This window comes from Rutidosis leptorrhynchoides, chromosome 4 (assembly GCF_046630445.1).
Source record: "Rutidosis leptorrhynchoides isolate AG116_Rl617_1_P2 chromosome 4, CSIRO_AGI_Rlap_v1, whole genome shotgun sequence".
NCBI lineage: Eukaryota > Viridiplantae > Streptophyta > Magnoliopsida > Asterales > Asteraceae > Rutidosis > Rutidosis leptorrhynchoides.
Window position 1 is genome coordinate 33,531,759 of NC_092336.1, and position 144,179 is coordinate 33,675,937.

Consider the following 144,179-nt stretch of genomic DNA (forward strand, 5'->3'; position numbering starts at 1 on the left):
CCAACATCATGATTACTTCGGATTAAATAAGCATAATAATAACTTAGCTATGAGACATTAAATTAAAAAGGTTGAACATAACTTACAATGATTAAAAATAGCGTAGCGTTACACGGACAGAATTTCGACTTACACCCTTACAACATTCGCTAACATACCCTTATTATTAGGATTAAAATTAAAATTAAAATTAAAATATAAATTATATATATATATTTTACGTATATAGATAGAGAGAATGATATATGATTGATTTTTTTGTTCAGAATTCGTTTGCTTTTATAGGGATTTTCAACTTTTGGGGCTCCGCGACTCGCGGCATTTTTGGCCTTCAAACTCCGCGAGTCGCGGAGATTGAAATTACAGCTCAGTCCCTTTTGGAGTCTTTCTTGCCGATGGTTTTAAATATTAATATAATATATAAATAATTATAAGAATTATTTAAATATTATATTATATTTATGTGCATAGTTGACTTGTAATTTTTAGTCCGTTGCGTCGAGCGTTGAGAGTTGACTCTGGTCCCGGTTCCGGATTTTCGAACGTCCTTGCGTTCAATTTTATATTTTGTACTTTGCATTTTGAATCTTGTACTCTTGTAATTTCGAGACGTTTCTTATCAATAATTGGAACCTCTTTGATTGTATTTTGTACTTTTGAGCTTTTTGGTCGTTTGCGTCTTCAATTCGTCGAATCTGTCTTTTGTCTTCACCTTTTATTATTTAAACGAATATCACTTTTAAATAGAACAATTGCAACTAAAAGCTTGTCTTTCTTGAGGAATAATGCTATGAAATATATGTTCGTTTTTAGCATTATCACATAGTCTCGCTTACACCATCTGATGTAATTAATGATAATTGAATTGAGGGTTTTCGTTCAAACTCGTCCGTATCCTTGTATTCGTATTCGTGTTCGATGTATAAAAGTATGAAAGGTATATATACATATGAAATGTATATAAGTATGTAACGTATATGTTTCTCAGCCCACGATTTAAAAATATAAAAGTTGTTGAACAAGTGGGACTATGATCTCACCTCGAGTGCACGAGTATAAAAGTACTTCACAAAGTAAACGTGTGCATGAAAGTTGCTTAGCCTTGACCTAAACAAGTAAGTTGTATCAATTTACCGGTTACGACACAAGGTCGGGTGAAATGTGTTCAATTAGTCCTATGGCTCGTTACGACTCGATTATATAGCATGTGAATCAAATTGTCAAGTTTCATGCAAGAATCAAATATAAAATAAGATTAGAGCGATTGCATAAGTGTTTTGTTAAGTTTGACTAAAAGTCAAACTTGGTCAAAGTCAACGAAAAAGTCAATGGGGTCGGGTCGGGTCCCGAACTATTTTCATGAGCTTAGAAATCATATATGAGCATGTTGTCCAAGTTTCATGTTGATCGGGGGTGTGTAGCATAGCAAACATTATTCAAAAATCGACAAAATTGGACAGACCACTTTGGCGCGCCGCGCGGGTATATGGCGCGCCGCGCCATTACCTGTGCAGAGAATTCTGGCAGTTTTCACACTCAAGCACGAATCCAACTTCAAATACCCATAAATCCTAAACCGTAAACATCCAAAACAAGTATCTTATATCGTTGGAAAGGTATTTTGACAAGGAATACAACTAACTACTTTTCACCAAGCAAAAACATCAATTACAATAACCGAAAACTCGTCAATTGATCAATAAAGGTTTATTTTCAAAGTGCAAGTTCATCAAATGCATTTTAAGTTTCGGGAATCCAATTCACACATATGATATGCCGTTTTGAAGGTAATGAAACGTGCATTACAACTAAACACTTACTAATAACATTTCATGCCATCCAAAGTATCAAAAGTTCATTTCAAGTTCATCAAACCCTAATCAAGAATCACAAAATCAATAATCATGTTAACGCAAGGTTTTCATATCATCCAACATACCAAAACGAAACTAACGATGCTAGTAACACTTTTAACACAATGGGTTTAACATCTAACAACATTTAATCAATCAAAATCAAAGATTAAACTAACCCATTTCAAGTGTTCATGCTAGTTACACCAAATAACAAGATCGAGCATACAAATTACATACACGACATCACAATGAGCCATAGACACTAACTAACATCATTTCAAGTCAAAAACACGAATTTAGAGAAATCTAGAGTTTTAGAAATGTTACCCAAACGAGATGAAATTGGTACCAAAATGTAGAGGATGAAGAGAGGATCACGAATATGTAATTTGTTTTGATGTTGGCCTCCTAGATCGAATTTAGATGATGATTGAATGAATTGGGTGTTATGGTTGTTCTTGCAACTAGAGAGAAAAGGAGGAGAAAGGAGGTGGAAGGTGGATGGAAATGAATGAATGAGAATGGTGGGTTGACTAGTTGACCTAGTCAACTAGTTTGCCCACTTGACAGCTTCGGTCCATCAAGTTTCAAAGCGGGTGCGTGAATTAACCGAACGAATATTTTAAAAACGCTAAAGTAACCGAGAGATGTTAAAATTAAATAACAGAAATATTAAGAACGTTAGTTAACGAAAACTACGAATTTAAATAATGAAAGATATTATTAAAAAAAAAGATAGTGTTAAAAATAAATTTCAACGGAAAAACGCGGGATGTTACACTGTTGGTGTTGTTGTCGGTGGTACTGTTGATGTCGGTGATTCTGCTGGTGCTTGTAACCTTTGCACCATATTCTCCAAAGCCACTACCCGAGCGCGAAGCATGTTGACTTCTTCTACTACACCGGGATGATTGGCGGTTCGGACGAGCGGATGAATAAGATCCAGAATTTGAGAGAGTATATGATCATGACGAGATATTCTGGAGATGAGAGAGAAAATGGTATTACGAACAGGTTCGCCGGTAAGTGCTTCAGGTTCTTCGCCAAGAGGGCAATGTGGTGGATGGAAGGGATCGCCTTCTTCTTGTCTCCAATAATTAAGTAGGCTACGAACCCATCCCCAATTCATCCAGAATAGATGATGGCTAATTGGTTGATCCATTCCGGTTACACTGTCTTCGGAATTCAGGTGAATATCCATATCGGAATAGCTGTCAGAGTTTAAGGAATTTGAACTAGATACGGGATCCATCTTTTATAATTAGGGAGATGATTTTTGATATGAATTAGATTATAGAATTTAGTTTGGTATTCTTCAATACATAATTTACATATGTATATATAATACCAAATTCCATAAATCACGGAAAAATTTTCGGAAGATGTCAGGAAAAGTTTACAGTAACAGATACGCTAAGATATGAATTTTGTCTATACACTATTCATGCAATCAATGCAGTAAAACGTGTCTAGACTAGGAATGATAAGCAGGTAATTTTTGACAATAAATGATAAGCAAAACTTTTGACATGCAGACACGGTCGAAGTCCAGACTTACTAATGCATCCTAACAACTATCAGTTAGACACACTCATGCAAGACCTGGTTCGCTAGGACCAACGCTCTGATACCAACTGTGACGATCGCTCCAAATTCATATGGACGAACACGTCATTCATCGATTTCATTGCGAGGTATTTGACCTCTATATGATACGTTTTGTAAACATTGCATTCTTTTAAAAAGGCACACCATAAATGAATATTTAAATCAAAGGTTTTCGACATCTGATGATTTCCACATATAGACAATCACCGTAAATAATAGTTTAAAATAATACTTCCGTTGACAATGCAGTCTAAATAAGATACATGGTGATGATTTGGTGAATGCAACGTATCCTTGAAAAATATGTCATGTAAGACTCCATGCACATAGCTTGTCTAACACATAAGCAAACAGTGGAAGACTTCTAGAAAACCTGAGAATAAGCATGCTAACAAGTGTCAACACAAAGGTTGGTGAGTTCATAGTTTTATAGTTTCATATAATCTGTATATAAAGGTGGATCACAAGATTTCAGTTGTTTCGTCCAAAAACGTTTATCAAAATATTCTACAAGATTGAGCACCCTGGTAACTAAACTTAACGTATATATAATTTATACCCTTTGTATAATCATCTTAATAATACACGCAAACCAACGTGTATGCTTCTCAAATAGCATACGTCCGTTAAAAGGCTAGTGCTCTAGCTCGGACGGGGATATCAAGCCCTATGGATCCATATACTACTACTCGCGCCCACCAGTTCTTATAACCAGCAGTTACTAGTTACCAAAGCTAAGGGATTTTTGGTTCAAACTCGATATAGAATTTAGTATGTACTTGTGTCCATTGTTTAAAATAAAGTGCATGTATTCTCAGCCCAAAAATATAGATTGCAAAAGCAATTAAAAAGGGAGCAAATGAAACTCACGCATATAAATATTGTATATCGGTTAATAAAGCATTTGCATGTATTCTCAGCCTAAAAATGTAGAGAGTAAAAGGGATCTTATGAAACTCACCTTAGCAGCATATAAAGTTGTTCACCAAAATGTGACTGAAACTCGGATTACTAAATAACCGTAGATCTCAACCTAGAGAACATATGTTGGTCAATAAATGTCTATTAAGCTAGGTCAGGTCATAGTGTATCACAATCCTAATGCTCGAGATCGATATACAAAAGTTATCCAAAGTTGTTTCAAAAAGTCAATTTTGACAATAGTTTAACAAAACGAGACGTGCCTTATATAAGATTTCATTTACTCGGCTGGTAATATTTAAAAATCCATTTTATCAATCTCGTAAACAAGTTGTTTAAATCTTAATTGCAGATTCAAAAGCAATTTCAATTAACGTCAATCATAATTCAGTTGATCATATCTTTTAATCCATTCATCGAAACTATTCGATATCTAAATGAAAAGTTATTGATTTTTCGCCAGCTTTCCAAAAACATGCATATCATATACCTTTTATCAGTAATATATGTATTTACTTCGTGATTCATCATAACTGTTTAACGACGAAATTTAGCATACAAGCATGTATAAATATATATACTCGAGCACTAGACATGGATACACAATTAATATATAAAAGATAAAATATGAGTGCTTACGTATCAATATTGAGATTCAATTTTGTAGGAAAGTATGTAGACGTAACGGAGATGATAAACACTAGGTTTGACTTGCCAATAATACCCACGTACATTACCCATAATCTCCATAGCTATAACCCATAATTTCCTTAGCTCTATCCCGCTTGAAAACCCATTTTGAAAGTGCCACGCTCATGACTTCGTCGTAGTATTTTATGTATAAATAATACTAATACTACTAATAATAATAAGATTAATAACTATATTAATCTTAATAATAATAATAATAATAATAATAATAATAATAATAATAATAATAATAATAATAATTAAATTAAATAAATAATATAAGTAATACGGAGTAATATAAAAGAGTGTGAGGAAAGTGAACTGAAATCGTGCAATTTATAGAACCTTTTCTGAAAAAGCACCCCATGCGATCGCATGGGATTTGTGCATCAAGGCCATGCGATCGCATGGCCCTCTGATCCAGCTCACAAACTTTTGTTTTCTTGTTTGTCGACATATTTATTTATTAATATATAATATATATAATTTATATTAATTAATTATATATTATATTATATTCTCGTGCATAGTTGACTTGTAATTTTCGTTCCGATGACTCGTACATTGTCACTCGACTTATGTCTCGGTTCCGGTTTCTCGAACGCATTTTCGTACGCTTAGAAAACTCGCAATTTACGTTTTGTGACTCGTACATTTGTCAAAATATAGTCTTAAATTATCAATAAACTATATCATTCAAAGTGTATCTTAAACTTTCGAGTGTTTTGGTCATTTACTTCTATAAATCATTGTCTCGCTATTTGTTAATATATATATAATAACAAATCATTTTATGACCAAGTTAATATATATTTTTAACATTCATAAACACGTTTTAAATATACGTCGCAAGTTATTCATATAATTAATATTCCAACTTATCATATATATTCAAATAAATATTTAAACCAATAAGTTTAATGTACGATATCAAAAAATTAATACATTATTACGTTTTCAAGTTATAGTATATATATGTATCTATATACATATAATTGTTCGCGAATCGTCAAGAACAACCGAAAGGTATTTGAATATATGAAAGTAGTTCAAAAATTTTGAGATTTAGTTTTACAGACTTTGCTTATCGTGTCGGAAATGTTAATCATACAAAGATTAAGTTTAAATTTGGTCAGAAATTTCTGGGTCATCACATATCGTGACCCGTGTACATGTCTCAGACTCGATCACAACTCAAAGTATTTATTATTGTAGAATCAACCTCAACCCTGTATAGCTAACTCCAGCATTACTGCATATGCAGTGTCTATGGTTATTCCAAATAATATATATATATATATATATATATATATATATATATATATATATATATATATATATATATATATATATATATATATATATATGCATCGATATGATATGTCAAAACCTTGTATACGTATCCCGATATTTAAAGTGCGTAAAATAAATAACAGAAATTAAATAACGATAATAAAATTGTGAGAATTAAAATTGCGGTAAATAAATGTAATAAGGAATTAACAGTTAGCTAGGAACAGTTAGCTAGGATTTTGTTAGCGTGAATTCTTAATAGAATTTCTCATAGTTAATTCGTTTGTTTCTAACAAATTTTATTTTTACCCAATGTTTTCTTTATTATGCCACTTGTTGGATTCTGATAGGTCAAAATCCAAATATGAGATTGAATGAAAATGGTTATTCTGTGATGAACGGATTCGTACTTCTGTGGTTGTAAGTAGAATAATAAATGACTATTGAATCAGATTTGAAGAATGTCCAGTGTAACTTATTAGTGTGAAATCTAATTATTTCTAGGGTATTACCTACCCGTTAAAATATTTTCACCATTAACAGTTTGTACGAAAGAATTTTTAATTACAATCTTTATGAAAAAATATATATACCTATATATTTTCTTCAGATGTAATCATGGATTTAATGAGTCAATATGATATTAAACTCGTTTGATTTACCGTTAGAACAAGAATATATAATCTATAAAACATTAGTGATTACATAATCGCTTTGTCAAATGAAGATAAATAATGTAGAACGTCATGTAGAACGATGATTATACCCGAGGTACAGAATGAGATGTCGAAGCTGGTGATGAGGATGTTGTTGGTGGTGGTACTAGTGCTGTATATGGTGATGTTACTGGTGTTGGTGATACTGCTGGTGCTTGCAAATTATGTACCGTGTTCACTAAAGTTAACACTCGAGCTCGGAGTTCTTTAACTTCTTTTACTAACCCTGGTTGGTTATCAGTGTGAGGTAGAGGTCGGATATCTTCTCTAGTTCCGTTAATGGTAGCCTCAAGACGAAAAATTCTTGCAAAAAGGGTATAAACGGTGTTGCGAACAGGTTCGCCGGTGAGCGGGTCGAGTACTCCAAGGTTAGGTGGAAGATTCGGTTCATGATATGGAGTACCTTCTTCCCTTCTCCATAGGGTGAGTATGTCACGAACCCACCCCCATTTTCTCCAGTAATCACGGTAGTTGATTGGTTGTTGTGCTCCCGTCACGCTGTCTTCGGAGTCAGAGGAACTTGGTCTATTCGTAGAGGCCATCTTACGCGATCACAGAAAAGATTTTTGGTATGAAGAGTTTAGTGACAACAATTGATAGTTGGATGTATTCTCAATGCATAATATGCATAGATATATATGTTACCAGGATCCCTTAAATTACGGAGAAATTTACGAGAGATAACAGGCAAGGTCTACAGTAACAGATACGCTAAGATATGAATTGCCAGATACGCTAAGATATGAATTTTGTCTATACACTATTCATGCAGTCAATGCAGTAAAACGTGTCTAGACTAAGAATAATGAGCAGGTAATTTCCTAAGGATAATAAGCAGATGATTTCCGACAAAAATGATAAGCAAAACTTTTGACATGCAGACACGGTCGAAGTCCAGACTCAATAATGCATCCTAACGATTATCAGTTAGACACACTAATGCAAGACCTGATTCGCTAAGACCATCGCTCTGATACCAACTTTCATGACCCGTCCTATTCCATCCGGACTAAGTCCATATTGATTATAAACGATTCACAATAGTTGATTACATCACGAGGTATTTAACCTCTATATAATACATTTTACAAACATTGCATTCGTTTCTAAAAGATAAACTTTCTTTTCATCGAAAGTTGACATTATGCATATCATTTCATAATACATCCAACTATATTTGACTTAATAATAATCTTAATGAACTCAACAACTCGAATGCAACATCTTTCGAAATATGCCATGAATGACTCCAAATAATATCCTTAAAATGAGCTAATGTACAGCGGAAGATTTCTTTCATACCTGAGAATAAACATGCTTTAAAGTGTCAACTAAAAGGTTGGTGAGTTCATTAGTTTAACATAAATAATCATTTCCATCATTTTAATAGACCACAAGAATTTCATTTCCAGTTCTCATAAATAAACGTCCCATGCATAGAGACAAAAAATCATTCATATGGATTGAACACCTGGTAACCGACGTTAACTTAATGCATAGAATATCCCCAAAACAGAACCTCTTGTCTGTATAATAATCTCGAAGTACTAAGCATTTGTACCCCGAATGGGACTTGTCAAGGTCCATAGATCTATCTTTAGGATTCGCGTCAATCAGGGGCCATTTCCCTAAATTCTTAGGTTACCAGACTTGAAGGGCGATATTCAGTTTAATAATCCAACCATAGAATGTAATTTTAAGTACTTATGTCTATTTCGTAAAACATTTATAAAAGCAGCGCATGTATTCTCAGTCCCAATATATATATATATATATATATATATATATATATATATATATATATATATATATATATATATATATATATATATATATATATATATATTATTAGTGATTTTAATTGTTATCTTATATGATGAGTTTTATTAATAACTTAATTAGATATATATTTATTTTTATATAGATAATTAACATTTATTACTAAAGTATTAATATAGTTAGATTTTATGTCCTAAATATATTTTATATGAAGATCCTTTGTTTGTGAAAATGTTAATTATGATGATATTAATTTTAGTAATAATAATGATATTTTATAATAGTAATGATAAAAGTGATAATAATAATGTTAATAAGAATAATGATATTACTAATGCTAATAATACTAAATTCATATTAATATTGGTAAAAATGATAATAGTTTTAATATTTAATATTACTAGTAAAGGTATTTATGTCAATAAGTATGTTAATGATAATAATAATAATAATGATATGTATAATAATAATAGTAATAATCATAATAATCATAACAATGATAATATTACTCATACTAGTGGTAAAATGATATAATTTATACTTTGAAAGATAATATTAATATTAGTAATAGCATTAATAATATTAAAAATCTTATTTGTAATTATAATCATAAAAATACGTATGTTAGTAATAATAATGGTATTGATAATTATAATACTTGTAATTATATCAATAATTAATAATCACAATCATAATAATAATAATAATACTTGTACCAATATTAATAATAATAATAACAATACTAATAGTACTTCGTGATATTAATTAGTAATAACAAAAATGATAATAATATTACTCCTATTATCTATATTAACCTAATCAATAACTGTAACATCCCGCCTTTTTCCGTTTACTTTTCCGTTTAACTATTTAAATCCCGTTATATGTTTATAACATCTCCGGTTAATACGTGTTTTAAAAATATCTCGTCTAGGTATTTCACGCACCCGCAAACAAACTTGAGGGACTAGTTTCGCCAAAATGCCAAAGAGGTGACTAGCCTTTGACTAGTCAACCCCCACCCCCATCTTTTCTTTTTCATTTCCCTTTTCTTCTTCTACTTCCATATTTTCTCTCAATTCTCCAATTTCAAGAATCATCATCTAAATCAAATCGAGCAAGCATCCATCTAAACAAATTGCATATTCGGAATCCTCTCATCTTCCTCTTCGATTCCATACCGATTTCATCAAGTTTGGGTAACTTTCTAAAATCACTAGATTTTGTGTTCTTGATGTTTTTAACTTATAAAGTTGTTAATTAGTGTCTATGGCTCAAGTCTAACATGATTATATGATTTATATGCTCGATTTCGTTATTTGAAGTAACTAGCTTGAAATGAACTTTTGATGCTTTGAATGACATGAAACGTTATTTGTAAGTGTTAGGTTGTATTGTATGCTTGATCACCTTCGAAACGGCATATCATTCATGTAAATTGGTTGCCGAATCATCGAATTTCATTTATGAACTTAAATGCATTTAATGAGGAGCTTTGAATGTGATTTTGGTTATTGTAAAAGTAAATGTGATGGATGAAATGTGTTTAGTTGTTTTCCTTGTCAAAATACCTTTCCGATGATATAAGATACATGCTTTGGTTGTTTGCGGGTCATAAATGGTGATTGGTTGAAGTTAGGTTCGTGAATAAAACTTATAAACTGCCAGAATTCTCTGCACAGGTAATGGCGCGGCGCGCCATATACCCGCGCGGCGCGCCAAAGTGGTCCGTCCAACTTTGTCGATTTCGAATAATGTTTGCTATGCTACGCACCTCTGATTCACATGTAACTTGTTCTAACATGCTCATATATGATTAAAAATCTCAGAAAAATAGTTCGGGACCCGACCCGAATGTGTTGACTTTTACGTTGACTTTGACCGACCAAAGTTTGACTTTTTGTCAAACTTAACCAAATGATTATGCAACCTTCCTAACTTGTTTCTATACTTGTATCTTGCATGAAACTTGACAATTTGATTTCACATGCTACATAATCGAGTCGTAACGAGCCATAGGACTAATTGAACATCTTTGACCTATCGTGTTTACCGTTATTGATACGACCTATTTGTTTAGGTCAAGACTAGCACTATCCTTCGCACACGTTACTTTGTGAAGTACTTTTCATACGTGCGCTCAAGGTGAGATCATAGTCCCATCTTTCAAACAACTTTTATGCTTTAAACTATGGGATGAGAAACATATACGTATCATACTTTTATACATTGAACACAAGTACGAAAACGAACATTCCACGTACGGGTTTGAAAGAAAATACTCAATTCAATTATCATTAGTTACACTTGCAGGGTGTAAACGTGAACTTATATTATGTGATCACATGGGCTTGACGAGCCTCATTCGGACGGTTCGCTACCGTTAGCGGATGAAATATATTTTCGGGTCTAGTGTATGTTCTAACACTACGCAAAGGGTGCAAAACAGTTAAGTTTGATAATTGGGTGCCCGCGAAACAAATAACAACTTTGGAATGCAAATGATTTTGATAATCATATTATATTAAATCTTGTGGTTCAAATGCAACGTTTACTAAAACACCTATGATTTCACCAACGTTTTCGTTGACAGTTTTCTATATGTTTTCTCAGGTCCTTGAAAGCTACTTGATACATGCTTTCGCACTCTTTTTGATACTTGCTTGGATGTCGAGTATGCATGCATAGTTGGAGCGTCTTTTGACTTCTTTAAATTGTGTCGCATAGGTTTCATTCGTACGTTAAACTTTGTTTTGTAACTAATCTTTTGAACTACATTTGTAATCTTGAAACATCCTTTTTCTTATGAAATGAATGCGACATATTTTGGTCAAACGTCATAATAAAGACTTATGACCACGCAACGGGACCGAAGTAGTCGGCGCCGTCAAACATGATTTGGTCGGGTCGCTACAGATGGTATCAGAGCGTTGGTTGTAGGGATTTAGAGTTCATTGGTGTCAACCCCGAGTCATAGGGTACATTGGTGAGTCTAAACTACAACCGGCATATAGACATGAAATAGGAATTACTTGACTACTTGTGCATTATACTCGAACTCGTCTATCACATCAATTTCTTATTCAACCTTAATCTCACGTTACTTAATTTAATTGACGCGCCACCTTGACTATATGAATTAGTGTCGAATGCACATATGAATTAGGGTAATATAATTTCCGGGATTATATTACAGTGACTCATATGAACATTCCGACATTATGACATAAAGAATTTAAGGCGAGTCAAGGAAAATTTTTCTCTATCCTTATTCCATATCATGGTTAGTATTATTAAGAATACTAATCAACGGTATTCTTGTATTTTGAAGGAACAATGCCTCCTCGTCGTGTGCCACGCCATGAGACTCCCGAACAAGCTCTACAACGAATGATAGCCACCGCCGTGGAAGCGACCATGGCCGATCACTCCTCCAACAATAACAACAACCACAACAACAACAACAATGGAGCCGGTAACTCAAACGAAGGGTGCTCCTACAAATCCTTCATGGGGTGTAAACCTCACACTTTTGATGGAACCGGGGGATCGGTTACTCTTACTCGATGGTTCGAACAAACAGAGGCCGTCTTTAGCATAAGCAGTTGTCGGGACCAAGACAAGGTCAAATACTCCACTCACACCTTCGCCGGTGTCGCTCTTACATGGTGGAATACTTATGTACAATCGGTGGGTACCAATGAAGCTCACGCCCTCTCTTGGGCCGATTTAAGGGAAAAGATGGTCATCGAATATTTCCCTCGCGAAGAAACCCGAAAGCTCGAACAAGAGCTAAGAACCTTAGAGGCGGTCGGAAACGATCTCAAGGCCTATAATCAACGATTCGCCGAACTATCCTTGATGTGTCCCAACCTCGTGAACCCCGAATCTCAAAGGGTCGAACTTTATATGTATGGTCTTCCAAAGAGCATCAAACAAGGGGTGATGTCATCCAAACCCGCTAACCTACAACAAGCATTGAACATGGCCCGCCAATTGATCTAAACGGTTGACGAAATCGTAGTTCTGGCACCTAAGGCCGAGGATAAATCGGGCGGCAACAAAAGAAAGTGGGAACCCTCCCAATCAAGCAACAACAACTTTGCTAAGAAGCCTTACACCTCTGACGCCAAGAAAAGTTATGGCGGAAATAAACCCTTTTGCAACAAATGCCACAAGCACCACTATGGTGAATGTAGCAATCTATTTTGCCACCGGTGCCAAAGGGGTGGTCATGTGGCCAACGATTGTAGAAGTGCCGCCCCCGTCGCTCAAAAGGTGCCCAATGCACCAAAACCGGGTACTTGTTATGAATGTGGCCAAACGGGACATTTTAGAAATGCATGTCCGAAGAAGAAAGCCAACCCCAACACACGCGGCCGAGATTTCAACATCAACACCGAGGAAGCCCGAGATGACAATGAATTAGTCACGGGTATGTTTCTCCTCAACAACACTTATGTTACTTGTTTATTCGATTCGGGTGCCGATAAGAGTTTTGTATCCATGACTTTGACTCATTCTTTTAATACTCCACCACTCCCACTAGATACCACTTATACCATTGAAGTGGCCAACGGAAAACTATTGAGTGCCGACACATATTACCGGGGGTGTACGTTAAACATTTTGGGTAATGAGTTTGAAATTGACTTGATACCCATGGAACTAGGAAGCTTCGATGTATTAATCGATATGAATTGGCTAGCCAAAACGAAATCTCACATCCTTTGTGATCTTAACGCAATCCGAATCCCTATCGAGAATGGTGAACCTTTGATCATCTATGGCGATAAGAGTTGCACCGGACTCATCCTCGTTTCGTGTATTAAAGTTACAAAACTACTCCGTAAGGGTTGTTTTGCGATCCTTGCTCACCTTAAGAAAGTCAAGTCCGATGAGAAGCACATCGATGATGTGCCAATTGTTAGTGACTATTCCGATGTATTTCCCGACGAATTTCCGGGTCTTCCACCTCATCGACCGGTTGAATTCCAAATCGATCTTATTTCGGGGGCCGCACCCGTAGCACGTGCACCTTATAGACTCGCTCCATCCGAAATGCAAGAATTGCAAAGTCAAATCCAAGAACTACTTAATCGTGGTTTTATCCAACCTAGCCATTCACCTTGGGGCGCTCCGATTTTGTTTGTTAAAAAGAAAGACGGATCCCTACGAATGTGCATTGATTATCGTGAACTAAACAAATTGACGGTTAAAAACCGATATCCTCTTCCTCGCATCGATGACCTCTTTGATCAACTACAAGGGTCTTGTGTATATTCGAAAATCGATCTCCGCTCGGGTTATCATCAATTAAGGGTTAAGGGGGAAGATGTCTCCAAAACCGCTTTCCGAACTCGTTATGGTAGTTATGAATTTCTTCTAATGCCATTTGGTCTCACTAACGCACCGGCGGTGTTCATGGATCTTATGAACCGCGTGTGCAAACCGTATCTTGACAAATTCATTATCGTGTTCATCGATGATATTTTGGTTTATTCTAAAAGCGAAGAAGAACACGAGGAACACCTCCGGCTCGTGCTTGAACTTTTAAGACAAGAACGACTCTATGCCAAATTCTCCAAGTGTGAATTTTGGTTGAAGGAAGTTCAATTTCTTGGTCATGTTGTAAGTGACCAAGGTATTAAAGTCGATCCAACGAAAATTGAAGCCATTAGTAAATGGGAGACTCCCACTACTCCTACTCACATTCGTCAATTCTTGGGTCTCGCCGGATACTACCGTAGATTCATCAAGGATTTCTCTTTGGTTGCCCGTCCTCTAACCGCTTTAACTCACAAGGGAAAGAAATTCAATTGGGCGACCGAACAAGAATCCGCATTTCAAATCTTGAAAACAAAGCTAACCACCGCTCCTATCTTGTCACTTCCCGAAGGCAATGACGATTTTGTTGTGTATTGCGACGCCTTGAAACATGGTTTTGGGTGTGTGTTGATGCAACGAACGAAAGTCATTTCTTATGCTTCTCGACAACTCAAAATTCATGAACGAAACTACACGACACATGATCTCGAACTCGGAGCCGTTGTCTTTGCACTCAAAATGTGGAGACACTATCTTTATGGAACCAAGAGTACTATCTTTACCGATCACAAAAGTCTCCAACACATCTTCGACCAAAAGCAACTAAACATGAGACAACGAAGGTGGATTGAAACCTTAAACGATTACGATTGCGAGCTTCGTTACCATCCCGGGAAGGCAAATGTAGTAGCCGATGCCTTAAGTCGAAAAGAAAGAGCGGTGCCTCTTCGTGTCCGAGCCTTAAACATCACCATCCACACCAACCTTAATAGCCAAATTCAGGTAGCCCAAGATGAGGCTCTCAAGGATGAAAACGTTTCACACGAGCTCTTGAACATTCTCGTCTCTCGATTCGAAATTAGAGAGACCGGACTCCGATATTTCGCCGGAAGGATTTGGGTGTCTAGTTATGGGGACCTACGAAGCCTTATTTTAGATGAAGCCCATAAGTCGCGATACTCGATTCACCCCGATACCAATAAGATGTACCACGACCTTAAACAACTATATTGGTGGCCGAACATCAAAAGGAACGTAGCTACTTATGTTTCCAAGTGTTTGACATGTTCCAAAGTCAAAGCCGAACACCAAAGACCATCCGGATTACTTCAACAACCCGAAATCCCACAATGGAAGTGGGAAAGAATAACAATGGATTTTATCACCAAACTACCAAAAACGACGGGCGGTTATGATACTATTTGGGTTATTGTTGACCGTCTCACCAAATCCGCACACTTTCTCGCCATGAAGGAGACAGACAAAATGGAGAAACTTGCACGACTTTATATCAAGGAGATCGTAGCCCGACACGGTGTACCTTTATCGATTATCTCCGACCGAGATGGCCGTTTTGTTTCTAGATTTTGGCGTACCTTGCAAGAAGCGTCGGGAACGCGTTTAGACATGAGCACCGCATATCATCCTCAAACCGATGGACAAAGCGAACGTACAATTCAAACCTTAGAGGACATGTTACGAGCTTGCGTGGTTGATTTTGGAAAAGCTTGGGACAAACACTTACCTCTCGCCGAGTTCTCTTACAACAATAATTATCACGCGAGTATAAAAGCCGCCCCATTCGAAGCATTATATGGCCGAAAATGCCGTTCTCCTCTTTGTTGGGCCGAAGTAGGCGACGTACAAATCACCGGACCCGAACTCATTCACGAAACCACCGAGAAGATCGTTCAAATCCAAGATAGGCTTCGAACGGCCCGGAGTCGTCAAAAGTGCTATACCGATAAAAGACGCAAAGACCTTGAATTTCAAGTCGGTGACCGCGTCATGTTAAAAGTCGCACCTTGGAAGGGTGTAATCCGTTTTAGGAAACGCGGGAAGCTAAATCCGCGGTATATTGGTCCTTTCGAAATCTTGGAGCGTATTGGAACCGTTGCTTATCGTTTAGATCTTCTACCTCAATTGAACTCCGTTCATCCTACCTTCCATGTATCTAACTTGAAAAAGTGTCTTGCCGAACCCGATATCGTCATCCCTCTCGAGGAACTTACTATTGATGACAAACTTCATTTTGTGGAGGAACCGGTTGAAATTGTGGACACCTCCGTCAAGACATTGAAACATAGCCGAATTCCGATTGTTAATGTAGCGACCCGACAAAATCGTCATTGACGGCGCCGTCTACTTAGGTCCCGTTACGTGGTCATAAGTCTTTAAAACAACGTTTGACCAAAAGATGTGTCGCATTCATTTCAAATGTAAAGATTGTTCAAAGTTTACGAGAATAGTTCCACCACAAGTTACGTTACAAAGTTATAAGTACAAATGAAACTTATGCGACACAATTTAAAAGTAGCCAAAAGACGCTCCATGTATGCATATATACTCGACATCCAATGTAAGTATCAAAATAATGAGCGGAAGCATGTATCATGTATCGTTCAAGGACCTGAGAAAAACATAGAAATCTGTCAATGAAAACGTTGGTGAAATCATAGGTTTAAGTAAGTAAGTACAAGTGAACCACAAGATTTGCAACAATGAGATAATAGTAATACATTCCAAAAGTTTGTTTCACGAGCACCCAATTATCAATGCTTAACATTCCTTCCATTGAACCCCATCACTTAGTGCTAGAACATACACTATTTCTCGAAAATATATTTCATTCGTAAACGGTAGCGAACCGTTTGAATGAGGGTTTGTCAAACCCATATGGATCCATACAACATAAGTTCTCGCTTACACCCGGCAAGTGTAACTAATGATAATCAAATTGAGGATTTTGTTCTAAACTCGTATGTAGAATGTTTGTTTTCCTGTACTTGTGTTCACTTAGTAAAAGAAATGTTTATGTTTTCTCATCCCAAATGTAAGTTCAAAAAGAGTAAAAGTGGGACTATGATCTCACCTTGAGTGCACGAGTAGTAAAGTACTTCAACAAGTAAATGTGTGCAAAGAACAATGCTAATCTTGACCTAAACAATAGGTTGTATCAATAACGGTAAACACGATAGGTCAAAGATGTTCAATTAGTCCTATGGCTCGTTACGACTCGATTATGTAGCATGTGAATCAAATTGTCAAGTTTCATGCAAGATACAAGTACAGAAACAAGTTAGGAAGGTTGCATAATCATTTGGTTAAGTTTGACAAAAAGTCAAACTTTGGTCGGTCAAACTCAACGAAATTCAACACGTTCGGGTCGGGTCCCGAACTATTTTTCTGAGGTTTTTATTCATATATAAGCATGTTAGAACAAGTCTCATGTGAATCGGAGGTCTAGAACGGGCCAAACATTTTTCACATTTGGGACAAGGAGGTCAGAACCTGGCCCCTTTATATGTCGCGCCGCGACAGGAAAGGGCCGCGCCGCGGCAAAGGCCCGGTGCTGGTGCCTGGCCAGTCCCAAATGTTCAAGTCTCAATCCAAAACCTTTTTGTGCATAAAACACAAACCGCTAACACTTAGGACTCGCACCTTATATCGTTGGAAAGCTATTTTGACGTAGAATGCAACTAAACACAATTCATCAATCAAAAACCTCATTTGTAACAACCGAGTTTTCAAACCAAGTGATCATTCAATGCACACATTAATGCTTCAAACTCACCAATGCACATTTAATGATTTAGGCATTCAATGCATACATATGACATGCCATTTTGTAGGTAATTGAGCATACAATACAACTAACAACTTACTAACAACAAATCATGGCAATCAATGCATCAAATAATCATTTCAAGTTCATTAAACCCTAGCTCAATTCCACCAAAAATCACTAAACAAGTTCTTAGAGTTTTCTCATGCAACCTATACATCAAAATGAAGCTAGTAACACTAGGAACACATTTAATACATGCATTTATAACATTTAACAGCATTTAATCATCTAAAACTCAAGATTAAACACACCCATTTTGCTAGTTCATGCAAGTTACTTCCAAACAACAAATCAAACAATTCAAACACATAATCTTGTTAGACTAGAGCCATAGACACTAATTAACAACCTTGTAACTCAAAAATCTCAAGAACACAAAAATTAGTGATTTTAGAAAGTTACCCAAATGCAATGAGATTGGTATGGAATCGAAGAGGAGATCACGAGGAGTTCAAATATGTAATTTGTTTGGCTCGAAGCTTGATCGATTTAGTATGGATGATGATTTGCTTTTTGATGAATTTAAAGAAAATATGAAAGTAGAGAATGAAAAGAGAAAAGAAAATGAAAAATGGAGGTGGAAGATGGTTGACTAGTCAAGTGCTAGTCACCATTTTGGGGTTTTGGCAAAACAAGTCCCTCAAGTTGTAGTCGGGTGCGTTAAATTACCTGAACGAGATAATTTGAAACGCGTATTAACGGGAGATGTTATAAACATATAACGGAGTTTAAAATAGTTAAACGGAAAAGTAGACGGAAAAAGGCGGGATGTTACAGTTAAAGTCCGTTGGAACGCCAAAAGGGGACCCGAGTTTACTTGGGAAAGGCAAGATCAAATGCAAAAGAAATACCCTCATTACCTACTCCTTAAAAGAAATTTTGTCCCGAAATTAAGTAGGCGTAGTAGTCGTTGGTTCTTCCTCGAGATCTTGCGTTTTCGAATTCGCGAATAGATGAGGATACTTCCTTTGCATTTGATCTTGTCTTTCCCAAGTAAACTCGGGTCCCCTTTTGGCGTTCCAACGGACTTTAACAATCGGGATTCGGCTTTGTTTCAATGTCTTGACGGAGGTGTCCACAATTTCAACCGGTTCCTCCACAAAATGAAGTTTGTCATCAATAGTAAGTTCCTCGAGAGGAATGACGATATCGGGTTCGGCAAGACACTTTTTCAAGTTAGACACATGGAAGGTAGGATGAACGGAGTTCAATTGAGGCGGAAGATCTAAACGATACGCAACGGTTCCAATACGCTCCAAGATTTCGAAAGGACCAATATACCTTGGATTCAGCTTCCCGCATTTCCCAAAACGGATTACACCTTTCCAAGGCGCGACTTTTAACATTACTCGGTCACCGACTTGAAATTCAAGATCGTTGCGTCGTTTGTTGGTATAGCTCTTTTGACGACTTCGGGCCGTCCTAAGCCTATCTCGGATTTGAACGATTTTCTCGGTGGTTTCGTGAATGAGTTCGGGTCCGGTGATTTGCACGTCGCCTACCTCGGCCCAACAAAGAGGTGAACGACATTTTCGGCCGTATAGCGCTTCAAAAGGTGCGGCTTTAATACTCGCGTGATAATTGTTGTTGTAAGAGAACTCGGTGAGAGGTAAGTGCTTGTCCCAAGCTTTTCCAAAATCAACCACGCAAGCTCGTAACATGTCCTCCAAGGTTTGAATTGTACGTTCGCTTTGTCCATCGGTTTGAGGATGATATGCGGTGCTCATGTCTAAACGCGTTCCCAACGCTTCTTGTAAAGTACGCCAAAATCTAGAAACGAAACGGCCATCTCGGTCGGAGATAATCGATAAAGGTACACCGTGTCGGGCTACGATCTCCTTAATGTAAAGTTGTGCAAGTTTCTCCATTTTGTCCGTTTCTTTCATGGCAAGGAAGTGTGCGGATTTGGTGAGACGGTCAACAATAACCCAAATGGTATCATAACCGCCCGTCGTTTTTGGTAGCTTGGTGATAAAATCCATCGTTATCCTTTCCCACTTCCATTGCGGGATCTCGGGTTGTTGAAGTAGTCCGGACGGTCTTTGGTGTTCGGCTTTGACTTTGGAACATGTCAAACACTTGGAAACATAAGTAGCTACGTCCCTTTTGATGTTCGGCCACCAATATAGTTGTTTAAGGTCGTGGTACATCTTATTGGCACCGGGGTGAATCGAATACCTTGACTTATGGGCTTCGTCTAAAATAAGGCTTCGCAAGTCCCCATAACTAGGTACCCAAATTCTTCCGGCGAAATATCGGAGTCCGGTTTCTTTAACTTCGAATCGAGAGGTGAGGACGTTCAAATGTTCGAGAGAGATGTTTTCATCCTTGAGAGCTTCGTCTTGGGCTACCCGAATTTGACTATTAAGGTTTGTGTGGATGGTGATGTTTAAGGCTCGGACACGAAGAGGCACCGCTCTTTCTTTTTGACTTAAGGCATCGGCTACTACGTTTGCCTTCCCGGGATGGTAATGAAGTTCGCAATCGTAATCGTTTAAGGTTTCAATCCACCTTTGTTGTCTCAAGTTTAGTTGCTTTTGATCGAAGATGTGTTGGAGACTTTTGTGATCGGTAAAGATAGTACTCTTGGTTCCATAAAGATAGTGTCTCCACATTTTAAGTGCAAAGACAACGGCTCCGAGTTCGAGATCATGTATCGTGTAGTTTCGTTCATGAATTTTGAGTTGTCGAGAAGCATAAGAAATGACTTTCGTTCGTTGCATCAACACACACCCAAAACCATGTTTCGAGGCGTCGCAATACACAACAAAATCATCGTTGCCTTCGGGAAGTGTCAAGATAGGAGCGGTGGTAAGCTTTGTCTTCAAGATTTGGAACGCGGATTCTTGCTCGGTCGCCCAAATGAATTTCTTTCCCTTGTGAGTTAAAGCGGTTAGAGGACGAGCAACCAAAGAAAAATCCTTGATGAATCTACGGTAGTATCCGGCGAGACCCAAGAATTGACGAATGTGAGTAGGAGTAGTAGGAGTCTCCCATTTACTAATGGCTTCGATCTTCATGGGATCGACTTTAATACTTTGATCACTTACAACATGACCAAGAAATTGAACTTCCTTCAACCAAAATTCACACTTGGAGAATTTGGCATAAAGTCGTTCTTGTCTTAAAAGTTCAAGCACAAGTCGGAGGTGTTCCTCGTGTTCTTCTTCGCTTTTTGAATAGACTAAAATATCATCGATGAACACGATAACGAATTTGTCAAGATACGGTTTGCACACGCGGTTCATAAGATCCATGAATACCGCCGGTGCGTTAGTGAGACCAAATGGCATTACAAGAAATTCATAACTACCATAACGAGTTCGGAAAGCGGTTTTGGAGACATCTTCCCCCTTAACCCTTAATTGATGATAACCCGAGCGGAGATCGATTTTCGAATATACACAAGACCCTTGTAGTTGATCAAAGAGGTCATCGATGCGAGGAAGAGGATATCGGTTCTTAACTGTCAATTTATTTAGTTCACGATAATCAATGCACATTAGTAGGGATCCGTCTTTCTTTTTAACAAACAAAATCGGAGCGCCCCAAGGTGAATGGCTAGGTTGGATAAAACCACGATCAAGTAGTTCTTGGATTTGGCTTTGCAATTCTTGCATTTCGGATGGAGCGAGTCTATATGGTGCACGTGCTATGGGTGCGGCTCCCGGGATAAGATCGATTTGGAATTCTACCGGTCGATGAGGTGGAAGACCCGGCAATTCGTCGGGAAATACATCGGAAAAGTCACTAACAATTGGCACATCATCGATATGCTTCTCATCGGACTCGACTTTCTTAACGTGGTCAAGGATCGCAAAACAACCCTTACGGAGTAGTTTTCTAACCTTAAGGCACGAAACTAGGTTGAGTCTGGTGCAACTCTTATCGCCATAAACAATCAAAGGTTCACCATTCTCGATAGGAATTCGGATTGCGTTAAGATCACAAAGGATGTGAGATTTCGTTTTGACTAACCAATTCATACCGATTATTACATCAAAGCTTCCTAGTTCCATGGGTATCAAGTCAATTTCAAATTCCTTACCCAAAATGTTTAACGTACACCCCCGGTAATATGTATCGGCACTTAATAGTTTCCCATTAGCCATTTCAATGGTATAAGTGGTATCTAATGGAAGAGGTGGAGTGCTAAAAGAATGAGTCAAAGTCTTGGATACAAAGCATTTATCGGCACCCGAATCGAATAAGCAAGAGACATAAGAATTGTTGAGAAGAAACGTACCCGTGACTAGTTCAGTGTCATCCCGGGCTTCCTCGGTGTTGATGTTGAAAGCTCGGCCGTGCGTATTGGGGTTATCTTTCTTCTTTGGGCATGCATTTCTATAATGACCCGTTTGGCCACATTCATAACAAGTGCCCGTCTTTGGTGCATTGGGCCACTTTCGAGCGACGGGAGTGGCACTTTTACAATCGTTGGCCTTATGACCAATTCCTTGGCACCGGTGGCAAATTAACTTACTACATTCGCCAAAGTGATGTTTGTTGCATTTGTTGCAAGGAGGTAGGTTCCCGGCATAACCTTTCTTGCCGTCGGAGGTGTAAGGCTTCTTAGCAAAGTTGTTGTTGCCTGATTGGGAGGGTTCCCACTTTCTTTTGTTGCCACCCGATTTATCCTCGGCCTTAGGTGCCGGAACTACGATTTCGTCAACCGTTTCTATCAATTTGTGGGCCATGTTCAAAGCTTCTTGATGATTAGTGGGTTTGGATGACATTACTCCGTGTTTGATACTCTTTGGAAGACCATCCATGTAAAGTTCAACCCTTAAAGCTTCGGGGTTCACAAGATTTGGGCACATCAAGGCTAGTTCAGAAAATCGTTGATTGTAAGCCTTGAGATCATTTCCGATCGCCTTTAAAGTTCTTAGCTCTTGTTCGAGCCTTCGGGTTTCTTCACGAGGGAAATATTCGACAATCATCTTTTCCCTCAAGTCGGCCCAAGAGAGGGCGTGAGCTTCATCGGTACCCACCGATTGTACATAAGTATTCCACCATGTAAGAGCGACACCGGCGAAGGTGTGGGTGGAGTATTTGACCTTGTCTTGGTCCCGACAACCGCTTATGCTAAAGACGGCTTCCGTTTGCTCAAACCATCGGGTGAGCACGACCGGTCCCCCGGTTCCATCGAAAGTGTGAGGTTTGCACCCCATGAAAGCTTTATAGGAGCATCCCTCGTTTGAGTTACCAGCTCCATTGTTGTTGTTGTTGTTGTTGTTGTTGTTATTATTATTGTTGTTGGATGAGTGACCGGCCATGGCCGCATCTACGGCGGTAGCTATCATCCGTTCGAGAGCTTGTTCGGGAGTTTCATTGCGGCGTACACGACGAGGAGCCATTGTTCCTTCAAGACACAAGAATATCATTGATTAATATTCTCAATAATACTAACCGTGATATAGAATAAGGATAAAGAGAAGTTTTTCCTCGACTCGCCTTAAATTCTTTATGTCATAATGTCGGAACGTTCATATGAGTCACCGTAATATAATCCCGGCAATTATATTACCCTGATTCATATGTGTATTCGACCTTATTCTATAAAGTCAAGGTGGCGTGTCAATCAATCTAAACAACATGAGATTAAGATGAACTAAGAGTAGATATGAGTAGAAGCGTTCGAGTATAAATGCACAAGTAGTCAAGTAATTCCTACTTCAAGTCTATATGCCGGTTGTAGTCTAGACTCACCAATGTACCCTATGACTCGAGGTTGACACCAATGAACTCTAAATCCCTACAACCAAGGCTCTGATACCATCTGTAGCAACCCGACAAAATCGTCATTGACGGCGCCGTCTACTTAGGTCCCGTTACGTGGTCATAAGTCTTTAAAACAACGTTTGACCAAAAGATGTGTCGCATTCATTTCAAATGTAAAGATTGTTCAAAGTTTACGAAAATAGTTCCACCACAAGTTACGTTACAAAGTTATAAGTACAAATGAAACTTATGCGACACAATTTAAAAGTAGCCAAAAGACGCTCCATGTATGCATATATACTCGACATCCAATGCAAGTATCAAAATAATGAGCGGAAGCATGTATCATGTATCGTTCAAGGACCTGAGAAAAACATAGAAATCTGTCAACGAAAACGTTGGTGAAATCATAGGTTTAAGTAAGTAAGTACAAGTGAACCACAAGATTTGCAACAATGAGATAATAGTAATACATTCCAAAAGTTTGTTTCACGAGCACCCAATTATCAATGCTTAACATTCCTTCCATTGAACCCCATCACTTAGTGCTAGAACATACACTGTTTCTCGAAAATATATTTCATTCGTAAACGGTAGCGAACCGTTTGAATGAGGGTTTGTCAAACCCATATGGATCCATACAACATAAGTTCTCGCTTACACCCGGCAAGTGTAACTAATGATAATCGAATTGAGGATTTTGTTCTAAACTCGTATGTAGAATGTTTGTTTTCCTGTACTTGTGTTCACTTAGTAAAAGAAATGTTTATGTTTTCTCATCCCAAATGTAAGTTCAAAAAGAGTAAAAGTGGGACTATGATCTCACCTTGAATGCACGAGTAGTAAAGTACTTCAACAAGTAAACGTGTGCAAAGAACAATGCTAATCTTGACCTAAACAATAGGTTGTATCAATAACGGTAAACACGATAGGTCAAAGATGTTCAATTAGTCCTATGGCTCGTTACGACTCGATTATGTAGCATGTGAATCAAATTGTCAAGTTTCATGCAAGATACAAGTACAGAAACAAGTTAGGAAGGTTGCATAATCATTTGGTTAAGTTTGACAAAAAGTCAAACTTTGGTCGGTCAAAGTCAACGAAAGTCAACACGTTCGGGTCGGGTCCCGAACTATTTTTCTGAGGTTTTTATTCATATATAAGCATGTTAGAACAAGTCTCATGTGAATCGGAGGTCTAGAACGGGCCAAACATTTTTCACATTTGGGACAAGGAGGTCAGAACCTGGCCCCCTTATATGTCGCGCCGCGACAGGAAAGGGCCGCGCCGCGGCAAAGGCCGGGTGCTGGTGCCTGGCCAGTCCCAAATGTTCAAGTCTCAATCCAAAACCTTTTTGTGCATAAAACACAAACTGCTAACACTTAGGACTCGCACCTTATATCGTTGGAAAGCTCTTTTGACGTAGAATGCAACTAAACACAATTCATCAATCAAAAACCTCATTTGTAACAACCGAGTTTTCAAACCAAGTGATCATTCAATGCACACATTAATGCTTCAAACTCACCAATGCACATTTAATGATTTAGGCATTCAATGCATACATATGACATGCCATTTTGTAGGTAATTGAGCATACAATACAACTAATAACTTACTAACAACAAATCATGGCAATCAATGCATCAAATAATCATTTCAAGTTCATTAAACCCTAGCTCAATTCCACCAAAAATCACTAAACAAGTTCTTAGAGTTTTCTCATGCAACCTATACATCAAAATGAAGCTAGTAACACTAGGAACACATTTAATACATGCATTTATAACATTTAACAACATTTAATCATCTAAAACTCAAGATTAAACACACCCATTTTGCTAGTTCATGCAAGTTACTTCCAAACAACAAATCAAATAATTCAAACACATAATCTTGTTAGACTAGAGCCATAGACACTAATTAACAACCTTGTAACTCAAAAATCTCAAGAACACAAAAATTAGTGATTTTAGAAAGTTACCCAAATGCAATGAGATTGGTATGGAATCGAAGAGGAGATCACGAGGAGTTCAAATATGTAATTTGTTTGGCTCGAAGCTTGATCGATTTAGTATGGATGATGATTTGCTTTTTGATGAATTTAAAGAAAATATGAAAGTAGAGAATGAAAAGAGAAAAGAAAATGAAAAATGGAGGTGGAAGATGGTTGACTAGTCAAGTGCTAGTCACCATTTTGGGGTTTTGGCAAAACAAGTCCCTCAAGTTGTAGTCGGGTGCGTTAAATTACCTGAACGAGATAATTTGAAACGCGTATTAACGAGAGATGTTATAAACATATAACGGAGTTTAAAATAGTTAAACGGAAAAGTAGACGGAAAAAGGCGGGATGTTACAGTTAAAGTCCGTTGGAACGCCAAAAGGGGACCCGAGTTTACTTGGGAAAGGCAAGATCAAATGCAAAAGAAATACCCTCATTTATTCCCGGCTCCGGAAACGCAAGATCCCGAGGAAGAAACAACGACTACTATGCCTACTTAAATTTCGGGACGAAATTTCTTTTAAGGAGTAGGTAATGTAACATCCCGCCTTTTTCCGTTTACTTTTCCGTTTAACTATTTAAATCCCGTTATATGTTTATAACATCTCCGGTTAATACGTGTTTTAAAAATATCTCGTCTAGGTATTTCACGCACCTGCAAACGAACTTGAGGGACTAGTTTCGCCAAAATGCCAAAGAGGTGACTAGCCTTTGACTAGTCAACCCCCACCCCCATCTTTTCTTTTTCATTTCCCTTTTCTTCTTCTACTTCCATATTTTCTCTCAATTCTCCAATTTCAAGAATCATCATCTAAATCAAATCGAGCAAGCATCCATCTAAACAAATTGCATATTCGGAATCCTCTCATCTTCCTCTTCGATTCCATACCGATTTCATCAAGTTTGGGTAACTTTCTAAAATCACTAGATTTTGTGTTCTTGATGTTTTTAACTTATAAAGTTGTTAATTAGTGTCTATGGCTCAAGTCTAACATGATTATATGATTTATATGCTCGATTTCGTTATTTGAAGTAACTAGCTTGAAATGAACTTTTGATGTTTTGAATGACATGAAACATTATTTGTAAGTGTTAGGTTGTATTGTATGCTTGATCACCTTCGAAACGGCATATCATTCATGTAAATTGGTTGCCGAATCATCGAATTTCATTTATGAACTTGAGTGCATTTAATGAGGAGCTTTGAATGTGATTTTGGTTGTTGTAAAAGTAAATGTGATGGATGAAATGTGTTTAGTTGTTTTCCTTGTCAAAATACCTTTTCGATGATATAAGATACATGCTTTGGTTGTTTGCGGGTCATAAATGGTGATTGGTTGAAGTTAGGTTCGTGCATAAAACTTAAAAACTGCCAGAATTCTCAGCACAGGTAATGGCGCGGCGCTCCATATACCCGCGCGGCGCGCCAAAGTGGTCTGTCCAACTTTGTCGATTTTCGAATAACGTTTGCTATGCTACGCACCTCTGATTCACATGTAACTTGTTCTAACATGCTCATATATGATTAAAAACCTCAGAAAAATAGTTCGGGACCCGACCCGAACGTGTTGACTTTTTCGTTGACTTTGACCGACCAAAGTTTGACTTTTTGTCAAACTTAACCAAATGATTATGCAACCTTCCTAACTTGTTTCTATACTTGTATCTTACATGAAACTTGACAATTTGATTTCACATGCTACATAATCGAGTCGTAACGAGCCATAGGACTAATTGAACATCTTTGACCTATCATGTTTACCGTTATTGATACGATCTATTTGTTTAGGTCAAGACTAGCACTATCCTTCGCACACGTTACTTTGTGAAGTACTTTTCATACGTGCACTCAAGGTGAGATCATAGTCCCATCTTTCAAACAACTTTTATGCTTTAAACTATGGGATGAGAAACATATACGTATCATACTTTTATACATTGAACACAAGTACGAAAACGAACATTCCACGTACGGGTTTGAACAAAAATCCTCAATTCAATTATCATTAGTTACACTTGCAGGGTGTAAACGTGAACTTATATTATGTGATCACATGGGCTTGACGAGCCTCATTCGGATGGTTCGCTACCGTTAGCGGATGAAATATATTTTCGGGTCTAGTGTATGTTCTAACACTACGCAAAGGGTGCAAAACAGTTAAGTTTGATAATTGGGTGCCCGCGAAACAAATAACAACTTTGGAATGCAAATGATTTTGATAATCATATTATATTAAATCTTGTGGTTCAAATGCAACGTTTACTAAAACACCTATGATTTCACCAACGTTTTCGTTGACAGTTTTCTATATGTTTTCTCAGGTCCTTGAAAGCTACTTGATACATGCTTCCGCACTCTTTTTTATACTTGCTTGGATGTCGAGTATGCATGCATAGTTGGAGCGTCTTTTGACTACTTTAAATTGTGTCGCATAGGTTTCATTCGTACGTTAAACTTTGTTTTGTAACTAATCTTTTGAACTACATTTGTAAACTTGAAACATCCTTTTTCTTATGAAATGAATGCGACATATTTTGGTCAAACGTCATAATAAAGACTTATGACCACGCAACGGGACCGAAGTAGTCGGCGCCGTCAAACATGATTTGGTCGGGTCGCTACAATAACAATCTTTAATAATAATAACAATCATAATGACAATAATAATAATAATAATAATAATAATAATAATAATTATAATAATAATAATAATAATAATAATAATAATAATAATAATAATAATAATAATAATAATAATAATAATAATAAAATAATAATACAAGAACTACCTCCAAATTCGGCCCAAAAAGAATATAGTGACCCTTCCAGGGTTCGAACCCGAGACCTCTCGCACACCCTACAACTCTCACGACCACTGCACCACTTCTGTTTTTCTTGTTTAAACCCATAACTTATATGTTTTAAACCCATTTAGTTTCTGTATCTCTTCCCTCTTCTTCTTCATAGTTTAATTCGACAGAACACATAACTATCTTACAAATAAGTGGATGATTTGAATTTTTAGGTTATTCTAAACGAACAGAAACAATTTGACAACCTGTGTAACGACCCGCACTTTTTCGATCGTTCTATACTTATAAGATTAATATTTACATAAATTAAACCTTACCAACATGATAAGCAATCCAAATTGTCGAGATTTATATTTCCGAAAAGAGTTTACACAACGTTTGACCGTCTAGTTTGACCGATGATATCACGAACTATATAACATATGATAATTATACGTTTGTGTATATATATGTATATATACATATTTAACATGATCTAAGAATGTTTTAATATCTCATTTTGTATTAATAACAATAAGTTATAAGTATATTTTAAAACTACTAACTTAAGTTTTCAAAACGATAACTATACGTAATGTTTTTCGACGTAAATACTTATAACCTATATTACTTATACATGCATCGTATAGATATGTATTTTATCACTTTTAAAGGGCTTACAAACATAAAACAATATAAGTATATTTACAAAAGATAGCTATATTTGAATCCTCGTTCCATTTTCTCAAAGATTTCTACACGTATATCTAGGGTATATGTACCCGTATCATACGCAGCTTCTAGATGTATTTACTATTGGTATATACCAATAAAAATCTGCTCCTTAGCAGCCTTAAATGATTAAGAAACATGTGGAACCAACCATTTGTCAAGTAGCATGAATTATTTAGCAAGAAAACAAAGTTAGGTATCTTTTTTTTTCCTTTATAACCTAAAAACGTTTTTATGCATGCACACCATTTCTTCACCCCATTTTCTCATACTTACACTTCCATTTCTCTCTCAAAATACTCTTAACTTCATACTTGATCATCTCCAAGCATTTTCCCCATCATTTAGCTTCAAAAACCTTACTTAATCACCATAAGAAAACCATACAAAAAACACTTCAAGAAATCCTTCCAAGAACACAAACTTACTTCCAATCTTTCATCCAATTCCATCACCCTTTTGGTTCTAGCTTTTTACTCCTCTTTTACAGCAACCTTGTCCAAGGAACTTGAGGTAGAATCTATGTTCATAACCTTATTCGATTCATATATATATAGCTATCTTATTTTGTGGTATAAAATTTTAACAACAAGAACATAGTTTGAAAGTTTTCAAACTTGTTTGCAAACTAAATAGATCCTTCTAACTTAACTTTTAAAATACTTCAAGACCTGTAATATAACTTAATTACATGCTAATTTAACAAGGTATAACTTGGTTTTTCAAAGAACACCTTAAAAACTGTTTTTACGACGTCGGAGTGCAACCGGGGACTGTTTTGGGTTGGATAATTAAAAACCATCTTAAACTTTGAATTGGAAGTTTATCTTCTGGAAAAATGATTTTTAATATGAATATGATAACACATAAAAATTTCATGATTTAACTCAAAGTATAAGTATTTTTAGAAAAATAATCATTTAAGGTTGTTTACATGATGGAAAATGATTAACTTCATAAGTTTCACTAAAGTTTGACCTATGACCTGTGATTTCGAATACAAACTAAGGTATTTACAGTTCATAGTCTTAAAGAGGGACTCGATCCAAGGAAGTGACAAGTTGAATCAACGAAAACGGAGTTGTAACGAAGAAACTATGACCAAAACGAGATCGGATATCTAAGACTTGTTTAACTTCGGGATTAATTGGGAAAAATTAAATAAAATCACATATTTCTAAAATAACATGATATTTTATATATATATACTTATAATTCAATTTTATATGGTTCAGGATCACCCGCAAACAACACGAGAAGATTAATCATAAGATCCCATGTTTGTACGCAACACGTCATTTGACAACACCGGTACTTTATGTACGCAACACGTCATTTGACAACACCGGTACCGTGGGTCAAGATTAATCTCGACCAATACATATACGATGGGGGTTTTTATTTATTTCATTGGGGGTTTATTAAACACCTAAAAATGAACCATTAAAATTGAATTACTAACATCGGACTACTAACTACGGACTAAGAAATTATTAAAACTATTAAAAGTATAAAAAGTATATATATGTGACGATTGTTTAAAATAGAAATATATTGATAAACTATATATGGATAGGTTCGTGATATCAACCGGAGACCAAGTCAAATTATATATATCTTCAAGACAACAGTGAGTATATAGTCCCACTTTTAAACTCTAAATATTTCGGGATGAGAATACATGTATTTTATGTTTTACGATATGGACACAAGTAACTGAAAAATATATTCTACGTTGAGTTGTACCACTGGCATACTTCCCTGTAGCTTGGTAACTGTTATTTACAGCGGTATTGTAAACGCGAATCCTGTTGATAGATCTATCGGGCCTGACAACCCCAACCGGACTGGACGACCAGTATTCAACGGTTGCACAGTACTTTGTTTTGTGACTACACTTGGTACGGTGTAGTAAGATTTCATAATAAAGGGAATATGCGACGTGATTAAATGTTAAGTATGGTTACCAAGTGCTCAACCACTTAGAATATTTTTATTAAACTGTTTATATACGAAATCTTGTGGTCTATATATATATTGCTGCCGGCATTAAACCTATATCTCACCAACTTTATGTTGACCTTTTAAAACATGTCTATTCTCAGGTGATTACTAAAGCTTCCGCTGCATTATGTTAAATTTGAGCAGGATCTTGCGTACGCATATTTGTGTCAAAAATAAAACTGCATACCCAAGGATTTGTGTTGTAAAATATGCTCGAAATCGTGTTGTTATCATTATATGTAAAGTTTGTAAGTCGAAGATTATCACTAAACGATAATCATCTTTTTATTGTCTAAAGCTTGTAACAAAAATAATGGTTATGGTTTGTAATGTATAATATATGCAGTTTCTCTTTCAAAAATGTCGCATATAGAGGTCAATACCTCGCAATGAAATCATACGTTATCTAACACGTTCTTATGGTTAAGGACGTATTATGACATGTGGTATCAGAGCGGTGGTCTTAGCGAACCAGGTTTGCATTAGTGTGTCTAACTGATAAGTCGTTAGGATACATTAGTAAGTCTGGACTTTGACCGGGTCTGATTTAAAAACCATTGCTTATCATTGTTGGTTAAAATTTATATGTAAATATTATGTAGTACTAATGGGTTAGTTGTTGTGTGATAGATGTCGGGCTCAAAACTTGTCATCACATTCAGCGACTCCGAACCAGAATCTTCATATGGTGTTCCAGTCATTAACCTATCCGATGACGAAAATAATATCTTTGGGGAAGACTCACAAATTCCGGATGAACCGACTATAGAGAACCCGGAAAGTGAACCCGAGGAGGAAAGTGAACCCGAGGAGGAAAGTGAACCCGAGGAGGAAAGTGAACCCGAGGAAGAAATACAGGAAATTACAAAAGACGAGTTCGAACTAGGAAAGAAACGAAAGGCTAATGAATTAGAAAATTCAAATCCCGAGTTTAGTAAGGATGATGTGGCACCAACTCCACTAGACACTACCACCCCTATTCCCGCTATTCCTATTCGTTCTATCCCGGCATCCAGTTCTTTAGTCCTACAGCCAAAATATAGGCAGACAGCCAGGATAAGCGTTAAGCGATTCTTTGAACCTAAACGTCCTAGAAAATAGACCAAACGATGCGCTGCCGTATTAAACCATGGGATCATATAATGTTTTGTATAATATTATTAGTGTGGTTTGTTTAATGTTCGATGTAAGATAAGCATATGTAAAATAGTGAAGTGTGAAATGCAATAATTTTCCATGGTTAAGTATTATTTAGATGGTAGTAATTGATTCTGTACTAAGCTATTAAGTATGGACATTAACGGGTAGGTACTACCCTAGATATAATTATAAAATGCTAATAAGAAGAAAAGGCTTTTATAATAATACCTGGTTCATATTATTAATAAGCTATAATGTACTGTAAATATACACTACATCTATAATATTCCATGTGAATAATTATTTTCTTTTCATTCTTATAGAAGAATATGGCGCGATTGAACCGAATGACGGAACAAGAAATCCAGGAACTCATCAATCAGCGAGTGAACGACAGAATGTTATGGGTCGAGGCTGCAAGAGGTGCTGCAGTTAACCCAAATCCTCGTGTGGGGTGCACTTACAAAACTTTTCAAGCTTGCAAGCCCTCATCATTCAGTGGAACAGAAGGACCGATCGGTTTAACCCGGTGGATAGAAAAGATGAAGACTGTGTTTAAAATCAGTGGTTGTGTTGAAAAGGACATGACCAAGTATGCATCGTGCACTTTACAAGATAGTGCACTCACGTGGTGGAAAAATTATGTGAAGGCTGTAGGAGGAGATGTAGCTTATGATACTCCGTGGGAAGAATTCAAAACAATGTTAATCAATGAATATTGTCCAAGGAACGAGGTTAGGAAGTTGGAAGATGAGTTACGAAGTCTGAAGGTTATTGGTACTGAAATCACCAACTACAATCAGCGATTCATGGAATTAGTTTTGCTATGTCCTGAATTGGTTCCAACCGAAGAACGGAAGATTGAAATGTACAAAGATGGTTTGCCCAAAAAGGTCAAGGCAAATGTTACAGCATCGAAACCTAAGACAATTCATGAAGCTATAACCATGGCAAACGAGCTAATGGATCAGGTCATCATGGATAAGAAAGTATCCAATACTGATGTGAAGGTATCAGGTAACAAAAGAAAGTGGAATGGAAATTATGATCGAGGTAACCAACAACAATCTTTTAAGAAACAAGAAAACACGCAAGGTGCGGGTAGTGGTTTAAGCTTTGGTTATAAAGGACAAAATCCTTTATGCAACCGATGCCACAAACATCACTCTGGTTACTGTAATGTGGTATGCAACAAATGTAATCGAAAGGGTCATCTTGCTGAAGATTGTAGGGCTCTCGTTACAAATACAAATGGTACCAAGACTCTTGCCACCAATGCAAATAGAACTGCTTTGGCTACCATTACTTGTTTTGGGTGTGGAAAACAAGGTCACTATAAGAGCCAGTGCCCGAATCCAGAGAAGAATATCGGACCTGCACGTGGGAGAGCATTTGTTATTAATGCTAGAGAGGCATGTGAAGACCCGGAGCTTGTTACGGGTACGTTTACCATTAATAACTTATCCGCATCTATTATATTTGATACTGGTGCTGATAGAAGTTACGTGTGTAGAGACTTTCACGCTAAATTGAATTGTTCATCATTACTTCTAGATGCTAAGTACATGATTGAGTTAGCTAATGGTAAACTAATTAAAGCCGATAAAATTTGCCGTGATTGTAAAATAAATTTAGCCGGAGAAACATTTAAGATTGATTTGATACCCGTAGAATTAGGAAGTTTTGATGTAATAGTCGGCATGGACTGGATGTCCAAAATAGGAGCTGAAGTTGTGTGCGCCAAGAAGGCAATTCGCATTCCTCGTAAGAATAAAACGCCAGTAATGATTTATGGAGAGAAGGGTAACTCAAAGCTAAAACTCATTAGTTATTTGAAAGCTCAAAAGTGCTTGAAGAAAGGGTGCTATGCTATCTTAGCACATGTTAATAAAGTCGAAAAGAAAGAAAAAGAGAAGTGCATCAATGACGTGCCTGTGGCAAGAGATTTTCCTGAAGTATTTCTGGAAGAGTTGCCGGGATTACCTCCATTTAGATCTGTAGAATTTCAAATAGATCTTGTACCAGGAGCTGCACCGGTTGCCCGTGCTCCATATAGACTTGCACCGTCCGAGTTAAAAGAACTTCAGAGTCAGTTAAAAGAATTACTGGATCGTGGATTCATACGACCAAGTACTTCACCGTGGGGAGCTCCAATTTTATTCGTCAAGAAGAAAGACGGATCTTTCCGAATGTGTATAGATTATCGTGAATTAAATAAGTTAACTATCAAGAATCGGTATCCACTACCGAGAATTGACGACTTATTTGATCAACTCCAAGGATCATGTGTGTACTCAAAAATTGACCTAAGATCGGGCTATCATCAATTACGTGTCAAAGAAGAAGATATACCGAAAACTGCTTTTCGGACACGTTATGGTCATTACGAATTTTTGGTCATGCCGTTTGGGTTGACAAATGCGCCAGCTGTATTCATGGACCTCATGAATTGAGTTTGTAGTCCATATTTAGATAAGTTTGTTATCATTTTCATTGATGACATTCTTATCTATTCCAAGAGTGAGCAAGAGCATGAGCAGCATTTAAGGTTGATATTAGAGTTGTTGAGAAAAGAACAGCTATACGCTAAATTTTCTAAGTGTGCTTTCTGGTTGAAAGAAGTGCAATTTCTTGGCCACGTTGTTAGTAGCAAAGGAATTCAGGTTGATCCAGCAAAAATTGAAGCCATTGAAAAATGGGAGACTCCTAAGACACCAACGCAGATACGCCAATTTTTGGGTTTAGCCGGTTATTATAGAAGGTTTATTCAAGATTTTTCCCGAATAGCTAAGCCGTTGACAGCATTAACGCAAAAAGGGAAGAAATACGAATGGACCTCGGAGCAGGAGAACGCATTTCAATTACTGAAGAAGAAGTTAACTACGGCGCCTATTTTATCGTTACCTGAAGGGAACGATGATTTTGAAATATATTGTGACGCTTCGCGACAAGGTTTTGGTTGTGTTCTTATGCAACGAAAGAAAGTTATTGCATACGCATCTCGACAATTAAAGATTCACGAGCGGAATTATACGACGCATGATCTAGAACTGGGAGCAGTCGTGTTTGCATTGAAGATATGGAGACACTACTTGTATGGGGTTAAATGCACTGTGTTTACTGATCATAAAAGCCTTCAACATATTTTCGATCAAAAACAGCTGAACATGAGGCAACGTAGGTGGGTTGAGTTAATAAATGACTATGATTGTGAAATTCGTTATCATCCCGGGAAAGCGAACGTAGTGGCCGATGCTCTAAGCAGAAAGGAACGAGAACCAATTCGAGTACGAGCGATGAACATAAAAATTCGCATGAATCTCAACTCACAAATCAAAGAAGTTCAACGAGAAGCACTTACTAAAGAAAACATAAGAAATGAAATAATGAAGAAGTATGAGAAGCAACTCGTTATACGGGAAGACGGAATTCGATATTTTGCAAATCGTATTTGGGTACCGAAGTTGGGTGGATTAAGGAAGTTGATATTGAACGAGGCACATAAGACAAGATACTCGATACATCCTGGAGTTGGAAAGATGTATCAAGATCTTAAGACACGTTATTGGTGGCCTAATTTAAAGACAGACGTAGCAACATATGTTGGGGAGTGTTTAACTTGTTCCAAGGTCAAAGCAGAACACCAGAAGCCGTCAGGGTTACTTCAACAACCAGAAATCCCAGAATGGAAATGGGATGGTATTACTATGGATTTCATCACGAAATTACCAAAGACTGCCTGGGGTTACGACACTATTTGGGTGATTGTTGATCGTCTCACCAAGTCTGCACATTTCTTGCCTATAAAGGAAACGGATAGAATGGAGAAACTATTACGATTGTATATAAAGGAAGTTGTTTCAAGGCATGGAATACCTATTTCCATTATATCTGATCGTGATAGTAGATTTACCTCAAAGTTCTGGCAATCACTACAGGAGGCACTAGGAACTCGTTTGGATATGAGTACCGCATATCATCCGCAAACCGACGGGCAGAGTGAAAGAACAATTCAGACTCTTGAAGACATGCTCAGGGCATGTGTGATCGATTTTGGAAACGGATGGGATAAATATCTACCGTTAGCAGAATTCTCGTATAATAATAGTTATCATGCGAGCATTGGAGCTGCGCCATTCGAAGCATTGTATGGAAGGAATTGTAGATCTCCTATCTGTTGGAATGAAGTAGGAGATCGACAATTAACGGGTCCCGAGATCATACACGAAACGACTGAGAAGATTGTACAAATCAAGGAGAGATTGAAAACAGCCCGTAGTCGCCAAAAGAGCTACGCCGATGTTCGAAGGAAACCATTAGAGTTTCAGATCGGTGACATGGTTATGTTAAAAGTGTCACCATGGAAAAGTGTAATACGTTTCGGCAAAAGGGGTAAACTGAACCCAAGGTACGTAGGCCCGTTCAAGATTATTGAACGCATTGGACCGGTAGCTTATCGACTCGAGTTACCGCAACAACTCGCCGGAGTACATAATACCTTTCATGTCTCGAACCTTAAGAAGTGTCTTGCAAAGGAAGATCTCACCATTCCTCTTGAAGAAATCCATGTCGATGAGAAACTACAATTCATCGAAGAACCAATCGAAATCATGGACCGTGAAGTTAAACAGCTCAAGCAGAGCAACATACCGATCGTTAAGGTTCGTTGGAATGCTCGAAGAGGTCCTGAGTTTACTTGGGAACGAGAGGATCAGATGAAACAAAAGTATCCACACTTGTTTCTCGATGACGCAAAATAGGTACAATTTTAAAATTTCGGGACGAAATTTATTTAACGGGGAGGTAATGTAACGACCCGCACTTTTTCGATCGTTCTATACTTATAAGATTAATATTTACATAAATTAAACCTTACCAACATGATAAGCAATCCAAATTGTCGAGATTTATATTTCCGAAAAGAGTTTACACAACGTTTGACCGTCTAGTTTGACCGATGATATCACGAACTATATAACATATGATAATTATACGTTTGTGTATATATATGTATATATACATATTTAACATGATCTAAGAATGTTTTAATATCTCATTTTGTATTAATAACAATAAGTTATAAGTATATTTTAAAACTACTAACTTAAGTTTTCAAAACGATAACTATACGTAATGTTTTTCGACGTAAATACTTATAACCTATATTACTTATACATGCATCGTATAGATATGTATTTTATCACTTTTAAAGGGCTTACATACATAAAACAATATAAGTATATTTACAAAAGATAGCTATATTTGAATCCTCGTTCCGTTTTCTCAAAGATTTCTACACGTATATCTAGGGTATATGTACCCGTATCATACGCAGCTTCTAGATGTATTTACTATTGGTATATACCAATAAAAATCTGCTCCTTAAGAAACATGTGGAACCAACCATTTGTCAAGTAGCATGAATTATTTAGCAAGAAAACAAAGTTAGGTATCTTTTTTTTTCCTTTATAACCTAAAAACGTTTTTATGCATGCACACCATTTCTTCACCCCATTTTCTCATACTTACACTTCCATTTCTCTCTCAAAATACTCTTAACTTCATACTTGATCATCTCCAAGCATTTTCCCCATCATTTAGCTTCAAAAACCTTACTTAATCACCATAAGAAAACCATACAAAAAACACTTCAAGAAATCCTTCCAAGAACACAAACTTACTTCCAATCTTTCATCCAATTCCATCACCCTTTTGGTTCTAGCTTTTTACTCCTCTTTTACAGCAACCTTGTCCAAGGAACTTGAGGTAGAATCTATGTTCATAACCTTATTCGATTCATATATATATAGCTATCTTATTTTGTGGTATAAAATTTTAACAACAAGAACATAGTTTGAAAGTTTTCAAACTTGTTTGCAAACTAAATAGATCCTTCTAACTTAACTTTTAAAATACTTCAAGACCTGTAATATAACTTAATTACATGCTAATTTAACAAGGTATAACTTGGTTTTTCAAAGAACACCTTAAAAACTGTTTTTACGATGTCGGAGTGCAACCGGGGACTGTTTTGGGTTGGATAATTAAAAACCATCTTAAACTTTGAATTGGAAGTTTATCTTCTGGAAAAATGATTTTTAATATGAATATGATAACACATAAAAATTTCATGATTTAACTCAAAGTATAAGTATTTTTAGAAAAATAATCATTTAAGGTTGTTTACATGATGGAAAATGATTAACTTCATAAGTTTCACTAAAGTTTGACCTATGACCTGTGATTTCGAATACAAACTAAGGTATTTACAGTTCATAGTCTTAAAGAGGGACTCGATCCAAGGAAGTGACAAGTTGAATCAACGAAAACGGAGTTGTAACGAAGAAACTATGACCAAAACGAGATCGGATATCTAAGACTTGTTTAACTTCGGGATTAATTGGGAAAAATTAAATAAAATCACATATTTCTAAAATAACATGATATTTTATATATATATACTTATAATTCAATTTTATATGGTTCAGGATCACCCGCAAACAACACGAGAAGATTAATCATAAGATCCCATGTTTGTACGCAACACGTCATTTGACAACACCGGTACTTTATGTACGCAACACGTCATTTGACAACACCGGTACCGTGGGTCAAGATTAATCTCGACCAATACATATACGATGGGGGTTTTTATTTATTTCATTGGGGGTTTATTAAACACCTAAAAATGAACCATTAAAATTGAATTACTAACATCGGACTACTAACTACGGACTAAGAAATTATTAAAACTATTAAAAGTATAAAAAGTATATATATGTGACGATTGTTTAAAATAGAAATATATTGATAAACTATATATGGATAGGTTCGTGATATCAACCGGAGACCAAGTCAAATTATATATATCTTCAAGACAACAGTGAGTATATAGTCCCACTTTTAAACTCTAAATATTTCGGGATGAGAATACATGTATTTTATGTTTTACGATATGGACACAAGTAACTGAAAAATATATTCTACGTTGAGTTGTACCACTGGCATACTTCCCTGTAGCTTGGTAACTGTTATTTACAGCGGTATTGTAAACGCGAATCCTGTTGAGAGATCTATCGGGCCTGACAACCCCAACCGGACTGGACGACCAGTATTCAACGGTTGCACAGTACTTTGTTTTGTGACTACACTTGGTACGGTGTAGTAAGATTTCATAATAAAGGGAATATGCGACGTGATTAAATGTTAAGTATGGTTACCAAGTGCTCAACCACTTAGAATATTTTTATTAAACTGTTTATATACGAAATCTTGTGGTCTATATATATATATTGCTGCCGGCATTAAACCTATATCTCACCAACTTTATGTTGACCTTTTAAAACATGTCTATTCTCAGGTGATTACTAAAGCTTCCGCTGCATTATGTTGAATTTGAGCAGGATCTTGCGTACGCATATTTGTGTCAAAAATAAAACTGCATACCCAAGGATTTGTGTTGTAAAATATGCTCGAAATCGTGTTGTTATCATTATATGTAAAGTTTGTAAGTCGAAGATTATCGCTAAACGATAATCATCTTTTTATTGTCTAAAGCTTGTAACAAAAATAATGGTTATGGTTTGTAATGTATAATATATGCAGTTTCTCTTTCAAAAATGTCGCATATAGAGGTCAATACCTCGCAATGAAATCATACGTTATCTAACACGTTCTTATGGTTAAGGACGGGTTATGACAACCTGTGACATTAAATTAATAAACATCAAATAAAAAAAATCAAACAGACCTCTGAACTCGTAAAAAAAATGAAGAACATAACCTTTGATTTTGAATTCACTAACATTTTAGAAAATACTTATAACATACTTTGTGTTTCAAATGACCCATAAAAACTTTCTCAATCATTAATTTCAACAAAATCGATCTATATAATTTTAATTTGATGGAAGAACTCAGGTTTGACTTTTAATTTTTGAAGGTTTGACTTCAAAATTCATGAGCAATTTGAGAAATTATTGAATGAAAACTTGCAGATAGTTCGAGCATATGATTCCTAACAAGACTGCGTTTATAGAATTTCAAGTTGTAATTGATTTCGTGATTTGGCAAAAAAATGACACGACAGAGGAACCCGACGGTTTCTTTCTCTTTTTTTTTTCTCCCACGAATTGTAGTAGTAATTATTGATTGATAATAATAGGAAATTAATTGAATGGGTTTATTTCCGACTAACAGAAAAATCAGTCGGCTTGATTTATGGAATCAGAGGTTGACAAAATTTAAACAAGGACAAAAGAATAATAAAAAAATACATAAAAACAAATATAAAGTTGGATAGAGATCACTAACAGATTTCGTTTTTATTGTGAAAATGAGTTCTAATTGTGACCAAATCAGCGACAAGGAAAAAAGGTTTGATAGGAACGTTAAACTGATTTCAATTATACATTTGTAGTTGTATCATTTTTTAATATTAATAACAAGTAAATATCAATTTATTAATAATGATAATACTATTAATCATAATAATAATAATAATAATAATAATAAATAACAATAATGATAATTTTTAATAAAAGTGATAATTATAACTTTAATAATAATATTAATAATAACAATTTTGATAATAATATTATTGATAATAAAAATTATGACTTTTTAATGATAAGGGTAATAATAATAGTTACAAGTAATAATTAAGGTGTAACAGGTTACATGTATCCAATTTCATATCTATATATTATATATTAGAATAATAATGTTATTAATACTGATTTTTAATATTTTTAGTATTATTAATAATAATGAGAGTAATAATAATAACATTGAGAATGATATTAATAAATTACTAATACAAATATTAACAATGATAAAATACTAATAACATTATTAATAATGCTAATAGTAATTCTACTTATACAAATTTCATGTATATATATATATATATATATATATATATATATATATATATATATATATATATATATATTCATTTAATTAATAGCTTAATTATTTTGTGTACTACTTTACATTTTCAATTCCAAGTGATTACTTTGTATTTTATTAATTTACTTAATATGTATACTTATATTTATATATGTATATATATATATATATATATATATATATATATATATAATTACATATTTATTTACACGTAATTGTTCGTGAATCGTCGGGAATAGTCGAAGGGTAATTGTATATATGAACACAGTTCAAAACTTTGAGACTCAACATTACAGACTTTGCTTATCGTATCGAAACCATATAAAGATTAAGTTTAAATTTGGTCGGAAATTTCCGGGTCGTCACAGTAAAAAAAAATTAATAAATTTAAAACATTCATCATGTGTAATGTTATTACTAAATGTTTAAATGTAAATAATTGTTAAAATTAAGAAATTCATCATGTGTAATGTTATCGATTTATAAATAGTTTCATTTATGAAAAGTTCTAACAAAAAATACAAAGAAATTTGAAACATTCAGCGCGCATAATGTCATCGAAAACTTACAATAAATGAATCTATGAAAATATTCAACGTGTGTAATGATATTAAAAAGTAATAAATGAATCTATGTAAAGCCATATATAAACATTCAAATAAATTTAAAACAGTAATCAAGTATAGCATTGTCGCAAAATTTAATAATATATGTTATCAAGTAAAAAAAATTAAGAAATTTAAAACATTCATCATGTGTAACATACTGCTTTACATTGTGCTTCTTGGTTACAGACTATAATACCTACAAGCGGAATACCAAAACTATACAACAAAGGGTTAACAAAGTGTTGCCGCTCTACTACATTCTGCTTAATACAATATCGAAATGTCAATGATTAAGGTGATGAAAAGATACCTGTTCAGGGGTGCAGATATTAGAAACTATTGTAACCAAATTTTTCCGTGCCACTAGTAAATTGTAATATATATTAGTAGTTATACAAATTCTAACTTATATAGTCTCATTGGTATAATGATCTTAGCATCCACCTAAGAACATAATTCGTTCAGCTACGCATTTCTACAAACACCTGGTGTGCATCAGCAATTAAAGCCACATAATGGATATTTCAATTACCTCATCTGTCGCAAAAAACCATGTCGATGTATAACTGGCGCTTGCAACAACCCAGAAACACCATCCATAGAACTCTAGCGCTGAACAAATCAAATATTATGTGTGGTGTCTTCATTAATTTTTGTTTTGATGATTGCGATTTCAATCGGGAGCCCTAATTCGTTTCTGGTGAATGAACGCTGATTAAGATTTGTTTCGATAGATGAATCTTCTTTAGTCTTTCCAGTTTAATTTACAATAACGTGTGATGAATCTTCAAGGATTGATGAATATTATGCATCTAAACGATGAACTTGAAGATTTTTGCGGTTCAATTTTGGATTAGAAACCCTAATTGTTTTGAAGAATTGATACCCTGGATGTGTTGAAGAAGTGATAAAAGCGATCAGATGGACATTTGGCTTGTTTTGAAGAAGTGATAATCGCGATCAGATAAATGAATAATAATTATGTAAAGTCGAAAATACCCTTGGCACTATAATTTAATGAGACGGGAAGCAGATGGCTGAACTAGGATGCTGGATAAATCTAGGCTGTTAGATGAAAAATGGAGGGTGAGATCATCAACTTCCCCCTTCCCTCCAAAATATCACTTCCCTCTTGATTATATTATATATGTATATATATATTCGTATAACTTTTAAAAGAACTTAATAATATGGAGTATAGCATTCCCAATTGACATAAACTTCGTCATTGATCGTACTACGTACGCAATACCATTAAGCACATGATTGGGATATATCGTCACAAATTTGGTAATGGTCACTACTAATTGGACCCAATCCAATTAGTTCCTTTATGGGTAATGATTCGTTTAAGAGAAGTAGTGAAAATGCCCTTAAATTTCAAGGGGATTATCACTAAAAAGAACTCATTTTTTTCTAGCTTTTTTGATTCAGAACTCATAATTTTGTTGCCAATTTGCCAGCGCAAAGTGTCATCTTGCTCCTTGCTCTCTGGTGGAAGCAAGGACGCAAGGTGCATCTTGCTCCTTGCTTCCACTTTGCTCCTTGCTCCCAAATGAAAGCAAGGTCGCAAGAGGCACCCTTGCTCTTTGCTCCCAGGTGAAAGCAAGGTCGCAAGAGGCACCTTGCGTCCTTGCTTCCACGAGGGAGCAAGAACCAAGATGACATCTTGCGCCTTGAGCAGGCAAATTGGGGAAAAAATATTTATGAGTTCTGAGTCAAAAAAGTTAAGAAAAATGAACATTTTAGTGATAATCCCAATTTCAAGTGTTTAATATTATCTTTAATATCACGAAATTGCAAAGAAATCCCCTAATCACATACCAATCATAGTGCACCACTGCGTGGTGCTTGGTCGTTGATTCATTTCTATAGCAGCGCCCAAGGTTAGACACAACTCGCACCAAGCATGGTGCGTGGTGTTCGGTACGTGATGCGCGGTGCTTGGTCGTCGATCATTTCTACGGCATCGTCCAAAGTTTCAGTCAACTCGACCACTCGCACCTAGCACCAAACACGGTGCATGGTGCTCGGTGCTTGGTCGTTGATCATTTATACGCCATCATCCAAGGTTACACGCAAGTCGCACCAATCATTGTGTGCGATGCGTTGTGTGTGGTGCTTGATCGTTGATTCATTTCATCTAAGGTTATACGCAACTCGCACGACGCACGGTTTTTGGTGCTCGGTGCGTGTTGCGGGGGATTTTTGCAATTACGTAAATTCAGATACATATCGTTAAACACTGAAATTTATGGGCATTCTGACATTTTTCTTGATCTTTGCATCTCTTTGCATTGACATATATTTTTTTTTATCAGTTTATCCATCGGTTTCTTGATTGAATATCGACCATATAATATTATGGAACTTGATTCTAAATACGCCTCTGCATCTCTTTGGACTAACGACAACGTTTCTTTAAAATACATTTTAATACAAAAAACAATATATACATTTAATATTTTTGTTGCTCTCCAGCTACCTCTTTTTTACCAGACCATTGTCTAATTCTCTTTACTGCCAAGGATGCCTAAAACACACATGAATATATTCACATTAACTAGCTATGAGAAAAAGTCATAAAAAAACTCATGTTTTATGGTTAAATAAGAGAGTTATTTGAGTGTGGTTAAAACTAAATTAAAATATACCTCTTTGTCCCAGTTGGTTCTGTAACAGATCCAAATCAAGATCAATGTCTGGACAATAGTTCCTGTTAACATACCTATCCATATACCCTGCAATTTATACAATATACGTCAATATAGAATTATCGCACAACGGTTAAGTACATTTCGGAATGAATAAATTGCACTAATAACAAATACCTTTACACCCCAGTTGGCTGCAAATCCCAGAGCGAGTCCCAAAGGAACACCAAAGATGTAGTAACACGCAATATTTATATAAGCAATTGCTGCCTGCCATCCTGCCCCAATTGCCACCCCTACATTTTTTGATATAAATAAAAATAATTAAATTAATTCTAGCGAAAGTTAAATTGGTGATGATAATTGTGAAATAAAAAAAGAACATAGATAGATAGATATATAAATACCAGATAGTGCAGGTTGAATATTGTTGATAATGAGACAAGTTGCTAGTAACGGAGTAAGAGCGTAAACAACTTGTTGAACTTCAAGATTATTAGAAAATAAAGATGGGTACTCATGTCGGAATATGACTAGGATAATGGCCAACAAAACTCCAACAAAAAAAGATGAAATTGTTACGACCACCACTGAAAATTTCGCGGTTCTTGGATGAGATGCTCCTAACTCGTTTGAAACCCGAACGCTGCATCCAAAGATTACTTTTTGGATTAATTCTTGTAAGTAAATTTATCAACTGTCTATAAGGTTTGTTACCCATAACAAAAGGTTGAAATTTGAAGAGATTTATGTGCAAGCTAACCTGACAGCTGCATTGAATCCAAGTGCTAACATAATTGCAGCCCCAAGAATGTTTGTACTGCGAAATAATTTGGTAAGAAAATATGCAAGTTACGCAATTATCCATACTAATTCTGATCATAAACTACTTGTTAGTCACGAAGTCTAGAACACATGGGCGAAGCCAGGATTATTTCATGTCGCTGGTGGCACACATTTTTTATGATACAAATTTTTACTCTGAGAGAGTTTGTAGTTTGTAATGTATTTGTGTGCATTTAAACAAGATCTCTTGATTATCTTTTGTAATGTTCGTCTTTAACAACACTCAATCATATTTCATATCATGTACGTATTCTTTGTATAAACATTAATTTGCTTTGTTCCTTATTTACTAAAATAGATGATTATAATTATAATTATAATTATAATTATTATCAGATTACATAAGTATTGTTTTAGTGTGGATTGAACAATACTTATTATCAGATTACCCATGATGGGTTTATTGATCATGGTATAATTGATCACCCCATTTGGGTATATTAGGACTATTGGTCTTCAACCATCTGTAATAAGTGCTATTACTATTGTTAAGTATCATAAACCGATGAAATCATAGACGGATTGTTTGAGTGATTTTCAAGAATATGAGACAATTAGATTATTACCAAAGTAAAATCATGCATTTCATGTATCTTGTATTGATACATGGCTTAGATCACACACAAATTGCCCTTTGTGTAGGGCTGGAATTGTTAAAAATGGGACAAAAGAACATATCCCATATGTCACAAATATTCTGTTTCACAAGAAGATGTTCCAAGTACATCTCTTATAACTATTTTTTATGTGACATGTACGAATTGATTGTCATGAATCTAATAAGTAAGTAGATGGCACAAGGAAGGGTCAAATAAGAATTCTATATAAAATAAGAACCATAAAAAACCATAAGATTCTAATATGGGTATATAGGGACATATGGTCACTATTTCACAAGAAGCTTAGTGTGATCAATAAAACACAGATCTAGATGATCTGGCCAACTACCTACTAGTTGAAGATAAAGCATTAAAGGCTGAAAGCACTCACCTAGAAGCAAGCTCTCTTTGCCTAGGTGCATGGTCCAAAATATAATTTTAAATTAACATTTTAATATATAAAAATTTTAACATGTAATATAAAGTAAATACTACATATACAACAATACAATATACCTATTATGAAGTTACTAACCATATGGAGAGTGCATCCACTGCTATTTCAGCATTCTTTAAATATCCAGCAAAAAGTACCAATGCCATGAAATACCATGTTTCCAAGCTACATCAAATAACAATATTTAAAAATCACACCTTTTTTAACAAACTAATTGATCAACACATAACAAACAAATGTAATAAAATGGAGTTGTTTAGAAATCAACATACCAAAGCATAATAGCTGATGCAAAAGATAGTTTAACAAATCCCCAAAGATTAGTAAAAGCATCGCAACTAAACCCGGACCAAGCTCGACCACACGTCCCACTTACTATATAAACGAATTGCGCGATCACAATAAACCACCACGAAGCATTGAGCACTATAGCTCCACCCCATAAACCCCATCCCAGTTTCAACATAAACAACCAACTGAAAAATACATGAAGGACTAATGTCACAGTAGAAATGTAAGCCATCACCATTATCTTACTTTGTGCTTGCAAAAACTTAGCCATTGGATGATTAAAAGCGTAGGCGAATAACTGCGGAATCATCCATAATGCCATCTTTCCTGACGCGTGTGATATTTCCTCTGTTTGTCCGATAAAAAGGAGTAATGGGGTTGCAAATATGTACGCCGAAATTAAAATTAGACTTGTGATAAATAATATAACCCATGATCTTTGCATGTATATTCCTAACATGTCTACTTGCCCTGCTCCATATGCTTGCCCACATAACGTCTCTAATGCGCTTCCCATTCCAACCTATGGCAATCAACCATTATCTCTTTGTTATTTAAAACGACAAACTACAACCTGCAATGTTAGGGTTGATCACCATGGTTGTAAAAGTCACTCGACTAGTCAGAATATTGAAGTAGATCAACTAATCCCCAACTAGTATGCGACTTAACCAACCTTGAGTTGGAGCTCATGTGGTAGTGGCCGACCTCTCGTAGCGAGAGGTCAGGAGTTCGACTCCCGTGGGGTGCAACGTTGCACACAAAGTTGCCCCTTTACCCTTGATTCCACCCAAGTGTGCCTTCCGCACATCGCGTTGCGGGGGCAGTGGGGAGGGGGGGTTTTACCGCCCATCAGATTGGGCCAGGTTTCCTCCTAGGCAGCAGTTGGGGGCGGATTATGCAACCGCGGGAGATGAACGTGCGGGTGGTTAAGTCCCCCTCGGTGATCCCTGTTAGTGCATAAAAAAAGTATGCGACTTGACCTATCTAACAATCCACGTGCAATCGGGTTGGACCACTAACCTATCTAACAATCCCGTACTGCTGCTAAAAAAAAGGATGCGACTTGACCGAGTATATAGTCGGTCAAAATCGGATTTATCGGTACAAAGTTGGATCTATTCTGCGAAAATCGGACAAAGTCAAAATTGGTAAACGTCCGGTTAAAGTTGAATTCATTCAGTCAAAATTGTCAAGGTTCCAATGCTAGTCAAAACCGGATTTATTAGTTCAAAGTTTGATTTATTCGGTAAATATCGGTCAAAGTAGGTCAAGTATACTCAAATTTAAATTTGGTCAACCTCCGACTAGTCTGTCTAGTCTCCAACTTGGACGATTAGTCCATACAAGTCCCGACCGACTAGAGACTTTTACAACATTGCTCATCTCATAACCACATAATGCTAGGCTAATAAAATCATCACATACATATATTATTAAGTGAAAAGTAACTAACCATGATTCCATACGAGAAACCGCCAATGACTGAGTTTTCGATCGAGAATGCAGCGAGATCAAGAGTTCCAACATGACCCGCGAACGTTTGAGTAACAGCACCAAGTGAGTACTGACAAAAAACCGTGAAAATCGCAGGTCCGGCAAGGTACCATAACTTTTTTGATTCGATTCCAAATTGAACAAAAAAATCATTTACTCCTGTTATCGGAGGGCTATCTTTTACGTCACCGGTGAAATGACCGTTTTTTACGGCATCATTAGAGGTCAGAAGAGGCGAATTTGGGTTGCTATCCATTTATGAATTATTACTCCGCATTACGCACGGACAAAAGATGGTGTGTAACTGTGTGAGAGGAAGCTCGGGGCAGCTAAAGTATTATACTGTATTTTAGAATATATAAATAAAGATTAATTTCAATATAAAATAAAAAAATGACATTAAATATATATTACTGTTTATATAATATACATAAACGCTTTTGACTCAAAATCTACCTACCCTTAAACATTGGTGTGGTAGGTAGAAGACTTAACTACACTTTTGGTCACTGTGGTTTGTCAAAAATTACAAGTTTAGTCACTATGATTTATTTTTTGCAAGTTTGGTCACCGTGGTTTCAAAAGATTACAATTTTAGTCACTTACGTTGACAGACGTTAATTTAGTCCGTTTGAATTAATCATGTGTTGCTCACATGAGGGGTAATTTCGTCAATTCATTTTCATCATGTGCTGATCATGTGCCACCTCCATCATCTCTTTTATCCCCTTTTTATTTTCTAATTTTACTACCAACCTTCATCTTCCCCAAATTAATACAAATAAAACACCCTAAAACTACAATTTCACATGTATACAATTTCACACACAGATACACGAACAAAAAAGAACGCATTTGGTTCAAACACAGTCATTAAAATGAATTATCAATTTGTTAGAATGTCCACCTGTATTATTTTGATTTGTTTAAAGCTCCATTATTATGAGAAGAAAAAATATAACCACCACCGATTTAAGGGTTTAAGGGTCTCGATTTTATTTTTAAATTATTTCATCCACCAACGGTTTTATCTCACAGGACCGTTTCAGATCTCGAATTCATCCACAAAATATATGTTCAGATCCACCCTCTTAGTATCTTTCGTTTGCTATCACATCAATTTAAGGGTTTCTTTGAATTTGGCAACGATGTAACCTGCAAAAGCTGCAAGACTCAAAACTTGATAATCAAGATCTGTTCGTTTTGTTTGAAAAAAGAGTTACAATAAGATATAATCAAGATCAGTTCGTTTTGTTCGAAAAATGAGTTACAATAAGAGTTACACTAGTTCATCGATGTAACACTGGTTCACGTCATCCACAAATCGTTTACTTCTTTCAAATTGACGGTGATGGAGCTCCGGCCAACTACTGGTATTCGTGATTTGGGTTTCGTTTAGATATTGGTTTCGTTTGGATCTGGGTTTCGTTTAGATCTAAATTTGGTTGCTTCGGGTGAGTGTTAGAAACCGAGGATATATATAATGTTATACGGAGTAGTTGTATTTCCATAATTTTAACTTTCAAATTTTGTTTTATGATATATGTGTTGTTGGATTTTAATTCAGTTTGTAGTTTTGAGATGTTTTGATTTGTAAGTATTAATTTGAAAAGATGAAGGTTGGTAGTAAAATTAGAAAATAAAAAGGGGATAAAAGAGATGATGGAGGTGGCACATGAGCAACACATGATGAAGATGAATTGTCAAAATTACCCCTCATGTGAGCAACACATGATTAATTCAAACGGACGAAACTAACGTCTGTCAACGTAAGTGACTAAAATTGTAATCTTTTGAAACCACAGTGACCAAACTTGCAAAAAAATAAACCATAATAACTAAACTTGCAATTTTTAACAAACCACATTGATCAAAAGTGTAGTTAAGTCTAGGTAGAAATATGAAACATCATGTGTGATCATTTCCAAAAGTGGAGTAATTGTTTGGTATCCAAATAAATATCCAAAGTTCTACTAACTTGTTTCACGTTAAAATTTTTTGTTTTAGAATAATTATTACTCATTTTTATTTTCACCATTTTTTTCTTATTTCAATTAACTCTAAATGATACTCCAATAAATTTTTTATATAATAATATATTTAATAATTTTAAAATTTCATTCACAATCTAAGATTTTAATTTTAAGTATGTACCTGTCTAATTTAATTATTTAAGTATGTCTAATTTTTTAATTTCGTAGTGCACTCTGTAAAGCAGCCACCAGTTGGCGCCATGCGAAATGCTACCTACCTACAATAGTTATGTTTGGATGAAAGGATTTTTATTATGATGTATTAATTTTTTTCAAAAAAATAAGAAATTAAATTAAAGTCATGTTTGGTTAAAAGTTTTTTTTAGAGCTTTTAGCTTCTTCTTTTTTAACAGTGAGGTTGGAGCCATTGACGGAGAACCACTAACCGATCATATTTATCATATTTGTTTCACGTGTCAAGGATGTTCCACCAAACAACTGTCATATGATAAGCTCTGCATATAATCACCCTTGTAAAGTACTCGTTGAACAACTGTCATATGACATGTGAGACTCAAACTCGAGACTTCACGGACACCCAGAAGAGAGATAATCACTCAGCTAAGTGAGGATGGTTTGGAGCTTTTAACTTCTGGCTAGGGGTGGTCAGTATTTGGTTTGAAACCGTGGAACCCGAAAATCAAACCGAAATCAAACCGGAAAAAAACCAAACCGAATTTGAAAAACGGTTTTCGGATCGAGTCAAACCGAAACCGAATTTGAATTCGGTTTTCGGTTCGGTTTTCGGTTTTGAAAATTCTGAATTCGGTTTAACCGAAAACCGAATTCAAAACCGAATTCAAAATTTTTAAATATTTAATTTGTATATTTATGTTTTAATGTCATTATAATTTGGGATCCAATCAATGAAATATGTTCTCACTCATATGACGATTTGGTGGCTCACATTATAATTATGTAACTCAAATTATTATGTTTTTTTTCTTAATAACAGATACAGTAAACGTCATAATTAATCTATAAATATCAATAAATCATCGAATTCTTTATAATTTAATAGTATGTCATTGTTTTAATATATAAATAACTAAGACAATAGTAACGCCACAATTAAACTACCATCGTTCTCAGTTTTTTCATAATATTCGGTTTTAACCGAAAACCGAACCGAATCCGAATTTGAATTCGGTTTTCGGTTCGGTTCGGTTTTAACTTTGAATTCGGTTTTCGGTTCAGTTTTCGGTTTTGCCCAAAAAAAATTCAAAATCGAATACACCGAACCGAATAAACCGAACAAACCGAAAACCGAACCGATGAACACCCCTACTTCTGGCCTTATTAAAAAAAACACCCTAATTTTTTTTTATACAAGGTCTTTGGTGGTTTAGGACAAAAAGAGAGAAATGTAGGAATTTATATTTATTTATTTACATATACACTAACTCACGTTTTTACCATCCAATCAGAACCCACCAAATCACCCACAAATCATTTTTTTACTGTATCAATATGTTTCCCCCCCCACCACGTGTCGTCTGCATTAAAGAAACCCAAAACGAAACCCCAAAACGACATTAGCAGCCCCCTTATAATCACTCATTCTTCCACCATCTTCGTCTTAATTCTTTCTCCTCCCAAAAGGAAAAAAAAAAAAGACCCGTCGCCATCTGCACTAACTCAAACGGCGCGATGACAGCCGAAACCACTCCCTGGCAGCCGCGACACCTACAAATCTAGGGTTTGGTTTTACTAACACCCAAAATCGGAGTTCCATGTAAGCATTTTTTCAGTTCCCAGAACAATAACAATAAAGGGTGCTGTTATCCTGGACACATCAGACCCTATTTCGATTTTCTGACATCACCAGAAAAAGTTAAGTTTCTTACACTATTTTCTCAATTTATTTGATTTATTTAGCAATTTCTTATAAGTTTGCCATTTCCAACTCCTCAGACGTTGTTTGGACCTGCTCAAATACTAACTTTGAGTGTCGATGAATTTAACACTCGCTGGCAACATTCTATTACTTCAGGTAATGAATCTTCATATATTCATCAATTCATTTATGTATAGTCATTAACAGATGATGGAGATCTTTTTTAATTTAAACAAAAGAGGTGAATAAAGTAAACAAATGATGATATGGTTTTGAGATTTAGTCAGTTATTTTTATCAAACATACTATTGATAATTTTGATATTAAATGCATAATCAAAAGGTTACATTTTTTGAAGTATATAACAAGCATTTGGTCATCCGCGCGATGCCGCGGCGTATCACGTTGTCATTTATGAAGCTGTTGTGCATTATGAATGTGAAAATGCTGAATATTGCTGATATATGCTTAGAAAGTTGAAAGCTTAAACTCTTATTTGAGCATATTATAGCATAGTTGGTTTCTGTAAAGGCAAAATTATATGCTCTTTTTGAAGAGTCAAGTACATATCATAAAACTGCTAATTACATTGACAAACTGAAGTTGTTCTAGTGCTGTTTTAGTTCTTTTTTTCCCTTCAGCTCTTTGGCAGGGGTGTATGTCCTTAAAAAGAAACAGTTAGTATTGTAGTATGTTCGTGTATTTACCTCGGTGAAACGATAGTTTCCGTTTTGCACGGACAATGTCTTCCTGTGAGCATCTTGCATTTGCCGATGAACTTGTTTCTTCTAGTGTCGTATCGGAAAAAAATATTTGTATTAGCCTGCTTATTTAATTTTTTGTAACAATTTTTTGTTGGGTTATTACGTTGGAAGGTTGCCATGTTTTTTGTTGTCCATTTGCCGTATACTTGTCCCACGATTACTTTCCTTATGTCATATGGTCTTAAATCGGCTAGTGGTGTTACTTGGCTCATCCTGCAGCATATAATAGTAGCATTCATTATTATGAATGTAATCAACATAATGGCTCTATACAATTTGCAACACATATAAAAGATATATATGACAACCAAAAATAATTGTGTAGTTTCATAATGTATACGAATCTGTAGGAGGAATTAGTATGAAATGGAATGTTGTTGTGAAGACCTGAAACACTTTGACACTCTGTAGAAAATATTTATAAGCAGTTAGCCCAGGAGTTGAAGTTGAAGTTGAACACATTTATGTCAATCAATGGTGGGTTAGTAGTGGCATCATCATGAGGAAAACACAAAGGTAGCTAAGATAATTATAATGATCAACAAAAAATTAACAAACTTCTTGAACTGTCAATAATTTAATCACCGAGTTCTGTATGTAAATGTGATTAGAATTTAGTATATATATAAAAAAATGTATTACATAAACCCATATATATCTTTCTCAAAAAAGTTAAATAAACTAATAGTTGATGCTAAAATAAAACACCTCACCATTTGAATTTGTCATTCTAAAAATGCAAACAGTTCGACACCTTAGGTTGCACATTCAAACGTGAACTGCAACTATACAATAGCAGTACATATCATGCTTGACCATAAAAAAAATAGCAGTACATATCATGCTTGACCATAAAAAAAATAGCATTACTTGCTAGCTAATACATGGATAATAACCTTTTCTAATATCATTCATGACTGTTTTCAAATAAACATAAACAAAAATTGATTGATCACATTCAGAAAAGAGGCAAAACATCATACCTCCAATATTAACAGCCTTCTGAAACCAAACCACTTTCGCCGAGCTAATCTGAAAATCTACAAAGCAACAAAAAAACACAATGCCGAAAACTATCAACCTTGTAACAGGTAGCTCCAAATTTTCGATCAACAAACACAAATATGGATGAAGTCAGCCTCCAACTGAAATTTTAGCCAGACAATCGAAAAAGCCACACGTATCACAATTATAAATAATTACTACTTCCTACATCTACATAATGTTCTACAACGACACTGAATGCATAAGATTTTTCAATTTCAAACATCCAATTTAAAGAAAAGAAATTTGTAATCCCCAAATATCTAAGACAAAAAAATCAAAAAAATTGGTATTCTAAGACAAATAAACTACACAATATTAACAATCACTAACGTCACTAAACATGAAAACTGGTAACCAACCATTCGAAGCTCATTCTCTAATAGTTAATTTTAATTTTTCAAACACCAAACACAAAACAAAAAAATACGATTAAGTCAACCTCGGACTAAAAAATATTAGCCACAAAAATTATGTAAGAAACTAATACTCACCTGAATGGCCAAGAAGAAGACGGTACAGAGCTTACATACGGTCTGCATATGATGATGGTGGTGGTTACGGAGTCGATTACAGGCGAAGAAGCTGACGGAGGCTACGCCCGAGATGGTGGCTACGCGACTAAGGAGATGTATCGGTAGGTGGTTTGCAGAAAGTGAGGACTTTAGATTTTGAAAAGGCGGTATAACAAAAAAATAAAGAACGATAATGAAGAGATTAGGTTAATGGAAGGATCTAGAGAAGATGTGTGTAAATATCTAAGGTTGTTAAAAGACGTAAATACCCTTTTCGAATACAAAATAGGAGTGAATAGTAAAACTCTACATTCTATTGAATATATTTATAATTATAATTATAATTATAATATATGAATTTTAATTATGTGACATTAATTGTAGTATATCGTGATTGTAATTGTCATTGTTATAGGTGTTGCTAACACATGCCCAAATGACCTGTTGCTGACAATATGATGCTTTCAAAACCATTGTTAATGTTGTATTTGACTACTATGTATATTTACCTTTGGCAGTTGTTATATAAGTGACAGCTTACTATGTACGAACTCTCATAACATTTGAAAAGAGTTGTAACCCAAAATGGGCTAAATCACCTGGTGCTAAATAACTTGGCATTATCTTTTCGTATCTTGTGCAGTTCCTAGAAGCATTTGCAGTGTTTGGGTACGAATGTGTTAAGCTGTACATAGAAAGCAAGAAGAGAAAAAGCACAGGGAACTCTGAATCGGTATATGAGGCTGCAATTGATTGGACTGGACCTCACCTTGCATTCTGTGTGTTTTGTGGAATCTTAGGTGGCATCGTTAGTCGTCTCTTGGGGTCCGGTGGTGGGTTCATTCATGGCCCCCTTTTATTTGAAGTCGGAGTCTTTTTACAGGTAAACAAAATTATTTACTTCAATTTTATTTTCTGTTTATTAATGGTCTCATGTCACACTGAACTATCATACAATTTAATAGTGTTTGTGTCAATTGCTGTTTATATATTTGGTTCAAATGGGGGTCAATTTGGGTAACGATCAATGTAGACACGTCCCATATGTCGAGTTAAGAAAGTTTCGAAGTTTTGTTCTCTTGAAAATGAGTATCGAGTACATTTTGAATGAGATGGAAATTTATAACCCATTTGGGTCATACGCGCCTATTCTGACCCATATGCGTACTCTTGAGAAATGGAAGTCACCAACACGTCTAAAATTGTATTATAGGCTTATGGTATGAATTGGGCCAGCCCAGGTTGTTTTAGTTTAAATTTTGAGTCTTCAACAGAAAAGTTTTACCATTTTGGTAAAAGTGTCTTTTGAAATGTTTGGCATGTAGCAGTAGTATGCAGTAGCGCTCAACCATTTGAGTAACTTTTAAGGATGTCATGCTATCTACGAACTAATACATACCTAAAAATTGAAGTGACTGAATGTAGACGATGTTATGTGATTTTCTACGATCTAAAACTTATTACAAAGATTTGCCGTGTAGGTGAAATTGCGGGCAGCAGGTGTGGCGATGAGAGCGCGTGTTGATGCAGCTTCGATGGTTGATGGTCGGAGGGGTAATTGTCATCATGCTTCTTCAGGTGCTCAAAACTACCATTGTTATCCATCAATATCATAAGTTCTATAAATTAAATTCATTTCATGCGATTTGTTACAAAGTTGCCTAATACATTTTTTACTCGAAGTCAAATAAAGTCAGAAAATAGTACTGTTATGAAAGTTTTAATGTTTAATGTTAAATGTTAACTATTCTCAGTTGTATCAAGTTGACACTCATTATTGATCAAAGTAGATATTGTTCCACTTGACGGTGATTTTTCAGCTGATGATGGAGCAAATTGGGCTAAAAAAAGATTTTGAAGACAAAATTACATGTGCAGGAGATGACAGCTCTGTTGATAACGTGAGTTAAAAACTACCCATTTTGACCCGCGTGTGAGTTTTAGAGATTTTGTCCCTCATGGATGTGGAGTTTAAGTTCCACAATTTTTTAGTACCAAATCCTGTATGTTTGAATCTGATATTTGGATTTATGCTTTGAATCAGGTTGAACATGAGATAAAATCTCTTTCTGGTTGTTATGACAAGTAGGTAACTAATTTTTTTTTATTTTTATCTTTCTGTATTCATAAACACACGAATGTTTATAGCATTTGATTGTTACCCTTAGCATTTGAGTTATGGATTCTGATCATTAATAATATTTTGATTTATCAGATTCGTTTGAAGATAAAGATGAAATATTTCGGAAACAAAACCTCCACTTCGCTCATTTCTCTCTAATGGTAAGTTCTCTATCTTTAATTGGTGTATGATTAATCTTCCTTTCAGTCATAGGTAATACAATCTGAAAGAACATGTATTTACTTACCATAATTTGCATGATACAACAATTAGATAAAGGTCAACAATTACAACAATTATAATAACTACTACTAAACACACCCACCTTAAATACATTTATAGCAATTGCACATTAGTTTGTGTTGTAACCGTTGTTATTAACAAGAAGAAAAAAAAATGATGATAATGGTATTATGATCATCATATGGTTATTGATCTTATGTTATTTTTATCGCCATCTCCGAAACCGTAAACTCCAATTTTGATCAAAACTATTGAAGTTGTGATGATGAAACAAATTATTTTTTTTATAGAGTAAATTAAACGAAGATTGAGACGATCTGTATCATGGTATGGCAATTCCAGAAGGTTTTCAAGGTTTTGAGTAGTTGAAGTTGAAACGTCGAGTCAATAAGGTTTGAATAGCTTGAGTTGAAATCTCGAGTCATTTTGCCTATATTCTAATAGTTCACTGTAAGTGTATCTTTGTCATTTACTATTTATTTTCTTCGTTGTTTGGAACAGTTACTTAATGGCATATATGTTTACTCAATCCGCATGATTCTTCTTTATGTACCATCTCCTTCATTTGGCACGTTTTGATTGTATACCTTTTGGTTATTGTGGTTGTATACAACACGCTACGAAAGTTATGTAATGAATACGCCGCAACAACGCGCGGCCGAACTCGTTGCTAGTTAAAGGACTAAATGTGTAAAGTCTCAAAACTTGATTATATGCTGGAATATTAATCCTTCTAACTCATTCTAGACGTAAAATTTATACAGAGACTAGAGAGGGAAGAAGGGCAACAAGTGAGATGTGATTTTCATCAAATTAGAGTCTAAAACCAGAGATTATGTGTATTTAGAAAGTGATTAAGCTTGTAGGTGTAGAGATTTTTGGAAGAATCATCTTATTTCTCTCATCTCTAAAGTTTGGTAAGAACCCTAATCTTAGCTATTGAATTTCTTTATGAATTATGATCATGTATGTATGTATTTTGGTTGAGTTGGTGTTTAAATGGAGTTTTCAGCTTCATTCAAACTTTAACTCAAATTTGTAAGTTAGGGTTATGTGATTAATGGGTGAAAATGATGATGAATCTTGTTGGAACGTGTCTATTTTGGTAAGGATAACTTAGAACTAGTGAATTGGTGTTGTGGTTGTATTTGTGGGTCAAAAATTGGTTATCTTGTATTAAACCCGTAGGTGAAGAAAAACTGCACAAAACTTGATTTTGTAAAGGTCATATCTTGTAAACCGTCGCTCCGTTTGGGGCGTGTGATCACTTTTCGGAAAGGGATTTGAATATCCTATCCAATGAATAAGTTTTTGAGGACTGAATAGGAAATTAGCTGGGTCAAAACCTGCTGTGAATATAGGGCTTTTTCAAATGTCAAAATGGGTAAAATTTGTACAAAGTGTTATGGTTTGGGATTTTGGGCTTGGTATTAGTGTCTATATTGTTAGGTTGTTGTTCGGGCTTGAATTGCCACTCATAGTGGTAATGGGTCGAGTCTTTCTCGAGTCAAATTGGTCGAAATCTTAATTGGGTCGAAATTAAGCTAATAGTCACTTATGGTGTCTAGTGGCTTTATGGGCGGGTTTTGTGTTTATGTGTGTGATAATTACCTAAATAGAAATATTTAGCTTATTATTTGTGACATAATGTAATAGGTGGATTACATTGGAGACTCGTGGAATTCGGATATTGTGTTGCTAGAGATTCCGAGGTGAGTGGAATAATTATATGTATGTCTATATAATTTATTTGCTTTTGTGTAGGCTGTGGTTAGTGTATCCGTGCGTGAGGTTGCACTATAGTGTTATCCGTGTGTGAGGATTTCACTACCCTTTGTACGATGGGGGCCACATGTGTGTCACGGTGTTGATAGTTTTACTACTTCGTCATGACATGTGCGATGGGTGGGTTGTGGCCGTCGACTCTGTCCAGTAACTTCACCTTGGGATTACCGTTGTATTTGCGCTGTATAACGTTATCATGAAATGCGAGTACCGGTGGGAAATGCGAGTACCATTCCCGGGTTGTGTGAATATGGATCCATATTGCTTGTATGTGTGTGTGTGTGTGTGTGTGTGTGTGTGTGTTTGTGCTATAGCATGTTATGCTAACGGTGATGCTAGCTTGGTGTATGCGTTGATACGCGTTATTATGTGTTGTATGTGTAAGTGGGTGCAAGTAAGTGAATTATATATGTATATGTATAATTATTGCATTCACTAATTGGGATGACTCTTGGCTTATTGGACTTGAGTTGGGGATAAATACTCCCCGTGATCATGCTCCTGGTATTTGTTTGGGTTGTATTGAGTCTTAAACCATTCGTAAGGTAATTTGGTCAAAATTACACTTTTGTGTTATGTAACGGGTCGTGGGTCACCCGATAAATGATTAAACTTGGTCAAGCATTTCGTTGTATGATTTTGTCGTATGTTGAAGCTTAAACGGATTTAGGTTTATATGAATGAGTTTGGATAATATTTGTGTTAGTTTTGGAATGTGTCAAGATGAAAAAAAAAAGGGTTGTCGTTTTCTGGAATTGAGTCCAGGTTCGTTTCATCTAGGCAGAAATTTTGGATGCTAGTGAAAAGGAGATGATCACATCTATGCTTGAGGAGCTTGGGGTTTGTATTCTATTAGTGAAAGTATATATTGTACTATTCATTACGGAGTAATATATACTTTTTGTAATCATATATTCCAAAAACAACCGGTTTTGATGTGTTACCCATCTGCATGACCCACCTGAAATGTTCCGTTCTTATTGATTAAAAACGTTCCATATTAATTGATTTCGTTGCGAGGTTTTGACCTCTATATGAGACGTTTTTCAAAGACTGCATTCATTTTAAAACAAATCATAACCTTTATTTCATCAATAAAGGTTTAAAAAGCTTTACGTAGATTATCAAATAATGATAATCTAAAATATTCTGTTTACACACGACCATTACATAATGGTTTACAATACAAATATGTTACAACAAAATTAGTTTCTTGAATGCAGTTTTTACACAATATCATACAAGCATGGACTCCAAATCTCGTCCTTATTTAAGTATGCGACAGCAGAAGCTCTTAATAATCACCTGAGAATAAACATGCTTAAAACGTCAACAAAAATGTTGGTGAGTTATAGGTTTAACTTATATATATCAAATCATAATAATAGACCACAAGATTTCATATTTCAATACACATCCCATACATAGAGATAAAAATCATTCATATGGTGAACACCTGGTAACCGACATTAACAAGATGCATATATAAGAATATCCCCATCATTCCGGGACACCCTTCGGATATGATATAAATTTCGAAGTACTAAAGCATCCGGTACTTTGGATGGGGTATGTTAGGCCCAATAGATCTATCTTTAGGATTCGCGTCAATTAGGGTGTCTGTTCCCTAATTCTTAGATTACCAGACTTAATAAAAAGGGGCATATTCGATTTCGATAATTCAACCATAGAATGTAGTTTCACGTACTTGTGTCTATTTTGTAAATCATTTATAAAACCTGCATGTATTCTCATCCCAAAAATATTAGATTTTAAAAGTGGGACTATAACTCACTTTCACAGATTTTTACTTCGTCGGGAAGTAAGACTTGGCCACTGGTTGATTCACGAACCTATAACAATATATACATATATATCAAAGTATGTTCAAAATATATTTACAACACTTTTAATATATTTTGATGTTTTAAGTTTATTAAGTCAGCTGTCCTCGTTAGTAACCTACAACTAGTTGTCCACAGTTAGATGTACAGAAATAAATCGATAAATATTATCTTGAATCAATCCACGACCCAGTGTATACGTATCTCAGTATTGATCACAACTCAAACTATATATATTTTGGAATCAACCTCAACCCTGTATAGCTAACTCCAACGTTCACATATAGAGTGTCTATGGTTGTTCCGAAATATATATAGATGTGTCGACATGATAGGTCGAAACATTGTATACATGTCTATGGTATCTCAAGATTACATAATATATAATACAAGTTGATTAAGTTATGGTCGGAATAGATTTGTTACCAATTTTCACGTAGCTAAAATGAGAAAAATTATTCAATCTTGTTTTACCCATAACTTCTTCATTTTAAATCCGTTTTGAGTGAATCAAATTGCTATGGTTTCATATTTAACTCTATTTTATGAATCTAAACAGAAAAAGTATAGGTTTATAGTCAGAAAAATAAGTTACAAGTCGTTTTTGTAAAGGTAGTCATTTCAGTCGAAAGAACGACGTCTAGATGACCATTTTAGAAAACATACTTCCACTTTGAGTTTAACCATAATTTTTGGATATAGTTTCATGTTCATAATAAAAATCATTTTCTCAGAATAACAACTTTTAAATCAAAGTTTATCATAGTTTTTAATTAACTAACCCAAAACAGCCCGCGGTGTTACTACGACGGCGTAAATCCGGTTTTACGGTGTTTTTCGTGTTTCCAGGTTTTAAATCATTAAGTTAGCATATCATATAGATATATAACATATGTTTAGTTGATTTTAAAAGTCAAGTTAGAAGGATTAACTTTTGTTTGCGAACAAGTTTAGAATTAACTAAACTATGTTCTAGTGATTACAAGTTTAAACCTTCGAATAAGATAGCTTTATATGTATGAATCGAATGATGTTATGAACATCATTACTACCTTAAGTTCCTTGGATAAACCTACTGGAAAAGAGAAAAATGGATCTAGCTTCAACGGATCCTTGGATGGCTCGAAGTTCTTGAAGCAGAATCATGACACGAAAACAAGTTCAAGTAAGATCATCACTTGAAATAAGATTGTTATAGTTATAGAAATTGAACCAAAGTTTGAATATGATTATTATCTTGTATTAGAATGATAACCTACTGTAAGAAACAAAGATTTCTTGAGGTTGGATGATCACCTTACATGATTGGAAGTGAGCTAGCAAACTTGAAAGTATTCTTGATTTTATGTAACTAGAACTTGTAGAATATATGAAGAACACTTAGAACTTGAAGATAGAACTTGAGAGAGATCAATTAGATGAAGAAAATTGAAGAATGAAAGTGTTTGTAGGTGTTTTTGGTCGTTGGTGTATGGATTAGATATAAAGGATATGTAATTTTGTTTTCATGTAAATAAGTCATGAATGATTACTCATATTTTTGTAATTTTATGAGATATTTCATGCTAGTTGCCAAATGATGGTTCCCACATGTGTTAGGTGACTCACATGGGCTGCTAAGAGCTGATCATTGGAGTGTATATACCAATAGTACATACATCTAAAAGCTGTGTATTGTACGAGTACGAATACGGGTGCATACGAGTAGAATTGTTGATGAAACTGAACGAGGATGTAATTGTAAGCATTTTTGTTAAGTAGAAGTATTTTGATAAGTGTATTGAAGTCTTTCAAAAGTGTATAAATACATATTAAAACACTACATGTATATACATTTTAACTGAGTCGTTAAGTCATCGTTAGTCGTTACATGTAAGTGTTGTTTTGAAACCTTTAGGTTAACGATCTTGTTAAATGTTGTTAACCCAATGTTTTATAATATCAAATGAGATTTTAAATTATTATATTATCATGATATTATCATGTATGAATATCTCTTAATATGATATATATACATTAAATGTCTTTACAACGATAATCGTTACATATATGTCTCGTTTAAAAATCATTAAGTTAGTAGTCTTGTTTTTACATATGTAGTTCATTGTTAATATACTTAATGATATGTTTACTTATCATAGTATCATGTTAACTATATATATATATCCATATATATGTCATCATATAATTTTTACAAGTTTTGACGTTCGTGAATCACCGGTCAACTTGGGTGGTCAATTGTCTATATGAAACATATTTCAATTAATCAAGTCTTAACAAGTTTGATTGCTTAACATGTTGGAAACATTTAATCATGTAAATATCAATCTCAATTAATATATATAAACATGGAAAAGTTCGGGTCACTACACCACCCTTTTTGACACCTCTAATATAGTAATATATGACAATGTTTGCTTGTCGAGACATAGGGTTGTTGAGTGATATCTAAGTTTAGATATCTAAGTTTAGAAATAGAAGTGAAGCGTGATAACTTCTAAACTTCGTAAACAAACAATCTTTTATATCAATTTCAAGTTTAAGTTTAGATCCCAAAGTTTGTACATGCGGTGTAGATCCATCGAGTGATGTATACTTGTTATATATTTGCAACTAACATATCCCGGAACGGGAACAGTGATTTTAGGAGAAAGGCCCAAATCGAGATTTCTACAACAAAATCATCGACTGTATCCATCATCCGATCGTTTCGCTACCATTCCGATTCTATCAATACATTTCAATGGATCAACTATCAACAACTGAATCTATTGATTCTTAAACTCTCGAAATTGCGAAAGTTAGGGTTCTTGTGAGTTCCTCTTTCGATTGAACTATTTCTTTAGCTATTTGTGGCTAATTTTTTTTGATCTGGTGCATAATTTACTCGAATTTCATGAATATTTGGTCAATTTCTTATTTTGATTAATTATTAATTACGACTTAAGTATACTTACACTCCCGTAAAAGGATTCTTCCTTTTATTTAATGATATTAAATAAAAGGAAACTTTCTGTTCTCAACTTCCGGCCACTGTACACAACTTTCGGCAATCCTAACACTCCGGTCTACTTCATCTTCTCCGGCCAGGCTTCTGGCTGAGGATGGTATGACCCACATGTCGAAGCCAAATGGCTTTTCGCCTTCAAAGTCGGGTGATAATCGTGTAACTTCGTTTCTGATTTTCAACTTCCCGGAGTCGTGGTCTCGTGTTGATTGTCAGAGAGTTTTCGAAAAATATGGTGCTCTTAAAGATGTGTATTTTGCACGGAAGAGATTGTCGAGTGGTCAACGCTTTGGTTATGTCCGATTTGAAGGAATTAGCGAAATCGAGTCTTTTTCCAATGTCTTGAATTCCATACAAGTTAACGGGAGATTGATTCGAGCTTACAAGGCTTTGGAAAAGAAAGGTGCTCATTATTGTAGTGATCGTGAGAAGACTGCTGTATTTCATCCCTCTTGCAGCAACCATGAAAACATCCCGGATATTAATGGATTCGAGGATTTTCCTCCGACACCTTGGAATCATGGTCAGAATCAAGGTCAGAATAAATCATTTAAATGGGGAGACAAAAGCTTTGCAGACTCTCTTGATAATAAGGAATCCAATAAGCTTCAATTCCCTGTCAATAATCATATTGAAATTAAGGTTGGTGGGAAAAGATACGATTTCAATTTACCTGACTCGGTGAGCAACCACAACCTCGTTTTTAGCTTTAATAGAGATCGAGTTTCCTGGTCCTTGATCGAAGTTAATAAGATTCCAGTTGATGTCGATGGCGGAGAAGCATCGAAGAATTCCCACGACATCTCTAGCGGGGGAGATATGAAATCGTCGAGTGTGGGGGATGAGTTTTTGTCCCGATCGATGTCAGGTGTGATGGAAAAGAATATGTCGAGTGTGGAAGTTAATCTTGAAACATGCGATGCTGATGAACAAGATGATGATGGGGACGGGTCAATTAACAGTGTGGGTAGGAAGTACGGTACCTGTGATGAAGACATAAACAAAAAAGCTGCTGATGGACAGTTTAATTGGGAGTCTGCAGATGTTGCTGAGGGTGTTGAAGAAGGTGAAATAATTTCAGATCTGTCCGATGATACTCCGGCTACTTTCATACTGGAATCTATCTCAGATGACGATCTGATGTCGGGTGAAACTCAAGAGTCGAAAGGTTCTGTTTCCGATGAGAATTCCTCGGGCAGTCGCGATGGTATCGAAGAATGTATTCCCAACGAAAGCTGCGTAGATATCGAGGCACCTGTTCCCACGCGTGACAATAAGGGGTTGTTGTTGGACCCTGTAAAAATTCAAATTACTGATGGGCCAGATTCTAACTCTTCTATTGGGCTTGATTACTCTAACGAATCCAACAAACCCGAGACAGACTTTGACCCCTCAATTGGTCTGAGCTCTGGTTCAGATGGTGAAGATCTTGATATGGGTGATCCTAACTTAAGCAATAAGGATTGCGTTGTTTTGCCTGACGTGATCTCTAATTCTATTTCTACCACGGTAGCTCGCTTTCGAATTAAAGAGAGGAAAATCCATCCTTGTAACGACCCAACCCGTTAACCAACCAAAACTGCGTAATAAAAAAAAATTTCGAAGCAGGCCTGCCCAGGCAGGGTGCGCGGCGGGCAGCCCTACCTGTGCGCGGCGCGCACAGGGCCTGGCAGCCCGCTGTCCAACTTGTTCCATTTTCGTAAAAAGATCTAACACTTCCCATCATTTTTAGACGAAATGCTTTTCACATCAAATTAGTATAAGTAAAACTAGCACGAATCAATGATAAAACGAGTTTTACATCGCGGGGCCCACATATGCCCAAAATACCATTAAGTACGAAATACGTGTTTCGACCACAAAAAGTTTAATTGCCAAACGTCACTAGAGCATGGTGTTTGGGGTTAAACTACCCAAATCTTGGTCGAACTTCCAAAAAGCTATAACCCCCGAAAGCCACTAATCCGTGCGAATACCTTTGCCCTTATCCAAGCCGGATCCTAAAAAGGTAAACAACGAGAGGGTAAGCTAACGCTTAGTGAATGCAATAATTATACACATACATATATAATATACCTACTTGCATACACTTACACAAATACCTCATACACGACCATCGCAAGTATAACTCTAAGCCCTTCAAGTTCGCAAGTTAGCACAACAATAGCATATATATAACCCGAATAATATAATATGCTACACTACAATGCGTAATTATTGTTAACCAATAATACATGGGAATGGTACTTCGAATTTCCCACCGGTGTTCATAACAACCGTTAGTGTACAACGAAATATATCACTAACCCCTAAGCGACACGGACAACGAAATATCCGTTCAAAGTAATCGTTAGTGTACAACGAAATATATCACCAACTCTTGGGCGATTTGGACAACGAAATATCCATCGTTAGTGTACAACGAAATATATCACTAACTCTTGGTGGTATAGACAACATATACCCGGCCCCTTTCCCGCCCTACAAATAGATACATTATATACACGCATGTATAATCATTCCACTCACCTTGTCGACTTGGCGAGATTTCCAATAACAACTTGTAACTTCAAAGCGAGTCACCTAACACAATTAATTCTCAATTAATTCACATAATAAGTTGGACTTTCCACAAACTAGCCTCACTAGTGCATTTGTGACCCATTTGCACTAGAATCACTCATTAAAGGTCAAGACTCACAACTAATCACTAAAAGCTAGTGATTAAGGTTCTAAGACTTCTATCAACACATAACTAGGGTGTTTTCATACACAATTTATCCCGCTAGGTCAAACCTATCCATTTGACCCATTTCAAGTCAACCATGAACCATAGAAACACTTTTTACTAGCAACACAAGTGAGCTAGTGATTTACTAACCATTTTAGACTCATATACACCATTTATTACCTTGAAACCCTAGGTTGGTTGTTCTTGAGTCCTCATGACTCAATCTTACCCACAAATCCCCAAAATCACCAATAATGGGTTTTATGTTCATCACTAACCCAAGCCCTAACCCTTAAACAAATTAAATTAAGGAAATCAAGATTAGAACTTACCACCATAACCAAAACGTAGCTAGTGAGGAGATGAACAACTTTATGACTCGAGCTAAGACCCGAAACTAGCTCCTTCTTCCTTTACTTGAGCTTTCTCTCACTCAAATGGGTTTCTCTCACTAAAATTAAATTAGAAAGATGAAGGTGGTTGAAAATGGAGTTATGATACCCCAACTACTGATCTTGTGACCTTAACTCGTTCCACAAGTGAAATTACCACAAAGCCCTTCCAAAATATCTAATTAGAAAAGGCAGAATCCGGCTACAGTGGGAGTGCGCCACACGCACCTATAAGTGTGCGCTGCGCGTACTGAGGCCTGAACAGCCTCTGACTTCTGTTTAAAATCCACCTTTATTCCCACGCTTTATGTACTCTATTTACACTTTTGTACCACAAATATTAGGGTGTTACAATCCTTTAATTAAAAGTCATTTCATTAAACATGTTTGGGGTCGGAGAAATATGAAACGTAGCCGACGTCGTGAAAAATTTCGCTGGCATGAACGATATTTTATCGAGAATGTGATGAATAATTCGGAATCATTTCGATTTTACTATTCGTCTCCAATACCAAGTCGGTGCTCCCGACTTCCCTTTGACCCACTTCGCCCCAACAAATCGGGGTTCGACACCTTCTACCGTATAACATCTCATATGGTGGCATTCTAATACTAGAGTGAAAACTATTATTGTACGAGAATTCCACCAAAGGCAAGAGTTCATCCCAACTACCACCGAAATCAATAATACACGCTCGCAACATATCCTCCAATGTTTGATTCGTACGTTCGGTTTGACCGTCCGTTTGAGGATGGTACGCCGTACTCATATTCACCCTCGTACCCATATCTTCATGAAACTTCTTCCAAAATCGAGAAGTAAAACGCGTGTCCCGATCCGAAACGATAGACGCGGGAACGCCATGTCTCGATATCACTTCTTTAATGAACATTTTCGCAAGTGCCTCCGACGTAATTGCTTCTTTAATAGGAAGAAACAATGCACTTTTCGTCAATCTATCAACAATCACCCAAATAGTATCAAATTGGGTTCTTGCTGTGATGACCCGGGAATTTCCGACCAAATTTAAACATAATCTTATATGATTCGACTCGATAAGCAAAGTCTATTAAACCGAGTCTCATTATGTTTGAACTATTTCATGATAACATTTGACCTTTAACTATTTCCGACGATTCACAAACCTTTAATTGTAACTAAGAATGTAAATATAAATAATTATATATAAAACTAATTATATTAGTATTAATGAACTATTAAGTAATTTTGTTATTATAAAAGATAACATTTAATAACTAAAGATTTTCATTTTGAATATATATAGTATATTGTATATAAATGATTCAAACATATTTTACCAACGTTATCAAAATATTAAATGTACAATGTTATACTTTGTAGTTAATTGTTTAATATACATAATTAATCATCTACTCAACATTTAAAACATGATTTTATATATATGGTAGTATACATATATACATAAATATAACTATATATATATATATATATATATATATATATATATATATATATATATATATGATTTTATACATAATTATTATATTATGTATATGTAGAAATTTATAATATATCTATGATGAAATAATGTACTATTTTAATAAATATATATAATACTTACATATATAAAACATTTATATTTTTCATAATTACATACATAAGTATAATATAATTAGTATGTAAATAAATATTATAATATATTTATATTAAAATGCATAAATATATAATATTCAGTATATGTTACAATACATATTACATAATTATTAAATATTACATAATAATAGATGATATTAATAAATTAAATTTAAATACAAATATAGTTGTTGTAGTAATGTTATTTGTATCGTCAAATATCAATATTTGTATTCATAATATCACTTTATATCATATAAAGATGAAATTGGATGTATAAATTAGATTATTATTACTAATATTATTATTATCGATAAAATATTAATATTATCATAATTAGTATGGTATTATTATTATTATTATTATTATTATTATCATTTTTACAATTATTATTATCATTAATATTATATTTATCATTATTATTAATTTTATTAATATTATTAGATATTAATAGTATTGTTATTATATATTATTATTATTAATTAAAAAAAACAGTAGGGATCTATATTATACGCTTGACCTCTGTATCCTTTATCTCTATTATTATTATTTTTTTTGTTTCTTTCCTGCTCCCAACTCGTGAACCTGTGTTGACATTTTCTCCATTTTTTATCAACCGATCTCTATTATTACAACATGATTATGTATAATTGCAAATCAAATAAAAAGGAAATCCAATGGGATTAAAGAGCACAGCGATATTTTTGTTTTCTTCTTCTCTGCACGCTCCAATTTTTTTTTCTCTTAATTCAATTTCGAATAAAGTTTCAAAATCTAAAAATGCAGAAAGGTTAGAAATCTTTCTTTGAATCTATCTGCAAAATCTCAACTCTCAAATCTTTATATCGATTTTGAATTTTGAAGTCAAAGTTTAGTTTAAAAAAAGTCAACAATTGTTCTTGAGACAAATTCGCGTTCGTGTATATGTTTCTGATCAAATTGACGATTCCAGTAGTTTTTATACATGTTTAGAAAACTATTTCGTGTTATAAACATTATCTATAATGTTATCTATTACGAAATCAATTTTTTTTGTTTTGTTCTAAGAACCGACGCTGCAGTAGGCCTTTAGTGTTTTTTTTTTATTTTAGAACCCAAATTATTTTTTTTTCTGTAATGTTTTGAAGCTTTAAAGGGAACCCCGATTTTTTATTTTTTTTTGGTTATTGATGTTTTGTTGAATCCATGAGACTTGTGGAGAAGAAGAGGAATAGAAGAAAAACAGTTTATATATAAAATTTAAATTCGATATTAGTACAGAGAATCAGAATTGGTGGGATGGTCGAGAGTGTTTGCGTGTGAGCATGTGGTCACGAGATCGAGTCCAGAGGACGGTAGTTTCTTTTTTTTTTTGAAACTCTTTTCATGTGAGGTAGTTTTCTTTTCTAATTTTATTATTGTTATTATATATTAATTATTATTAGTATTATTATTATTATTGTGATTGTTTTGATTGTTATTGTTATTGTTATTATTAGTATCATACTTGTTATCATATTTGAAAGTATTATAGACATTACTATTATTATTATGATAGGTATTAATAATATTATTATTAGTAATAAACTTATCATTTTAGTATTTTATCATCATTAGGATTATGATTATGATTATCATTATTATTATTATGAAGGAAATAAAAATATATTATTATCATCAATATTAGAATTTGTACCGGTTTATAAATAATAGTATCATCAGTACATTTACAATTAATAATATCATATTTATCAGTATCATCATTAATATTTACTAGTATTATTATGATTATCATTTATCATTTTATAAATATTAGAACCCTTATTATTAACATAAGTATGGTATTAGTATTAATATTATTTTAGAGTTATTATTATTAGTATCATTAACAGTTATCATTTTCATTTTTTTTGCTATTAGTATTATCATTATTAATAAAATTATTATTATTATTAGTAAATCATTATTATCTAAATTATTATTTTAACAAATAAATCTTTTGTACACTATATATATACTTATGGTATATACTAGGATTGTATTAATAATTCACATAACAAACTAATAAAATTTCATAAATACAATACTAACCACAAATATATGTATATAAATATATTAATGTCACTATTTATATAAACGTAAATCATTATAGATATATATACATAAAATCGATATATATATAAAATATAACTTAAAATATAATATAAGTATACGTTTTAAAATAAAGGTTAGAATAAATTCTACAAAACTATAAGATATAAATAATACATATTAATAAATGAAATTTTGTAACTTACATTATACGTATTAATATATACACAATTGATATAGGTTCGTGAATTCGAGGCCAACCCTGCATTGTTCAATGACGTCATATGTATTTTTACTACAAAATACAGTATCGTGAGTTTCATTTGCCTTTTTACCCTTTATATTTTTGGGCTGAGAATACATGCGCAACTTTTATAACTGTTTTACGAAATTGACACAAGTACGTGAAACTACATTCTATGGTTGGATTATCGAAGTCGAATATGCCCCTTTTTATTAAGTCTGGTAATCTAAGAATTAGGGAACAGACACCCTAATTGACGCGAATCCTAAAGATAGATCTATCGGGCCCAACAAGCCCCATCCAAAGTACCGGATGTTTTAGTACTATCTCAGATTCTAAACCTCATTCATCCGCTCGTCCGAACCGACAATCATCCCGGTGTAATAGAAGAAGTTAACGAACTTCGCGCATAAGTTGTAGTCTTGGAAAATATGGTGCAAAACGTACCAGCTTCATCCAAATCACCGGCACCAACAGTACCACCAACAACCCAAATTTCAATATCACATGCCTCAACATCTCAATCTATACCTCGAGTATAATCATCATTCTACATGACATTCTACATCAGTTATCTTCGTTCGACATGGTGATTATGTAATCTCTAATGTTTTAGAGATTATTTATTCTAGTTCCAACTGAAAACTAAATGAGTTTAATATCATGTTAACTCATTAAATTCATGATTACATCTGAAGAAAATATATATGTATATATGTTTTCATAAAGATTGTAATTAAAAATTCTTTTGTACAAACTGTTAATAATAAAAATATTTTAACGGGTAGGTAATACCCGAGGAATATTTAAATTTCACATTAATAAGTTACACTGTATATTCTTCGAATCTGATTCAACAGTTATTCACTATCCTATTTACAACCACCGGGATACTTATCCGTTCACCAAAGAATAACTATTTTCATTCAAATTCAATTTCATATTTGAATTTTGACCTATCAGAATCCAACAAGTGGCATAATGAAGAAATAATGGACACAATAAAAATTGATTAGAAACAGACTAATTAACAATATTAAATTTTATTAAGAAACCACGCTAACAAAATCCTAGCTAACTGTTCCTAGCTAACTGTTAATTCCGTATTACATTTTATTTATCGCAATTTATTTATCGCAATTTATTTATCGCAATTTATTTTATCGCAATTTATATTCTCGCAATTTTATTTATTGTCATTTAATTTCTGTTATTTACTTTACGCACTTTATTTATCGTCATTTAATTTCTGTTATTTATTTTACGCACTTTAAATATCGGGACACGTATACAAGGTTTTGACATATCATATCGACACATCTATATATATTATTTGGAATCACCATAGACACTCTATATGCAGTAATGATCGAGTTCTCTATACAGGGTTGAGGTTGATTCTATAATAATATATATACTTTGAGTTGTGATCGAGTATGAGACATGTACACGGGTCACGATACGTATTAATTAATTCAAATATTATATATTAAACTATATATGAATGATTGCACTGTCAACTGTGGACTATCGACTGTGGACTAATAACATTGGACAATTAAAATGAATTAAAATATTGAATATAACATATGAAACTAAACAATTCTTCAAGTTTGCCACTTGATTTCGTCTTAAACCTCATTTGTATCTTCACGATTGCATTCTGCGTTCAAACCTTTCATGATTCTTGAAAACACCTCAATCGATAGGATGAATCAACCGCACTTCATCTACGGAAGGAAAGATTTATACATATAGTTATGCACCTGAGAAACTCTCGGCAATTGAGTAAAAGTTCAACACGTAGCCGCGTCAGATCCTTTGGCATTTATTAACAAAAACAACTTTGCGATCCCTTTTCAAAATTAGCCAATTTTGTCACAGCTCCAACAAGTCAACTTCGACTTTTCGTACGAAACAACCTTATTATAACGTTTATATATACGCGTGCTCTTTTATTGTTACCAGGTAACCTTTCATATTCCATCATATTACCATCGGCGTTTAATCATCTAAAAACACAATTCTCCTGAAACCACCTCGGATTAATAACCGATGATTCAGATATCATAGCATTAAATGCAGAGGAAACAGAAAAATGGTAGATGGTCTAAACGGACAAAAGTTTGATGATAAAGAAAGGAGTGTTAGGAACGCTCGATAGAAAATTGGGTATTGAAAAACAGATTGAGTTACCCATGAAGGAGACCAAGGACAAATACAAGGACCAAATCCTATATTCAAAGGATTCAGGTAATTCTGGATCCGTTGAAATCTTTAGAGAATTTCTTGCTCCGAAGTCATGTTAAAATCTTGCGGAAAATCTTTCTCCATCAACCGTCGAACTTAGAAATTCCAAAATATCATCATCAATATCTTTGATATTTCTGAGGATATTTTCATAAATATTCTCGTCCGAAATTATATACCTCTTCGTGCTTCCTGTGTATCAATATATTGGAATCATTCAATAGAAAATATAGTACCGAAAAGCAGATTATGCGAAACTATGAAGAAAGCCGTGGATAAATCACAAAGAATAAGTTTGACTTCAAAGAATCCAAATAATTCAATGTCTGCTAAAGTCTATAGTGAATAACTTGCTCCTTACTCTAAACCCTTGTAGACAATAGTTTCTATCATCCTCTGATCTTAGATATTCTGAGATATTATCGTACCTTTCATTATAAATATCCTCCATATTTCTGGAGATATTTTTATAACTATTCTTATCTGAAATCATTAATCTTTTCGTGCTATCAGTATTACATCATATAGAAACTGTTAGTTTCTATATTCTGTAAATTTTCAAGCTTAAAATATGAATGTTATTGTAGTAATGATGGGAACTAATGCATGAGTTAGTATAATATAATGACACTTGATCAACGTGATTATATTACAGTAAGTCATGCTGAGTTTCTAAATGAAACGTGATGATTCACAGATCATAACGTCATCATGTGCCATGTTACATAACTCTTTCATCCTACTTAACTCCGTAACAAATCAAGAAAATGTATTCTTGATGGTTCTATCTTCCGTGATGTTGATAAATTTGAAAATCAAATCGTGCTATCACGTTCCTTCATGCTTAGAACATTATAATCATTCGAAACTCTATATCTATAAATTCTGGACCATTATTCGCTTGACTTGAAGTCGGGAAGAGAAAACAAAAGCATAGAGCTTTGAAATATAAGGGAGAATATAAAGTCCGATAACAACACATAAATTACAAACCGTGTATATCAATGTTTATCGCAACATAAAGACACGGGAGAATTAAAAACATTATAATCCCGAGGGCGAAGTAGAAGAAAGCAGATTCCTCTGGTGGAAGTTGGAAAAGGAGAATGATTGTTGCGATAGTAAGGATGAGGACAAGGATCAGAACTGGATTAATCATTTTCAGAATCTTTTGGATGTATGAACTAAGAAAGAAAGTATAAGAATGGTGAGAATAATGGAAAGGAAGAGCTTAATTTATACTGGAAATATCAGACGTAGTAATCGGGGCAGATCACCGTATTTAATTAAAGAGATCTTAATTTCCATAAATCCCGAAGAATCAGATTTTATAGATCTTCAAGATTTTCTTTAAATCCCTTAAATTCCGGAATTCAACCAAGGCAATGTCAAAAGTTAAGACGCGCCTTATTTTCTAAATTCAAACCTGACTACGTCAAAAGTTAAAAACAAATCTTTGTTTCTCATTTCATCCTTTTGTGAATAGCTTCATTCGCACTCTTCGAATAATCGAATTATTTTTATCCATATTACTCAATGATGATAAAACTCAAGTTATCAACTCATATTCGTCAGGAAAACATATTTATTGTTAGCTATGACGACCTCACTCAAATTTCGGGACGAAATTTCTTTAACGGGTAGGTACTGTGATGACCCGGGAATTTTCGACCAAATTTAAACATAATCTTATATGATTCGACTCGATAAGCAAAGTCTATTAAACCGAGTCTCATTATGTTTGAACTATTTCATGATAACATTTGACCTTTAACTATTTCCGACGATTCACAAACCTTTAATTGTAACTAAGAATGTAAATATAAATAATTATATATAAAACTAATTATATTAGTATTAATGAACTATTAAGTAATTTTGTTATTATAAAAGATAACATTTAATAACTAAAGATTTTCATTTTGAATATATATAGTATATTGTATATAAATGATTCAAACATATTTTACCAACGTTATCAAAATATTAAATGTACAATGTTATACTTTGTAGTTAATTGTTTAATATACATAATTAATCATCTACTCAACATTTAAAACATGATTTTATATATATGGTAGTATACATATATACATAAATATAACTATATATATATATATATATATATATATATATATATATATATATATATATATATATATATATATATATATATATATATATATATATATGATTTTATACATAATTATTATATTATGTATATGTAGAAATTTATAATATATCTATGATGAAATAATGTACTATTTTAATAAATATATATAATACTTACATATATAAAACATTTATATTTTTCATAATTACATACATAAGTATAATATAATTAGTATGTAAATAAATATTATAATATATTTATATTAAAATGCATAAATATATAATATTCAGTATATGTTACAATACATATTACATAATTATTAAATATTACATAATAATAGATGATATTAATAAATTAAATTTAAATACAAATATAGTTGTTGTAGTAATGTTATTTGTATCGTCAAATATCAATATTTGTATTCATAATATCACTTTATATCATATAAAGATGAAATTGGATGTATAAATTAGATTATTATTACTAATATTATTATTATCGATAAAATATTAATATTATCATAATTAGTATGGTATTATTATTATTATTATTATTATTATCATTTTTACAATTATTATTATCATTAATATTATATTTATCATTATTATTAATTTTATTAATATTATTAGATATTAATAGTATTGTTATTATATATTATTATTATTAATTAAAAAAAAACAGTAGGGATCTATATTATACGCTTGACCTCTGTATCCTTTATCTCTATTATTATTATTTTTTTTGTTTCTTTCCTGCTCCCAACTCGTGAACCTGTGTTGACATTTTCTCCATTTTTTATCAACCGATCTCTATTATTACAACATGATTATGTATAATTGCAAATCAAATAAAAAGGAAATCCAATGGGATTAAAGAGCACAGCGATATTTTTGTTTTCTTCTTCTCTGCACGCTCCAATTTTTTTTTCTCTTAATTCAATTTCGAATAAAGTTTCAAAATCTAAAAATGCAGAAAGGTTAGAAATCTTTCTTTGAATCTATCTGCAAAATCTCAACTCTCAAATCTTTATATCGATCTTGAATTTTGAAGTCAAAGTTTAGTTTAAAAAAAGTCAACAATTGTTCTTGAGACAAATTCGCGTTCGTGTATATGTTTCTGATCAAATTGACGATTCCAGTAGTTTTTATACATGTTTAGAAAACTATTTCGTGTTATAAACATTATCTATAATGTTATCTATTACGAAATCAATTTTTTTTGTTTTGTTCCAAGAACCGACGCTGCAGTAGGCCTTTAGTGTTTTTTTTTTATTTTAGAACCCAAATTATTTTTTTTTCTGTAATGTTTTGAAGCTTTAAAGGGAACCCCGATTTTTTATTTTTTTTTGGTTATTGATGTTTTGTTGAATCCATGAGACTTGTGGAGAAGAAGAGGAATAGAAGAAAAACAGTTTATATATAAAATTTAAATTCGATATTAGTACAGAGAATCAGAATTGGTGGGATGGTCGAGAGTGTTTGCGTGTGAGCATGTGGTCACGAGATCGAGTCCAGAGGACGGTAGTTTCTTTTTTTTTTTTTGAAACTCTTTTCATGTGAGGTAGTTTTCTTTTCTAATTTTATTATTGTTATTATATATTAATTATTATTAGTATTATTATTATTATTGTGATTGTTTTGATTGTTATTGTTATTGTTATTATTAGTATCATACTTGTTATCATATTTGAAAGTATTATAGACATTACTATTATTATTATGATAGGTATTAATAATATTATTATTAGTAATAAACTTATCATTTTAGTATTTTATCATCATTAGGATTATGATTATGATTATCATTATTATTATTATGAAGGAAATAAAAATATATTATTATCATCAATATTAGAATTTGTACCGGTTTATAAATAATAGTATCATCAGTACATTTACAATTAATAATATCATATTTATCAGTATCATCATTAATATTTACTAGTATTATTATGATTATCATTTATCATTTTATAAATATTAGAACCCTTATTATTAACATAAGTATGGTATTAGTATTAATATTATTTTAGAGTTATTATTATTAGTATCATTAACAGTTATCATTTTCATTTTTTTTTCTATTAGTATTATCATTATTAATAAAATTATTATTATTATTAGTAAATCATTATTATCTAAATTATTATTTTAACAAATAAATCTTTTGTACACTATATATATACTTATGGTATATACTAGGATTGTATTAATAATTCACATAACAAACTAATAAAATTTCATAAATACAATACTAACCACAAATATATGTATATAAATATATTAATGTCACTATTTATATAAACGTAAATCATTATAGATATATATACATAAAATCGATATATATATAAAATATAACTTAAAATATAATATAAGTATACGTTTTAAAATAAAGGTTAGAATAAATTCTACAAAACTATAAGATATAAATAATACATATTAATAAATGAAATTTTGTAACTTACATTATACGTATTAATATATACACAATTGATATAGGTTCGTGAATTCGAGGCCAACCCTGCATTGTTCAATGACGTCATATGTATTTTTACTACAAAATACAGTATCGTGAGTTTCATTTGCCTTTTTACCCTTTATATTTTTGGGCTGAGAATACATGCGCAACTTTTATAACTGTTTTACGAAATTGACACAAGTACGTGAAACTACATTCTATGGTTGGATTATCGAAGTCGAATATGCCCCTTTTTATTAAGTCTAGTAATCTAAGAATTAGGGAACAGACACCCTAATTGACGCGAATCCTAAAGATAGATCTATCGGGCCCAACAAGCCCCATCTAAAGTACCGGATGTTTTAGTACTTCGAAATTTATATCATGTCCGAAGGAGGATCCCGGAATGATGGGGATATTCTTATATATGCATATTGTTAATGTCGGTTACCAGGTGTTCAATCCATATGAATGATATTTTTGTCTCTATGCATGGGACGTATGTTTATGAGAAATGGAAATCTGAAATCTTGTGGTCTATTAAAACGATGGAAACGATTGTTTAAGTTAAACTAATGAACTCACCAACCTTTTGGTTGACACTTTAAAGCATGTTTATTCTCAGGTACGAAAGAAATCTTCCGCTGTGTATTTGCTCATTTTATAGATATTACTTGGAGTCATTCATGGCATATTTCAAAAGACGTTGCATTCGAGTCGTCGAGTTCATCAAGATTATTATCAAGTCAATTATAGTTGGATATATTATGAAATGGTATGCATGCCTGTCAACTTTCGATGTAATGAAAGTTTGTCTTTTCAAAAACGAATGCAATGTTTGTAAAATGTATCATATAGAGGTCAAGTACCTCGCGATGTAATCAACTGTTGTGAATCGTTTATAATCGATATGGACTTCGTCCGGATGGATTAGGACGGGTCTTCACAGTTGGTATCAGAGCGGTGGTCTTAGCGAACCAGGTCTTGCATTAGTGAGTCTAACTGATAGTCGTTAGAATGCATTAATGAGTCTGGACTTCGACCGTGTTTGCATGTCAAAAGTTTTGCTTATCATTTAGTGTCGAAAAATTATTTGCTTATCATCCTTAAAGTCTAAGACACGTCTTACTGCCTTTATTGCATAGACAGTGTATAGTTAAATTCATATCTTAGCGTATCTGTTATTGTTACCTTTGCCTGACAGCTTCCGTAGATTCCTCCATAGCTTATGGGATTTTAGTATTATATATGCATATGTAAATTATGTATTGCAGGGTACTAATCTACATCCTAAAATCTATTTCTTATCGAAAATCCTTCATCTGATCGTACGAGATGAATCCCTCAACCAGTTCGAGTCCATCAGATTTCGATAGCTATTTCGATAGTTATTCCGACAACTATTTCGATATGGATTTCCACTCGAGCTCCGAAAGCAGAGTAACCGGAATGAATCGATCAATTAGCCATCATCTATTCTGAATGAATTGGAGATGGGTTCGTAGTCGACTTAATCAATGGAAACGCGAAGAAGGCGATCATTTCCACTAACCAAATTCACCTCTTGACAATGAACCTAAAACGTTTACCGGCGAACCTGTTCGAGACACCATTTTCTCTCTCATTTCCAAAGTATCTCATCACGATCATATACTATCTCAGATTCTAAACCTCATTCATCCGCTCGTCCGAACCGACAATCATCCCGGTGTAATAGAAGAAGTTAACGAACTTCGCGCATAAGTTGTAGTCTTGGAAAATATGGTGCAAAACGTACCAGCTTCATCCAAATCACCGGCACCAACAGTACCACCAACAACCCAAATTTCAATATCACATGCCTCAACATCTCAATCTATACCTCGAGTATAATCATCATTCTACATGACATTCTACATCAGTTATCTTCGTTCGACATGGTGATTATGTAATCTCTAATGTTTTAGAGATTATTTATTCTAGTTCCAACTGAAAACTAAATGAGTTTAATATCATGTTAACTCATTAAATTCATGATTACATCTGAAGAAAATATATATGTATATATGTTTTCATAAAGATTGTAATTAAAAATTCTTTTGTACAAACTGTTAATAATAAAAATATTTTAACGGGTAGGTAATACCCGAGGAATATTTAAATTTCACATTAATAAGTTACACTGTATATTCTTCGAATCTGATTCAACAGTTATTCACTATCCTATTTACAACCACCGGGATACTTATCCGTTCACCAAAGAATAACTATTTTCATTCAAATTCAATTTCATATTTGAATTTTGACCTATCAGAATCCAACAAGTGGCATAATGAAGAAATAATGGACACAATAAAAATTGATTAGAAACAGACTAATTAACAATATTAAATTTTATTAAGAAACCACGCTAACAAAATCCTAGCTAACTGTTCCTAGCTAACTGTTAATTCCGTATTACATTTTATTTATCGCAATTTATTTATCGCAATTTATTTATCGCAATTTATTTTATCGCAATTTATATTCTCGCAATTTTATTTATTGTCATTTAATTTCTGTTATTTACTTTACGCACTTTATTTATCGTCATTTAATTTCTGTTATTTATTTTACGCACTTTAAATATCGGGACACGTATACAAGGTTTTGACATATCATATCGACACATCTATATATATTATTTGGAATCACCATAGACACTCTATATGCAGTAATGATCGAGTTCTCTATACAGGGTTGAGGTTGATTCTATAATAATATATATACTTTGAGTTGTGATCGAGTATGAGACATGTACACGGGTCACGATACGTATTAATTAATTCAAATATTATATATTAAACTATATATGAATGATTGCACTGTCAACTGTGGACTATCGACTGTGGACTAATAACATTGGACAATTAAAATGAATTAAAATATTGAATATAACATATGAAACTAAACAATTCTTCAAGTTTGCCACTTGATTTCGTCTTAAACCTCATTTGTATCTTCACGATTGCATTCTGCGTTCAAACCTTTCATGATTCTTGAAAACACCTCAATCGATAGGATGAATCAACCGCACTTCATCTACGGAAGGAAAGATTTATGCATATAGTTATGCACCTGAGAAACTCTCGGCAATTGAGTAAAAGTTCAACACGTAGCCGCGTCAGATCCTTTGGCATTTATTAATAAAAACAACTTTGCGATCCCTTTTCAAAATTAGCCAATTTTGTCACAGCTCCAACAAGTCAACTTCGACTTTTCGTACGAAACAACCTTATTATAACGTTTATATATACGCGTGCTCTTTTATTGTTACCAGGTAACCTTTCATATTCCATCATATTACCATCGGCGTTTAATCATCTAAAAACACAATTCTCCTGAAACCACCTCGGATTAATAACCGATGATTCAGATATCATAGCATTAAATGCAGAGGAAACAGAAAAATGGTAGATGGTCTAAACGGACAAAAGTTTGATGATAAAGAAAGGAGTGTTAGGAACGCTCGATAGAAAATTGGGTATTGAAAAACAGATTGAGTTACCCATGAAGGAGACCAAGGACAAATACAAGGACCAAATCCTATATTCAAAGGATTCAGGTAATTCTGGATCCGTTGAAATCTTTAGAGAATTTCTTGCTCCGAAGTCATGTTAAAATCTTGCGGAAAATCTTTCTCCATCAACCGTCGAACTTAGAAATTCCAAAATATCATCATCAATATCTTTGATATTTCTGAGGATATTTTCATAAATATTCTCGTTCGAAATTATATACCTCTTCGTGCTTCCTGTGTATCAATATATTGGAATCATTCAATAGAAAATATAGTACCGAAAAGCAGATTATGCGAAACTATGAAGAAAGCCGTGGATAAATCACAAAGAATAAGTTTGACTTCAAAGAATCCAAATAATTCAATGTCTGCTAAAGTCTATAGTGAATAACTTGCTCCTTACTCTAAACCCTTGTAGACAATAGTTTCTATCATCCTCTGATCTTAGATATTCTGAGATATTATCGTACCTTTCATTATAAATATCCTCCATATTTCTGGAGATATTTTTATAACTATTCTTATCTGAAATCATTAATCTTTTCGTGCTATCAGTATTACATCATATAGAAACTGTTAGTTTCTATATTCTGTAAATTTTCAAGCTTAAAATATGAATGTTATTGTAGTAATGATGGGAACTAATGCATGAGTTAGTATAATATAATGACACTTGATCAACGTGATTATATTACAGTAAGTCATGCTGAGTTTCTAAATGAAACGTGATGATTCACAGATCATAACGTCATCATGTGCCATGTTACATAACTCTTTCATCCTACTTAACTCCGTAACAAATCAAGAAAATGTATTCTTGATGGTTCTATCTTCCGTGATGTTGATAAATTTGAAAATCAAATCGTGCTATCACGTTCCTTCATGCTTAGAACATTATAATCATTCGAAACTCTATATCTATAAATTCTGGACCATTATTCGCTTGACTTGAAGTCGGGAAGAGAAAACAAAAGCATAGAGCTTTGAAATATAAGGGAGAATATAAAGTCCGATAACAACACATAAATTACAAACCGTGTATATCAATGTTTATCGCAACATAAAGACACGGGAGAATTAAAAACATTATAATCCCGAGGGCGAAGTAGAAGAAAGCATATTCCTCTGGTGGAAGTTGGAAAAGGAGAATGATTGTTGCGATAGTAAGGATGAGGACAAGGATCAGAACTGGATTAAATCATTTTCAGAATCTTTTGGATGTATGAACTAAGAAAGAAAGTATAAGAATGGTGAGAATAATGGAAAGGAAGAGCTTAATTTATACTGGAAATATCAGATGTAGTAATCGGGGCAGATCACCGTATTTAATTAAAGAGATCTTAATTTCCATAAATCCCGAAGAATCAGATTTTATAGATCTTCAAGATTTTCTTTAAATCCCTTAAATTCCGGAATTCAACCAAGGCAATGTCAAAAGTTAAGACGCGCCTTATTTTCTAAATTCAAACCTGACTACGTCAAAAGTTAAAAACAAATCTTTGTTTCTCATTTCATCCTTTTGTGAATAGCTTCATTCGCACTCTTCGAATAATCGAATTATTTTTATCCATATTACTCAATGATGATAAAACTCAAGTTATCAACTCATATTCGTCAGGAAAACATATTTATTGTTAGCTATGACGACCTCACTCAAATTTCGGGACGAAATTTCTTTAACGGGTAGGTACTGTGATGACCCGGGAATTTCCGACCAAATTTAAACATAATCTTATATGATTCGACTCGATAAGCAAAGTCTATTAAACCGAGTCTCATTATGTTTGAACTATTTCATGATAACATTTGACCTTTAACTATTTCCGACGATTCACAAACCTTTAATTGTAACTAAGAATGTAAATATAAATAATTATATATAAAACTAATTATATTAGTATTAATGAACTATTAAGTAATTTTGTTATTATAAAAGATAACATTTAATAACTAAAGATTTTCATTTTGAATATATATAGTATATTGTATATAAATGATTCAAACATATTTTACCAACGTTATCAAAATATTAAATGTACAATGTTATACTTTGTAGTTAATTGTTTAATATACATAATTAATCATCTACTCAACATTTAAAACATGATTTTATATATATGGTAGTATACATATATACATAAATATAACTATATATATATATATATATATATATATATATATATATATATATATATATATATATATATATATATATATATATGATTTTATACATAATTATTATATTATGTATATGTAGAAATTTATAATATATCTATGATGAAATAATGTACTATTTTAATAAATATATATAATACTTACATATATAAAACATTTATATTTTTCGTAATTACATACATAAGTATAATATAATTAGTATGTAAATAAATATTATAATATATTTATATTAAAATGCATAAATATATAATATTCAGTATATGTTACAATACATATTACATAATTATTAAATATTACATAATAATAGATGATATTAATAAATTAAATTTAAATACAAATATAGTTGTTGTAGTAATGTTATTTGTATCGTCAAATATCAATATTTGTATTCATAATATCACTTTATATCATATAAAGATGAAATTGGATGTATAAATTAGATTATTATTACTAATATTATTATTATCGATAAAATATTAATATTATCATAATTAGTATGGTATTATTATTATTATTATTATTATTATCATTTTTACAATTATTATTATCATTAATATTATATTTATCATTATTATTAATTTTATTAATATTATTAGATATTAATAGTATTGTTATTATATATTATTATTATTAATTAAAAAAAACAGTAGGGATCTATATTATACGCTTGACCTCTGTATCCTTTATCTCTATTATTATTATTTTTTTTGTTTCTTTCCTGCTCCCAACTCGTGAACCTGTGTTGACATTTTCTCCATTTTTATCAACCGATCTCTTTTATTACAACATGATTATGTATAATTGCAAATCAAATAAAAAGGAAATCCAATGGGATTAAAGAGAACAGCGATATTTTTGTTTTCTTCTTCTCTGCACGCTCCAATTTTTTTTTCTCTTAATTCAATTTCGAATAAAGTTTCAAAATCTAAAAATGCAGAAAGGTTAGAAATCTTTCTTTGAATCTATCTGCAAAATCTCAACTCTCAAATCTTTATATCGATCTTGAATTTTGAAGTCAAAGTTTAGTTTAAAAAAAGTCAACAATTGTTCTTGAGACAAATTCGCGTTCGTGTATATGTTTCTGATCAAATTGACGATTCCAGTAGTTTTTATACATGTTTAGAAAACTATTTCGTGTTATAAACATTATCTATAATGTTATCTATTACGAAATCAATTTTTTTTGTTTTGTTCCAAGAACCGACGCTGCAGTAGGCCTTTAGTGTTTTTTTTTATTTTAGAACCCAAATTATTTTTTTTTCTGTAATGTTTTGAAGCTTTAAAGGGAACCCCGATTTTTTATTTTTTTTTGGTTATTGATGTTTTGTTGAATCCATGAGACTTGTGGAGAAGAAGAGGAATAGAAGAAAAACAGTTTATATATAAAATTTAAATTCGATATTAGTACAGAGAATCAGAATTGGTGGGATGGTCGAGAGTGTTTGCGTGTGAGCATGTGGTCACGAGATCGAGTCCAGAGGACGGTAGTTTTTTTTTTTTTTTTGAAACTCTTTTCATGTGAGGTAGTTTTCTTTTCTAATTTTATTATTGTTATTATATATTAATTATTATTAGTATTATTATTATTATTGTGATTGTTTTGATTGTTATTGTTATTGTTATTATTAGTATCATACTTGTTATCATATTTGAAAGTATTATAGACATTACTATTATTATTATGATAGGTATTAATAATATTATTATTAGTAATAAACTTATCATTTTAGTATTTTATCATCATTAGGATTATGATTATGATTATCATTATTATTATTATGAAGGAAATAAAAATATATTATTATCATCAATATTAGAATTTGTACCGGTTTATAAATAATAGTATCATCAGTACATTTACAATTAATAATATCATATTTATCAGTATCATCATTAATATTTACTAGTATTATTATGATTATCATTTATCATTTTATAAATATTAGAACCCTTATTATTAACATAAGTATGGTATTAGTATTAATATTATTTTAGAGTTATTATTATTAGTATCATTAACAGTTATCATTTTCATTTTTTTTGCTATTAGTATTATCATTATTAATAAAATTATTATTATTATTAGTAAATCATTATTATCTAAATTATTATTTTAACAAATAAATCTTTTGTACACTATATATATACTTATGGTATATACTAGGATTGTATTAATAATTCACATAACAAACTAATAAAATTTCATAAATACAATACTAACCACAAATATATGTATATAAATATATTAATGTCACTATTTATATAAACGTAAATCATTATAGATATATATACATAAAATCGATATATATATAAAATATAACTTAAAATATAATATAAGTATACGTTTTAAAATAAAGGTTAGAATAAATTCTACAAAACTATAAGATATAAATAATACATATTAATAAATGAAATTTTGTAACTTACATTATACGTATTAATATATACACAATTGATATAGGTTCGTGAATTCGAGGCCAACCCTGCATTGTTCAATGACGTCATATGTATTTTTACTACAAAATACAGTATCGTGAGTTTCATTTGCCTTTTTACCCTTTATATTTTTGGGCTGAGAATACATGCGCAACTTTTATAACTGTTTTACGAAATTGACACAAGTACGTGAAACTACATTCTATGGTTGGATTATCGAAGTCGAATATGCCCCTTTTTATTAAGTCTGGTAATCTAAGAATTAGGGAACAGACACCCTAATTGACGCGAATCCTAAAGATAGATCTATCGGGCCCAACAAGCCCCATCCAAAGTACCGGATGTTTTAGTACTTCGAAATTTATATCATGTCCGAAGGAGGATCCCGGAATGATGGGGATATTCTTATATATGCATATTGTTAATGTCGGTTACCAGGTGTTCAATCCATATGAATGATATTTTTGTCTCTATGCATGGGACGTATGTTTATGAGAAATGGAAATCTGAAATCTCGTGGTCTATTAAAATGATGGAAACGATTGTTTAAGTTAAACTAATGAACTCACCAACCTTTTGGTTGACACTTTAAAGCATGTTTATTCTCAGGTACGAATGAAATCTTCCGCTGTGTATTTGCTCATTTTATAGATATTACTTGGAGTCATTCATGGCATATTTCAAAAGACGTTGCATTCGAGTCGTCGAGTTCATCAAGATTATTATCAAGTCAATTATAGTTGGATATATTATGAAATGGTATGCATGCCTGTCAACTTTCGATGTAATGAAAGTTTGTCTTTTCAAAAACGAATGCAATGTTTGTAAAATGTATCATATAGAGGTCAAGTACCTCGCGATGTAATCAACTGTTGTGAATCGTTTATAATCGATATGGACTTCGTCCGGATGGATTAGGACGGGTCTTCACACTTGCCGTTTTCGGCAACTTGGTAATAAAATCCATGGTAATATGTTCCCACTTCCACATCGAAATTTTTAGCGGTTGCAACTTGCCATACGGCTTTTGGTGTTCGGCTTTAACTTGCAAACACGTGACGCATTGCTCAACATACTTAACAACGTCGTCATGCCCGGCCACCAATAATCTTTCTTCAAATCAAGATACATCTTCGTCGCACCCGGATGAACGGAATACTTAGACTTGTGCACTTCATCAAGAAGCACCTTTCGAAATTCCCCCATCTTTGGTATCCACAATCTTCTTTGAAAGGACAACAAACCTTGAGGGCCCAACGTAATAAACTCCGTTTGCCCCACGATCCGCTCTTCACGTTTATTATGGACAAAGGCTTCAATTTGAATCTCACCGATCTTTTCGAGAAAGTCGTTAGTAATTGTCATGCGCAACAATCCTAAACGTATCGCTGGATGTTGACTCTTTCGACTTAACGCATCCGCGACTACATTCGCCTTGCCCGGATGGTAAAGTATCTCACAATCATAATCCTTCACCACATCCATCCATCTACGTTGACGATAATTCAAATCCCGTTGATCAAAAAGATGTTTCAAACTCTTGTGATCCGAATAAATCGTACACTTGACACCATACAAGTAATGGCGCCAAATTTTCAAAGCATGGACCACCGCCGCTAATTCGAGATCATGAGTCGGGTATCTCTTTTCATGTTCTTTAATTGGCGAGAGGCGTAAGCGATGACTTTACCTCGTTGCATTAGAACACACCCGAGCCCATTTAAAGAAGCATCACAATAAACCGTCATATCATCTACACCTTCCGGCAACACTAAGACCGGAGCTTGACACAATTTCTCTTTTAACAATTGAAAAGCAATTTCTTGCTCGTTTTCCCAATTAAATCTCGCGTTCTTCCTCGTCAATTTTGTAGTGACCCGAACTTTTCCATGTTTATATATATTAATTGAGATTGATATTTACATGATTAAATGTTTCCAACATGTTAAGCAATCAAACTTGTTAATACTTGATTAATTGAAATATGTTTCATATAGACAATTGACCACCCAAGTTGACCGGTGATTCACGAACGTTAAAACTTGTAAAACTATATGATGACATATATATGGATATATATATATAGTTAACATGATACTATGATAAGTAAACATATCATTAAGTATATTAACAATGAACTACATATGTAAAAACAAGACTACTAACTTAATGATTTTTAAACGAGACATATATGTAACGATTATCGTTGTAAAGACATTTAATGTATATATATCATATTAAGAGATATTCATACATGATAATATCATGATAATATAATAATTTAAAATCTCATTTGATATTATAAACATTGGGTTAACAACATTTAACAAGATCGTTAACCTAAAGGTTTCAAAACAACACTTACATGTAACGACTAACGATGACTTAACGACTCAGTTAAAATGTATATACATGTAGTGTTTTAATATGTATTTATACACTTTTGAAAGACTTCAATACACTTATCAAAATACTTCTACTTAACAAAAATGCTTACAATTACATCCTCAATCAGTTTCATCAACAATTCTACTCGTATGCACCCGTATTCGTACTCGTACAATACACAACTTTTAGATGTATGTACTATTGGTATATACACTCCAATGATCAGCTCTTAGCAGCCCATGTGAGTCACCTAACACATGTGGGAACCATCATTTGGCAACTAGCATGAAATATCTCATAAAATTACAAAAATATGAGTAATCATTCATGACTTATTTACATGAAAACAAAATTACATATCCTTTATATCTAATCCATACACCAACGACCAAAAACACCTACAAACACTTTCATTCTTCAATTTTCTTCATCTAATTGATCTCTCTCAAGTTCTATCTTCAAGTTCTAAGTGTTCTTCATATATTCTACAAGTTCTAGTTACATAAAATCAAGAATACTTTCAAGTTTGCTAGCTCACTTCCAATCTTGTAAGGTGATCATCCAACCTCAAGAAATCTTTGTTTCTTACAGTAGGTTATCATTCTAATACAAGGTAATAATCATATTCAAACTTTGGTTCAATTTCTATAACTATAACAATCTTATTTCAAGTGATGATCTTACTTGAACTTGTTTTCGTGTCATGATTCTGCTTCAAGAACTTCGAGCCATCCAAGGATCCGTTGAAGCTAGATCCATTTTTCTCTTTTCCAGTAGGTTTATCCAAGGAACTTAAGGTAGTAATGATGTTCATAACATCATTCGATTCATACATATAAAGCTATCTTATTCGAAGGTTTAAACTTGTAATCACTAGAACATAGTTTAGTTAATTCTAAACTTGTTCGCAAACAAAAGTTAATCCTTCTAACTTGACTTTTAAAATCAACTAAACACATGTTCTATATCTATATGATATGCTAACTTAATGATTTAAAACCTGGAAACACGAAAAACACCGTAAAACCGGATTTACGCCGTCGTAGTAACACCGCGGGCTGTTTTGGGTTAGTTAATTAAAAACTATGATAAACTTTGATTTAAAAGTTGTTATTATGAGAAAATGATTTTTATTATGAACTTGAAACTATATCCAAAAATTATGGTTAAACTCAAAGTGGAAGTATGTTTTCTAAAATGGTCATCTAGACGTCGTTCTTTCGACTGAAATGACTACCTTTACAAAAACGACTTGTAACTTATTTTTCCGACTATAAACCTATACTTTTTCTGTTTAGATTCATAAAATAGAGTTCAATATGAAACCATAGCAATTTGATTCAACTCAAAACGGATTTAAAACGAAGAAGTTATGGGTAAAACAAGATTGGATAATTTTTCTCATTTTAGCTACGTGAAAATTGGTAACAAATCTATTCCAACCATAACTTAATCAACTTGTATTGTATATTATGTAATCTTGAGATACCATAGACACGTATACAATGTTTCGACCTATCATGTCGACACATCTATATATATTTCGGAACAACCATAGACACTCTATATGTGAATGTTGGAGTTAGCTATACAGGGTTGAGGTTGATTCCAAAATATATATAGTTTGAGTTGTGATCAATACTGAGATACGTATACACTGGGTCGTGGATTGATTCAAGATAATATTTATCGATTTATTTCTGTACATCTAACTGTGGACAACTAGTTGTAGGTTACTAACGAGGACAGCTGACTTAATAAACTTAAAACATCAAAATATATTAAAAGTGTTGTAAATATATTTTGAACATACTTTGATATATATGTATATATTGTTATAGGTTCGTGAATCAACTAGTGGCCAAGTCTTACTTCCCGACGAAGTAAAAATCTGTGAAAGTGAGTTATAGTCCCACTTTTAAAATCTAATATTTTTGGGATCAGAATACATGCAGGTTTTATAAATGATTTACAAAATAGACACAAGTACGTGAAACTACATTCTATGGTTGAATTATCGAAATCGAATATGCCCCTTTTTATTAAGTCTGGTAATCTAAGAATTACGGAACAGACACCCTAATTGACGCGAATCCTAAAGATAGATCTATTGGGCCTAACAAACCCCATCCAAAGTACCGGATGCTTTAGTACTTCGAAATTTATATCATATCCGAAGGGTGTCCCGGAATGATGGGGATATTCTTATATATGCATCTTGTTAATGTCGGTTACCAGGTGTTCACCATATGAATGATTTTTATCTCTATGTATGGGATGTGTATTGAAATATGAAATCTTGTGGTCTATTATTATGATTTGATATATATAGGTTAAACCTATAACTCACCAACATTTTTGTTGACGTTTTAAGCATGTTTATTCTCAGGTGATTATTAAGAGCTTCCGCTGTCGCATACTTAAATAAGGACGAGATTTGGAGTCCATGCTTGTATGATATTGTGTAAAAACTGCATTCAAGAAACTTATTTTGTTGTAACATATTTGTATTGTAAACCATTATGTAATGGTCGTGTGTAAACAGGATATTTTAGATTATCATTATTTGATAATCTACGTAAAGCTTTTTAAACCTTTATTGATGAAATAAAGGTTATGGTTTGTTTTAAAATGAATGCAGTCTTTGAAAAACGTCTCATATAGAGGTCAAAACCTCGCAACGAAATCAATTAATATGGAACGTTTTTAATCAATAAGAACGGGACATTTCAAATTTCGTCAATGGAGAAGCAATCTTAGAAAAGTCTTGGATAAACCGACGATAATAACCGGCCAATCCGAGAAAACTTCGGATTTCCGTAGGCGTAGTCGGTTGTCCCCAACTCTTCACCGTCTCTATCTTCCCCGGATCTACTTGAATACCATCCTTGTTCACAATATGGCCAAGGAATTGAACTTCCCTTAGCCAAAATTCACATTTCGAGAACTTAGCATACAACTTCTCCTTCCGCAACGTCTTCAACACACTACGCAAATGATGTTCATGTTCCTTCTTGAACTCCACCCAAGACAACCCCACAAAAGCCGCATCACCCACTATATCAATTTTACCATCGAGCCAATCTTTAGCATGGCCCCTCAACAAACTAGTAACAAGCCTTGTCTTCTTCTCGGGTGGGCACTCGGTAGTGCGAAAACAACCCTCAACATCGGAGATCCAAGCCGCACTTTTCATGGGGTCGGGATCCCCGTGAAAGTGAGGAGGCTTAGTCGCCAAGAAGTTCTTATAGCTAAACTCCAACTCGCCCCCATTTTGAGGTCTAGGAAACCTCCTTTCAACTTCTTCTTTGACGGCATTTGACATTCGTTCTTGGATCATATCGACAATTTGTTCCGAAACCGACTCTTCGAGAATTTGTTTAACCCTTCGTGAGAAAACCGAAACATAGTTTTCTAGAGCGGTCTCAATCTTGGTAGTCATCTCATCTTCCTCCACATGAGAGGGACCACCATTGCCATTCGTATCCGTTCCGTTTCTCGTCTTCATTCTAAAGATTAAAAATGGATTAGACATCACCAACAATTTAATACACATATATACCTATGCATATGACCGCACACACACCACATCTAGCTCGATACTTGTCGCACGTCCTTGCTTGACTTGACTTGCAACCGTAATAGTGGTCGCGACTCATATTACGCTCACATGCCGTGTCATGCTCAAACGTATCACAACCATCTTGCTCGATGTTCAAAACAATAACACATGATTAGTAACATCATAATATAGCATAGTTAGTGAACTTATGCATCAAAGAACTAATCAAAACCCGCACCGACCCGTAGTCCTACAAGTCCCGCATATAATTCAACAACACAAAAGTCTAAGTCTAGGCGCCTATCTCAAGTCACCTAAATCCCTTAGACCATGCTCTGATACCACTTGTAACGACCCAACCCGTTAACCAACCAAAACTACGTAATAAAAAAAAAATTCGAAGCAGGTCTGCCCAGGCAGGGTGCGCGGCGCGCAGCCCTACCTGTGCGCGACGCGCACAGGGCCTGGCAGCCCGCTGTCCAACTTGTTCCATTTTCGTAAAAAGATCTAACACTTCCCATCATTTTTAGACGAAATGATTTTCACATCAAATTAGTATAAGTAAAACTAGCACGAATCAATGATAAAACGAGTTTTACATCGCGGGGCCCACATATGCCCAAAATACTATTAAGTACGAAATACGAGTTTCGACCACAAAAAGTTTAATTGCCAAACGTCACTAGAGCATGGTGTTTGGGGTTAAACTACCCAAATCTTGGTCGAACTTCCAAAAAGCTATAACCCCCGAAAGCCACTAATCCGTGCGAATACCTTTACCCTTATCCAAGCCGGATCCTAAAAAGGTAAACAACGAGAGGGTAAGCTAACGCTTAGTGAATGCAATAATTATACACATACATATATAATATACCTACTTGCATACACTTACACAAATACCTCATACACGCTAACAATTTACATAGCATACCATCGCAAGTATAACTCTAAACCCTTCAAGTTCGCAAGTTAGCACAACAATAGCATATATATAACCCGAATAATATAATATGCTACACTACAACGCGTAATTATGGTTAACCAATAATACATGGGAATGGTACTTCGAATTTCCCATCGGTGTTCATAACAACCGTTAGTGTACAACGAAATATATCACTAACCCCCAGGCGACACGGACAACGAAATATCCGTTCAAAGCAATCGTTAGTGTACAACGAAATATATCACTAACTCTTGGGCGATTTGGACAACGAAATATCCATCGTTAGTGTACAACGAAATATATCACTAACTCTTGGTGGTATAGACAACATATACCCGGCCCCTTTCCCGCCCTACAAATAGATACATTATATACACACATGTATAATCATTCCACTCACCTTGTCGACTTGGCGAGATTTCCAATAACAACTTGTAACTTCAAAGCGAATCACCTAACACAATTAATTCTCAATTAATTCACATAATAAGTTGGACTTTCCACCAACTAGCCTCACTAGTGCATTTATGACTCATTTGCACTAGAATCACTCATTAAAGGTCAAGAATCACAACTAATCACTAAAAGCTAGTGATTAAGGTTCTAAGACTTCTATCAACACATAACTAGGGTGTTTTCATACACAATTTATCCCGCTAGGTCAAACCTACCCATTTGACCCATTTCAAGTCAACCATGAACCCTAGAAACACTTTTTACTAACAACACAAGTGAGCTAGTGATTTACTAACCATTTTAGACTCATATACACCATTTATTACCTTGAAACCCTAGGTTGGTTGTTCTTGAGTCCTCATGACTCAATCTTACCCACAAATCCCCAAAATCACCAATAATGGGTTTTATGTTCATCACTAACCCAAACCCTAACCCTTAAACAAATTAAATTAAGGAAATCAAAATTAGAACTTACCACCACAACCAAAACGTAGCTAGTGAGGAGATGAATAACTTTATGACTCGAGCTAAGACCCGAAACTAGCTCCTTCTTCCTTTACTTGAGCTTTCTCTCACTCAAATGGGTTTCTCTCACTAAAATTAAATTAGAAAGATGAAGGTGGTTGAAAATGGAGTTATGATACCCCAACTACTGATCTTGTGACCTTAACTCGTTCCACAAGTGAAATTACCACAAAGCCCTTCCAAAATATCTAATTAGAAAAGGCAGAATCTGGCTACAGTGGGAGTGCGCCACGCACACCCATAAGTGTGCGCTGCGCGCACTGAGGCCTGAACAGCCTCTGACTTCTGTTTAAAATCCACCTTTATTCCCACGCTTTATGTACTCTATTTACACTTTTGTACCACAAATATTAGGGTGTTACAATCCTTTAATTAAAAGTCATTTCATTAAACATGTTTGGGGTCGGAGAAATATGAAACGTAGCCGACGTCGTGAAAACTTTCGCTGGCATGAACGATATTTTATCGAGAATGTGATGAATAATTCGGAAGAGGACGGCGATGAATTTGCTTGTTGCTCATGTTGCTCTTCATGCGCGTCCTCGGATTCGGAAACATAATTCTGCATCTAGTCGCGGTGTTTCGAGATATGTGGTTCCTTTTGTTTCGAGTTTTTGTGTGTTGTGCGTCTTAAAATCGTGAGTTGGGATGTAATCTCGAGTTAATTTTGTTGGATATATGTTCTTAATTATGTGTTTGGTAGTGGTCTCGTGTCTTGTCTAGCTCCTCGCTAGTTTTTTGTATCTTGTACTTTTATATATTAATAAAACTTACTTGCCTTTCAAAAAAAATATATATATATATATATATTTGCAACTAACACACCATTTTGTTAACAACAGTTCCATAGCTGGTGTGGGGCAGCTGATGAAAACTGGGTACCGGAACTCCTGCTTTGCTAACCAGGTTATTACTTTTAACTTTATATAGTCATTTCAAGTGACATATAAGATAAGAAGTTAATGGAGTTTGTTAATAACTGGTCAAAATGGGTTAAGTTAATGAAACAAATAATATAAAATGTTCTTAGTGCTGAAAAGTGTCCTAAATTGTTCTTTTTTTAAGTTTTTGTATATTGTCTTACGTTCTAGAATTATAGGAAAATTGTCATCTAGAACTATAGGTGGCAATCACAGCCCATTTACGACCTGAAGCTATACCAAAATTACTATATTTATTATTTACCAATTTAAAAGATTGGACAAGAAGTATTGGTGAATGGGTTCAACCCAAACCAACCCATTGTGACTTGACCCAACCCATTATGGCAGTTCACCTTTTTAATAATGTAGGTGGAGCGTTTTGTATGTCTGTACACAAGTCAAGTTTGTAATCTAGGCCTATACTCTCGAGACAAGTACTATAGGCCAAGTGAGGACTTGGTGGCCCATGAGTCGGATGAACGTTCTTTCTACAAATATGCAGCTGTGTAGTGCTTTCAAAGTTTCTCAGTTCCAAAAACTGAAAACCGTTGGTCTCAGTGGATAAGTCTGTTATGTGCTATGTTTATAATTGTAGATGGTGCAGCAATTTGTGGACTTGTTTGTTAAAATAGAATGATATTGAAACCAGCAAACTTTCAACGTGTTTGATGGGCTTTGATTGTAGGCAGAGGTGACTATGTGTGCGGGTTGGGTTGGATTCGATGAGCCAACATGGCTTCAGGTAAAATGGTTTAATAGTTTATTTTGGGGCTTTGCTTTATATTGGATTTATAGTACTACTCAGAGGCGTACCGTCGATTCCAATTTTTGATATGGACCGGTTCTATTAATAAAAAATAGGCGTTATGTATATAAAAGTTTTAAATATATGTAAGAATAAGTTCAGTAAATACTAAAAAATTAGGTTAAGTATCAACATTAGTCATAACAATATTTTTTTATAAGTACTACACATTGTTGGATTACAAGCGTACGTGTTGCACGCCTTCAAATTCCGCCCCTACTACTCTGGATGAATGATAAAAGTATATTTTAAGACCATCTTGTAGGTTTCATACTTCTTTGCTAATCGCTACCCCATTGCTCGTAAACGGGTGTCATGGTCAAGAGAGTTCCACGTGCTGATCTCTAACTAGCTTATTCATCACTCTGTCATAAGAATCTGTTATAACCTCTTTTCCCGCCAAAAGTTTAATTCAAGATTAAGTCGTTATAAATAGGTGGAAGTCTAGCTTTTCAGTCTTCGTAATAATTCTCTCTAAATCTTCGAATAGTGTTAAATCATTTGATTAACAAACTTCCATTTCGACTCGATAGCTATTTCTTTTTCCAGAGCATTTAGGTTGAGATGATTAAGTTCAATTTCGATTATACAATCCAGGTTGAACACATCAAGGGCCTGTGATTGCCACCAATAATTCTAGAAATTAAAGTACCCTTATCTTTTCAGTTTCTAGCTTATGTATGCAGAAGCTTCTTAATTAGCTTCTTTTACTGATGCTGTAAACTTTTGTTTAAGAAGGGTGTTTGGATTCACGTTTGCATATTGATTTTTTTATTATTACGTTTAGAAATCGCAAATAATCTGTTTTTAGTGTTTGGCAAGAAGTTGAAAATAATTGATTTATTTGGGTTTTGTGGACTTGAAAACGTGAAAATCATGAAGTAACTTGGGGGTGACTGTTACAAATCATGATTCCTTAAAAACAATTGCAGCCATTTACTAGACCAATATACCCCTTATAAATTACTGTAATACAAAAACACTGGTGTACTTTATTATGGTGTATATTACTCAAGTTAGCCTGCTTTTTCCTTCTCTTCGATAACCTTCTGCTAGCTGCTCACAAATTTGTTTTGACTATAACTACTGTAGTTGATTAGTAATTACAAATTTGTTATATGTGAACTTTTAGTTGCTAATGACGAATCCTTTCTAGCACAATTATTTAGTGGTGGTCAGGGATGAGTTGGAATCCTTCTACCATTTTTAGTTGCTAATGAATTTTAGTTATATAATACTAATAAAAATATTCTCTACACACTGTAGGTGCAAATCTATTTTTAATATAAGAGCATGTAATCATAAAAAAATGTATTTCTATTTTATATTTATAAATTTATAGGAATGACCCTTTTGGTAATTTTAGTCGTTAAGTTATTAAATGATCCGATTTTTCCAAACACTCAGAAACTAATTTTCTAGATTATCACGTTATTAAACAGCATAATCAAATCCAAACATCATTTACCTAAATCACGTTTTAATATAGTTGATTATTTAAGCTTCAGCACTACGAAATAAGTAAACTAAGGTTGCCCATTGATCTGATCATAGGTGTAGTACTACTCTAGATGGGCCCTAAACCTTTTCTTTACATAGATTGTCCTTATGGTTGCCCAGTGTATAGGTGTTGCACTTCTTACGTAGCGAATCTCTCAGTTTGCACTTGTTACCCAGGGAATAGATTATTAGTTAGTCTCGCACATGCTTTGAACTAGTTTTATTTATCATTTATAATTGTTTGGTTAAGACTTTTTTATATGGTATGTAGAAAAATTTTGCTTACCTAGATTAATGTATGCATTCTGGCCCAAATAAGATATGTAATATATATGAATACACTAATATTAACATATTTGTATGTTCATAATTTATATTTATGATAACATATATAATGGATATCCATATATCTTTGTATATATGTAATTCCCATGACAATAAATAATTCGTAGATGACAAATTGTTATCCATATCTGATTCACAACACATTGTCCATATTTATATTCATGTTTGTTATTCATACATTTAGATTAGTCATATCTATTTTGATGGATCGTATTGGTCGAATATTCGATAGATCGGTTATCCATTATCATCCTTGTTAGTGTAGGTGGATAAAAAAATAAGTGCAGTATGATTATTACCATATACAGGGGCTAAAATTAATGGGGACAGACGGGGGCAACCGCCCCCAGTGAATTTGCAATTTTAGTGTAAAAATTTTAGATTTTTTGATTTTGTCCCAGTGGAATTTTTTTTTTGCCCCAAATTTTTCATATTTTGTCCCAAAACATTTCTATTTTGCTCTAAAACCTTTAAATTTCACCACAAAACCTCGAAATTTTGCGTTAAAACCTTCAAATTTTACCCCGAAATTTTTATTTTTGACCAAAAAAATTGCTACGCTTTTTAAAAAAAATTACCCCCGGTGAAAAAGATTCCTGCTTCTGGCACTCACCATATAAACTAACATAACATTTTATTCTATTCCTTGTTTGTTTATAATCGTATAACCTCGCATATTTTATGATGATACTACTCCTTTTTTTCCTTTTTTTTTAGTAGTTACTCGACTGGACATCTTGGTGCTTTTTAACATCTTATTTTTCATTATTTTTTACTTTGATCACGGATGTAGTAGACAGCAGATGGTATAACTTTGACGAAATAATACTCCCTTCGTCTCAAAACAATTATCAGTTTGACTTTTAGAATTTTATTATATAATATAAAATTAAATAAAATATATATCAATGAAAATATATTTAACACCTAATTCATTGGTATAAATAAATGAGATATCGACGGAGGAACAATCATGTGTACAAAGTGCCAAACACATCTCAATTTACAAACATAAAAAGCTAGATACCCATCCAATCATAATTCAATAAAAACTCAAAAAGGCCAAAAGTTGCCAACAGTTTGAAAAGTACTCCATCCCTACCACTATCTAAAAATGGTCCACAAATTATTCTCATTCTCAGATAATCTAAAACACAATAAAACATTACTTATAAAAGTAACTATCAACTCTAAAATGATATAAAGACTTTATACTAGTCATTAGGGTGCATTACATGCCACACTATTCAAAAACTTCTTATCTTAAACATAACAATTGTTTAATAAATTCACATAAATTAGTAGTACCCAAGAGAACACAAGCACAAACACTGAAACAAAACAATGAATTCAACTCAGATGATCAAAACCAGTTCGTTAAACGCTGAAACCGGAACTGAAGAAACGAGCACAACGCTAAACCAAGCATACCAATAATAGTGCCTTTTCTTTTTACCTGAACACAAAATGCTGAAATCTGAATACCAATTAAGAGATCAATTCAACGGGATACTTATCGATACAATCAGCCCACGGACTAATACTTGACGGTTTCACATTCCTCATCGCCTTCCAAACCGCACTATTACACTTAAACCCGCTTCCAAACGCAATCTGCCAAACTCTATGACCCTTTCTTACCCTTCCTTTACCTTCAATATAAGCCAACTCATACCAAATAGAACTCGAGGACGTGTTCCCAAATCTATGAAGAGTCATTCGTGACGCCTCAACATGCACAGGCAACAACTGCAAATTCTTCTCAAGCTCATCAATAACAGCTCGGCCACCAGCATGTATGCAAAAATGATCAAACGCTAACTTAAAATCAGGAATATAAGGCTTCACTTTATCATTAAACAATTTCTTAGCAATCAAAGTACAAAAGAACAAAAGTTGTTCACTAATCGGCAACACAAGCGGACCTAAAGTCGTGATATTAGTTTTCAACGCACCACCTGCAATCGCCATCAAATCTTTCGATAACGAAACACCAGTCTTACCATTATCATCTTGTTCTTGATAAACACAACGAAACGCTTTCTCGTCTGCACCTTTATGAGTTCTTACAACATGAACAAGCTTATACTTACTTCTCGACTTATCGCTCGACTTATTCGATAACAGAACAGCCGACCCCCCAACTCTAAACAAACAATTCGGAATCAACATAGACTTCTTATTCCCAAAATACCAATTTTGTGTGATATTCTCAGTACTCACAACAACTGCGTAAGTATTTCGATTGACTTGTAACATGTCTTTTGCAAGATCAATAGCAATAACACCTGCACTACATCCCATTCCACCTAGATTGAAACTCTTAATATTCCCTCTTAACTTATACTTATTCACAATCATGGACGATAAAGATGGTGTTGGATTAAACAAACTACAATTAACAACAAGTATACCAATATCTTTTGGTTTTAAACCAGTTGTTAAAAATAAGTTATCTAAAGCACCAAACATGACCTGTTCTGCTTCCTCCCGGGCCGCGGCCATAGTCGGCCTGGGAGGAATAGAATGCATAGCTTCAGGTACATAAGTTTCTTCACCTAATCCAGATCTTTCTAAAATCTTCCTTTGAAACTCTAAACTAGAATCATCGAAATCACCAGTTAACCTAGAATGCTTCATAAACCGTTCGTACGGCGCTTTAAGGTGATCAGGTGCACGATAACACGAGTAATCGATTAAGTAAACGGGTTTAGGTCGGGTCAGGATGTAAAAAGTGGATCCGAATACTAAAACAGTTGAACAAATAATAACGGAAACGAGATTATACTGTAAATGAATCCATAATGTGTGTAGATCATTAGGGTTCATTTGAGATGCGTTGATTAAAATAATAATCATGATAGGGATTAAACACAGAGTTAATAAATGAGAAATTAAATAATGGTAACCTAATTTGACGTACTTGAGATTAACGGACTGAAGGAAATCAGGTAACCGGCGGCGGTGATTGATCTGAATACCGACGGCCGGAGGGTTCAGATTTGGGTTTCCGGCCATGGTGGTGGGAGGGATTCGAAAAAGTCAAAGATTGGGGAAATTGATTTATTTGTTTAAGTGATATTGAAAAGAGTGATATATATACTGTGTGTACATTTTACTTTTTGGTGAAAAGTTTGAATGATGAGATGAGGAAAAAAAACAGGACTCCCCTAGCAAAAGGTACGTTTCCTTTCCGATACTCCGTAAATAAAAAAAAAAAAAAAAAATCGTTGTTTTTTTTTTTAATACAAATAATTACTGCGTCCTACGGACTATATTTTTTTTACCCTAATATTTTCCTTTATTTCAACAAAAATATTTACATTTATGTATACTTAATATTTAGGGATTTTTTAACGCGTTCCCTAGGGTATATGATTTGTGAGGTGACGGGTGAGTGGAGGATGATTAGGAGTTGAGATGTAAAGTTATATTATATATACATATACATATATATATACATATATCTAATAGACAAAAATGATGAATAGTAGAGGAGCATTTTCGTTTTTTCACATTTTTTTACTAAATTTCATTTCACCACCAAAGCCCTCTAGAGTTTTTTTCAAAAATTCAAATCGACCCCTAAATAAACTCCACCCAAATATTCAGTGGGTCATATTTTCTCGCTCGCAACGAGTTAAATTTTTCCGACACCATCGTTAAATTCGAAATAATTTTAGGAACACAATGTCACTAACTATACGGAAAACTGACGCTTTTTAAAAAACGCTAAATATTTGGGGTACTTGATATGGCCAAAACGGACGGTTTTATTTGCGCGGTGTCGTTAGGCCGCGACGCTTCAGAATCAGCTACCACGGGGGCGAGTAATGGTTTTATTATTTATATTTAGCTGGGGTCCCTAGCTATAACTCACCTACTTGTCTTCCTTTTAACGAGTAAGTGGTAAATATAACTCAGGTACGTATTTTTGTATGTTTGCTCAGTAACGTGGGACAAAAGTGCCTATATAGTTAACCCTAGTGACAAGAGGTGATAGATTAAGACTAACTAAATAAAACAGTAATTGGACAATAAAAGTAAAGATATATATGTATGAAGAATAGAATTCTGAAGGGAAATTATCGCAAGAGTTTAACTTCCTAGGATAAACACTAAACCTCAATCAACTGGGCTATGAACCTAACTGATTTGTCACTAAGAGTTTAGGCCTTGAAGATTCTGGCTAAGACGGATATCCCTACTCCCAACGTTAACCTAAAAGGTTTAAACGACCTTATGGAATCAATCCTAGGTGCATGAACAAAGTGATATACACATAAAGGAAAGTCTCAGTTTTTCTTAATCATAGTTAGTCTAACTAAAGCAATATCCTACCACTTAATCACTATGATATGCCTTAACATTAACAGATGTGGAATCTTAGATATTCTAAGGTACTGTTAGTTGGGATAGAAGTCTCTCCTTTGCGATCACTTATTCAACCCCGGATCATCTTACAATATCTCAAGAACATTGCTTCTGACGCGAATCATGCTTCTGAGTAAGCTAGTGTTCACTGAACTCTCTAATGCTAACTCTAATCACAACCTAAATGGGCAGCTCTTCTATGACGAACAAGTGGTTATTCGTACGTAGGTACTATATCCACATTGTGACGTTAAGCACACATAACTACTTACCTTGTATCCTAAGGTTGATCAGGTCCTAATACTAGGTTATAGCCACGTGAATAAGCAGAAAGGGTGATCCGTAAATTAAACTTCTAAACCGTCAAGGTTTCAGCATAACAGTATGATAAGTTTCAGATAAAATATTCAACATATAATAAACATTTGTAACAGATAGTTAATCATGCAAGATGAAAGCAACTCAAGATAATAACTTTATTAAATTAAGGAAAGCGTTCACCGTTTACATACGAGATCTGGACCATTACAAGTGCTGACAACCTCTAGACCGCTCCTATTACAATCTTCGGCGCTCGCCTCTGGGTACTTAATTTTCCGCTCGGAGGTGAGAAGGTCTTGAAAGCTCTAGTGAGAGAAAGGGTATTATAGTGAGAGAGTGAAGAGAGGTGTGTGGAAATTGGATGACAAAAAGCCCTTTAAATAGACTAGAAAATTGCCTGCAAACGGCTGGCAGGTCGTTTGGCAAGCCGTTTGGCAGGCCGTTTGCCAGGCAAGCTGTTTCTTGGGGCCGTTTGCTGGACCGTTTGGCAGGCCGTACCCCATACTGGCAAGCCGTATGACAGGCCGTTTTTGGTCTGGTCAGCCTTGATTCACTGGATCGTAACTTGATTTCTTGTCTTTCACCGTTTTTGCTCTAGAATCTTCGTTTTAGCTCCGTTTCTCTTGATTCTTTTTGCATCGTCTTCGTAATTACTTTACCTACAAATTTAACTGAAAAAGCGATTATTTTGCCGACAAAGCTTTGAACTTTATGCTTTTGGGACTCAATATCGGGGGTAAAAACATGACTTTTTAGCCGATATCAAATATCCCACACTTAAACTTTGTTTGTCCTCAAGCAAACTTCTGAACTAAAAACAGCGAGGACTTTAATTCGTAGTGATCAAGTTGTTTTTGTTTCGCAAGACGGAAGAGAGGTGAAATGCCCCGTTCATATCGATTATAAACGTTACATAATAATTGATTTCATCCCGAGGTATTTGACCTCTATATGATACATTTTACAAACATTGCATTCGTTTTTAAAAGACAAACTTTCTTAACAACGAAAGTTGACGGCATGCATACCATTTCATAATACATCCAACTATAATTGACTTAATAATAATCTTGGTGAACTCAACAACTCGAATGCAACGTCTTTCGAAATATGCCATGAATGACTCCAAGTAATATCCATAAAATGAGCTAATGCACAGCGAAAGATTTCTTTCATACCTGAGAATTAACATGCTTTCAAGTGTCAACCAAAAGGTTGGTGAGTTCATAGGTTTATCATAACAATCATTTCAATATTTTAATAGACCACAAGATTTTCATTTCCATTTTTCATAATCATCATATAGCAATTGCATAAAAATCATTCATATGGATTGAACACCTGGTAACCGACATTAACATAATGCATATAGAATATCCCCAAAACAGAAATCCATCTGTATAATATAAACTCGAAGTACTAAAGCACACCATTTTCCAGTATGGGGGGAGTTAGTGCCCGTAGATCTACCTTTAGGATTCGCGTCAATTAGGGTGTCTGTTCTCTAATTCTTAGGCTACCAAGCTAAAAGGGGTGATATTCGATTCGATAATCCAACCATAGAATGTAGTTTCGATTACTTGTGTCTATTTTGTAAAACATTTATAAAAGCAGCGCATGTATTCTCAGTCCCAAAAATATATATTGCAAAAGCATTTAAAAAGGGAGCAAATGAAACTCACAATACTGTATTAAGTAGTAAAAATACATATGACGACATTGAAAAAATGCAGGGTTGGCCTTGGATTCACGAACCTATATCAAGTATGTATATTAACACATATAATAATATTCAAATAAATATATCTTTTTGATATTAGTAATATACTTGTGATATTAACTTTATTATTAATAATTACTTAACTATATTTATTTATATATATTCTATTAAATTATCATAATAATATATTATATACTTTATAAAAATCTTTTGAATATGTACTTAGTATTAATATTTTTAAATACATATAATTTTTTAATATGATAACATTTTTAATAAATTCGAGTTATATTAAAACGTAATTGAACAAAAAGTATTTTATTACTAAAAGTAATATACTTATTATATATACTTCCATATATCTAATGTTTGTATCTAATTTATAATATCTATCTTTTTAGTTTAAGATCATAAAAATTTAGTTATAGTTTATATACGAAATATATTTAAAACTAAAATTATAGTTAGTAATATTAATTATAATAACAATAATGATAAAAATAATACTAAATTTAATAAAAAAGATAAATTTAAAAATAGTGATACTTTTAGTAATAATGATAATAATAATAATAATACTGATAATAATAATAACTATAACAATAAATTTACTACTAATGATAATTTTTAATAAAAATACTTTTATTAATAATAATAATTTTAAAAATGATAATTTTAATGGTAATATTTAATAATAATAATAATAATAATAATAATAATAATAATAATAATAATAATAATAATAATATCAATAGTAATGATAATCCTAATAGACACTTTAATGATAATAATAATAATAATAATGAGTATAATATCTATATATTAATAATAATAATAATAACAACAACAACAACAACAACAACAACAACAACAACAACAACAACAACAACAACAACAACAACAACAATAATAATAATAATAATAATAATAATAATAATAATAATAATAATAATAATAATAATAATAATAATAATAATAAAAAATGAACTACCTTAAAAAGCTTTTCCTAAAAACAATTGTCTCATGCCGGGCTCGAACCCGCGACCTCTCTTTCCCCAACAAAACGTCCAACCATCTGTTCTACTTCTACTTTACGTTTTTATTCGTACCCACGTCTATATATATGTATTCGGCCCAACAACATAATTTATTTTAGCTCACTTAAAATCCCTAGTAACCCAATTGTTTAGGTTTGCTCTCGGCCCAATTCGTAAGCCCAACAGATAAGGAACTCTCAGCTCACTAACAAGCACGACTAACATGATTTCACAAGCCCAAGATAGTTGGCCCAAGTTGTTGAGTTAAATAACAAAAATTTTCGCAGCAAGCTGGGATTGAACCCGTGACCATTCGCTCAACGACCAAACCCTTAACCACAACACCATCAGTGTTTTTCTGAATTAAGTCATACATTAAATATTTTTAACCCTCATTTCAGTTTTCATTATCTTCAATTAAACAGACCAGAGGACCATCACATAAAGCGAATTCAAAGTTTGAGTTTAAGATGTTAAATTGAAACAGAAACGGAAACACATCAGTAATCCTCATTGATCATCATCTTCATTTCGCTTCCACTGTTCATCGTCATCATCATCAAACATTAATCACCTTTTATCATCATTATTCTTCGTTATCATTCTCATCTTCACCATTCTATTTGTTTGAATAAAAACGGAATGGTATGCAGGCTGTAGTGGTTAGAAGTTGTCTTGGTGGCTTGTGGTGTTTAAAATAAAAATAAAAATAAAATAAAATAAAAAAAACGTAAGGATGGTGGTTTATGATGGAGAGGTGGTGTTGTGGTGATTTTAACAAGAAAACAGGAGCTGGATGGTGACTGTAGTAGCGATCGTAGCCTCGAACAAGAAGGAAAGAGCAGCAGCAGTCACGAAACATCAAACCCAGCTGCAACAGTGAATTTGCAGGTGTTTAAATTGGTGGTTTAGATGGCGGTTTATGTGATCTTCGTTCGATACAGTAGGAGATAACAGCTGCAAAAAGGCGAGTAGCATATACGTGTAGTTGCCGGTTTGTATGAGGGTTAAGTCATGAAAACATAAACGTATAAGTGGTTGTGTGTCGATGGTGGTGATGGTGAATTCATGAAAGTGATAAAGGTGGAGTGGTGGTAATCTACAAAGGATGATGAGGGTGTGTTTGTTGGTACACTAAACAAAAAAAATGATAGGTAATGAAGGTGGTTTTGGTTCTCGTTTATGATAGCTTGGAATGAGGATAATGCAAGGGTATGATTTATCATAGTTATTTTTTTAAAGAAACTGATCATGATACCTATAGATTTATAGATATAAATATTGATTGATATATAATAATACATAATAGAATAGGTAATAGATATAATATTGATAGTGGATGCAATGGTACAAAAAGAAAAACAGTATATCAAACATAAATTCAATTACATCATCCGGGTTCTTGTTATTTAGCTACCGACGTTTTATTAGAGATATTATATCGTGGTCCATTGATCATTAGTGGCGGATTAAAAGTCTTTGAAAAAATTCCATATTTTTAAATTAAGTATAGTTATTTATTTTGGTCATTATGGTATGAAATTTGAGCATTAACTATTAAATAAAAATTACATTAATTATTCACTCCCAACCCCAAGTAAAATATAAAAAAAATTTAAAACTCAATAAATAGTTCCTAAATATATATTTTTTAATAAGCCTATACTTTATATAACTCATTTTCGAATCACCGTTTATTTTAGAATCACATAAGTTTGAATTTAACTTGCTTAATATCTATCGGAACATTAAACGAGTATTACAATCATTTAATATTTATTTTTAATATACTTTATGTATATATATAGATATATTTAAATAATAATTATTATAATATCCTATTTTTATTTTATTAATTTTTAATAACAACAATATATAATACTTCAAATTATATTTTAAATTATTATTTATATATACATACACACATATTTATTTACAATTAATTGTTCGTGAATCGTAGAGATTAGTCGAAGGTCAAAAGATTTCATAACATAGTTCAAAGATTTTGAAATTCAATTTAATAGACTTTGCATATCATGTCGAAACCATATAGATATTAAATTTAAATTTGGTCAAAAATTTCCGGGTTGTCACAGTACCTACCCATTAAAGAAATTTCGTCCCGAAATTGGATTGGAATCGTCATGGATGACAATAAGTATGTTTTCATGACTCATATGAGTTGATAAATAGAGTTTTATCATCATTGAGTAATATGGATAAAACAATTTGATTTTATGAAGAGTACGAGTGAAGCTATCACGAAATAGTGAACTGAAATGAGATAATAAAGTTTGTCTTAACCTCTGACGTAGTCAAGACTAATTTCCGGAATTCCAGGGATTTAAAAATAATCTTCTAAATCTATAACAGATTTGATTCTTCGGTGATTAAGGAAATTAGAATCCTCTTTGGTCAAATGCGATGATCTGTTTTGATTGTTCTGTCGGATATTTCATTATAAATCCACCCTCTTCATTTTCTTTATATTTTGGAGTTCCATACTTTTGTTTTCTCTTCCCGATTTTAAGTCAAGCGAATAATGGTTCATAATTCATAAATATGAATATCGGAATAAACATAACTAGTGTTCTTAAGAAAAAATCGCAATAGCACGATCTTAATTAGTCAAATTACCAGAATTCAAGAGAAAAGATAGAATTATCAAGAAAATATGTTCTTGATTTGTTTAGAGATTTAGTAGAATGTAAGAGTCGTGTAACATGGCACATGATGACGTTATGATCTGTGAATCATCGCGTTCCATTAGAAACTCAGCATGACTTACTGTAATATAATCACGTTGATCAAGTGTCATTATATTATACTAACTCATGCTTCAGTTCCCAACACTACTTCAAAAACATTCATATTTTTAAATTCGAATTTTTCAGAATTTAGAAACAAAAATAGTTTCCTTTCTGATGTAATACTGATATCGCGAAGAGATAAATGATTTCAGATATGAATAGTTATGAAAATATCTTCAGAAATATCGAGGATATTTATAATGAAAGATACGATAATATCTTAGAATATCTAAGATCAGAGGATGATGAAGAATTTTGTCCGTAAAGGTTTAGAGTCAGGAGTAAGATATTCGTTAATGACTTCAGCAGATACTGAATCATTTGGATTCTTTGAAGACAGATTTAGTCTTTGTGATTTGTCTACGGCCCCTTTATAGTTTCGCATAATCCGCTTTTCGGTACTACATTTTCTATTAAGTGTTTCCAACACTCCATTCTTTATCAACATACATTTGACTGTTAAGGTCGTTTGCAGTTTTTGCTGCTTCATCAGCATTTTCGAAATTTGGAGTATTGTTTTGTAGACTGGGTGTTTTTCAGAATTTCAGAGTTGAAGATCATAATTCTAAGAGGTAAATGTTATACATATTCATATAACTGTTGATGTAGAAACGCTGCAAAATTTCAAAATACAGATTGCTATTTCCCGATAATATACAAGATGCGGATGAGTATATGATAGGGTTTTAATGAACATGTATCATGGTTTTTCGAAGATTCAAAGATAAATGAAGTTGCTGGTAAGCTTACTACTATTGTAATGGAATATAAACGGTTCTCCGGTAACGTTGATGAAGTTGTAATCTTTATAATAAGGTTTATTCGAATGAAAAATTGAAGTTGGTTTGTTGGAGCTGTGACAAAATTGGCTAATTTGAAAAAGAATTGAAATGTTATTTTCGGTAATAACAATACCAAAGGAGCTAGCACAGATACGTGTTAAACGTTTACTCAGGTTCCGAGTGTTTTAAGGTGCATAACTATATGCATCAATTTTTCCTTCCGTAGATGAAGTGCGGTTGGTTCATTCTCTCACTTGAGGTGTTTCCAAGAATCATGAAAGGTTTGAACGCAGATTGTAATCGTCAAGATACAAATGAGGTTTAAGATGAAATCAAGTGGTAAACTTGAAGAATTATTTAGTTTCATATGTTTTAATCAATATTTTAATTCATTTTAATTGTCCAATGTTAATAGTCCACAGTTAGTAGTTCAATAATTCATATATAGTTTAATATATAATATTCGAATTAATTAATACGTATCGTGACCCGTTATATACATGTCTCAGACTCGATCACAACTCAAAGTATATATATTATTTGAGAATCAACCTCAACCCTGTATAGCTAACTCGATCATTACCGCATATAGAGTGTCTATGGTTATTCCAAATAATATATATAGATGCGTCGATATGATATGTCAAAACCTTGTATACGTGTCTCGATAAAGTGCGTAAAATAAATAACAGAAATTAAATGACGATAAATAAAATTGCGAGAATTAAATTGCGATAAAATAAATTGCGATAATTAAAATGTAATAAGGAATTAACAGTTAGCTAGGAACAGTTAGCTAGGATTTTGTTAGCATGGATTCTTAATAAAATTTATAATAGTTAATTTGTTTGTTTCTAATAAATTTTATTTTGTCAAATGTTTTCTTCATTATGCCACTTGTTGGATTCTGATAGGTCAAAATCCGAATGTGAAATTGAATGAAAATGGTTATTCTGCGGTGAACGAATTCGTATATCTGTGGATGTAAGTAGGATAGTAAATAACTGTTGAATCAATTTGAAAGAATGTACAGTGTAACTTATTAATGTGAAATCTAAATATTTCTAGGGTATTACCTACCCGTTAAAATATTTTCACCATTAACAGTCTGTATAAAAGAATTTTTTTAATTACAATCTTTATGAAAACATATATACATATATATTTTCTTCAGATGTAACCATGAATTTAATGAGTCAATATGATATTAAACTCATCTAATTTACCGTTAGAACAAGAATATATAATCTCTAAAACATTAGAGATTACATAATCGCCATGTCGAACGAAGATAAATGATGTAGAACGATACGTAGAATGATGATTATACTCGAGGTACAGAATGAGATGTTGAGGAATGGATTGTTGATGGTACTGGTGCTGTTATTGATGGTACTGTTGGTGCCGGTGATGTTGCTGAAGCTGGTAAATTTTGCATCATATTCTCCAAATTGATTACTCGAGCGCGAAGTCCGTTGACTTCTTCTATTATTCCGGAATGATTTGTCGGTCGGAATGAGCGGATGAATAAGGTTTAGAATTGTGGATAGAATATAATCGTGTCGAGCTACTCTGAAAATGAGGGTGAAAATGGTGTTTCGGACTGATTCGCCGGTAAGTGTTTCAGGTTCATCGCCAAGAGGGAAATTTGGTTGGTGGAAAGGAATTGCCTTCTTCTCGTTTCCATTGATTAAGTAGAATACGAACTCATCAGATGAATTGGGGATGGATGATTGGTTGATTCATTCTGCTGACGCTGCTTCAGGAGCTTAGGTGAACATCCATGTCGGAATAGCTGTCGTATTCCGAAGAACTTGAACTAGTGGCGAGTTCCATTTCGTACGATTGAGTAAAGGGTTTTTCGGTATAAAATGATTTTCGGCTATCGGATGGTATTATAATTACATAGAATATCATATATATATATATATATATATATATATATATATATATATATATATAGAGAACAAAAGATTTCGTAGAATACGGAGGAATTTACGGAATATGTCAGGCAAAGTTTACAGTAACAGATACGCTAAGATATGAATTTTGTCTATACACTATTTATGCAATCAATTCAGTAAAATGTGTCTAGACTAAGATTGATAAGCAAATGATTCCCTAAGAATGATAAGCAGGTAATTTTCGACACGAAATGATAAGCAAAACTTTTGACATGCAGACACGGTCGAAGTCCAGACTCACTAATGCATCTAAATAACTATCAGTTAGACACACTAATGCAAGACCTGGTTCGCTATGACCACCGCTCTGATACCAACTGAAATGCCCCGTTCATATCGATTATAAACGTTACATAATAATTGATTTCATCGCTAGGTATTTGACCTCTATATGATACATTTTACAAACATTGCATTCGTTTTTAAAAGACAAACTTTCTTAACAACGAAAGTTGACGGCATGCATACCATTTCATAATACATCCAACTATAATTGACTTAATAATAATCTTGGTGAACTCAACGACTCGAATGCAACGTCTTTCGAAATATGCCATGAATGACTCCAAGTAATATTCTTAAAATGAGCTAATGCACAGCGGAAGATTTCATTCATACCTGAGAATAAACATGCTTTCAAGTGTCAACCAAAAGGTTGGTGAGTTCATAGGTTTATCATAACAATCATTTCAATATTTTAATAGACCACAAGATTTTCATTTCCATTTTTCATAATCATCATATAGCAATTGCATAAAAATCATTCATATGGATTGAACACCTGGTAACCGACATTAACATAATGCATATAGAATATCCCCAAAACAGAAATCCATCTATATAATATAAACTCGAAGTACTAAAGCACACCATTTTCCAGTATGGGGGGAGTTAGTGCCCGTAGATCTACCTTTAGGATTCGCATCAATTAGGGTGTCTGTTCCCTAATTCTTAGGCTACCAAGCTAAAAGGGGTGATATTTGATTCGATAATCCAACCATAGAATGTAGTTTCGATTACTTGTGTCTATTTTGTAAAACATTTATAAAAGCAGCGCATGTATTCTCAGTCCCAAAAATATATATTGCAAAAGCATTCAAAAAGGGTGCAAATGAAACTCACAATACTGTATTAAGTAGTAAAAATACATATGACGACATTGAACAAATGCAGGGTTGGCCTTGGATTCACGAACCTATATCAAGTATGTATATTAACACATATAATAATATTCAAATAAATATATCTTTTTGATATTAGTAATATACCTGTGATATTAACTTTATTATTAATAATTACTTAACTATATTTATTTATATATATTCTATTAAATTATCATAATAATATATTATATACTTTATAAAAATCTTTTGAATAAGTACTTAGTATTAATATTTTTAAATACACATAATTTTTTAATATGATAACATTTTTAATAATTTCGAGTTATATTAAAACGTAATTGAACAAAAAGTATTTTATTACTAAAAGTAATATACATATTATATATACTTCCATATATCTAATGTTTGTATCTAATTTATAATATCTATCTTTTTAGTTTAAGATCATAAAAATTTAGTTATAGTTTAAATACGAAATACATTTAAAACTAAAATTATAGTTAGTAATATTAATTATAATAACAACAATGATAAAAATAATACTAAATTTAATAAAAAGATAAATTTAAAAATAGTGATACTTTTAGTAATAATGATAATAATAATAATAATATTGATAATAATAATAATAACTATAATAATAAATTTACTACTAATGATAATTTTTAAAAAAAATACTTTTGTTAATAATAATAATTTTAAAAATGATAATTTTAATGTTAATACTTAATAATAATAATAATAATATCAATAGTAATGATAATCCTAATAGTCACTTTAATGATAATGATAATAATAATGAGTATAAAATCTATATATTAATAATAATAATAATAACAACAACAACAACAACAACAATAACAATAACAATAACAATAACAATAACAATAACAATAACAATAACAATAAGAATAACAATAACAATAATAATAATAATAATAATAATAATAACAATAATAATAATAATAATAATAATAAATGAACTACCTTAAAAAGCTTTTCCTAAAAACAATTGTCTCATGCCGGGCTCGAACCCGCGACCTCTCTTTCCCCAACAAAACGTCCAACCATCTGTTCTACTTCTACTTTATGTTTTTATTCGTACCCACGTCTATATATCTGTATTCGGCCCAACAACATAATTTATTTTAGCTCACTTAAAATCCCTAGTGACCCAATTGTTTAGGTTTGCTCTCGGCCCAATTCGTAAGCCCAACAGATAAGGAACTCTCGGCTCACTAACAAGCATGACTAACATGATTTCACAAGCCCAAGATAGTTGGCCCAAGTTGTTGAGTTAAATAACACAAATTTTCGCAGCAAGCTAGGATTGAACCTGTGACCATTCGCTCAACGACCAAACCCTTAACCACAACACCAACAGTGTTTTTCTGAATTAAGTCATACATTAAATATTTTTAACCCTCATTTCAGTTTTCATTATCTTCAATTAAATAGACCATAGGACCATCACATAAAGCGAATTCAAAGTTTGAGTTTAAGATGTTAAATTGAAACAGAAACGGAAACACATCAGTAATCCTCGTTGATCATCATCTTCATTTCACTTCCACTTTTCATGGTCATCATCATCAAACATTAATCACCTTTTATCATCATTATTCTTCGTTATCATTCTCATCTTCACCATTCTATTTGTTTGAATAGAAACAGAATGGTATGCAGGCTGTAGTGGTTAGAAGTTGTCTTGGTGGCTTGTGGTGTTTAAAATAAAAATAAAAATAAAAATAAAAAAAACGTAAGGATGGTGGTTTATGATGGAGAGGTGGTTTTGTGGTGATTTTAACAAGAAAACAGGAGCTGGATGGTGACTGCATTAGCGACCGTAGCCTCGAACAGGAAGGAAAGAGCAGCAGCAGTCACAAAACATCAAACCCAGCTGCAACAGTGAAGTTGCATGTGTTTAAATTGGTGGTTTAGATGGCGGTTTATGTGATCTTCGTTCGATACAGTAGGAGATAACAGCTGCAAAAAGGCGAGAAGCATATACGTGTAGTTGCCGGTTTGTATGAGGGTTAAGTCACGAAAACATAAACGTACAAGTGGTTGTGTGTCGATGGTGGTGATGCTGAATTCATGAAAGTGATAAAGGTGGAGTGGTGAATTCATGATAGTTCCTAAATATATTTTTTTAATAAGCCTATAATTTATATAACTCATTTTCGAATCACCGTTTATTTTAAAATCACATAAGTTTGAATTTAACTTTCTTAATATCTATCGGAACATCAAACGAGTATTACAATCATTTAATATTTATTTTTAATATACTTTATTTATATATATAGATATATTTAAATAATAATTATTATAATATCGTATTTTTATTTTTTCAATTTTTAATAACAACAACATATAATACTTCAAATTATATTTTGAATTATTATTTATATATACATACACACATATTTATTTACAATTAATTGTTCGTGTATCGTCGAGAGCAGTCGAAGGTCAAATGATTTCATAACATAGTTCAAAGATTTTGAAATTCAACTTAATAGACTTTGCTTATCATGTCGAAACCATATAGATATTAAGTTTAAATTTGGTCAAAAATTTCCAGGTTGTCACAAGCGGAAACTTAGTTTTTATTCTTTTTGCTATCCTCAAATCTTTTTCCGCAAGCATGAGAGGAGGTTACATAACTGAGGCTATCTCACTCGGGTCACTCCTTTCATTAAAGTGTTTAGGGTGTCCTATAGTTCTAAGAAATGAAGTCACTCTTAGCCAGTCATGCTTACATTCTTCGTCATATGCTTGATCAAGACTCAAATCTCCATCACTTATTTGCGAGAATTTTCGGTTATCGACTCAGCTCGAATTTTGAAGAGATGGGGGTTTGGAAGTTTCTAGAGTGCGAAGGGTTTTGATAGATAGGAGTTTCTTTTAAAAGATTGATTTTGCAATCCTTTCATCTTTTTGTCAGGAATTTCTCGGTAAGCATCCTTTTTTTTTTCAAGATAGCATCTTTTGCTTTTCTCTTCGAGGTCTCCTTTTGGCGATCTTCTTTGATAATTGGCTTGGATACTCGCATTTTTCTCGTGCGATTTTGTAGAGGGTTCTCCCGAAAAAGAATGATTTGGTCGGGATTTATTTCTTTTATGAAGCGGATAAAATAGATAAGAAGGGGTGAATGAACTTGTGGAGTGAAAATGGAAATGAAAGTGTGTAGCGGGGGTTGTTTTTATCTTCACGAATAGCTGAGGTTCTAAGTTAGTCATCCTCGTCAAAATGTGTGATTCCGAAATGTAGATCAAGAGCAAGTTCTGATGCCGAGATGTTAACATTGGCGCACTCAACGGAAATATAGTGAAGCACTAAAAATGAGTGCTTATAAAGCCTTATTTGGGGGTGCCTCACAACAATTATAGCAAGTCAATTTGCGCCTTTCGTTATGTAATGCTCTTTTGAAAAATTAATTTTTGAGTTTCGCAAAAAGTTTTCAACCTTGTTTTACCCTTTTTGTCTATTTTGTAGCAAAAACTTTTTGATCTTTTATAGAATTTTATAATCCTTAGTGTTTTATAATTCAGAAAGTTTTAAATTTTTGTGAAGAACTTGAGGGTTTTACAAGAATCGTTATGTGCAGCATTTGCTATCCCACACTTTAAAATAACATTGTCCTCAATGTTAAGGATACGACGTATCCCACACTTTAGATTTTGAAAGAGGCATTGTGTTATTAAAAGTTTATGTTGGTGGGGTTGCCAATCCCACACTTAGTTTTCAAAGTGGTATAGTAGTTTGCGTATATTCTATTTGAAAAGGTGATGAAGACGTAGTACTCCCCTATGGTTTCAGGACGTGTGGTCGGATGGTGCGCTAGTTATTGATCCTTCAATTCTTGTGCCGGCGTCATCCTCGTTCAAAGCGTCCTTGCTCCAAGTTGTGTTTCCATCTCGTACGGTCTCGATCGTCGTTTGTTTTGTGACGTTTTATTCATGCAATTTATTATTCTAAAAATCATACATACTAAAACATAAAGATAGTTATGCCCGGAACCGGGCGTACAAAAATAAGATAATGTAGCATAAGTGATAATGTGAATGTTCGAAAATAAACATGGTCACGGCTGAGGTGTTGGGTACGGAGGGGAATAGATTACGCTGGTGTGTGGCCTGGCCGGGTTTCTCAATCTGGACTGACCCTCATCGGTCATTTCCTCGTCTGTGGCGAACTGGTTTGCCAACTCTTCCGTGTTCATGCCCGAGGATATTCTAAACTGTATTTCGTCCGATCGTGCAATTAACCCAGTAAGTGATGATGTGCTCGTGTAAACCATAGGCCCTGTCTGCCAACCTATTCCTTCCTGTAAATCTCTACCTCTACCCCACTGCTGGTTAACGTCCATACCATCAATACCCTGTGCAATCCCTACAGTCATACGTTGCTGCAACGCCTGATCCCATCTCGACTCCTGAGTTTCGGTAGATGTGTTAACGTTAACGTTCATGTGGTCAGTGTTGAACAGGTCGTTGACAAAACTCTCGGCCCCTGTGTTATGTGGAGGTGGCGGTGGAGGTGTAGACGTGATAACTGTACGCTGCATGTAGTGATGTGTAGGTGGAGGTGAAGGTCCTGAAAACTGGTGGCTTGGGCCTGCTCCTATGGGATCACTGTGGGATTCTAGTATTGGGTACTCATGAGGGTATGGTGGAACGTGGAGCTGTCTGCCTGCATAGTGTGCAAAATGATCCAAATTCTGAAGGATCGCATGTTGGGCAAACCAACTCTCGTGCCCTGGTAGATCCCTCATGTGGTATTGGTATGGCGGATACCGTGGCCGATCACCCTCCCCAACTCATGAGTGTCGGCGGGTGTCAGTGGGCCATCCATGTGTTGTGGGATCATCCTCATCCCTTGGTTCCTGAGAACCTCGCCGCCTACTACCGTCTCGCGTCCTCATATCTGGTCTGAAACCCTGTACTCTCACCCCTGGCACTGTCCGATCTTCAGAACCAGGTATTTCTGGATTCGCCTGAATGATTAACTGCTCACCCTCAACACGAATGTAATCCCAGCTGCTTAGTAGCTTATACCCTATTTCTTCTGACATAGCCCCGATCCTATAATTAAACCGTTCTACACTTCCCAAAACGCGCATTCTACGAAGAAGTTTAGTAACAACGCCCCCTAAAACCGGCACAACTGTTCTTGCCGAATTCTTCTCATTAGTGAAAGCCTGAGCCAGGAGATGTGCTACCTGCATATTTTGGTGATGTATCATGGCGTGCATCAGGCGTATATCGCCAATCGTAACAGAGCCGCCATGTTGGGCTTTAGGGTGTAGGGTTTTAGTGATGAGGTGGTGGAGGATTAGGTGTACGGGATTGGTGAATTTGGATGCCTTTTTACTCGATTTCCATGGCCCATTATCAGTGGTGTAATCGCGCCAAAAAGCCTGGTGATCTATGTTATTCAAGGTGATGAATCCCCTCTTGAATATTGACCGGGTGAGTTGCGACGATTTATACAACTCCAAGTACTTTGCAAACTGTAAGAGAGTTATGTTATACGTGTGGTTTTGGTGTCGGAAATGGATACACTCTTGATCATTATAATCTTCCTGATCAACATCCGAATCAAAACTCCAACCAGCCATAAATTCTGCATATGGCTCATTGTATGTTGTCTCATTTAACTCAAACAACTGTTGTCAAGCCCGGTGTGTTCTACCATCAGCTTGAAAGGTTAAGATTCCCCTGAGCTCATCGGCCCATCCACATTGTTCCAAGATCGTCCAATTGATATATTTATTACCCGCTTTAGGTCGGTTGATCCAAACTCTCATAAACGGCTCATTATCAGCCGGGTTATCTTGCCCGCGGAGATAATGGGGCAACTTATACTCATTTGGTAAATGATTAGCCATCTGCAAAAATCAAGTAACATAGGTTATGTTCCAAAAATTAAGACTTAGAATCCAAAAATGCATATATTTTTTGAAAAAAAATTCGAAATGAGGGCTTTAAAAATGGCATTTTCCAAAATCCTGTTATAGTCAAATATAGCCAAAATTACCACAAACAACACTTAAACGAATTATAAACTTTTAAGAAAAATTCAAAGTGTACCTGTGATTACAATAAATATTGCTAAAAATAATAATTATAGCAAGTTAGTCGTAATAAGCAATTTTGAACCAAATGTGATGATTTTTAAGCATTCAATGATTCTAATGACTATTTTTGATTACCTTAAATATTTTTAATCACCAAACTTGAGCTATAACATCTTAAAGTCAAAGATTAAAGCCGTTTAACCGAAAAATAATCATTTTGTTCAAAACGTACAAAATAAGGAAATTCAAAGAATAAGCTACATTTTTACGTGCAAATCAATGATATCATCATTTGAACTAGTTTTAAGGCAATCCTAAGTTTTAAAAACGTTTTAACTATAGGAAAAACCGTAATCCTAATTATGTGTAGTTTGACCAAAATATCAAAATTAAGCAAACAAGCCTACTTTGTTCCAAAATCGGTTTCTAAACATTCCTAATGCATCACTAAGTCTAACTAAGCTAGCAAGACATCAAATTTCCAAGAATTTCACCAAATTCTACCCTAAAACCTCAACTAGCGAATCGATAGCCAAAAACTATCCAAAATGCTTCAATCAAGCCTAAAAACTAACACAAAGCAATCACATTATCTATCTAAGCATAAAGGAATCGAAATTGGGTCAAAAACAAGGTTTTTCCAAAAAGTCAAAAATTTGACTCTAGGAGAGAATTCGAATTTTAACCAAGAAATAGTACCTTTTATACCAAATTGACGATGGAATCGAGTTTAGAAGGCAAGAGAGAACAAGATTTGAGCTTTGAATCATTGATTTTGGTTGAGATTTGATGGTGGGATGGTGGTGGTGTGGCCGTCGGCCGAAGCTCACAGGGAAGGGGAGAAGAGAAAAAAAAAAGAAAAGAGAAAAAGGAGAAGGAAAAGGAGAGGGAGAGAAGAAAAGGAGAAAGAAATTGGCCCTTGTGGCTCGCGGGCTTATTTCCCCGACCCGACTTGCAAAATTTTTAACTTTTTAAGATTTTAAAATTTTAGTGGGTTTAAGAAAAGATAAATAAAATTTTACCTCGGATTTTAATCCGGTTATTTTTATATAACTAACTAAAATAAGAAAAGAAAAGACAAATAAATGGAGTAAAATTAAAATATTTTATTTTATTAAAAACACAAATTACACAGGTTCTACAACTAAATTCCAGAAATGACGTGGAAAGAAAGACAAGTTTAAAGCTTCTTTGACCATCCAGAGTAAATCAGCGGAGTATACTGAAAATATTTCGAAATCACTTAACATCTTGCACTCGCGCTTCTGCAAATCTTCGATATCGTCCATAAGTTTAACCAAAGCCCTTTTAACTTTCTTAGTGTTTGAAATTCCATCTCTTGGTCCAGTATCTCTATAATTAAGTTCGAAAAGAAGTTTTGACACTGTGTCTTGAAATAAAAGATCTTCCGCGCAGTCAGGATCACCGATAGTAAATTTAAAATTTGTAGATATTTCCCGAATAATCTTCCTTTGCGGAGTTGTAAATGAAAATTTTGACATAGTGAGGATTTGCACGAGTTCTGAATATATTTTCTTTCTTTTTGCGAAGAAATTCTGATGTATTCTTTCCTCGGTAGAATCCGGAAAAGCTTCAATCAATCTTTTGATAAGAAATGAGGCTGGATCAAAGTATAAGAAATCTCGATTTCCATATGTTGAAATAGGGTTAGGTTTCTTGCTTTCAATTCAAAATTCTAATTCAGAGATCATTGCCGAGACATAACGGTTTATATGAATTGAAGAAATTTCCTTATTGGTGAAGTGAGGGAGAAAACTGACGAATGACTCTAAATCGAATTTGAAATCAATTTCTGCATCCCGATACTTGACGAAAAGGTCATTCACACATTCTTTTAACAGTTTGTGAAGAGAACGCATCTGAGAACGCAGCTCTTTTAACAGATTGATTTGAAATGTTAAAAACGGAAAGTCTGAGGAATAGAGGTGCCTAATGAATGCTCTATAGATGTCTAACCTTCTGCTAGGATTTAACAGATTCCCAATAAATGGAGCTTTTGTTTTATCAGGGTGTCGTATCTCTTTAGGATTAAATTCGAACAAGTCTGGATAATTGAAAATAGTTGGATATTCTTTTCGCATTTCATCTTCCATAATCAGGAGTTCGTTAAGACTGAGCCTCCCTTTTTGGATCATGAAGAGGGTCGAATCCTGGTTCATTTGAGTAAAACTTATCCAAAAGCAATGAAATCTCTAAGTCAAATGAAATTATCCGGCTTCTTGGACTACAAGGATCAAGAACTAAGTCTTGATGAGATTCATCAGGGTTTAGATTTGTTTTAGGTTTATAAAGATAAACTTTGCCGGTTTCCGAAGTTGTGGGAGAGAAACTGCCATTCGCACTTTCTTCGTAGTCGGTTAAGTTTGAACTGGAAACTACAGAAATGTAAACCATAATTAAATTTTTTTTTTTATAATTTTGAAAAGGGTTTACTATAATGGCGACTTTAAATCCTATACCGACAAACTCTCTACTTGTTAAGCATGTGTGTTTCTTGTCAATTTATCTTCGAAACAAGTGGCCAGGCAGACAACGGAGAGGCAGGATCCTTTTGGTTCCAATATAATTGGAGACTGTTCGGAAAATCTAACAACCAAGTCTATAATTGTCTTTCTTAGACACCACCCAAGAATCTCAGATATCTTGATAGAATCAACGATTACCTTAACAGACAGAAAATAAGTCCCCGACAACGGCGCCAAAAACTTACCTCCCTCATGATATGGCCAAAACGGACAGTTTTATTTGCGCGGTGTTGTTAGGCCGCGACGCGTCAGAATCAGCTACCACGGGGGCGAGTAATGGTTTTATTATTTATATTTAGTTGGGGTCCCTAGCTATAACTCACCTACTTGTCTTCCTTTTAACGAGTAAGTGGTAAATATAACTCAGGTACGTATTTTTGTATGTTTGCTCAGTAACGTGGGACAAAAGTGCCTATATAGTTAACCCTAGTGACAAGAGGTGATAGATTAAGACTAACTAAATAAAACAGTAATTAGACAATAAAAAAAAGATAGATAGGTATGAAGAATAGAATTCTGAAGGGGAATTATCGCAAGAGTTAAACTTCCTAGGATAACACTAAACCTCAATCAACTGGGCTATGAACCTAACTGATTTATCACTAAGAGTTTAGGCCTTGAAGATTCTGGCTAAGACGGATATCCCTACTCGCAACGTTAACCTAAAAGGTTTAAATGACCTTATGGAATGAATCCTAGGTGCATGAATGTGACGATCGCTCCAAATCCATATGGACAAACACGTCATTCATCGATTTCATTGCGAGGTATTTGACCTCTATATGATACGTTTTGTAAACATTGTATTCTTTTGAAAAGGCACACCATAAATGTATATTTAAATCAAAGGTTTTCGACATCTGATGATTTCTACATATAGACAATCACCGTAATAATAGTTTACAATAGTACTTCCGTTGACAATGCAGTCAAAATAAGATACATGGTGATGATTTGGTGAATGCAACGTTTCCTCGAAAAATATGCCATGTAAGACTCCATGCACATAGCTTGTATAACATATAAGCAAACAGCGGAAGACTTCTAGGGAACCTGAGAATAAACATGCTAACAAGTGTCAACACAAAGGTTGGTGAGTTCATAGTTTTAGTGTTTCGCATAATCTGTATATAAAGGTGGATCACAAGATTTCAGTTGTTTCATCCGAAACGTTTATCAAAATATTCTACGAAATTGAGCACCCTGGTAACTAAACTTAACGTATATATAATTTATACCCTTTGTATAATCATCTTAATAATACAAGCAAACCAACGTGTACGCTTCTCAAATAGCATACGTCCGTTAAAAGGCTAGTGCTCTAGCTCAGACGGGGATATCAAGCCCTATGGATCCATATACTACTACTCGCGCCCACCAGTTCTTATAACCGGCAGTTACTAGTTACCAAAGCTAAGGGTTTTCGGTTCAAACTCAGTATAGAATTTAGTATGTACTTGTGTCCATTGTTTTTAAAATAAAGTGCATGTATTCTCAGCCCAAAAATATAGATTGCAAAAGCAATTAAAAAGGGAGCAAATGAAACTCACCTTAGCAGCACATAAAGTTGTTCATCGTAATGTGACCGAAACTCGGAATATCAAATAATCGTAGATCTCAACCTAGAGAACATATGTTGGTCAATAAATGTCTATCAAGCTAGGTCAGGTTATAGTGTATCATAATCCTAATGCTCGAGATCGACATACAAAAGTTTATCAAAAGTCATTTCAAAAAGTCATTTTTGACAATAGTTCAACAAAACGAGACGTACCTTGTATAAGGATTCATTTACTCGGTTGGTAATATTCAAAAATCCATTTTATCAATCTCGTAAACAAGTTGTTTAAATCTTAATTGCAGATTCAAAAGCAATTTCAATTAACGTCAGTCATAATTCAGTTGATCATATCTTTTAATCCGTTCATCGAAACTATTCGGTGTCTAAATGAAAAGTTACTGATTTTTCGCCAGCTTTCCAAAAACATGTATATCATATACCTTTTACCAGTAATATATGTATTTAATTCATGATTCATTATAAACTGTTTAACGACGAAATTTAGCATACAAACATGTATAAATATATATACTCGAGCACTAGACATGTATACACTATTAATTTATAAAAGATAAAATATAAATGCTTACGTATCAATATTGTGATTCAATATTTCAGAAAAGTACGTAGACGTAACGAAGATGATAAACACTAGGTTTGACTTGCGAAATAATACCCATGAACATTACCCATAACTTCCATAGTTATATACCATAATTTCCTTAGCTCTATCCCGCTCGAAACCCATTTTGAAAGTGACACGCTCATGACCTCGTCGTAGTATTTTATGTACTAATACTACTAATAATAATAAGATTAATAATAATATTAATCTTAATAATAATATAAATAATAATAATAATAATAATAATAATAATAATAATAACAATAAAAATAATATAATATATATATATATATATATATATATATATATATATATATATATATATATATATATATATATATATATATATATATATATATATATATATATATATATATATATATATATATATATATTCATACGGAGTAATAATAAGAATATATGTGTGATAAGTGTCAAGCAAAATGCCATTTTATAGCATCAGGCCAGATTTTTTACCTCCATGCGATCGTATGGATTTCTAGGCTTGTGGCCATGCGATCGCATCGCCTCAGATTCCAGCTCACAAAATTTTGTTTTCTTGTTTGTCGACATGTTTTAATAATATAAGTATAATATATTTAAATTATATAATTAATTATATATTATATTAAATTCACGTGCATAGTTGACTTGTAATTTTTATTCCGATAAGTCGTACGTTGTCACTCGACTTATGTCCCGGTTCCGGTTTTTCGAACGCCCTTTCGTACGCTGAGAAAACTAGTACTTTTCGTTTCGTGACTCGTACCTTTGTCAAAATATAAACTTAAATTATCCATAACTATACCACTCAAAGTACAACTTATACATTTGAGTGTTTTGGTCATTTACTTCTATAAATCATCGTCTCGCTATTTGTTAATATATATATAATAACAATTCGTTTTATGACCAAGTTAATATATATTTTCAACATTCATAAACACGTTTTAAATATACGTCGCAAGTTATTCATACAATTAATATTCCAACTTCTCATATATATTCAAATAAATATTTAAACCAATAAGTTTAATGTACGGTATTAAACAATTAATACATTGTTACGTTTTCAAGTTATAGTATATATATATATATATATATATATATATATATATATATATATATATATATATATATATATATATATATATATATATGTATGTATCTATATACATATAATTGTTCGCAAATCGTCGAGAACAACCGAAAGGTATTTGAGTAGTTCAAAAATTTTGAGATTCAGTTTTACAGACTTTGCTAATCGTGTCTGAAATGTTAATTATACAAAGATTAAGTTTAAATTTTGTCAGAAATTTCCGGGTCATCACAGTACCTACCCGTTAAAGAAATTTCGTCCCGAAATTTGAGTGAGGTTGTCATGACTAACAATAAAAATGTTTTCATGCCATATATGTGTTGATAAATAGAGTTTTATCACCATTGAATAATATGGATAAAACAATCCGATTATTCGAAGCGTATGAGAGAAGTTATCGTAAAAGAGTGAAATGGAGAATAGAGATTCGTCTTAACTCTTGACGTATTAACGATTGATTTCCGTAATTTAAGGAATAGAAAATCTTCATAATCTAAATAAGATTTGATTCTTCAGAATTTAAGGAAATTAAGATTTCTTTTGATTAAATGCGTAATTTGCCTCGATTGCTATGTTTGATATTTCGCTATAAATTGACCTCTTCCGTTTCATTATTTTCATCACTCTTACATCTTCTTCCTCATTTCCTATTTTCAAAAGATTGTAAAAATGCTTCATCCAGTTCTGATTCTTGATATACTCCTAACTTTCATATCTGTCATTCTTCTTTTTCATCTACCACCGAAGGAAGTTATTTTCTTCTACCATTACCTTGGGGTTATAGTGTTTTTCATTCTCCCGTGTCTTTATATTGCTATACGCATTGATATATACTGTTTGTAATTTCTGGGTGGTTGTTGGATTTTATATCTTCCCTTATATTTCGATGTATCTGCTTCTGTCTTTCCATAATCATTGACATCCACAGTTAATACTCTCTCCAATTTACTGTGATTTATATATACTCTCATTGATATTTTGAAGCTTCGTGCTTTTGTTTTATCTTCCCGACTTTAAATCAAGCGAATAATGGTCCAGAATTCGTAGGTATGAATTTCGGAATGAACATAATTAATGTTCTAAAAAAAACGGTAATAGCACAATCTGACTTGTCAGATTACCAGAATACCTCGAAAAAGACCGAATCATTAAGAAAATATTTTCTTGATAGTTTAGAGGTTAAATAGAATGAAAGAGTTATGTAACATGGTTTATAATGAGAGTATGATCTGTGAACCTTTATCACGTTCCATTAGAAACTCAACATGACTTACTGTAATATAATCACGTTAATCAAGTGTCATTATATTATACTAACTCATGCTTCAGTTCCCAACACCACTTCAAAAATATTCATATTTTAAACTCGAAGGTTTCAGAATTTAGAAACTAAAATAGTTTCTTTTATGATGTTACACAGATATCGCAAGGAGAAAATTGATTTCCGATGAGAATGATTATGGAATTATCTCCAGAAATATGGAGGATATTTATAATGAAAGATACGATGATATCTTAGAATTTCTAATATCAGAGGATGATGAAGAATATTGTCCGCAAGGGTTTAGATTCGGAAGCAAGGTATTCGTTAATGGCTTCAGCAGATACTGAATAATTTGGATTCTTTGAAGGCAGGTTTAGTCTTTGTGATTTATCCACAGCCTCCTTCATACTTTGCTCAATCCGTTTTCCAGTTTCAAACCTTCTCTTTTTCTTAGCTTTGCCAACACACTATTCTTTATCATCAAACTTTTGGCTGTTAAGGTCGTTTACAGTTTTTGCTGCTTCATCAGCATTCAAAGTTATCATAACCGAATCGTTGTTATCAATCCGAGGTGTTTTCAAAAGTTTGAAGGGTTTGCATGAAGATTGTAATTGTCAAGATACATATGATGTTCTAGAATTTTGAACGATACAATTTTTTTTTTTTTTTTTTTTGGGTTTATGAATAGAAGTGATGTTCTAGCACAGTTTTGAAGTCAAAGTATAACATTTGAAAGATGTAAGAATCTAAGAGTGATGTTTTCTGTTAAATCTTGGCTTGGATTCTGATTTTTCAAAATCAGAATATGTAATTGAATTTGTATGGAAACGATTGTATATCGCTGTGAGCATAGTTAATAATTTTTGAATCAAAGTTGAAGAATGTACAGTATAACATATTAATTGTGAACTTATATATTTCCCGAGTATTACCTACCCGTTAAAGATTTCACAATTAATACTTTGTACAAAAGAATTTTTTTATTACCGTCTTTATGAAAATATATGTATGTATATTTTCTTCAGATGTAATACAGATTTGATGAGTTGATATCATATTAAGCTCATTTGATTTTTGAATTGAATGAATAATCTCTAAAATATTAAGGATTACATAATCTTCGCGGAGTATTTCACTAATGAAATCAATACTTCATTATTTATTCTTATTCCTCGGTGTAGGATGTTGATGCTCGTGGAATTCTTATGAACTTCATAAGATATAAATGATGTTTTCTAGAAAGTTTCGAGAACATCGAAGATAAAAGTGTAAAATTAAACATGTAATTGATTAATACACTAAGTTCATTATGAAATGGAATTCATTGAGTTGAAACAGATATTTGTAGTTAACGATGGTTAAGTTGTTAACGAAGGATGTACATCATAGCATATTAGTAATATGAATTAACCGAGTAGTATCTACCCCTTAAAATTCACACGTAATAGCTTAGTACGAAAAGATTCATGATGGTTTTAAAATTTATATATATAAGATATACATATAAATTCTTTAGATGAATTGAGTTATTACTTCATAACTCATTGATACAATATATTCGTTGTTGACTCGTAATGATGTCCACGGTGCTTTCTTGAACTGACGGAGCTTGTGATGTTAGAGGTGCTACTGATTCTGACGATGTTGACAGCACTGATTGTGCTGGTGAGGCTAAGGGTACTGTTGATGCTGTTGGTAAAACAAGTCTAGTTTGTATCTTACACCATTCGGATAAGGGTTTCTACTCTATCTGATTTAGGGTTAAGGCTAGAATAGAATGTTTCTCCGATGAAGTTATGAATCCATACTTCATCATTTGTTGTTGCTGGTACTTCTTGGTACCTATGGTGCATATGATGTTGATATCCGAGGTACAAATTGTGATGTTGAGGCGTGTGATGCGGATGTGGTTGTTGGTGGTGGTAATGATCCTGTTGGTGTGGATGATGGTGGTACCGATTATGCTGCGGGTGCTGCTGCTGGTGTTCGTAACCCTTGCACCATATTCTCCAAAGCCACTACCCGAGTACGAAGCTCGTTGACTTCTTCTATTATACTGGGATGATCGGTGGTTCGGACGATCGGATAAATAAGATTTATAATATGGGATAGTATATAATCATGATGAGATACTCTGGAAATGAGAGAGAAAATAGTATTACGAATAGGTTCGCCGGTAGGTGCTTCAGGTTCTTCGCCAAGAGGTGAATGTGGTGGATGGAAGGGATCACCTTCTTCTTGTCTCCAATGATTAAGTAGGCTACGAACCCATCCCCAATTCATCCAGAATAGGTGATGGCTGATTGGTTGATCCATTCCGGTTACACTTTCTTCAGAGTTCCGGTGAATATCCATATCGGAATAGCTGTTGGAATTTAAGGAATTTGAACTAGATACGGGATCCATATTGTATAATTAGAGAGATGATTTTTGATATGAAATAGATTATAGAATTTAGATTGGTACTCTTCAATACATAATTTACATATGTATATATAATACCAAAATCCCGTAAATTACGGAGAAATTTTCGGAAGATGGCAGTCAAAGTTTACTGTAATAGATATGCCAAGATATGAATTTTGTCTATACACTATCTATGCAATCAATGTAATAAGACGCGTTTAGACTTAAGATGATAGACATGTAATTTCTGACAAGAAATGATAAGCAAAACTTTTGACATGCAGACACAGTCGAAGTCCAGACTTACTAATGCATCCTAACAACTATCAGTTAGACACACTGAAAGGACCCGTCCTAATCCACCTGGACGAAGTCATCAACATTTGGTCCCATTGCGATGATCGGCTCCAAGTAATGTCCTTATATTGAGCAAATGCACAGCGGAAGACTTAATTCGTACCTGAGAATAAACATGCTTTAAAGTGTCAACCAAAAGGTTGGTGAGTTCATAGGTTTATCATAACAATCTTTTCAATATGTTAATAGACCACAAGATTTCATAATCATAAACATAATACACTCGCAAGTGTATGTAAAGCATTCTAAGTGGTTGAGCACTTGGTAACCATACTTAACATTTAATCAACGTCGCATATTCCCTTTATTATGAAATCTCACTACACCGTACCAAGTGTAGTCACCAAAACGAAGTACTGTGCAACCGTTGAATACTGGTCGTCCAGTCCGGTTGGGGTTTTCAGGCCCGATAGATCTATCAACAGGATTCGCGTTTACAATACCCATGTAAATAGTAGTTACCAAGCTACAGGGAAATATGCCAGTGGTACAACTCAACGTAGAATATATTTTTAAGTACTTGTGTCTATTTTGTAAACATTTATAAAAGCAGCGCATGTATTCTCAGCCCAAAAATATATATTGCAAAAGCAATTAAAAAGGGAGCAAATGAAACTCACTTTTACCTTGAAGGTATTTAATTCGACTTGGTCTCCGATAGATATCACGAACCTAACCATATATATAATATATCAACATATTTTCTTTTTAAGTAATCGTTACATATATATATATATATATATATATATATATATATATATATATATATATATATATATATATATATATATATATATATATATATATATATATATATATATACTTTTAATACTTTTAATATTTTTCTTAGTCCGTAGTTAGCAGTCCGATGTTAGTGGTCCATAATTAGTTGCTTAAATAAAATAAATAAAGACCCCATCATATTCGTATTGATTAGAATTAATCTCGACCCATGGTACCATGTTGTCAAATGACGTGTTGCGTACATAAAGTACTGTGTTGTCAAATGACGTTTTGCGTACAATCATGAGGTCTTATGATTAATCTTCTCGTGTTGTTTACGGGTGGTCCTGAAATATATAAAATCAAATCATAAGTAATTATATATAAAATATCATATTAATTAGAAAAGATATGATTAATTTACTTTTTCTCCAAATATTTTCGTAGCTAAACTAGCTTCGGATACCCAATCTTGTTTTAGTCGTAGTTTCTTCATTACAACTCTGTTTTTGTTGGTTCAACTTGCCACTTCCTTGGATCGAGTCAAATTTTAAGAATATGAATTGAAAATACCTTAGTTTGTATTCAAAATCATAGGTTATTGGTCAAACTTTGGTGAAACTTATGAAAGTGATCATTTTCCATCATAAAAACAACATTTAATGATCATTTTTCTAAAAATACTTACACTTTGAGTTAAACCATGAAATTTTTATGTGTTAACATATTCATAAGAAATATCATTTTTCCAGAACATGAACTTCCAATTCAAAGTTCAAGATGGTTTTTAATTATCCAACCCAAAACAGCCCCCGGTTGCACTCCGACGACGTAGATTCAGTTTTTAAGATGTTCTTTGTAAAACCAAGTTATATCTTGTTAGGTTAGCATATCATTATGATATATTACAGGTCTTGAAGTTTTTTAAAAGTCAAGTTAGAAGGATCTATTTAGTTTGTGAACAAGTTAGAAATCATTCAAACTATGTTCTCGTTGTTAAACTTTTATACCACAAAATAAGATAGCTATATGAATATGAATTGAATAAGATTATGAACAAGGTTACTACCTCAAGTTACTTGGACAAATTTACTACAAAAGATAAGAAATAATCTTAGAATCAAAGAGTGGTGGAGTTAGATCAAAAGGTTGGAAGTAAACTTCTTCAAATTGGTGGTTATTTTGATATGTTCTTGAAAGAGTTTTCTTATGGTGTTTAAGGCTTGTAATTGAAGCTAAATGATGGGGAAAATGCTTGGAGATGATCAAGTATGAAGTTAGGAGTATTTTGAGAGAGAAATGAGGGTGTAGGTATGAGAAAATGGAGTGAAGAAATGGTGTTCATTTATAAAAACGTTTTTAGTTTATAAAGAAAGAAAAGGATTCCTAATTTTGTTTTCTTACTAATAATTCATACTACTTGACAAATTCTAGTTACCTCATATCTAGGGCAGTAATAATGTTGATTAGGATATTGATTTGATGTGTATATACCAATAGTAAATAAGTATAGAAGCTGGGTATGAAACGGGTACATATACCCTAGATATACGTATAGAAATCTTGAGGAAACGGAACGAGAATTCAAATATAGCTATATTTTGTGAATATACTTATATTGTTTTATGTATTTAAGTCCTTAAAAAGTGATTAAATACATTATATATACGATACATGTATAAGCATTATAGATTATAAGTATATATATCAAAGAATGTTACGTATAGTTATCGTTTTGAAAACTTAAGTTAGTAGTTTCAAAATATACTTATAACTCATTGTCATTAGTACACAATGAGATGTTAAACCATCCTTATATCATGTTAAATATATATAAATACATATATATACACAAACATATAATTATCGTATGTTATATAGTTCGTGATATCATCGATCATATTGGACGGTCAAACGTTGTGTAAAACTCTTTTCAAAAACACAAGTCTCAATAATTTGGATTGCTTATCATGTTGGTATGGTTTAATTTATGTAAATATTAATCTCATAAGTATAATTTGGTCGGAAAATTCTGGGTCATTACAGTACCTACCCGTTAAAGAAATTTCGTCCCCGAAATTTGATAGAGGTTGTTATGGATAACAATATGAAGGTTTTCATGACAAATATAAGGTGATAATGGAGTTTTATCCTCATTGAGTAATGTAGATAAAACGATTCGATTATGCGAAGAATATAAATGAGACTATCGTAAAAGAGTGAGATGAGTAAAATATATTCGTCTTAACCGATGACGTAGTTATGATTGATTTCCGGGATTTAAGGGATTTAAAGAGAATCTTACGTAATAAGATTTGGTTCTTTGGTGATTAAGGAAATCAGGATCTTCTTTGATTATATGCAATAATCTGTTTCGATTACTCTGTCAGATATTTCACTATAAATTCACCCCTTCGTTTCCTTATTTTCCACGACTCACACCTTCTATTCTTTCTCCCTTGATTCTTACTTTAAAGTATTCATCAATATGCTCCATCCAGTCCTGATTCTTGATATACTCCTAACTTTTATATCTGTCATTCTTCTTTTTCATCTACCACCAGAAGAATCTATTTACTTCTACTATGCTCTTGTGTTTATAGTGTTTCTAATTCTCCTGTGTCTCTATATTGCTATCTGCATCGATATACACGGTTTGTAATTTTGGGGTTATTATCGAAGTTTATATTCTTCATTATTTTTCGGAGCTTCATGCTTTCGTTTTCTCTTCCCGACTTCGTGTCAAGCGAGTAATGGTCCGGAATTCGTAGATATGAAATTCAGAATGAACATAGCTAATGCTCTAAGAAGAAAATGGTAATAGAACGATTTTGATTTGTTAAATTACCAGAATACCCTGGAGAAGACCGAGTCATCCAGAAAAATATTCCCTTGATATGTTTAGAGATTAGATAGAATGTAAGAGTCGTGTAAATGGCACATGATGACGGTACTGTGAATCATCATGCTTCATTAGAAACTTAGCATGACTTACTGTAATATAATGACATTGATCAAGTGTCATTATATTATACTAATCCATGCTTCAGTTCCCAACACTACTTCAAAACATTCATATTTTAAACTCGAAGGTTTTAGAATTTAGAAACTAACACAGTTTCTTTTATGTTGCATATATTACGAAGAGATAAATGATCTCAGATAAGAATAGTTGTGAAAATATCGCCAGAAATATGGAGGATATTTATAATAGAACATACGAGAATATCTTAGAATTTCTAATATCAATGGATGATGAAGAAGATTTGTCTGTGAAGGTTTAGAATGAGAAATAAGATGTTTGCTAACGATTTCAGCAGGCACAGAATCATTTGGATTCTTTGAAGGCAAACTTATTCTTTGTGATTTGTCCACGGCTTTCTTCATAGTTTCACATAATCCGCTTTTTGGTACTAAATTTTCTATCGAGCGTTCCTAACACTCCTTTCTTTATCATCAAACTTTTGTCCATTAAGATCATCTACAACATGCTGCTTCATCAGCATTTTCAAAGTTAACTGATCTGGGTCATCGGTTATCAAACCGAGGTAGTTTCAGGAGAATTGTGTTTTTAGAATGATTAATCGCTGATGGTAATATTGTGGAATATAAAAGGTTCCCCAGTAACAATAAAGAGTACGCATATATATATCGATTATAATAAAGTTGTTTCGGATGAAAAGTCGGAGTTGACTTGATGGAGCTGTGATAAAATTAGCTACTTTGGAAAGGGATTGCAAAATGATCTTCGGTAATAACAATGTCAAAGGAACTAGAACAGATACGTGTCAAATGTTTACTCAGTTTCCGAGGGTTTTTCAGGTGCATAACTATATGCATCAATCTTTTCTTCCGTAGATGAAGTGCGGTTGGTTTACCCTCTCGATTGAGGTGTTTTTAAGATTGATGATAGATTTGAACGCTGATTGTAATCGTCGAGATACAATGAGGTTTAAGATGAAATCAAGTGGCAATCTTGAAGAAATGTTTAGTTTCATATGTTATAATCAATATTTTAATTCATTTTAATTGTCCAATGTCATTAGTCCACAGTCGATAGTCCACAGTAACAGTCCAATAATTCATATATAGTTTAATATATAATATACGAATTAATTAATACGTGTCGTGACCCGTATACCTCTCAGACTCGATCACAACTCAAACTATATATATTATTGTAGAATCAACCTCAACCCTGTATAGAGAACTCGATCATTACTGCATATAGAGTGTCTATGGTGATTCCAAATAATATATATAGATGCGTCGATATGATATGTCAAAATATTGTATACGTGTCCCGATATTTAAAGTGCGTAAAATAATTACAGAAATTAAATGACGATAAATAAAAGTGCGATAATTAAATTGCGATAAATAAACTGCGATAAATAAAATGTAATCAGTTAGCTTGGAACAGTTAGCTGGAACTGTTATCTGGAACAGTTAGCGTGGATTCTTAACAAAATTTTTCATAGTTAATTTGTTTGTTTCTAATAGATTTTATTTTGTCATATGTTTTCTTCATATGCCACATGTTGGATTCTGGGAAGTCAAAATCCAAATATGAAATTGAATGAAAATGGTTATTCTGCGGTGAACGGATACGTTTATCGGTGGATGTAAGTAGGATAGTAAATGACTATTGAATCAGCTTCGACGAATGTACTATGTAACTTATTAAGATGAAATCTAATTATTCCTCGGGTATTACCTACCCGTTAAAAAAAAATTCACCATTAATATTTTGTACAAAAGAACTTTTAATTACAATCTTTATGAAAACATATATACATATATATTTTCTTCAGATGAAATCATGAATTTAATGAGTTAATATGATATTAATCTCATTTGCTTTTCGGTTTGAGCTAGAATAAGAAATCTCTAAAACTTTTTGAAACCACATATTCTTTGCAGAATATCAATGAAGTTATGGATCAATACTTCATTGTTCATTATTGTTGGTACTCCTTGGTATCTATGGTGCGTATGATGTTGATGTTTGTGGGACAGATTATGATGTCAAGACGTGTGATGCGGATGTTGTTTGTTAGTGGTGATGATGGTATTGTTGATGTTATTGATGGTGGTGCTGATTATGCTGCTGGTGTTTGCAACCTTCGCACCATGTTCTCCAAAGCCGTCACGCGAGCGCGAAGTTCGTTAACTTCTGCTAGTACACCGGGATGATTGGCGGTTGGAGCGAACGAATGAACAAGATTTGTAATATGGGATAGTATATAATCGTGACAAGATACTCTGGAAATGAGAGAGAAAATGGTGTTTCGAATAGGTTCGCCGGTAAGTGCTTCAGGTTCATCGCCAAGAGGGCAATTTGGTGGATGGAATGGATCACCTTCTTCTTGTCTCCAGTGATTTAGTATATTACGAACCCATCCCCAATTCATCCAGAATAGATGATGGGAAATTGGTTGATCCATTCCGGTGACGCTGCTTTCGGAGCCCGAATGGAAATCCATATCGGCATAACTGTCGGAATCTGAAGAATTCGAACTAGATGCGGAATCCATCTTGTATAATGGGGAAAATGAATTTTTGGTATGGAATAGATTATAGGAGTTAGATTTGGTACTCTTCAATACATAATTTACATATGTATATATAATACCAAAATCCCGTAAATTACGGAGAATCTTTGAAAAGATATCAGTCAAAGTTCGTAATAACAGATATGCTAAGATAAGAATTCGTCTATACACTATCAATGCAGTAAATGCAGTAAAATGTGTCTAGACTTATGAATGATAAGCAGGTAATTTCCTAAGAATAATAAGCAGATGATTTCCGACTAGAAATGATAAGCAAAACTTTTGACATGTAGACACGGTCGAAGTCCAGAATCATTAATGCATCCTAACAACTACTAGTTAGACACACTAATGCAAGACCTGGTTCGCTACGACCACCACTCTGATACCTACTGAAAGAACCCGTCCTAATCCACCTGGACGAAGTCATCAACATTTGGTCCCATTGCGATGATCGGCTCCAAGTAATGTCCTTATATTGAGCAAATGCACAGCGGAAGACTTAATTCGTACCTGAGAATAAACATGCTTTAAAGTGTCAACCAAAAGGTTGGTGAGTTCATAGGTTTATCATAACAATCTTTTCAATATGTTAATTATAACGACCCTCATTTTTTCCATTCTATATTTTTCCAATATTAAAAGCCCAAACAATATAATTAAAACTTAATGATTAAACTTTAATCAACAATTGTTAAGTGTTAAGAGTTAGAAAACATATTAATTAACTTTGTACAAAAATTGACAAGTTAATAAAAGATGAAAATAATAAACTGTTAGTCGACACTCACTGCTAATTAAAATTTATGCATTTATGTAATATTATAACTAATAACCTATAAGTAATAAATAAAAAGTGACATTTATATAAATAATAAAACAATTGGGAACTAAATATATACAAGTCATGAATTAGTAAAAAGAAAATAATACTTATCATGTAGTAAATGTAAAAATAATAATAATAATAATAGTAATAATAATGAGACTAAAAAAATCTTACATCCTTATGTTGACTAAAAATAAAGTGTAAACTAGTACATCCTTATGTTGACTAATTATAAACTAGTACCACCTATTGTTGACTAAAAATTATAAAACAAAATAAAATCATTAATTAGAACATCCTTATGTTGACTAACACTCTAATACTTGCACTATATAAACACCTAGTTTCTCATTCACAAATCACACCAAAATCCTCTCTCAAAAACAATCTCTCCCTCTCCCTCTCTTGTGGTATTCGGATCTTCAAGCTTGTTCTTCGTGTTCTTCAAGAATCTTCAAGGAGTTCTTCAAGATTTTCAAGGCTTTGATCTTCCATCTTCATCGTGTTCATCTTTTCTTTGTTAATTATCTTGAATCTTCAAAGGTATAACATAAACCCTAAACTATTTACATAAACTTTGATCTTTGATAATTCATATTCATATTATAAACTTGTTATTCATAAGTATATACATAAACACACCTAGATTTATATATACATATATACATGTAAAAAAAAATATTTATATATATATATATATATACATATATATACGAATTATATATACATATACATATTAAAACCTTAAACCCTAATTACACCTAAACTATAATTCTTAAACCCTAATTAATTAAACTCTAAACATTTATGAAACCCTAGGACATTAATTACTAAACCCTAGTTATTAATTACTACTTTAATTAACTAACCCTAATTAATGAAACCCTAATACTACTTATACTAGTACTTAACATGTATACACTATTACTATTACTAGCACCTATAACCTACTAATTATATTGTAGCACAAAAACATTTTGGGATATGTATTAGAGATGTATAGATCTTCGAACTTTCTTGACGAATGGTTTCTACGAGATTCTAGGCAGAGGGTTTGGATTTCCGATTTAAAGGGTCCTATGGCTCAAGCCCCTAGATCTAAATTAGCCATTCGAAGGGAAAGGGGTGATTGGAAGCTTATCTAATACGGCAAGTATCCTAAAATGGAAACACTCATAAAAGTAGAAACTCTCTAGTCATAGAAACTTAGTAAAATAAGAAACTTTCTAAAAATAGAAACTTTATAAAAATAGTAACTTACTAGGAATAGAAACTTAGTAAAACAAACTATACTTAAACACATACTTAAACTTAAACATGGGCAAAACACTTAACTACTCTTAAATGTCAATAGGTTGACTTTCCTGCTCACTCGTTCAACTCTCTATTCCGAGGAATAACTCTCTCTACTTACTAAGGTGAATTCATAGCCCCACTCTTTATTGCTAGCAAACTTATTTAACTTTTTGGGGTGAGACACATGCTGCTTTTACTATTTACAATTTAGACACAAGTACCAACTGTTAAAACTATGCTATACCCGGCTATGTCCGACTAAGTCCCTACAGTGATATTTTTAAGTGCTGCGGCATGCTTATTTATTGGGGGTAGGCCTATCGGGAGTAACGTCCCCGATACATTTGACTAAGTCTTTGTATTACTTGATAATGAAATTAAACCGACAAGGACAGACACAACTTGTCATGGGGCAAACTTGAATGTTTAGTCTAAATATCACGCACTGGCATAACTTTTGGATCTGCGAGATCTACTTTTTGATCCTGCGGGAGATCAACTTTACAACTAAATCTTGTGGTCTAAAAACAACGATAACTACTTTTGTTAAACCTATGAACTTCACTCAACCTTTTTGGTTGACACTTTAGCATGTTTTGTCTCAGGTGCTGTTTGATTCAAGCTTTCTTATCTACTACTTATGTGATGCTACTTGGACTTAGGATCAAGAGATATCGCATTTATTACTTCTGCATATGAACAATTACTTTATCGTTATTTCCATTATTGTAACGACATTTCATTTTCCGCTGCGTACTCAATAAAGTTAAATTTTCTCATTTAGTATTGTTCTCGTATTATAATATGTTGGTTTATTTGATATTAGTAACGTTTCTTCCAGACCCTATTGGGAGGACGTTACAGATTGGTATCAGAGCATAACCAGGCTGTTATAGAGAACCAGGATTGCAATTTTATGTGTGCCTTACTTGCTAGCTAGGGTGCCTTAGCAATCTAGGAAACTATAACCTTTCCTGCCTTACACTTAAAGCACTTAGGATTGCCTTATAATCTTAACAATCATGCTTTACCAAACTTGACTTAAAGATTCTAATCAAAGTCTCTTTCCTAATGTAGGACTACAACTTTTCTTGACCATAGTGCCTTTAATTGTTGCCTTTAACTGTTAAATGCTACACTATACTTTATAAACTTTACTTATCTTAGAATGACGAGCTAATCTAAGAACTCTGCTCACTTTCCTGAGTACTATCCAATTACACCACCGCATCTAAATGCGACACAATGATTTCAGAAATTCTTGACATTCATAAGTCATCTATCATGGTTATGTGTATTACATATGTATTACATGAAATATTATCCATGATTTTGAAACTCTTATAATTGTTACTACTCACACACAAACGTATATAACTCCCTGTTATATCACGTACCTATATGCCTTATGCCTTTATGCATCGGTTTATGAATCGAAAAATGTCATTGGGTTATCACAGTATACGAATTGAAAGTCTTTAATCAAAAGATTATTAGATTACATACTTATCACTTTATGATCTCGACACGTCATACTGCCATTATTAAAGTATAGACACATCATATCTTATTATATCTTATCGTATCTATCCCAATAGATTTTGTCTAACACTTTTCCTAAATTCCCTCCGTAAATTACGGAAATCTTTTTGCTATATACACGTATTCGAGGAGACGAATATATCATCCAGTATTCAACACTAATCTCATATCAAAAACCCTAATTCCAAACACATAATATGGATTCCTCGAACTCTTCGAGCTCCAATGGCAGCGTAACCAGAATGAACCAACCAATCAGCCATCATCTATTTTGGATGAATTGGGGATGGGTTCGTAGTAAACTTAATCAATGGAGACAAGAAGAAGGTGATCCCTTCCACCAACCGAATTCACCTCTTGGTGAAGAACCTGAAGCACTTACTGGCGAACCCGTTCGGAACACTATTTTCACCCTCATTTCCAGGATATCCAGTCACGAATATATAATATCTAAAATTTTAGATCTTATTCATCCACTTGTCCGAACCGCCAATCATCCCGGAATAATAGAAGAAGTCAACGAGCTTCGCGCTCGAGTAGTGGCTCTGGAGAATATGGTGCGAAACCTACGAACACCAGCAGCAGCACCAGCAGCATAACCAGTACCACCAGTACCATCAGCATCACCACCAACATCACCACCAACATCACCAGCTTCACCAACGACAACATCCGCATTCCACGCCTCAACATCGCACTCAGTACCTCAAACATCAACATCATACGCCCCATAGATACCAAGGAATATTATTAATAATGAGTTAAGATGTATTGACTCATTCTTCCTGAAGAATTACATATGTATACTTTATATATATGGATTGGAACAATAATAAATCTTTTCGTACTAAGCTATTACGTGTGAATCTTAACTAGTATGTACTACATGGTTAATTCATATCACAATATGCTATGATGTACATCTTTTGTTAATAACTTAACAATCGTTAATCATTGCTTCAATACAATAAACTCCATTTCGTAATAAACCAAGTGTATTACTCAAATATATGATTGATTGTATACTTTAATTTTCGATGTACTCGAAACTTTCTAGAAAATATCATTAGTGCCTTATGAATTTCACAAGAATTCCAAGAGCACCAACATCATATACCGAAGTATATCAATAACAATGAACGATGAAGTATTAATTCATAACTTCATTAGCGAAATATTTCACGACAATTATGAAATCTCTAAGGTTTTGGAGATTATTTATTCTCGTTTCAACAGCAAATCAAATGAGTTTAATATTATATTAGCTCATTAAAACCATGATTACATCTGAAGAATACATATATGAACGTATATCTTCTCTTTTGTACAAACTGTTAATTGTAAAAAATATTTTAACGGGTAGGTAAAACCCGAGAGATATTCATATCTCATATAAATATGTTACATTGTACATTCTTCCATTCTGATTCAGCAGTTGTTAACTATACTACTTACATTCACATGATATATGTATATGTTCACCAAAGAAAAACCATTTTCATACAAATTCAGTTACATACTCTAATTTTGACATATCGAAACTTAAGTAAAGCTTTAGCAAGTGTTATCTTCCTAAAGATCACTACATTCATGAATTATATTCATTCGTATTCTATGATGAATTATCAAATCAAACCACCGAACTTACCATTCCTTACTTTTGAAAATCACAACATTTCTTCGTCAACCGTTAGATCCATTGATGGATGCATCTTACGCTTAAACACTTCAAATTTAAAATTCTTGAAAACATCCTTTGAATCTTGACGATCGCAATCAGCGTTTAATCATCTAAAAATGAAATTTCTTGAAACCATTTCGGATTGATAACCGATGATTCAAATATGGCTGCATTAAATGCAGAGGAAACAGAAAAATTGTAGATGGTCTTAAGGGCCAACAGTTTGATAATAAAGAATGGTACGTTGGAAAAGCTCAAAAAAAAATTTGGAACTGAAAAACGGATTGAGCTAACCATGGAGGAGACCAAGGACAAACACAAGGGTCAAACCATATATTCAAAGAATCCAGGTAATTTTGGATCCGGTGAAATCTTTAGAGAATATCTTGCTCCGAAGTCATGTTAAAAGCTTGCGGAAAATTTTTCTTCATCAACTTTTGAACTTAGAAATTCCAAAATATCATCATAAATATCCTCTATATTTCGAAAGATATCTTCATAACGATTCATGTCCGCAATTAAGTATCTCTTTGCGATATCTTTATAAAGGAAACTGTTTTAGTTTCTATATTCTGTAAAATTCGAGTTTAAATTATAAATGCTTTGAAGAAGTGTTGGGAATTGAAGCATGAGTTAGTATAATATAATGACGTCAGGCCAACGTGATTATATTACAGTAAGTCATGCTAAGTTTTTAATGGAAGATGATGATTCATAGATTTTATAATCATCATTTTCCATGTTACACGACTCTTACATTCTATTTAACCTCTAAATATATCAAGAACATATTTTTCTTGATGATTCGGTCTTTTCCGGATATTCTGGTAATATGACAAATCAAATCGTGCTATTACATTTCCTTTCTACTTTATATATTATGATCATTCGAAACTTCATACCTATGAATTCTGGACCATTACTCGCTTGACTTGAAGTCGGGAAGAAGAAACAAAAGCATAAAGCTCCGACATATAAGGGAAAATATAAAGCCCGATAACGATTCCGAAATTACAAACCGTGTATATCAATGCGTATAGCAATATAAAGACACGGGATAATTAAAAACACTATAACCCCAAGAGCATAGTAGAAGTAAACAGATTCCTCTGGCGGTAAAAGAAAAAGAAGAATGACTGCATAGATGGTCAATATAATAACCAGGATCAGAACTGGATTAAGCATTTTCTTAATCTTTTGGAAGTTTGAATTGAGAAAGAAAGTATAGAAGTGGTGAAGATAATGAAACGAAAGAAGCTAATTTATAGCAAAATTCCAAACACATCAATCGAGGCAAATCACCGCATTTAATCAAACAAATCTCAAAATTTCGTAAATACCGGAGAATCAAATCTTATAGATTACGAAGATTTCCTTTAATTCCTTGAATTCCGGAAATCAATCGTGACTACGTCAAAAGTTAAGGCGAACATTTAATTTTCTCATTTCACTCTTTTATGATAGCTTCATTTATACTCTTCCTATAAACGAATCGTTTTATCCATATTATTCAATAGTGATAAAACTTTATTTTTCAACTTATATTCATCATTAAAATATTCTTGTTGTAAACAATGAAGATCTCTATCAAATTTCATGACTGTGATTTTCACGAACTCCTCTTTGTTTGTCTGCCCTAATATTGTGGCATAAAATGCTCAAGGTTTTAAATGAGCTCAGTACTATTCATAACACATTTCATGTATCCAATTTACTGAAATGACTTGTATAACATCATCATTTTGAATGATATTCGCATTAATGATAAAATGCACTTCGTTGAATAACCTATAGAAATCATGGAAGGAGAGGTCAAACAAACGCGTAAAAGCAATATACCTATCGTTAAAGTCCGTTGGAATTCGCGTAGAGGCCCCGAATATACCTGGGAACGCAAAGACCATATGAAACGGAAATATCCCCATCCCTTCTCAACTGCCGATGCAAACGAGGAAACTACCTAAAAACTTCGGGACGAAGTTTTCAATAACGGGGAGGTACTATAACGACCCTCATTTTTTCCATTCTATATTTTTCCAATATTAAAAGCCCAAACAATATAATTAAAACTTAATGATTAAACTTTAATCAACAATTGTTAAGTGTTAAGAGTTAGAAAACATATTAATTAACTTTGTACAAAAATTGACAAGTTAATAAAAGATGAAAATAATAAACTGTTAGTCGACACTCACTGCTAATTAAAATTTATGCATTTATGTAATATTATAACTAATAACCTATAAGTAATAAATAAAAAGTGACATTTATATAAATAATAAAACAATTGGGAACTAAATATATACAAGTCATGAATTAGTAAAAAGAAAATAATACTTATCATGTAGTAAATGTAAAAATAATAATAATAATAATAGTAATAATAATGAGACTAAAAAAATCTTACATCCTTATGTTGACTAAAAATAAAGTGTAAACTAGTACATCCTTATGTTGACTAATTATAAACTAGTACCACCTATTGTTGACTAAAAATTATAAAACAAAATAAAATCATTAATTAGAACATCCTTATGTTGACTAACACTCTAATACTTGCACTATATAAACACCTAGTTTCTCATTCACAAATCACACCAAAATCCTCTCTCAAAAACAATCTCTCCCTCTCCCTCTCTTGTGGTATTCGGATCTTCAAGCTTGTTCTTCGTGTTCTTCAAGAATCTTCAAGGAGTTCTTCAAGATTTTCAAGGCTTTGATCTTCCATCTTCATCGTGTTCATCTTTTCTTTGTTAATTATCTTGAATCTTCAAAGGTATAACATAAACCCTAAACTATTTACATAAACTTTGATCTTTGATAATTCATATTCATATTATAAACTTGTTATTCATAAGTATATACATAAACACACCTAGATTTATATATACATATATACATGTAAAAAAAATATTTATATATATATATATATATATACATATATATACGAATTATATATACATATACATATTAAAACCTTAAACCCTAATTACACCTAAACTATAATTCTTAAACCCTAATTAATTAAACTCTAAACATTTATGAAACCCTAGGACATTAATTACTAAACCCTAGTTATTAATTACTACTTTAATTAACTAACCCTAATTAATGAAACCCTAATACTACTTATACTAGTACTTAACATGTATACACTATTACTATTACTAGCACCTATAACCTACTAATTATATTGTAGCACAAAAACATTTTGGGATATGTATTAGAGATGTATAGATCTTCGAACTTTCTTGACGAATGGTTTCTACGAGATTCTAGGCAGAGGGTTTGGATTTCCGATTTAAAGGGTCCTATGGCTCAAGCCCCTAGATCTAAATTAGCCATTCGAAGGGAAAGGGGTGATTGGAAGCTTATCTAATACGGCAAGTATCCTAAAATGGAAACACTCATAAAAGTAGAAACTCTCTAGTCATAGAAACTTAGTAAAATAAGAAACTTTCTAAAAATAGAAACTTTATAAAAATAGTAACTTACTAGGAATAGAAACTTAGTAAAACAAACTATACTTAAACACATACTTAAACTTAAACATGGGCAAAACACTTAACTACTCTTAAATGTCAATAGGTTGACTTTCCTGCTCACTCGTTCAACTCTCTATTCCGAGGAATAACTCTCTCTACTTACTAAGGTGAATTCATAGCCCCACTCTTTATTGCTAGCAAACTTATTTAACTTTTTGGGGTGAGACACATGCTGCTTTTACTATTTACAATTTAGACACAAGTACCAACTGTTAAAACTATGCTATACCCGGCTATGTCCGACTAAGTCCCTACAGTGATATTTTTAAGTGCTGCGGCATGCTTATTTATTGGGGGTAGGCCTATCGGGAGTAACGTCCCCGATACATTTGACTAAGTCTTTGTATTACTTGATAATGAAATTAAACCGACAAGGACAGACACAACTTGTCATGGGGCAAACTTGAATGTTTAGTCTAAATATCACGCACTGGCATAACTTTTGGATCTGCGAGATCTACTTTTTGATCCTGCGGGAGATCAACTTTACAACTAAATCTTGTGGTCTAAAAACAACGATAACTACTTTTGTTAAACCTATGAACTTCACTCAACCTTTTTGGTTGACACTTTAGCATGTTTTGTCTCAGGTGCTGTTTGATTCAAGCTTTCTTATCTACTACTTATGTGATGCTACTTGGACTTAGGATCAAGAGATATCGCATTTATTACTTCTGCATATGAACAATTACTTTATCGTTATTTCCATTATTGTAACGACATTTCATTTTCCGCTGCGTACTCAATAAAGTTAAATTTTCTCATTTAGTATTGTTCTCGTATTATAATATGTTGGTTTATTTGATATTAGTAACGTTTCTTCCAGACCCTATTGGGAGGACGTTACATTAATAGACCACAAGATTTCATAATCATAAACATAATACACTCGCAAGTGTATGTAAAGCATTCTAAGTGGTTGAGCACTTGGTAACCATACTTAACATTTAATCAACGTCGCATATTCCCTTTATTATGAAATCTCACTACACCGTACCAAGTGTAGTCACCAAAACGAAGTACTGTGCAACCGTTGAATACTGGTCGTCCAGTCCGGTTGGGGTTGTCAGGCCCGATAGAGCTATCAACAGGATTCGCGTTTACAATACCCATGTAAATAGTAGTTACCAAGCTACAGGGAAATATGCCAGTGGTACAAATCAACGTAGAATATATTTTTAAGTACTTGTGTCTATTTTGTAAACATTTATAAAAGCAGCGCATGTATTCTCAGCCCAAAAATATATATTGCAAAAGCAATTAAAAAGGGAGCAAATGAAACTCACTTTTACCTTGAAGGTATTTAATTCGACTTGGTCTCCGATAGATATCACGAACCTAACCATATATATAATATATCAACATATTTTCTTTTTAAGTAATCGTTACATACATATATATATATATACTTTTAATATTTTTCTTAGTCCGTAGTTAGCAGTCCGATGTTAGTGGTCCACAATTAGTTGTTTAAATAAAATAAATAAAGACCCCATCGTATTCGTATTGATTAGAATTAATCTCGACCCATGGTACCATGTTGTCAAATGACGTGTTGTGTACATAAAGTACTGTGTTGTCAAATGACGTTTTGCGTACAATCATGAGGTCTTATGATTAATCTTCTCGTGTTGTTTACGGGTGGTCCTGAAATATATAAAATCAAATCATAAGTAATTATATATAAAATATCATATTAATTAGAAAAGATATGATTAATTTACTTTTTCTCCAAATATTTTCGTAGCTAAACTAGCTTCAGATACCCAATCTTGTTTTAGTCGTAGTTTCTTCATTACAACTCTGTTTTTGTTGGTTCAACTTGCCACTTCCTTGGATCGAGTCAAATTTTAAGAATATGAATTGAAAATACCTTAGTTTGTATTCAAAATCATAGGTTATTGGTCAAACTTTGGTGAAACTTATGAAAGTGATCATTTTCCATCATAAAAACAACATTTAATGATCATTTT

The 144,179-nt window shown here is 33.5% G+C and overlaps 3 protein-coding genes and 1 long non-coding RNA gene across 4 annotated transcripts; 2 read left to right on the forward strand and 2 right to left on the reverse strand.

Annotated features, from left to right (window-relative positions):
- Positions 1–44,406: 44,406 nt before the first annotated feature.
- Positions 44,407–48,548, reverse strand: LOC139840540 (protein DETOXIFICATION 30-like). Its single transcript, XM_071830802.1, has 8 exons — positions 48,252–48,548; positions 46,777–47,318; positions 46,583–46,669; positions 45,366–45,422; positions 45,010–45,248; positions 44,780–44,898; positions 44,603–44,689; positions 44,407–44,481 (listed from the first exon to the last, which is right to left on the reverse strand). Exons 1-8 carry the CDS (start codon positions 48,546–48,548, stop codon positions 44,407–44,409), a joined length of 1,503 nt encoding a protein of 500 aa, XP_071686903.1.
- A 5,920-nt stretch (positions 48,549–54,468) lies between these two features.
- Positions 54,469–56,357, forward strand: LOC139840542 (sulfite exporter TauE/SafE family protein 4-like). The gene is made up of 4 exons (XM_071830803.1): positions 54,469–54,504; positions 55,129–55,368; positions 55,967–56,063; positions 56,306–56,357. The coding sequence occupies exons 1-4, from the start codon at positions 54,469–54,471 to the stop codon at positions 56,341–56,343; spliced, it is 411 nt and encodes a 136-aa protein (XP_071686904.1). The 3' UTR covers positions 56,344–56,357.
- A 1,269-nt stretch (positions 56,358–57,626) lies between these two features.
- On the forward strand, positions 57,627–95,091 carry LOC139904246 (uncharacterized). Its single transcript, XR_011778712.1, has 3 exons — positions 57,627–57,767; positions 94,230–94,293; positions 94,680–95,091. It is a non-coding gene; the product is annotated as an uncharacterized lncRNA (long non-coding RNA).
- Positions 95,092–98,156: 3,065 nt separating this feature from the next.
- LOC139841585 (3-ketoacyl-CoA synthase 4-like) lies at positions 98,157–100,041 on the reverse strand. Its single transcript, XM_071831799.1, has one exon. The coding sequence runs from the start codon at positions 99,976–99,978 to the stop codon at positions 98,449–98,451; it is 1,530 nt and encodes a 509-aa protein (XP_071687900.1). The 5' UTR covers positions 99,979–100,041; the 3' UTR covers positions 98,157–98,448.
- Positions 100,042–144,179: the final 44,138 nt, after the last annotated feature.

What these genes read in the sequence shown, in the direction of transcription:
- LOC139840540 (XM_071830802.1), bottom strand. Translation starts at nt 48,548, where the DNA reads ATGGATAGCAACCCAAATTCGCCTCTTCTGACCTCTAATGATGCCGTA. An exon ending in GTGGATGCACTCTCCATATG is followed by an intron (nt 45,423 to 46,582) that starts GTTAGTAACTTC and finishes ATTATTTCGCAG; the next exon opens with TACAAACATTCTTGGGGCTG. An exon ending in GAACCAACTGGGACAAAGAG is followed by an intron (nt 44,482 to 44,602) that starts GTATATTTTAAT and finishes TGTGTGTTTTAG; the next exon opens with GCATCCTTGGCAGTAAAGAG.
- LOC139840542 (XM_071830803.1), top strand. Translation starts at nt 54,469, where the DNA reads ATGGCCAAGAAGAAGACGGTACAGAGCTTACATACG. An exon ending in CGGTACAGAGCTTACATACG is followed by an intron (nt 54,505 to 55,128) that starts GTCTGCATATGA and finishes TATCTTGTGCAG; the next exon opens with TTCCTAGAAGCATTTGCAGT. An exon ending in TTGTCATCATGCTTCTTCAG is followed by an intron (nt 56,064 to 56,305) that starts GTGCTCAAAACT and finishes GTGATTTTTCAG; the next exon opens with CTGATGATGGAGCAAATTGG.
- LOC139841585 (XM_071831799.1), bottom strand. Translation starts at nt 99,978, where the DNA reads ATGGCCGGAAACCCAAATCTGAACCCTCCGGCCGTCGGTATTCAGATC.